The sequence below is a fragment of the Lygodium microphyllum genome, chromosome 12, assembly GCF_053477565.2.
Source record: "Lygodium microphyllum isolate KBCC chromosome 12, Lygodium_microphyllum_v1.1.10, whole genome shotgun sequence".
NCBI classification, from domain to species: Eukaryota; Viridiplantae; Streptophyta; class Polypodiopsida; order Schizaeales; family Lygodiaceae; genus Lygodium; species Lygodium microphyllum.
Window position 1 is genome coordinate 116360026 of NC_141146.1, and position 144179 is coordinate 116504204.

Genomic DNA, 144179 nt, shown 5'->3' on the forward strand with positions numbered 1-144179 from the left:
AGTCATTTTTAGTGAAAAGCTCAACCCACATGGGAAAGATGAATTAGATCACATGTAGGCCTTGCTTCAGTAGTGCAAAGCAAACCTTAAAAAGGCCCAATACCATATGAAGCTCTATGCTAATGAAAGGAGACACTCTCTTGAGTTTCAAGAAGGTGAGTTGGTACTTCTCAAGGTCCCCAAGTCTCGATATGCCACACTCAAGGATGGCTCATGCAATACGTTGGCACATTGCTATTATGGGCCATATAAGATAGTTAAGAAAGTGGGTGACTTGGCCTATTGCCTCCAACTCCCTCCCTCCGCTAAGGTCTATGATGTCTTTCACGTGAGCTAGTTGAAACATTTCATTCGGACCCCAAAAGACTATGTGGAGGAGTTGCTCCCCATGAATGAAGAGGGACTTATTCAATACATTCCTGAAGTAATTATTGGGCAGAGAGAAATGGAGCTTCGCACCCGAACGATCAGAGAGTACTAGATCAAATGGCAAGGCCTACCTCTAGAGGAAGCCTCTTGGATACCATCATCCATTTTGGAGAAATTTTTCCACCTAAGGGATATTATTTTGGCTGAAACTTAATCATAGTTGCATCAATCAATAAAGTTACTCTCTCTTCACCTTCATAACTTCCATGGCTTCCTTTCTCTTGTTTCTCTCTCTCTCTCTCTCTCTCTCTCTCTCTCTCTCTCTCTCTCTCTCTCTCTCTCTCTCTCTCTCTCTCTCTCTCTCTCTCTCTCTCTCTATCTCTCTTCTTCTAGTATTTCTCTCTCCTCGTCACTCTCCTTCTTTAGGTCATATTAGGTCCATTTCATTACAATTTTTATGTTCACAAAAGTATACCAAGTATTTTAATATATGTGAATACACTCTAAGAACATAATGAGAAACTAAATTAATTTTCATTTGTGAAAAGAATATCAATTTTTGTAATTTGAGTATTTATCCTAATTTATCCCAAGTAACTAAATAACATAAAAACAAAAAAATCTTAACTAAGAGAATACACTTTTTATCGAGTTACATTTTAAATTTATGAGAATAAATTATATTTATGATTTAATAATTCGATAAACTAACTATCTTAGATACTAATTAATATTTTTTGATAGATTTACATCAATCATAATTTTTGAAAAATTTTAAAAACTAATATTTAAAATCATAATTATTTAATTTTAGTTTTTACTCTAGTTTTATTTATTCTATTGTTTATTTTACCATATTTTAAAAGATTTTTTATATTATATTATATATATTTTATTTTTTAAAATAAAAATATTAAAAGATAAAGATTATTTTATTATTTAAAAGTTATCATTATGATTTAAACTAATAATAAATTGAATATAAAATTAAAAATAGAAATACTTTTAACTTTAATATAATTTTCTAGATATTTGAACATTATCTCAACTAGTTTTTAACAATATAAAATAAAATATTACATCTCAACCATATTAATGATCAGAATTTCAACATCATGGTTGCTTGAGGGTCTTGCTATATTGATATGCTTGCAAGGGGGCATCATGGATAGGAAGGATGAGAGAAGAAAGGATTTGAAGATAGGGGGATGATGCCAAAACTACCGCTAACTATAGAATTTAATTTAAGTGATTATGAGTAGAATGGATGGTAAATAAGTATGCATTAAGTATATTTGAGTATAGAATTTTGGAGATATTACATTATAAAGTTCCATCAATGTTGTTAAAGATGATTATCCCTTGCCCGCAGTGGATATTTACTTGATTAGGGCCTAGCCAATCACATTTAAGAGAGAGTCATATCTTCCCAAGAATAGAACCCTAAAATTTGGCATTGTGTATTCCTAAGAATACTATATTAGGGAATTTGGAAATTTCCATGCACTTTGGGAACCCTCAATCTTTATTATTTGACCACATGGTCAAATATTGTTGTCTTACTTAAATGTGGAGTCTACCCTAAATACTATATAAGCTACCTTTCCAAATCCTACTTTCAAATATGGATCAAGATTTAGCCATGTGGTCAAATATTTATCACTTATTTGAAATTGGGAGTTCGAAAATTCCCAAATTCTTTAATATGGTGTTTAAGTGAAGATCAATGTTTTTAGCAATTTGATTTGAGCAAACTTTCTTGTTTGCTAGTTCAACTAGTTTCCATGTAGGTTTAGGCTCTAATAATAATATTTTATTGCACTTAGACGACATGAATGAATAAGTAGCACCACAATCAATGCGAATTTAGAAAGGTTTATTTTGGTGCTCTGTAGGCACTTGCAGGACAATGAATTGGTGTTTTTTCTCTTAATTATTTATGGATGAATGGATAGTACCTCTCTCCAACTCTTTGTAGAGGATATGATCCTCTTCTTCTTCTTGTTGGATAAGGAATCAAGCTTGGCCAACCGTTCCTCATCGTGCTCCCCATCCTCACCCTTGATTGTTGAAGGTTTTCCCTAATTAGAGGGCTATGAGAGGGTTTGCATTGTTTGTTTAAATGGAACATTGAGCTTTGAAGTGGCCTAGTTGGTTTCATCTAAAGCAACAAGGTTGGGCCCCTAGATTGGGATTTACAGAGGGTGAGGGTTGTTATTGTTGTTGGATTGGAAATTGGGGACATTATTAACAAGGTTGAGATGACTCCTAGTTTGATTTTCCATATGAAGATTGACCCTTGCTCTCTTCAAATATGGAGATCCACAGTTCAAAAAAAAGGGGGGATAGCCCAAAAACTCCTTCTAGGGAGAGATTCCATCAAAGCTTGATCTTGTAGTAGTGCATTTTTTAGGTCAAAAGCTTTCATAGTCTTTAGTTGTCTGATTAGGGGTGGATTTAATCATTGATAGAAGTGAGTTACTTATTGTATCAATGTCATTTTGGGGGCATACTTTAGGAGGGGGAAAAAAGTGGGAATCATGTCCCTGCGCAGTTATAGGCCTTGTTGCCTTAAGCTGAAGAACTCGTCCATTCTACAGATTTAATAGGCTGGAGATATGTATCTTCCATAGACAGTTGTGCCTTGATTTATTCCCAGGTTTTGGATATGTCAGTAACATTCTTGTCTCGATACCATTGTTTCCACTATAAATGGGCTTCTATAGTGAGGTCTAACTAGGTGATCAAAGCCTCATTGGCTACACTCCTACCCACAAAGAAATAGTCTTCCATTTACTTGATCCATGTCTCAGTACTTGTTTCTATATTTAATCATTTTCCATTAAACTTAGGTGGTTTAACTTGCTTTAATAGATATATTTTCCTATTGATCAGCTAAAGAAAATTTGTGGTTGGGTAACCCAACAGATGTATAGTAACCCTAGAAAAGATTATTCATGACAAGCTTATTCATGCCATCAAAAGCTCAAATTTTATAACCTCAATATATACAATATGTAGCTTTTTGAAAATAGATTTTTTATACATTTTATAAGGCTTTTTAGTTGTGAAACTTGGCCATATCTATCTCTTTATAAACTAGAAGTTTTTCATGGACTTTAAGAACTTGATAGTGACTCTATAAATTTATAAAGTCACTATCAAGTTCTTAAAGTTCTTATAAATATATAGATCTTGATGGATATATAAATGGGCTTCTATAGTGAGATGAGTTATTCAATTAGGAGATAGGATGTTAGTAACTCAATCATAAATATATAGATCTTGATGGATAATTTGATTATTCACAATTATAATGGTTTTTACTTATGGCTCTTCCAACAAAAATATCTTGACAAGTTTGAGTTCCTCAATCCATCAAATTCTTTGAAGATTGATTTCAAGATAGGCCATCCTTTTGGCAGCATCAATAAAGTAATAGATGCCATGTTGGTTCCAACATGTTTCTCTGTAGTATCCAAGAGGACAATAAAGTTTTTAAAACATTTTCTTGATGTCTTCTCAATAAGTATAATCCAATGAATGCATAGTGCATTGATGCATAGTGTGAAAGACCACAAAATTATGCAAAGGTTTGCCTTGAATCTGTATGTGACAAAGTAAATTAATTTCATTAGGGCAAAAAACGCTTCAAAAAATGCACTTTTGTTAATCACGGGATTAAGGAAAGGGCCAAAGAGAGTTCACCACGTGTGCAAGAATATGGTATTCTTGTCTCCTCTTTTTTAGAGATAGTGGAGTCCATTTCGTGATTCTCTCTTCTTTTTTAGCCAAAATCCCTAAATTCTGACATGTTTTGGAGCCCCAAAGACGTTATTTACTTACAAATCTGACAAAATACGAGACAGAGATGTGATGAAATTAATAATGAGTCTTTTGAAAGTCGGGAGATCTTTCAATATTGTTTTTGGGGCCAATACATACTCATTTGTGTTCTTGGCGCTACTTTTTAGTTCATTCACCCCTCTTTGAGGGCTGACGTTATATATCGGCCTGCTATGGGCTATCGCCCATAGATAGGCCACGTGTCGGTGACCCACACTTTTTAGGGGTCACATATTTTTATATGATATATAAATTTAAGAAAACTCTATCCTGTCAACTGTGCGCGCACAGGTGAGATGGTAAGGGGATTGCATATCAGGTGGGTGGCGCAGGTTCAACCCCTGGCAGCAACAAAGTCGTTCCCTTTTGGTCGAAAGAGAGGGCTTTGCACTCTCGCCGGATGTGACCGGATGCCACGTCACCAAGCAGGCCGAGATTTAACGTGAGCCCTCTTTGAGCTTCTTTCTCTGCGCTTTCATTCTTTTCATGGCTTCCTCTAGGCACCCTTCTCGTTTAATACACTCTTGCACAATCTATAGCCAGGGACCAGATGGAAATTGGGAGCCCAAAACCTTTACTGTAAACAATTGGGTTACCATGCTGCCATCTTGCAAGGGCTCTCATAAGGTGAAAATAAGAAAATAAGATGATATAAAACATCACTGGAAGGGGTGTATCATTGCCTTCAAAATTATGCCCGAAGGGTGGTTTGTCAAGGTGCAACATGTTTACATGGCCAAGGATATGCACTTGCCTCCAAACGAACGTGTTCCCCAAGTATTGAATGGCAACCTGTATATAATTCTAACAAATGGTTCGTCATTGCAGATATCTTTCCGTCAACAAGTATTGAATGGCAACCTGTGGAAATCCTAAGTGGGACTTTCCATGCCATTCATAAGGTATTGGCATACATTATTTATGCCGATCAAACTGTGTCTTTTTTTAGTGAATGCAAGGTTTTTATATATTATGCACAGTATGTGGTTCCCTCTAAAGCGGATAGGTATGGGAATATCGAAGATTTGCCATTGCCAAGTCTTTCATCTCTAAACTGGGAGATTCCTGACAAGGTAACCGTGCAGAGTTTCAAATTCAAAATATCTCAAGATATTCAAAAGTCCATGACAGCTGGAAGGATCTCAAGAAGAATACGTTTATCATGGTTTGTACCCCTCCATATCTTCGTGGCTTGCTTCAAAACAGCAAATTTACAAAGAACGAAGGTATCCTGGCTAAGTAAAAACTTTTCGGAAGAGGATTTGGACAACACTATAGGGATGCTTTGGAAATCTAGAGAGTGCGACCATAAGGGTGATATCTTGAGGTGCAGTGCATGCCCTCAATCCTTGGCTTTGGCTTATAGTATCCCTCGCCAAACTCTTGCTTTGGGCTTTGATTACAAGAGATACAAACTAAGATTGGGTATTTGGGTTCCCTTGGATTCCAATACAGATTGCACACCATATAGACTTGCGGTGCACGTTTTGCCGCATGAAGAAGTAAAGAAGGTGAATGTTACTTCCAATTGGAGTCAGAAAGATGTTAGGGATACCTTGGAATTGCTAGACAATACATCCCCTAGATATAAGTTCAAAGTGAATGGCGTAACAATTGGTAAAAGAGTCGAGTGCTCTTTCTCTTGTACAAGTTGTTTGTCTCCCACAATTGTGAGTTTTGAGCCTTGAGAATGAAAACTTTGCAGGAATTTATCTTAATAGACCGTCCTTAAGATATTTTTTAGTGGGAACTCATAAGCTATCATGAAGCAAGTTGCCTTTCGAATGTATATAAATAAAATGTACATTACATTCGATTTATAAGTGAAAAAGTTCATTACATCATGAGGTACAAAAATATCATATAAATGTACAAAGCCAAAATAATAAGGCTTGTGTATGCTTATGTTTGCTCTTTTGATTCTTTATCTGCTGCCTTCTCCTTTGTTGGCTTTGTGGCTTCTTTATCAATTTCTTCAAAGATGTTTTTTCTCACAGGGCCTTTCTTTGATTGTTGAAAGAATTTCACCTTTACAGGTACTCTCTTTTCTTGGGGTTTAAGAGGGGATGGATCAAATTTCAGAGGAGAAAGCATTGGCATTCCTTTTTTTTTAGACTCTGCAGCAGTGGTCCCATTGCCATTGCCTTTGCCCTTGCTCTTGTCCTTGCCATTGCCATTGCCCTTATCATTGCCTTTACCCTTTCCCTTGCCCTTTCCCTTGCTTGTGCCCTTGGCCATTGAAGTTTTGGGAGGAAGAGGGGAGTTAGGATCATATGGTGTGATTGCCTTGTCCAAAATCAGCTCAATGCATCTCTCACTTATCCACCAAACATATGAATCAGGATAGTCTCTACACTGTAAGAATAAATGTTATAAGTTAGTGAATAGAATTCCTGATAAGGGTTACACAAAAATCAAATGAAATTAACTTTCATTCACTCCTTCTATTTGTAACAACTTTGAATCCACTGTTCTGCACAAATATTTGATATAACTCTCCATCCACAAGAATGCGCATCGCTTTGCAATGGAACTTCTTGTAGAAGAAACGTATAAGGCTTTTGAGGATCAGCAAGATCCTCATATGTAGTATCCAAAAATGTAGAAACAAGTCTACCAGCACTGCAAAAGGAAGCTTTGTAAGCTCAAAATATTTTTTGTAAATATAATCAAAGCGAGTGATTTTCTTTCAACATACATTCGTGCTTGGCCATGAACACTGCTGAGAGAGTTCATAAAGATAATTTCTCTAGTAAGACAGTTAATATAGATGAGACTCCAATGCCCTTTGCAAATTCAAAATAGAGGTGAGCAGAAGGGTGAAAGCAAATGAATATAAATTTTCCTCTACAGAAAAGAAAAATACCTTTCTACATAAGGGAAAAAGATATGGTAATTTGTCACACTATCGAAAGTACGAAAGAATGGTGCAATATTAGACCCAGATCTTGCAAATAGTTCCACAGAGAGAAGTGGATCAACTATAAATATGGTTCTACGGATATCGAGAGTGAGAGAGGAGACAAATGCCCTGCACTCAATAGCAAAAGCTATTTGAATCGATCAAAATCAATACAAATTACATATAAAATATACTTGAACCTATAAGCCTTACCTTATGCAAAAAAAAACAAAAAATATAAGCCTTACCTTATGCAACAAAAAACAACGGAGTCAGATAGTTGGACATCCCTTTTCTCCAACATGGGCTTGTCCTCGGGAGATATACTAAGGTATTCCTCCTCCGGTTCCGCAGAAACATTCACAAGTATTTGCCCATACACTTTACCCATCATCTCATTGTTGACAGGAGCAAGTGATGTGGCTTTCCTCTTGTAAACTTTGTCTTCAGTTTCCAACACCTCCTGAAATTTTTCACTCAAGAAAGACTCTTACTGAGTGGCACCCCTTGTAGAGTAAAGGTGAGTTACATCCTCAACCTTTAGCTTTTTCCCTTTCCTAGACAATTTCGGGGGAATGTTAAGGATTTCAAGGGCTTTTTGATCGTTGGAAGGCAAGGGCCTCAACACTTTATTGAACCTATACCTGATTCTACTGGTGATGCTGAAATCTTTATTCATAAGGGTAATTCTATGAGCATGCGCAACAGCAATGTAAGCATCGTTCATGAAATCAATAACAAATCTTTTGCGGCCTCTTGTAGAGCAAGAATGGCTGAGAGTTGCCACTTCTTATTTAGACTAGAGACAGTTGCTACTTGAGAGAATCTATCAGAGATCTCTTTAACAACTCTTATGAAAGCAGCCTTTGGAATCACGTGCTCTGTAGCTCTCTAGACTTTTCTAATCTCACTGAAACACCTCTGCATGTAGAAGAACCGGGACTTCCTCTTTCTCTTTTGTGGCTTGGGAGGCTCAGTGGCTTCAGCAGATGTAAGCTCAAGTGCAATTAGAGGGGATGAATCCTTCACAGGGCAAGTCTCACCCTTTGCTTCTTCAACTTCAGGAGAAGAAACATTCACTGCACTGAAATGCTTTAATTCCATGGAAGATGTTAGGCCAACACCTGGTGTAGGGGGGATTTCTGTGGCAAAATGCTCTAGGGCCTCTGATGGCCCAGCTTCAGCAATATTTGAAGAGGGATCCTCCTCAAATTCATCAAATTGTAACTTTCTTCTACCCCCACTGTCCTTCCTATCCACATACACTCTTCTTGCAATTTGCTTTGTCCTTGCCATACAGAGAAGAAAATAGAAGAGCCAGAAAGACAAAAAGTGATTTAGGAACTTTCTCAAAAATCTGACAACAACGCAACAGGCCCAATACGGCGTGAGAAGGAACAAACAAAACAAGCGAATTGTCACGTTCGCGCCGTATCAGAGATGAGAACAAAATGCCGATATGGCGCGAGATGGAGATTGCGAACGTCTCACTTGTAGCTTTCTTGCTTACACAATGGGGGAAGACACACAAGGGTGGAGGCTGAAAACAGTTTTCCTCTTCTTAGTTGTGTAAGCCAAAAAAACTCTCATACAAAGAAATAGAAGAACCCTATATATGGGTCTCAAACCAAACTCAACTAACTAAGGTGGCATACTAACTGAGCCACGAACTAGAGTAGATAAGGATAGCTATCATGTAGCTATTATTCATGGGCGGTGTACCAACTGCGTCTGCAACTGACACGTCGGTGACATAAATACACAACGGTCACCCTGGCGTATCACGAGTGGAGCTCGATATCTCAACAGCGAAGACTATGGAATGACACCCTCACTCTGTATCGAAGATGAGGACAAGAAGGCTGATATGGCGCGAGATGGAGATTGCGAAGACTACGGAAAGACGTCTGCTGTGTATTGATGTACCGACTGAAGACAGCCGAAGTGAGGAAATCAGCAAAGAGGCACACTCGCTCTGAATTTAGTACAGGGACCGATACGACGCGATAGAATAGAAAGGCAGTAGATGCAACACTGGGATCGCACCGTATCGACAAGCAAGGCGCGAGAGCTCGAGAAATGTAAAGTGTTCACGTAAGCAAAATAACCCCTTATATACCCTCATCGATCATGACACGTGTCAGACACGTGTCTCGCACTGATTGTGCCACGTGTCCGCCTATCGTCCATATGCCATGTGTCGACTAACGATCGGTCCATGTGTTTGTTGGCCACGTGTTGGCCAATGGCTAGTGCCACGTGTCGAAGCCCAATGGCTACTACCACGTGTTGAAGCCCAATGGCTAGTGCCAGGTGGCATTATTGCGTGCCTACATAAGGGGGTGTCCCTCATCCGTATGGCTTTTTCCACTTTCTTTGTGGACCTCTGTTTCTTCTCTTGATACGGCGTGAGAGCAAGTGTTTCTCTTTTGTGCTTTTGCATATTCGCATCGTTTTGGGCTTTCTTGTTCTTCATAGTCTTCCTTCGGCGTGCCTCCTAACCTGATAGTGCTCGACGGTGTATGATCACTAATTTTGGCTCTGCCTTCTCGCGTCGTTACGGTTGCGGCCCTTTGCTTAAAGTTGCTGGTTTGAATTACCAATACGACACGAGTACGAACATCCGTGTCTAGCATTTGAGTCTTATCTTGCTGTATCAAGCACAAGTTGGAAACATGTCTGAACCCATAGATTTTCTAGGCTCCAAGGTTTTGCCAGGAACTGGTAAAAGAAGAAGGCTCTCAAAAGGCTCAAGGGCTTCAACATGTGATGAGCCTGTGCATTCTGTTTCTTCTCCATGCTCTGCCACCAGTCTCAAAATGCCAAGCACATCTCCAGGGAAGCGAAAGTCGGCAATGAGAGGTCTTGGAGTATTAGAGCTTACTGATGTCACTCCATCAAAGAGGCTTCTTGATTTTATCCTTCAGAATAGCATGGATCTCTCTTTCTATGGAGTTGTGAAGAATGTCTTTAATCCTGATTGGGACCTTGACAGTGTTTTGAAATCTTGTAAAAAATATATTTTGGAGGACTTTTTGGAGTTTGAAAATCTAGCAGGTCCTTCTATTGAAGTTGGTACAAATGAATATGTCCATGTTCCCATTGGGTCAACAGGAAATGAAAAGTCAGTGTTTACTAAGAAGTGTGGTGCCCACTCTCTGGACAGGTTTTATGCAAGAGACATATTGTGCTCCACTCATTCCAAGAACTGCAAGATGATGAAAAAATCTACTACTTTTATTGTTTTCACCCTTGTCAAATATCCTCTGAAAGCTTATGAGAAATAGTTGGAAGGAGCAAAGTCTGCTAGCTTTTGCATGTTAGATGATCTGGCAGATGAAAAGGAAACAGAGGAGGTTGTAGATGCAGATTTTGAGGCTTCTATTGCTGAGAATTTGGATGTTGCTCACTTCAAAGCTGAGACTATCATTGAGGAGAGCCAAGGAGATACAAACCCTGCAACTTATGAGAGTTCTCACCATACTATTCCTTCTCTACCATCTATATTACCTTTCAAGGAGAAGGAGTACATTTTACTGTCAGATATTCAAAAACTTTTCAATCTTAGGGAAGATTATTGTCTAGCAATTATTGCAGAGGCTTCTGATGCTGCAAATGGGATAATTGACACAGAGAATGAATCAAAGGAAGAGATACTCAAACTTGATAAAGAAACTCTAGACGATAAGTTTATTGATGCTGGTGAGGCCCTCTCTCTTTGTTTTAAAAAGGCCAAAGAAGCTGAGAAAAAGTTGAGTATTACTGATGAGGACTTCGATCGCATTCAAAGCCAACTTGGGATTTCCAATTTTGGAAGAGAGGAGTCTGAATATGTTGAAGAATTGATTAACACCAATGAGACATCATCATCAATAAATTTACGGAATCCAGTTAAATTGGAGTACGATGAAAGCCAAGTGGTAAGATAATTTTGAATTTGCTTTTACACATTGGTAGGTTTGCATTTCACGCTCATTCAATATGGGTTTTATTTGCAGTTGGAAATTGCTGATTCAGATAACTTCTTGGGACGTGGCAAAGGATCGAGAGCTGGTGGTAGTACATTGAAAGACATTGCACTCGGCCACTACTTGGCTAGGACTGACCCTGATTCCTTTTTAGTACTTCATAGTAGTTTCTCAGAGGATGCAGCATGGCCCATACTTTGTATTAAAGCTCTTACAAGGCTTCTAGGTTTCTCAAGATTACAATATAATGCCCACAAAGTAATGTTTTTGGAAAAGACTGTAACAATTAGGATTTTTGGCTACAGTTCAGGTTACTCTGCTTCTAGAGCAGGATACTTTTTGGTGTTCACATCCTATGCCTTGGCTGCAAACCGAACTGATGTAAAATCTATAGCTGGCTACAAGAGAAAAAAAATTCTATGTTATGGAGGAAAGATTCCTAAGGAGGAAGATAATGTGAGAGTTTTGGAAAGCTAGCTTTGTATATATTCTTTCTTATATATAAAAGTGCGACTGCTCATGTGTCATTGCCGTCTTTTATCTGCATTCTTTGAAGTTGTCGTTGAAAAAACCAATTGAATAGCTCCTCCAAAGCATTGCTTTTTGTAACTCCTCCCCCATGCCTTGTGCTTCGAAAATAACTTGTGCATGCTTGATAGTGGGATTTTTCCATGCATTGGTTACTATAAGTTGCTAAGGGGCCATGCTCCTCCACAAAAAAAGGCCCATGAATATGAAGAATATGCTGCAATACAAAGTAACACTAATTTTATACCAATTGAAAAACCTTTCAAAATAAACCCATATTAAATAATTGTTACTTTACCAGATAAAAAGTGATATCTTTTTCTCCCCATGCCTCTTTTATCGCCTGAACAAGATTTGCGATTGATCTTTTGAACTCTTCCGCATATGTATATGTTGTCTTATGTTGCCTGAGGAGTTTCAGAAAAACATCAAGGTGTGTCCAGACCTCCATTCTAAGAAACGTTGTCGTATTGCTGCGCATTCGAGATGTGAAACCACCCGAAAGTTCATTTTAGAGACAGAGGCGCATTGCAGATCGTTTGAGGAAAGAGAGGTTTCTTAGAGTTTGGAGAGATTGGCAAACCGTTCCATCGTCAATTCGGCCTGGGACAACCATACCAAGTCAACCTTTGGTAGGAATTTTGGCAGCAAAAAAAACCCCCCCAAGAAGCAAAAGTTGCACCTTTACTTGCAAGAAGTGAAATTATAGTTACACGAAATATTGAGTGGGCCAATCTTTTGGTTGATTTTGAACAAGCAAATCGATATGTTATCATGGACCCTCGAGAAGGATTAATGATGGTTGGGTACATAATTGAATCAAGCCATTGGCTGCTTCGTCAATTTCTACACCGAAGGCGGCCATTCACTGCTTCTATTATGGATGCATCAGGCAATGTCCTATTTACTGTGAGGAGACCGCCTTGGTTCATTAATAGCACGATTTATGCTGAGATAGAAGGAGGAGTTGTGGGCTTTGCCAAAAGGAGATGGAATTCTGGAAACGATGTCTTCCTCACCTTCTAAAGATACGTGGATAGGGGCTTTTTCTAGAGCCGTGCTTTAAGGGAAAGGATCCGTGCTTTGGGGGGAAAAAGAGAAGCTTTTGTGTTTTTGAAAAGTGCTTTTGGCGAAACAGGATGAAGACAAAAAGGGAGAAGGAGGAAGATGATATTCTACGACTTCAGGGGAGAAAACGACGCTAATCTGGGAGGTAAAAGTGCGCTCTGCAATCAAAGAGGTGGGGGAACTAAAACAGAGGAAAAAGCTCTGCAATTTGGGGGCACAGGGGAGGATTGGAGGAAAGACAGTGACGAGGAGGAAGAGTATTCGAGGATTGATGGGGAGAAGAACAGGGAGCGCTGGGGTGGCAATATTGACGTCACGGAAGGCAGACGGAGGGTGGAAGCCTTGAGTAGGACAGAGGAGGACGCCGATAAAGGAAAATCAGGGGAGCTTCGGTGAATTTTGGGGAAGGCACAATATTACAGGAATCATCGAATTCTGCAGGCGCTGGGGACCTAGCCCCTCCTTCAGTGGAGCCTCCGAACTCGCAGATGGTCGATGCGTCTTAAGAACCAGGCATCTCTAAAGACCTGCAAGATCAAAGTATTGGCGGTGCTTTTCTTGAGGATGTAACCACTGCTCGAGATGAGTGGCCCGAAAGGATGAGCATATTTGATCCGTTTAGTTCACACATTGCATCGACAGCTTCTGGAAGGAACCATGGAGAATTGTAGATGTTCCAATGCCCTGTGTGTAACAAGTGGTGGAAATCTGAAAATGAAATTAATGCCCATGTGGATGAGTATCTGAATCAGGAATCACAAGATACGGACCACATTCCACCTGATGGTGATAGTGGGCAAGAACAAGTCAGGACTGCACTTGAAGTCCTTCTGTCTGGAGGTCCTTCCAGCGATGCTCTGGGTGTCATGTCTCGGATACTGCGAAACATCACGAACAGTCCAGAAATAGAGAAGTTTAGAAAAAATTAGGTTGAGTAATCCTAAAATACACGAATCAATTGGAATGGTCTGGACACCAACATATCTATTCTAAATCCATCACAGAGGTGTTGGGGAAACCAATCTCTCTTTAATTCTGTGTTGATCTACTTAATTTTTGCTTTGATTCTCCTCTGGTTGCTCAGAGTGACACTATTCTGAACGTGAATGTGCAAGGGCTTTGACAGCTTGGAACAGCAATGTGCACGGTTGGCTTTATCGCGGTTTGCAAATTCAATTACTTGTGGTGTTTTGGAAATGGCCTATTTAACATGCTGTGAAATGCTTGGTTGGTGGATATGAAGGCAGTAGAGCTGGAGGTGCCTCAGATTTATTTTGCATCAAGAGTGAAAGAGGCATTGCCTCTGTGCCATGATCACTTCCTTATTGGAAGTGAAGTAGCAAAGCTTGGATAACATGCCAAATACCATTTTGTTCATTTTGGCAGTGTAGCTCCTTCTAGCACCGGAGTCGTTATGGATGCCTTTATACGGATATTGGTGTTCACTTCGTTTTTAGCACACACCTGTACTTCTCTGTCTGATCTATCTACTTGTCTCTGAACAGAATAGTGCAGGGTATTTGTAAAAGCATAAACCCATAACTATAATACAGAACAGTCTTGTAAAAGCATAAACCCATAACTATAATACAGAACAGTCCAGAACTTGTTACTGTGTGGGAAATTGGACAATGTATGTGGAAATATGTCCATGGGATTTTATTCACTGAATATCTTGAAACTATTATCTACAGCTTAATCATTCATAAGAGTTAATGATGTTGCAAACTTATCGGATATAACAGAGGAAGATGTCATCCCTTGCTCTATTTCGGAGGGTGAATTTTGGATCATGCTGATATTGTATGAGCTCTGTTTTGAGCTCTTGTGGAGTGGAAAAGCTTGAATTGCTTAATCGGAAAGTTCTGAATGTTGCTGTTATACAGTTACCCTTTTATGCAACCATTATTGGCTGATTGTCAGGATTGCTGAAGAATAAAGACCTTTTTTGTGGAAAGACACGGAAGGCCTTGGTCCAAAAAGTAAAACAGAGTTGACATCATTTTCTCATCTTGATTATTTGCTTGATTGATCTTCTATCTTGAAATTATCCAAAGTCCTCTGTGGTTGCGACATTGCTTTCACAAACCCTTCGACATCTTTGGTGAACCCGACGTGAAAGCGTCGCAGAAATTTCAAGATGGGAGGTACTTCAGCCTCTATTTCAGCTTCCTCTACAATTCCAGCTGCCTCTACTTCAGCTCCATCAATGACTGTTGCGTCAAGTACTTCAACGGAGGATCTAAAACAGATTTTGCAGAATATGTCCATGTATATGCAGCTCCAAAATCAGCAAACACAATTGTATATGCAGCAGCAACAACAATTGCATCAACAGTAGTTGTCTCAGCAAAGGCAACTCTATTCGGAGCAGGAGAATGCAAATAGCGCGACTAAGGCTATTGAAGCAGTTGAGAGTGAGAAGAAGCTATTTGACGGGCGTAATGTTTCAGCATATTTGAAGACATATGAGATCAAGATGGGGTTTTTTGGAGTTCCTGCTGGACTTATGAGTAAGTACTTCCTTCGTCTTGTCACACCTGCTTTGAGGACAAAAGTGACTGATCTTTTTATTCAAAATACACACTGGCAAGATTTTAAGAAGGCTCTAAAAGAAGAATATTTCCTTGAGGACTTTGGTATGGCTACTCGGCGGTCATTCCGAGAGTGGGTCTACATGCCAAACAAAGGTCTTGCTGCTTCGGAGTTGATTCGAGAATTCGAAGAGAGGTATAGTCAGCTTGATGCTATTGAACAAAGAGCATTGGATGTTGAAAAAGTTGAGCTTTTCTTGCAAGCTGCAGATCCTGCTCTTCAAGAAGAATTGGGTGAGCTTCTTGAAGATCGCACAAAGCCTATGGGTCTTAAAACTGATTGGCAGGATGCTCAGGATGCAGTCTCGACATTGACCAAGAGGAGGATACGGAAGACTCGCCTACAGAATGGTTCCATGACACCTACACCATCATCTGCTCCTATGCCTACTTCTATCCCTGTTATTTCTTCTCCTCCTCAGCCAGTTTCTTGGCCTATGCCAGTGCCTACTATTTCCACTCCACCTATTCCTCCTGTTCCACGACCGATGCCTACACCTTCTGCTCCAAAACCATCCGCTCCATCGGTGCCTACCTCTATTGATGACATAATCAAAGGCATCACAGATTTGACACTTGAGTCAGTCAAAGCAGAGTTAGTGGGAAAGTTGAAGGAGCAGTTTGCTTCGACTGTGCCTACTACTTCTTCTAGTGCTCGTACTGCACCTAGGAGTGCTCCTAGTGCACCTAGGAGAGATCGGAGATGTATTTGGTGTGATAGTACGGAGCATCAGCATTGGAGGGATTGTGACTCTTTCCAGGATGCAAGGAGGCAGAATTTGGTATATTGGGGGCAAGATGGTAAGATTTGGTTGACCGAGACAGGAGCTCCACTTGCTACCAACTTTGGTAAAGGTGGAATGAAGAAGTTAATAGAGGACATGGCTGCGCGTACTTCTTATGTGACGGCTAGAGGTGATGCTTCTGCATATGGAGTACAGATTGAGAAGGGATCGGAGACTCAGTCCGCACTATGGACTTATGCTATGGAGACTGCAAACAAGGGGAAAATTCAGCAAACTGTTTTGACTAGCGCAGGCTCTAGCATCAGATCAGAGACAGGTTGGGACTCGCCTGTTGACAGGTATTCTATTTATGCTTATTTGGCTAAATCTCATGGTGCAGATGTATTTGTTGAGGAGAAGCGTAAGAGGGATGAAGAAAATCCAAGTGCAGCTAAGAAGACTAGAGGGGGTGAGTTTGTTACTCCACCTACTGCAGGACCATCTTCAAGACCAGGGCCAGATCGACAGATGGAGGATGCTCAAAAGAGAGAAAAGAGGCAAGAGCCTAGAGAGAGAAAACAGCCAGGATTCAGATTGATGTCCGATATTGAGACATCTACAGACATGAAGAAAATCTTTAATGATAAGATACTTGGCAGTGAGGTGACTTTCACTATTTCCGAGATTTTGGGCATCTCAAAAAGAGAGTTTCAGGATCAGTTTCAGGAGGTCCTGAAGAGGAAGAGACATGCATTGGCTACCACTGACACACAGGGAGTTTTGATTGGAGAGTTGGATGAGGATGATGATGAGGTTATGGTTGATAATGCTTCTGTTTTGCCGCAGGTAGAGAAGAGGGTTCAGCCTATGCATTATGCTGAAATTGATGAGCCTGTTTTGATACCGCGTAGTCACTTTTCGCGGAGCCATTGGGCTAGGGCAACTACAGAGACGATGGTAAAGATTGGAGAGAAACAGGTGCCTTATATTGCATTGGCTGATCATGGTTCAGAGATTAATCTTATAGTTCGTGGAGTTTATGAGAGTAACAGATGGCCTATGGATGTAGAGCATGGGTGGCGTATGAGAGCCGCCAATAACACTGCAGGTGATTTATATGCTGCTTGCCCTAGTGTTAGGGTTTCTATTGGTGATGTAGAGGAGGATTTTCATTTCTTTGTGCAGGATTCATGCTCATATCCCATAATTCTTGGTCAGCCATTCATTACAGAGATGCGCATGGAGACAAAGGTCATGGATGATGGATCTGCTTATGCACGGATTCGCAGTAAAGATGGTATGAGAGCAGTTCAGTTTATGACTGTATGTGTGAACCATGTTAGAAACAGGGATACTCTCAGAGATGCACCCTTGCCCACTGTGAGGGATTCGGGTTTTCATTAGGTACCACCGTTTCGCGAGACGACGGTGGTACAGAGGAGAGGAGATTGGAGTTCTCGCCTCATGGCAGCAGCAGTGTTTTCTCCTCCGGTTATGTTGGGATTTCAGCAAACAGTTCAATGAGTTATCAGAAGACTTCTAGGTTGCCTAGAGCTGCCAGGCAGTATATATGCAGGAAGGAGAAAAATTTGAAAAATGCAGGAATTTTGGAGGATGATGAGCACATAGATGGTATGTATGACAGTGTGATTTGTGCAGATACGATGACAGAGATAGGAGATATGCTGAAAACTGATATGCTGAATTGTCATGGTAATGTATTAGTGCAATCCCTAGACATGTTTCATGAAATTGCAGATTTTATGTCACAGATTGAGTCAGAGGCTGAGGTAACTCAGCAAAGAGTATTGAGTGCTGAAGAAATTCAGCAAACAGAGTTTCCAGCTGGTTATGATCAGCTTTCAGAGAGACAGAGGGCTGAAAATTTTCAGCCAACAGAGTTTACTGTTGAAATATTTCAGCATTCAGAGTTTGGGGCTGTTTCTATGCAGTCCATAGAGCAGAGGGCTGAGAATATTCAGCCATTGGAGTGCAGAATTGCTGATTTACAGCAAGGTTTATGTAATGCAGAAGAGCATAATGAAGCCAGGGTTGACACGAAATACAAAACTGTGGATAAGAAGGTGAAGCCGGTTGCTGTACCGCTTCCATCTGACAGTGATCAGCAAATAGAGAGGGCTGCTAAACAACAAATTTTGAGGAATCCGGAGCATATTGGTCATAAATTTTCAGCAGAGACACTTGCTGAATTGAAAATTGGAAATGGTAATTTCTTGTTACCCATAGAGAAGCAATGCTTTCAGGATATGCTTGAGCGTCATGGAAGGGGATTTGCTTTTTTGCCACATGAGATTGGATGTGTGAATCCTGATATTGTTGCTCCTATGGTCATCTTTACTATTCCTCATATTCCATGGAATCTCCGACCTATTCCAGTGCCTAAAGCACACTTGCCAAAGTTGATTGATTTATTGAATGAGAAAATCAGGATGGGAATCCTTGAGCCTTCATCTGCACCATATTCAAACAGGTGGTTTACAGTTCCAAAGAAGAATGGTACTCTTCGATTTATTCAGGACATGCAGCCAGTGAACAGAGTTACTATTAGGAATGTTGGTATAGGTCCAGTTGTGGATGAGTTTGCAGAGGCATTTGCTGGACGTGCCATCTATTCTTTGGGTGATTTGTATTCAGGATATGATCAGTTTCAGCTGGCTTTGGAAAGCAGGGACATAACCACCATGAGAACTCCTATTGGGCTTGTCAGGATGTGTACCTTGCCTCAAGGTGCCACTAATTCTGTTGCGCATATGATGAATGCCATGCATAAGGTCCTTCGTGATTACATACCTCAGCTTACTATGCCTTTCTTGGATGATGTGCCCATTAAGGGGTGTGCAGAAGAAGAGAAGAATGAGAGCCTAAATGAGCAGGGATGCAGATACTTTGTGGTTGATCATATTTCAGCATGTGAGAAGATTTTGGCCAGGTTAGAAGAAGTGAACTTGACACTTTCAGGGCAAAAATCTGTTTTTGGAGTGAATGAGGTTTTTTGGAGTGGATATTATGGCAGGAAACCCTCACCTGATAAGGTGAATGCTATAGGCAAGATTGCAGAGTATTGTTCTACTACTTCAGAGGTACGGAGATTCATTGGTGCTTGTGTGTTTTATATGATTTGGATACCTCATTTTGCACACATAGCAGATTGTTTGTATCAGCTGCTTCGAAAGGGGCAGAAATTCTATTGGGATGAGAGCCACACTAGAGCCATGCGGAAATTGAAGAAGTTATTGCAGAATGCTCCTACTCTCAGAAAAGTGGATTATAATTGTGATAGGCCTATTGTATTGACAGTTGACACTAGTCCAATTGGCATAGGTTGGGCTGTGGGTCAAGATGATGCAGATGGAAATAGGTATGCTATTCGGTTTGGGGCGAAAGTCCTAAACGAGAGACAGAGGAGATATCCGCAAATCAAGAGGGAGTTATTGGGGATTGTCACGGCTCTCAAATGTGACAAGGAGTACTTTATTGGAGCTTCAGTTGTGGTAGAGACAGATTGCTTGCCATTGATTGGTATGATCACGAGTTGCTCTACTCCGGATATAGCCATGTTGAGATGGATTGCATACATCAAATCATTAAATCCGGAATTTAAACACATAGCAGGGAAGGATAATCCAGTGGCAGATATATTGTCTAGAGCTAGATATGATGATGAGGAGACTCTACTTGCAGAAGAGGATGATGCAGAAATTTCAGTCACTATGGTTGATCATGTTTGTCATGTCTATGATATTGTGGCTTTCACAGAAGAACTTTATGTTGGAGATTGGTTGCAGATTGGCAGGTACCTTAGTACACTAAGCAAAAGAGATGAATGGACAGATGAAGAGTTCAAGAAGATCAGAAGGAAAGCCTATGGTTATTTTCTCAAGGACGGATTTCTTTGGAAGCATCCGAAGAAAAGAGGCGGATTACCTTTGCGGGTTGTTTGCGATAGAGAGACACAGTTACAGGTGATGAGGGAGTTTCATGAGAGTCCTTGGGCTGGTCATAGAGGAGTATGGGCTACTTATGAGAAAATCAAGGAGAAATATTGGTGGAAAGGCATGTACAGATATGTTTCTCACTTTGTTGAGACTTGCAGAGACTGCCAGATGTATTCAGTAGTGCGTCATCGAGATGAGCTTCATCCGACCTATCCACTATGCATTCATTATAAGTGGGTAGTTGATTTGGTTACCATGCCTATGGGTCTATGGCAGATGAGGTACATTGTTTTGGCTAGAGAGGATCTTACTAATCATGTCGAGGGCAGATCTTTGAGAACGAAGACCACTAGTGCAGTGTGTAAGTTCTTATTGGAGGAAATTTTCTGCAGGTATGGTTGTGTGGGTAAGATCACTGTGGATCGTGGTGAATTGGATGCAGATGAAGCTAGGGAGTTTTTCTCTCAGCTAGGAATCAAATTGGCTCTAACCACAGCATACAATCCATAGGGAAATGGAAAGAGTGAAAGAGGGCATCCGCCGATAGTGAAAGCATTAGCCAAAGCATGCAGAGGACGGATTGGAGAATGGCCAAGACTTCTACCATTTGCTTTATGGGCTGATCATACGACTCATAGTGTTACCACAGGATATGTGCCTGCAGAGTTGATGTATGGTCAGAAACCTGTTATGCCGATTGAGACTTGTGCTTTGACTTGGTCTGTTTTGCCTTGGCAGGAGGATTTGACGAGAGAGGAGCTCTTAGCTCTTCGGATTCGACAGTTGGAAAGGAGACCTGAGGATATTCAGCTAGCTATTGACAGGTTGAAAGTTGCTAGACTAAGGAACAAGGACAGGTTTGATAGCAAGCATCGCTTGCGGCCTAGAGCAATAGAAGAGGGAGATTGGGTATTGGTCTTTGATAGCAGCCTTGAAAATCAGCATACTGCACTTCGGAAGATGGTGAAAAGATGGTTTGGGCCATACATAGTCAGACATGTCTTTGATAATGCAACATATGAGCTGACTGAATTGGATGGGACAGTGCTTAGAGTGCCTATTGCTGGAAAAAGAATCAAGATTTTTAAGAAAATAGATGATGAGGATTATGCATTGGAAGAATTTTCAAGAGAAGAGCAACGACAAGAAACTCCAATGGAAGAGACAAATGATATAGCTGATAATCTTGTTGATCTACCGGAAATGCATAACGAAGAGATTGATTTGTTTGTGGATCTTGATGATAATGATCATGGGTAGTTGGCCCATCCGGAGGATGCGCAGGATTAGAGGGGGTGGATGTCCTATTGCTGCGCATTCAAGATGTGAAACCACCCGAAAGTTCATTTTAGAGACAGAGGCGCATTGCAGATCGTTTGAGGAAAGAGAGGTTTCTTAGAGTTTGGAGAGACTGGCAAACCGTTCCATTGTCAATTCGGCCTGCGACAACCATACCAAGTCAACCTTTGGTAGGAATTTTGGCAGCAAAAAAAACCCCCCCAAGAAGCAAAAGTTGCACCTTTACTTGCAAGAAGTGAAATTATAGTTACACGAAATATTGAGTGGGCCAATCTTTTGGTTGATTTTGAACAAGCAAATCGATATGTTATCATGGACCCTCGAGAAGGATTAATGATGGTTGGGTACATAATTGAATCAAGCCATTGGCTGCTTCGTCAATTTCTACACCGAAGGCGGCCATTCACTGCTTCTATTATGGATGCATCAGGCAATGTCCTATTTACTGTGAGGAGACCGCCTTGGTTCATTAACAGCACGATTTATGCTGAGATAGATGGAGGAGTTGTGGGCTTTGCCAAAAGGAGATGGAATTCTGGAAACGATGTCTTCCTCACCTTCTAAAGATATGTGGATAGGGGCTTTTTCTAGAGCCGTGCTTTAAGGGAAAGGATCCGTGCTTTGGGGGGAAAAAGAGAAGCTTTTGTGTTTTTGAAAAGTGCTTTTGGCGGAACAGGATGAAGACAAAAAGGGAGAAGGAGGAAGATGATATTCTACGACTTCAGGGGAGAAAACGACGCTAATCTGGGAGGTAAAAGTGCGCTCTGCAATCGAAGAGGTGGGGGAACTAAAACAGAGGAAAAAGCTCTGCAATTTGGGGGCACGGGGGAGGATTGGAGGAAAGACAGTGACGAGGAGGAAGAGTATTCGAGGATTGATGGGGAGAAGAACAGGGAGCGCTGGGGTGGCAATATTGACGTCACGGAAGGCAGACGGAGGGTGGAAGCCTTGAGTAGGACAGAGGAGGACGCCGATAAAGGAAAATCAAGGGAGCTTCGGTGAATTTTGGGGAAGGCACAATATTACAGGAATCATCGAATTCTGCAGGCGCTGGGGACCTAGCCCCTCCTTCAGTGGAGCCTCCGAACTCGCAGATGGTCGATGCGTCTTAAGAACCAGGCATCTCTAAAGACCTGCAAGATCAAAGTATTGGCGGTGCTTTTCCTGAGGATGTAATCACTGCTCGAGATGAGCGGCCCGAAAGGATGAGCATATTTGATCCGTTTAGTTCACACATTGCATCGACAGCTTCTGGAAGGAACCATGGAGAATTGTAGATGTTCCAATGCCCTGTGTGTAACAAGTGGTGGAAATCTGAAAATGAAATTAATGCCCATGTGGATGAGTATCTGAATCAGGAATCACAAAATACGGACCACATTCCACCTGATGGTGATAGTGGGCAAGAACAAGTCAGGACTGCACTTGAAGTCCTTCTGTCTGGAGGTCCTTCCAGCGATGCTCTGGGTGTCATGTCTCGGATACTGCGAAACATCACGAACAGTCCAGAAACAGAGAAGTTTAGAAAAAATTAGGTTGAGTAATCCTAAAATACACGAATCAATTGGAATGGTCTGGACGCCAACATATCTATTCTAAATCCATCACAGAGGTGTTGGGGAAACCAATCTCTCTTTAATTCTGTGTTGATCTACTTAATTTTTGCTTTGATTCTCCTCTGGTTGCTCAAAGTGACACTATTCTGAACGTGAATGTGCAAGGGCTTTGACAGCTTGGAACAGCAATGTGCATGGTTGGCTTTATCGCAGTTTGCAAATTCAATTACTTGTGGTGTTTTGGAAATGGCCTATTTAACATGCTGTGAAATGCTTGGTTGGTGGATATGAAGGCAGTAGAGCTGGAGGTGCCTCAGATTTATTTTGCATCAAGAGTGAAAGAGGCATTGCCTCTGTGCCATGATCACTTCCTTATTGGAAGTGAAGTAGCAAAGCTTGGATAACATGCCAAATACCATTTTGTTCATTTTGGCAGTGTAGCTCCTTCTAGCACCGGAGTCGTTATGGATGCCTTTATACGGATATTGGTGTTCACTTCGTTTTTAGCACACACCTGTACTTCTCTGTCTGATCTATCTACTTGTCTCTGAACAGAATAGTGCAGGGTATTTGTAAAAGCATAAACCCATAACTATAATACAGAACAGTCCAGAACTTGTTACTGTGTGGGAAATTGGACAATGTATGTGGAAATATGTCCATGGGATTTTATTCACTGAAGATCTTGAAACTGTTATCTACAGCTTAATCATTCATAAGAGTTAATGATGTTGCAAACTTATCGAATATAACAGAGGAAGATGTCATCCCTTGCTCTATTTCGGAGGGTGAATTTTGGATCATGCTGATATTGTATGAGCTCTGTTTTGAGCTCTTGTGGAGTGGAAAAGCTTGAATTGCTTAATCGGAAAGTTTTGAATGTTGCTGTTATACAGTTACCCTTTTATGCAACCATTATTGGCTGATTGTCAGGATTGCTGAAGAATAAAGACCTTTTTTGTGGAAAGACACGGAAGGCCTTGGTCCAAAAAGTAAAACAGAGTTGGCATCATTTTCTCATCTTGATTATTTGCTTGATTGATCTTCTATCCTGAAATTATCCAAAGTCCTCTGTGGTTGCGACATTACTTTCACAAACCCTTCGACAACACAAGCCTTGGCGTGCTTGCAACATTTATTGTGATCTCACATAGCTCTCTCCAACACTCCCAAGCTGCATTCACCTGCTTTTCTGAATGGTTTCCTAAGAATCGTCTAGCTTTTGAGCCTCCCATAGAGACATCGGCCAAGATATCTCTTGTTTTTCTTGAAAGTATTGGATCCTTTCTCAAGTGAACTTGGCCCCCATGAAATCCCATTTTCGATAGTAATGCCTTGCATTTATCAATACACTCATCTGATAAAGATAATGGCTTAATGGAATATGCGTAGTCAAGATGCAACCTGAGAAGCTTATCGATTATTCTAATCTCTGCATGCAAAGTACAAATATGAAAATTCTTAAGAGAGATTGAAAGAATGGGATCCCAGATGTCTTCTATGTTTTTAAATTTACTCAAATCTATAGAGTCTCTATTTGGGGCTCTTCTTACTGGTCGCAAACTACTCCAATCTTTGGATCCAATACTTTCCATGCAATAAATGCAAGGATATTTTGCATTTGCACCATTACATATTCCAAGCATACATTTGATAGTTTTTAAATCAGCACTCATATGCCATTCCACATTAAAATTACCAACCCCGTCAACTACCAACATTTCGCCTTCACTTTGAGACTTAATGATATTTGGAATACCTGTATGGTTGAACAACCATTTCAACGTTTGATGATTTTCAATTGGTACATGTGCTGCACCAATCCACCAAATCGCGAGCTTGGCCCTCACCATTGCTATGGTCCAATGCCATATTCATGAGGCAAATGCTAATTCTTTCCATCTTCTGTCCATGATTAGGATATTCATACTATACACCCACTAGACTTGGGTCATAGTCTCACCCTCATTATACTCCACAAGTCCTAGAGGACCTTGATAGAAGGTAAAAAGTTGAACTATGTTAAGCCTCTTAGCCCAATAGATCCTCCACATCTCATACTTAGGCTTGCCAATGTGGTCAATGTGCATGCAGTAGTTGGTAGAACTCTAACACCAACCCATATATTGTGTCCATGGTAATGACAAACATGGATCTTGAACACAGTTTAGCTATGGAGGCTTGAACTTGTAAGCAAGAGACATGAAGACTAATGACTAGACATAGACTTTCACTCAAGTGAATTAGTTTCCAAGATAGATTAGCTTGGAATCATAAACACAATCTTGAGTGGATAGAGTTACAGACTCTAAGTACAAAGTACAATAGCATTGCATTAAAAAGTGAACCAAGTACATGCTTTTATAGCTTTCTAGCTTCTCCACTATCCTCATTGTGCATATGGGATTTAGGACATCTCTTCCTAGAGCATACATCATTTTTCTATTTCTCAACACCCCCCCTCAAATGATGAGTGCCTACACTTGCTGGCTTTTGCCCCCCCCTACATGATAACATGGCCCAGGAGACTAGCTCATAGGCAGCCTAGTCAAGTTAAAGCTTGAGACTTTACATCTTTGGCATGGGTTTACAAACCAAATCCACCAAGGGAAACTTAGAGATCCACTATGAGAACAAATTCCTTAAAACAATATGTTAGAGTTGTTGATGGTAGTTTAAGCATCTTCTTCTTCTTCTTCATTCATGAATTGACTTTGGTGGTGGTCACTTTGCATCTAATGTCTCTTTTCTTGTGAAAACATTCATTGGCAATATGGCCAGTCTTACCACAATAATGAAATTCCATCTGACTTTTGTTGTTGATGTTGAATCCTCAACCTCTTCCTTTGGGTCTAGCAGCTCCTTTGGTGTGTTAGAGATTTTCCCTAGATGATGGGATACCATCTTTTGCATTCTTGTTCTTCTGTTTGTTCTCTTCATCAAGAAGAGAGTGCTCAATATCTTTGAGGCTAGGAACATTACTTAGTGTTGAAACAAGGTTCTGATATGGTTCATGATTAACATTGGCAAGTAGCACTGCTATTGTGTCATCCTCATTAGTGTTCTTTTTAAGAGTTGCTAGCTAATTTTTAAGGCTCTTGAACTTATTGATGTGTACAATCATAGATGAATTGTCTTTTACATCCAACTTATAAAACTGCATAAGTAATTTTACCTTTGAGTTCTTTGCTTATGTATCAAAGATATTGTCAAGTTCTTCCCATACTTACTTTGCATCCCTGATGCCAAAAATATGATGTAATACATCATCGGATAGACCCTAGGCAATAATACCTAGAGCTTTGTTGGTCATATTCTTCCATGCCTTTGTTTTAGGCTGGTCTTCTGCAGCATCTTCCTCTTTAGCATTGTCATTTGCATCATCTTCCTCAAAGAGATCCCAGAGATCTTTTCTCATGAGGTGGTACATGGTTTTCTCCTTCTAGGCATGAAAGCCTTCACCATTAAACTTTGCTATCTATTCCAATTCAGTCATCTTAGAAGGAGGTCTTACCACAAGAACACATGGGCAATGTCTGTCCTTTTACAGTGAGATTGAGGCTGGATCAATAAAAATTTCAAATCATTACAAATTGAGAATAAGCTTTGAAGCAGTTGAAATGAAATCATAATATGATTTGCTCTTGAGTAAGCTAACAAAACCTAAGTGCCAAGAAGCACTTATTGAGTATCAATAGATACTATGCCTTGAAGATCTTGATATTGGGATTGATGTTGCTAGGTAATTTTTTTAAAAGCTTCATTGGGCACTTCTGGATCTCCAATAGACCTCAGAGGTACTTTCAGAGTGATAAAAATCACTATTGATGATGGGAGTAAGAAGAAGAACAAGGATGCCAAGCTTTTAAGTTTCTGGCTATGGCTTCCAGCACAGTACACAGTTAGAGTTTGTGTAATAACTCTATGTAGAGACAAAATTTTGTCAAGCTACATTAGTTGGAGATAGCTCATATGTAGAGCTATCAAAGCCCTATGAAGTTGCAGAGATTGCATCTGTGCTATCTGCAGAGAGTGTACGAATTGCTATAGGTGGAATCTACGCCAGATTTGGGTATTTTTGCAATGTCAGATCCTATAGGGCTCAATGTCAACGTCTGATGCTATGGGGAGAAGTGTCTCAACCTGAAGAACAATCTCTTGAAGTAAACAAGAGCTAAGATGGTCTAGTTTATTCACATTGACTCCTCCAAGGTCAGTAGGTATGATAGACATCCATGGCAGTTCAAGGTAGAGTGTGGATTGAGTAAAGTAGAGTTAAGGATTGAAGACTTTCAATGGCTATGAATTGAACTGAGATTCAAGAGAGTTGAAGGAGTAGGGAGAAGAGATAAACTAAGCTCACCATGGCTCTGATACCACGATGACAAACATGGATCTTGAACACAGTTTAGCTATGGAGGCTTGAACTCATAAGCAGGAGACATGAAGATTGATGACTGGACACAAACTTTCACTCAAGTGAATTAGGTTCCAAGGTAGATTAGCTTGGACTCATAAACACAATCTTGAGTGGATAGAGTTATAGACTCTAAGTACAAATTACCATAGCGTTGCATTAAAAAGTGAACCAAGTACATGCTTTTATAGCTTTCCAGCTTCTCCACTATCCTCACTATGCATATGGGATTCATGACATCTCTTCCTGGAGCATACATCATTTGTCTATTTCTCAACACATGGCAAATGTGAAATAATGCTAGCATGGAGGTGGAAAAATCTAATCCATCAAATGGAACATGTGCATTTGCAGGGGTACACTTCATTATGAGCCAACCTGGTATACCAAGGGGAACATCAAACAGAGAGTTCCCTAGCATTTTTTCCTTACAATCGTCTTAATAACTTATGATGATCATGAATTGCTTAAGACTAGTCCCTTATTAAAGTAAAAGTCATAAAATTATTCGGATCTCATATGTCGTTCACTTCTTTGAAATTATTTCCTTTTGTTTATAAGCTATTAGCAAGCCTGAATTTATACTTTGTTAGTAAATTGAGTTCTCTGTTAGTAAATTGAGAGTGTGTTCTTTTAGTAAGGTCACTAAGGCAAGCTTTTCAACCATGGGATCAGGTAGGTGAGCTTTGATGTCATATGACTTGAAAGTAAGCCAAGTTAAGGGCATCCACATTATCATGTTTATGCATCCAAACCCCACCAAATCTATTTTTACCTAGGAAAGTCTACGAGCTTTGGGGGATCAAGGGCTAGGTCAAACACATACAACTTAATTTTGGCAAGGAAATGAGTGGCTAATTATGTTAAATAGGAGAAAATATAATGCAAGGAAATGATCAATAATAGTTGGAGTTGTCTACATATTAGAACAACTCCTATACAAAGCTCTCATGGTAGTTTGAGGGGATGGGGGATAGGAATCATAGTAGATGAGTGTGGCACCATCGAGGGTGGCCATCTTATAAGGTGAAGAACAAACCATGGCCAATTTTCTAAGTGTGAATCACTAGCTATCAAAGCTCTCGTTGATATCAAGAGTCCTCTTGTACCTACCAATGCTCAAAGTGCGAAGCACTAGCTATCAATGTTCTAAGTGTGAAGCATTAGCTACCAAAGCTCTTGTTGGTGTTAAGAGCCCCTTTGTAGCTTCTCTAAGGGGCTGCATAGGGAGTGACACAAGGTGCACATGGTGTCATATGTGGTGGGGTTGTGCAAGGTAGATGAGTAGGGATTCACATTGGTGTGTAGATCAAGGGGCCACCCAATGTAGCTAGGGATATGATACGAGGCTGTGAAAGATGCTCAAGTCTGACACTAAAGTAGCACTCTTATCTAGTGATACATAGCATGAAGTTTGAACATATCTAAGAGAGCTTGTAGCATCACACAAATTAAGATGAGGATGTATATCACTCTTATATATTGGATAACCCTTCTTGTGTGTGTGTGTGTGTGCGCACACACACACACACACGCACATGCACACGCACACACACACACACACACACACACACATTCACTCACTCACTCTCAATAGAAGATCAAAGAATTACCATCATCAAGAGCCAAATTTGTGGGAGAGGTGAAAAGAACCGCTTGCATCTTTTCAATGTTATGATTGCTTTCCATAAGTTGAGAGAGAGAGAGAGAGAGAGAGAGAGAGAGAGAGAGAGAGAGAGAGAGAGAGAGAGAGAGAGAGAGAGAGAGAGAGAGAGAGAGAGAGAGAGAGAGAGTGTGTGTGTGTGTGTGTGTGTGTGTGTGTGTGTGTGTGTGTGTGTGTGTGTGCATGTGGGGAGCTTACTGGCCAGAACTCACCACCATCTTGCCTTATCACTATGATGGCCCCAAATCTTGAATGCCATCTACTTATCTTTGTTGGTTTTTTCCACCATGATAGCCATGTTGATGGAAATTGTTCCTTTGATTGATAGCCAAACTCCAACTCATTAATTCAAAGTTTGTTATGCATGCAAAGTTCATTAAACCAACGTTTTAGGTATTAAATATGAACATTTTAATGTTTTTGTATTATAATATTTGTTTCAAAGTATATAAGTACAATGTGCATAAGGCTTTTGCTAGTATATAAGTAAAACTCGTACATGTATATAGGTAAGATGATCAATGTGAATGTGTATCAATAAATAACTTTCTGATATGCAACCAAGACAATAAACTTAAAAATTTACATTGACGACAAGTATGTGAATTGAGCATGAGACTAAAATGAAAAAGTTGATGCAAATAACATGTGCCAAAAAATAAGAAGATTTATGCTTGAAAAGGCTTCTTTAAAGGAAAAAAGAAAAGCTAGTATAATTAAACCTTGTCCAATGAGGCAAACGGTCAAGGCTAAAAGGCTTTTATGAGGAATCGAACTCGAGCGCACCACACCCTCAACGGGAGGCAAGCTTACGTACCGCTGCAACGCCGCATGGCACACGCAGCATACTACTTACAACTCATCTTGAAGAAGTATCTGTGCTTTTTGGAAATGAGCTACTACGACTGGGAGCCCGTGTCGCGCCTGCAGAGGTTCGTGGGACCGTTTGTGCACATGCAACGTGGTGGCATGCTCGTACCTGACGACTCACAAGAGACCCCGTCGATATCTGTTGTGAGGCTCGATAAGGAATCACGGAAAAATCTTTTTGAGATCCTCATCTTTTGCAGAGTCTCGGCATGGTGGTGCTGGTGCTGATAGAGAGAATCAGTCAAGCAAAGGGAATGGACATGTGTGCTGGTTGTGGAGGGATGCAGAGAGTGCAGGCGATTGTAATGGGAGAGAAGAGCAGCGAAAGAAGAGACATATTTAACAGAGGACTAAGAGGAGAGGGAGGAGTGAAGACAGGCAGGAATTGCCAGCTTTGAGATGGCACTAGAGATAGCGCACTACACCTATGTGGTTGGCCTCCTACAGTAAGATGCTGTGGATCAGACCAAAACATGCTGCTACGGTGCGGCTGATGCTGTCACATCCCGAGGTGGAGTGGATATGGTGGATGGACTGTAATGCCATGTTCACACACATGGTGTTCAAGTTATCCATGGCCGAGGCTAAGGACCTGTTGGCCCTAATCTATCTCCTTATCACATAGAGAGCCAAGTGGAATGACAAGGTGTACCTAGAGAATGTATATTGTTTGCATGGTTAATGGGTGATCCTGGCAAGTACATATTGTGCTGCCCCTCTCTCTAGGCCAAAAGTTTCATCAAAACGTTGCCATCCAACATTGAAAAGGATGTGACATTAGACCTCAACTCTTCAAAGCTTTTAGTTAGCATTATCTTCATTCCATCTATCTAACAAACCCAATCTTATTAGTCATTCCATTCAAGCAAACTCAGGATACATGTACTTTCGATACTTTTTAACACAAGGAGTGGTCGAACAATTTCTTGATAGAAATTTCCTCATAATCTAGCTAAGAGAGTTGAATGATTTACTAGTTGGATGCCTTATAGAGGATTTGTACTTGTAGCTAGGAGATTGTACTTCTATACCTATGTCCATTCTAATAGAAAACCAAGAGCTTGTCAAGAAAATTCCAAGTTGCTTTCTTGAAAGTCTCAAGTTATTAAGATTGTGATGCTTTAACTCCTATTTATCTACATACAAATCAAGGCACTTCTCTATGCAACCTAGGATTTTATATGTAAAAATTTGATAAGAAAAGCACGCAAATATACTTATAAAATTGATAAGAAAATCATGCAAATATAGTTTTTATGATCATGATGGACTTTCAAACATAGTGAAGACTTTGATCATGCATAAGAAAGTTTGTGACTATAGGAGCTAAGAGATTTGATGTTCTTCTTTCTACACTAAGTCATGTGAAGAGTTCAATTGGAAGTGCATATTGACTCTCCTAACATTTCTAGGTTGTTGCTACTTTTCAACTTCTTTATTGATGCATGTCTTGGGTAAAAGCTTGTGTTCAAAATGATGAAGGCTTGATTGACAAAGGGTTGATAGATGTAAAGTAACTTGCAAATAAAGTGTTGAGCATGCAACCACTTAGTAGTTGGAGTTGTCATATATATATATATATATATATATATATATATATAGAGAGAGAGAGAGAGAGAGAGAGTGTGTGTGTGTGTGTGTGTGTGTGTGTTGCATGGCCCCCTCATTTGTTTGTTTTTCCTTGATGCTATTGCTACTACTAATTTTGTTGGACCATCCTAATATTTAGAGGGTGGTATTGAGATGTAACACACATTTCACTATCTTATTTAATAGATGTGATAAAAATGGATTACAATTATGAAATTTAATAGTTTAGTGAGGGTTATTCAACAAATAAATGTAGCATTGTATAAGATAGATATCATGCAATTGAAAAAACCTGAAGGGAGAAAAGAAGATTGGTGCAAGTAGTCCAAGAAGTTTAACACGGTATAATATCAATATGTGTTTGTAAATAAGCTAAGCTAGTGGTGATAAGAAATTAGGAGAGAAGTGGAAGTGAGTGATGTGAGTGCAAGGGGTGGGTTGTATGGATTGGACCACACACTTCCATATACATATCGGTGTCTCTAAAATTGCTCTTTATGCGCAATGTTATGCCAACTTGATGATCATAATATGGGTTTTCTTATGAGCTTTGGTAGTTGACATACCATCAAGACAAAAACGAACCTTTCTACCACTAAAAGAGAAGGGTTAGTGATGGTTTCCAATGTAGAAAAGTTTCATCATTATGTTCTCACCGCACCTTTCACTTTCTTTGTTGACCATGAAACATGATTGCGCCTTGTAAATAAACCCTGTGCCACAAGATGCATCACCAGATGGCCTTTGCTCCTATTGGATTTTGATTTCTCTATTCTTTGTACAAAGTGAAATAATACTTCATTACTCATCACTTATCACAAGTGACTACTGTTGAAAAGTCCACAAGAGCCAATGATAAACTCATTGATGGTCATTTTCTCCACATTAACCAAGAAGATTAGCTCTTTAAGGCTAATCTCACACCTCATTGGGCCAATGGCATCATGCATACTCTCGAGCAAGGCCTACTAGAATGACTAATTGAACAAGATTGAGCAACACACCTCTTGATTAAGACATGACCCTAATAATTGATTGCTAGTTAGTTGTATTGCCTGAGGTAGTGCAGTCTTCTTTAATGGTGCATCTACAAGCATAAAATCGAGGATGTGTTGCAAGAGGCACACAATAGCATTACTAGAGAACACTTTGATGCAAATATCACAACCTTGGAAGTACTTCAAGTCCTATTGTGGTGGTCCACTCTCTTTAAGAATATGACCGATTTTGTGAAAAATTATTACAAGTACCAACAATGAAAAATTTTACCTATTCAAAATGATAAAACGAAACTCACATTGGTAAGTGTCCACTAGGCTTTTGAAAAATAGAGCATGGAACTTCATGGGACCCTTGAGCTTAGTCACATAATAGTCGTAGGCTCAATATATCATTGTTGCTATAGATTAGATGATTAAATGGACCGAGCTTGAGCAACCCATAAAAACGATACACAAACAATTGCATGGTTTCTTGAGGAGTAAGTCATCTCATGCTTTGGGTCCCCCACTAAAATCATCAATGATCAAGGGGCACACTTTCTCAATGAAGTGATTAAGCACCTACTATTTACATTTTTAGTCATCCATAGGAAGTCTAGTCCTTATTATCCCCAAGCGAATGGCTAAGCAAAAGCCACAAACAAATTTCTCCTTACTATATTGACTAAAATTGTCTCAATATCATGTTCATATCTAGATGATAAGCTCATGGCAGAACTATGTGCCTATCAAACAACTTACAAGATTGTTATGGGACAAACCCCATTTCGTCTTACATATGGTATAGATACCATCATGCTTCTAGAGTTCCTAGTCCCTCACTTGCACATTGCCAACCAAAAATATTGGGAAGAAATTAGATCTTGGAAACATTGCCTCGAAGAGTTTGAACACCTGACTCAAACCTGCTTGCTAGCCAATTATGCCTTGCTTATTAAGAAAGCCTAATGGTTTGACAAGCATATCAAGTAACAATCCTTTGACAAGGGGGATCTTATATTTCTTTACTCGATTAAATGCCACAAGAAAAAGCTAAAACTTTGAGGCCTTAGACCCTTCCACGTGCATGTAGTTAATTAGACAAGGAATGTTAATCTAGAAAGGCTAGGTGGCCAGTTTACTGGCCATTTTAATGGCAACAGAATAAAGAAGTATTATCTACCTAAACACTCTTCTCATAAGCCATCCATGGAAAATAATGAAAGTTCCTTACTATGCAACTAGAAAAAACCTTCTATAAACATTTTAAATAACAATTGTAACACATTCCTACATCACACTCCCGATTGAATCTAACTAGTCCCATCATAAGTGTTTGAGCCATTACTATTGGTAGTTTACAAAGGGAATATGAGCCCTTGATTTTCACCCCTTACCTTCATTTCTACCATACAATAGCTAAGTCCATCTTAGTTGATGTGCTTGTTGATGAGGGATTATATTATAACACACTTCCTTACTACTATTAGAAAAGTTTAGGCCAATCAGCAGAGCTATAGCCCATAGATGCAAACTTGAATCCCTACGAATGAGGACCTTACTCCTTGCTAGGTAAATGTAAATTGATAGTCACCATTAAGACTAAGATCATCCCATTTCTCTTCTATGTTCTTGTGAACTCTAAAGGGAGTAGCACTAATATTCTTTTGAGACAAATGTTCAAGTTCTTAACTAACTACAATGTTCACTAATGTTGATAATGACATCTATCTATAGTCAATAGATGCATGTGTAATCATAACCTTTAGTTTTAAAGAGGTGCAACTTGAACCTAATCAAATCACCCCTATATGTTGGTCCAATCTAGTACCTAAAACCACAATGCTCTTGACCCAGCTCTTAAATAACCAAGCTTGCAAGAAGCCACTTGTGAGTTCTTAGGGACCTTTCCATCATTGACACGCTCCACCATCTCTAAGGTATGACCACTCACTTCCTCATGTATCATTCATTATGAAGCTACTACTATAGAAAATAAGATTGTTACCATGGTCAAACAATGAAAAAATATATGTTTCCTCAAATAGGATCGAATATACTACAAGATGACATCTTTAATAGCCATCATTGAGGTTTGCATATGCTGGCACTACCTAAGTAGTTTGTAATGTAGAAAATTTCTAAGATATTTTACTATTGTTAGACTTGAGAATTGGGGGAACCTTTAAAAGGGACAAGGCTAATGTGGCTAGCATATTTGGTCATTTATACTAAATCTAGAGTTTGTTAGACCTTGTTGGTCTTGCCACATACATGGAGGTGAATTTCTATGGAATCAACTTGAGACATGTACTAATAATAATTTACTGTACCTCTTTTCATTTCATAGTTTAATGTAGTAATGTCTATTGTTTCCTAAATTTTGAGTTTTAGGAAATATTTCCATTTCAATTTCTTGGTTAGGAATATGTTAGGCATTCCCTTCTTTACATTTGCATCAGAGAAATAGGTTAGCTTCATTTAGTCAGCCATTTTCAAGTTTTAGATATGTTGGTAGTGGTTAGGATAGGTAATTGGAGTTACATTCTTGGTTATTGTGGCTAGTTTGACTTGAGTAGAATTTTGTAGTTAATTGTGGTCAAATCTGCAACCATTCCAAGCAAGTCTTGCCTGCAATGGGAAGGAATCCATCAATCTAATAGGCCATCATCAAATTTGGGAATATTTTGAAGAACGTTTGATAAAAAAGAGTCCTACAAGAGGTTGGTGAAGATCAACACATTCCCATTTTTTTCAAGATAGGGTTTCTTTCTTTTCTTCTCAAGATCCACTCTAGGTTTCATGATGGAAATCAGCATATATCTTCTCTCCCAAGACTTAGAAGCAAGAAAGGAATCAAGAACAAGGTTCTCCTTGATTGAAGCTTCATCTCCATAACCAATACGCCTTATTTTATAGCTAGATTTCATGGAAGACAGAAGGACAACAAATGACCTATTCTACTCATATCTCTCTCTCTCTCTCTCTCTCTCTCTCTCTCTCTCTCTCTCTCTCTCTCTCTCTCTCTCTCTCTCTCTCTCTCTCTCTCTTTGATCCTATGTCACTCTCTTCCTTCATCATGTTGCAAGTTATATATTTCAAAGAGATAAGCCCATGTCAATCCTCCTTAACAAGTTTGTTGCAAGGTCTGAATGCATCTCAACAAGTTGTCTTTGCAAATATAACAAGAAATGAGTGAGAAATCTCAAGTAGTGCATTAGCATGAGGTGAATGTTGTTGAGTTCTTGTCTTTAGACCAGTTGTTTGAGGCTAATAAGGTGAATAAGAAGCAACTCATGGAAACATGCTACAGGAGTTGTGATCACGATGGTGATGGTAAATGACTAAAACTAGGGCATAGGAGAAATAGAATGTAGTAGGACCTCGGGAGGGTCACTATATATATATATATATATATATCCTCTATATAACGAGCGTTCATGGCCTATTTATAAATATTCTAATCTGTGAATTTTTCTTGAATAAAACATAACCCTTTCTAATTCAATATATAAGTAACCCCTTTATATGACATCCTTCTATATGTAAAAAAGTATAAAAATGGTTTTTTAAAAACTCGTTATTTTGAACTTAAATTATACATACATATATTTATAAGTGACTCCCCCCCCCCCCCCCCCCCCGAGAGTAGGACAACGTATAATAGATGTTTTCCCCGAGTAAATATCACGTGCATTCAATGCCTATTTATAAATATTCTTATTTGTGAATTTTTCCTTAATAAAACATAACCCTTTTCTATTCAATTTGTAAGTAACCCCTTTATATGGGACCTTCTGTATGCAAAAAATGTGTAAACATGGTATATTAAAAATCCCTTATATTGAACCCATGTGATACATACATATATTTATGATCGACCTCCCTGGGATTTTTTCATCTTATTGAATCAAATCAATGTTCAAAAAATGTTTGCAACCCTAACCTACTCCATTGGAAATCTTGACATTAGATTTTCATTGAACATGCTCCCAACTATATGAAAAGAGGCTTGATTTGTATAAACATACATGTGATGAAATTGATACTATTGCTTGGGTCAAGATGATATACTGATGGGAAAAATTTAATGCTTCATATAGTAGCAATTCATGACTTCCATAGTATCTTATGAAGTTTGTTAATGCCTCATCTTAATTTGGGGACTCATGGACTAGTAAGCATTGAAGCTCTTTAGTTTTATCATATCTCATAGATCTTATATTTTAAAAACCTAGTGTGAAACTTGGACAACAAAACAACATTCTTTCATCTCCATTTCAAGCTTTTGGCTTTCCACAAACTTACAAGTGGCCATTCTTGGAGAATTCTAGGCATTCCTACACTTCAAATCTAGGATATGTCAAGTATTTGAGGCCTGATTTGATCCTTCTTAGCATTATTCATTAGATATAAGGAGCATTTCAAGAAGAGATGCAGCAAGAGATTGTTGATGCTAGACATGAAGAATAAATGCCTCCATTATTGCCCTTAAAGATTTGACTAGAAATCCATGCTTCCTAGGTTGTCAGAGAAGGAAGCTTCATGCTCCTTAAACATTGCATCAAGATGTGCCTTAAGAAGCATTGGAACGTGTGTTGAAAGAAAAAATAACATACATTTATCTTTAGGTAGGCAATTCAACATATTTAGTAGGGCAACATGATTCTACTTCCCTTCAACTAGTTTGCTTCATCTGTGGTTGCTAGATTATCCTCAATCTTGTTGAGAAATAACAAATGATGTATGCTCCAGGAAGAGATGTCATGAATCCCATATGCACAGTGAGGAGATTGGAGAAGCTGAAAAGCTATAAAGACATGTACTTGGTTCATTTTTCAATGCAATGCTATTTTGTACTTTGTACTTCATTCTGTGTCTCTATCATGGTCAACTCAAGATTGTCTTTATGAGCCCAAGCCTACATCCTGGAACCTAATTCACTTGAGAAATAGTTTTTCTTCTTATCTATGTCACTATGAATCTTGTTATCGACTTCCGTCCTCCATAGTCAGTGATATGCTCTAGATCCATGTTTTGTCACATGGTATCAGAGCCATTTGAGCATGTCTTAGCTTCCATTTTTGTTCTTCTTTCTGCTCCCCCAACTTCTCACAGCTCAACTCTAGCTCAGGACAAGTGTATGAGTTCATCTCCTACTTCATTTTCACACATCTCTTCTTGGCCACCATAGCCAACCTGCACCCACTCACCTTGGAGCCCCTAGATCTCCCAATATATGCAATATCTCACTAAGATCTCTTTTGCAAACTTCTTCCCCTGCTCCTAGAGCTTCTCTCTAGCACATCAATTGCTGACATCGGTGCACTATACCTCTAGGATGATCAAAATTTGTCTAATCTGTCCAGACTGTGTCGACCTCTGTTCATACCGTTGCTACTGCATGCACATGTCGTGATTCTCCCTCCAAGCATAGGCCAATTGAAGCTTACTATATAGGCCATCTCTCCATCAAATCTTTTGTCATTTGACTGTGTGTACGTGCTACTACAGATGAAAAACTAGTCGGACTGAGAACCCTAATCCTAGTCCACCATAGCCAAAAAGTGACTAAGCTTCATTTTTCACCTTATTTGCTTATCCTTATTAGTTGGAAGACTCAAGGGACCCCTTGCAACTCTCATCTACTCAATGTCACTAATTAATCAACAAGGAGGACAAGTCTTTGAGGATCTTTGAAGATTTGAAAGAATCAAGTCAACAACATCTAGCTCAACAAGGAGACTCAACATCAATAGTATCTCTTGATACTCAATCTGTGTCTCTTGGCACTTGTGTATTTAGCTCACTCATGAACAAGCCATTCACTGATTTTACCTCAGCTACTCAAAAGCCTATTCTCAGCACGTGTAATGATTTAAAGCCCTATTGAGAAATTCCATTTATAAGTCTCAATTTCTATGTAAAAGGATAGACACTGCCCGAGTATTCTCATGGTAAGACCTCCTTCTAAGATGACTGAACTGGAGAAGATAGCAAATTTTAATGGCGAAGGCTTTCATGCTTGGAAAGAGAAAACCATGTATCATCTCATGAGGAAAGAACTCTAGGATCTATTTGAAGAAGATGATGTAGAAGATGCTAAAGAGAAAGATGCTACAGAAGACCAGCCTAAAACAAAGGCATGGAAGAAGATGAACAACAAAGTTGTAGGTATTATTGCTTGGGGTCTATCAAATGATGTATTACACCACATCTCTGGCATCAAGGATGCAAAGGAGGCATGGGAAGAACTTGACAAAATCTTTAGTACACAAGAAAAGAACTCAAAGGTAAAATTACATATGCAATTTTATAAGTTGGATGTAAAAGACAGTTCATCTATGACTATATACATCAATAAGTTCAAGAGCCTTAAAACTCAGCTAGCAACTCTTAAAAAGAACATTGATGAGGATGAGGCAATAGCAGTGTTGCTTGCCAGTGTTAATCATGAACCGTATGAGAACCTTGTTTCAACACTAAGTAATGTTCCCAATCTCTCACTCAAAGGCATTGAGCACTCACTCCTTGATGGAGAAAGTAAATTTAAAAGCAAAGATGTAAAAGAGACCAGCTCAAGGGAAAATTTCTTAAAGAACAAAGGAGCTGTTGGACCCAAAGGAAGAGGTCGAGGATTCAACACCGACAACAAAAGTCAGATGACATGTCATTATTGTGGTAAGACTGGCCATATTGCTAGTGACTGTTTCCATAAGAAAAGAGCACAACAGATGTAGAATGACCACCACCAAAACCAATTCATGAATGAAGAAGAAGAAGAAGATGCTTTCGCTACCATCAACAACTCTGATAGATTGTTCTAAGGAATATTTTCCCATAGTGGATTTTCTTTGTAAAAATCCTTGCCAAAGATATAAATTCTCAAGCTTTAACTTGACAAGGCTACCTATGAGCTAGTCTCCCGAGCCATGTTATCATGTAGGGGGGGTAAAAGCCAGCAACTGTAGGGACTCATCATTTGAGGGGGATGTTGAGAAATAACAAATGATGTATGCCCCAGGAAGAGATGTCATGAATCCCATATGCACATGAGGAGAGTGGAGAAGGTGAAAATCTATAAAGACATGTACTTGGTTCATTTTTCAATGCAATGTTATTTTGTACTTTGTACTTCATTTTGTGCCTCTGTCATGGTCAGCTCAAGATTGTGTTTATGAGTCCAAGCCTACATCTTGAAACTTAATTCACTTGAGCAATAGTTTGTCTTTCGGTCTATGTCACTAGGAGTCTTATTATCGACTTTTGTCCTCCATAGTCAGTGCTATGCTCTAGATCCATGTTTTGTCACAAAGCTGAGGTGTTGCAATTTCTTTAGTAGCTTTTCTATCTTAGACCTAGCATGAGCACTCTTCAACTTTAAAGCTTCACACTATGGCAGTTTTCACACACATAGAGGTCTTTGGAAACCTATGAAGTTGTTCCAAGGGGAGTATTCAAAAGCCAAACAATGTCCTTTATTCACTTGCCAAAACATCAGCTTGCATTGCACCTCCCAGAGCAACAACCTCATCTAGATGGAAAACATACTTTATTGGGAAAAGTTTGTGACCATTCACTAGCTATTTTGGACAAAATGTAGCATGGGACTACTATTGATGTGAAGTATTTATTATTAAGTAATATAGGAGAGAAGTTCATGGCTTGAAGTTAGTAATGAACAAGGAATTTCGGAGTACTTGTAATAGTGTTTTACTCAAATACTTGGAGGTATCATGCCATTGAATGCATCTTGGTTCTATGGGGTATATTAATTGAAGATTGAGGTCAACCACATGGAATTGCTTCATTTTGGATACTATAGTAAGGTATCTTTGGTGGAATTCAAGTTCCCACATGCTCTTTATAGGCCTATCAAGTGCCCAAACAATCCCATCACTTCTTCAAGGTGTTTCCCAAGGTTATTTGGGTGCAAAATAGTTCTAGCAAATCAAGTCAAGGTTGAAACTAGGCCTAAATAGGGTGTTGTTTTAGTGTGGAAATATTTGGAAAATTTGCTATAGAAATTTGCAGGTTATGAAAAAGTGAAGTATGGAACTTGTAGGGGACATTATGTAATTCAATTAGAATTGAGAAATGTGTCACTTGGACACATGTTTCCCAAGTTATTGCTAAAATGGTGGTAATGGATCATTAGGATGACATGGTTAACAAGAATATAAGGGATTGTTTTATGCAAGTGAGGGAAACACTTGATCATTTTGGCCACATGATGAGTCAAAGATTAACTAATTGATTTCTTTGGCTACCTTATTTGATGACAAGTCCACCCAAATATTAGCTTTATCTACCTCATTTTCTAACAAGTCCACTCAAATATTAGGTCCTCATGTTTCTAATCCAACTCTCAATGAGCTCCCTAGCCATGATTATCATCAATACTATTATGGGTAGCAACCATATTAGTGCTACATCATATGGGCATCCTTATGATGGATTCTTCCATGCACCATGTTCATTTGGATAGAAACTTGATGATTATGTCTATGATGATTATGGTTATGGGAAACATACATGCTATGAACCTTGTGAGAATATTGGGCACTAACATGATTATTGTGGACAACATGATAATGATTATGCTTACAAGGGTTTCTTTAAGAAGCAACATGGTTACTATGAAAAACATGATATTGGCCATGCTTATGAGAGTTAATTTACTTTTGAAAAGCATAAAGTTGATAACTATTCTTGCTACTATGGACAATAGTATCTCAATGGTGATCATGCTAATTTCTTTGAGCACCATCCCAATGAGCTTTGGAAGCATGTTTACATGGGACAAGAAAATGCACAGGTGAACACAAATGAGGGCAATGTATATGAGGAAAAACAAGAAGACGTGGTTGAGGAAGATGAACAAGAGGATGGCAAAGTGGAAGATTATGAAGTGGATGATGAAGGCCTTGGCCCAAGACTCTTCTCAAGTGGGAGAGGATGACATAGTGGATCATGAAGTACAAGATGGTGAGCAAGGTGAAAATCTACATGGATCTCTCAAGGTTCAAGGAGGATATGTTGAAGATGAGCGTATTAAAGACTATGGGCAACCTCATGATGAGTCTATGAATGGATATTGTCACTTGGGTGCATTTGGTTTGGTTACACTTGGTTTGTATGCATATAATGCGGATACATATTATGGAGATAATTCTTTATATCTATTTGATCTGGCAATAAAGAACATATGATTGATCACAACTTTCATATTTTTGATGGCCATTATGATTGGATTCCCTTCAATCCAAGAGGATTACTTCTAAACAAATCAACATCAAACAATATATTTCACATCAAACATTTTGTGCTATTTTGTCTTCATGGCTTCTACATGTTTCCGATGGGAAGAAAGTTGAAGAAGATGAGGTTTTCTCTATAATATAATTCATTTTATTAGAAGTACCATTGTTAAATATATTTTCTTGATTTCATCGTAGTCAGGGTTTCATAGTTAGAGGTGATACCCTTAGTGTATACTTTATCTGACACATCATTTGCTCAATTTGGAGTTGTATATCAAGAGTTGTGGCTCTTCTCCCATGACATCCTTGTTACAATAGTATATAGGAAATTGATCACTACAATGCTTTATCTTTTGCTTATCACCTATGGGATCTTCTTTAACACATGAGATATATGGTTTCCAAGTTCTATTTCTTTGCCATCTTTCATTCATTGTATTCTTTTCCATCTTTCACACTTTGAGGACAAAGCTTCTTGAGGCTGGGATGGCTTGTAATGTAGGAAATCTATAGGGTATTTTACTAGTGTTAGACTTGAGAATTGGGGGGACCTATAGAAGGGACAAGGGCTAATGTGGCTAGCATATTTGGTCATTTTTACTAACTCTAGAGTTTCTTGGAATCTCTTGGACTTGCCACCTACAAGGAGGTAAGTTTCCATGGTACCAGCTTGGGGTGTCTACCAAGAATCATTTCTTATATCTCTTTTCAAGACCAAAGCAATCAAAAACTTCACAAACTAAGAGGCCATCTTTTAGATATCAACATTCGAACCATCAAGTTACCAAGACCAAGAAACTCTAAACTCAAGCAAGTAAATAATTTATAATGTGGTAAATGCAAATATATGGATAGAATTTTGTGATTCTAGGATATGCAAGGTCACAACCCAAGTCTTTAGACATTGTAATGTTCTTCAATTTGAAAAATTTGGTTTTTATAAAGATATGTTATCAATAACTTATAAAAATCCTAGTGGCTTCTTGCAGGGTCAAGGCATGGAATAACAACAACCAAGGATGGGGAACTAGCATATTCTCATCAAACACCCCCTAAATGAGGAGAAGGCATCGTCATTGCTCAATAATGCACTGAAATGGGATATGTTCACTTCTAGGACCTTAGCAACATAGAGAAGCTGGTAGACTACTAATCACTTAAATAATTCATGGAAAATTTTGAATTGGGTGCTTGCATTCGATCTACCACTCACAACATCCATTTTCTAACATGTGATACTATTATCTAGAGAAGAAAGGATTCAAGTTCAAGTACTCTATTAAAAGATGGGAACAATGGGAGAGTGATGAAACCATGCTTAAACTCGCTCACAACAGGTGGTGGAAAAGACCTTAAGCATAAGGGCAAAGTCACAAAAATATGTGAGAGCAAAGGAAGTGGTGCAAGTGTCCCAATAATGGAAGGATCTAGTTGCTAAAAGTGATGGAGTGATATTGATAGGGGTGCAAGAAGAAGAGTTACATGTCACAATGTAAATTATTCATCATTTCTTCACTTATAACAAGTCCTCCACAAGTAAGTCGAGAGTACCTAGATGGCTTATGAAAGACATCCTATTAGGAAATCTAGAAAAGTACGAACTTGATGTTATATGTCTAGAGTGCATCATTGAGTCTCTTGCCAAAGCTCACTAGGTTTTCTATAATAAAAAAACAAACACCAAGCTAAACCACATGGAGAAAAAAAAAACCATAATCAATTATGGCATGGCACTCATGCTACCAGAGGTCTTCTTTGGCATCCTTGGGGAGATGATGGCCTTGGTGAGGCCATTAGGGCTAGTTGTTGCTAAGGGGGTTGTTACTATGGTGTGGAAAGACTTGTAGGTTCTTGCATAGGAGGAGGGCCTTCACCACTAAGGATTCCTTCCATAAGACCTTCGCCATGGCCATGGTGCCGATTTTCGTCTCCTTGCTCATGATTAGTGCGTGTCTCCCCAATCTGGAACCCTCCTCTTAATCTTGTTGTTGCTCTTCATGCTCCTCGTCTTCTTCTTGCTGATATATGTGCTCCTCATCCCCACTCTCCTCGGATGGCTTGTATGTTTCATTTTCTATAAAGGTGTCATCATTGCCATCCTACCACAGCCTTTTTCCCTTGTACTATTTTGGCATGGTCTTCCTCTTGGTTGATGCATGACTATGCCCAAAGGCTAAGGATGAGCCTTTGTGGTATGAGAAGCTTGGTATTGGGACCAAAAACAGGCCCAACACTAGTTCTAGGGCTCTAGGCGGGCCTCTATGCTCAACCAAAACACCCCACAACCTAGCAGCTAAGAACGTTTGAAGGCTACACACACAGATCTAACTTGGACATGTGTTTGTATTGTTTATAGTCAAATGGCACCCTTCCCAACTCCTCACATGGAATACTCAAATAGAATCGTATCTCAAACACAAGGACACCCTTCGAGTGACTGCCACAGCCCAGTTCAGCTTTCCTACACCTTAGGGATTGTTGGCCCCAAGATGTGGCATTCTAACATATAGCACATACGATACATAGTCCACTCTTATCATCAATCATTTTAGGAGATAAAGTATAATCATCATCACTGAATAAGTCCCCCCAAAGGAAACATATCACTAACCCTATAGCTTGGGACTTCTCACACTCTCAACATGAGTCAACATTTATGAAATCAAGTGTTATGCAATCCAAGAGGAGTTGATACTCGTTTGATACCATGTATATGGAATGCAATGCAAAGATGAATGTCCACAAGTGCACAAACAATTTATTTAATCAAATCACCAACATGAATGTGCCCAACCAATTCCTTCCATGATTTCATACTACTAGCATACTTGTAGTGCTACATAGGGACAACATGGAGTATACTCGTGCTACTAAATCCTTTAACTTTTAAAATAAATCTGGTGCACAAATCGGATGCTGCATGCACACATAGTGAACTCCAGAAGGTCCCCAAAAACAAAGAACTCTACAAAAGCTCATAAAGCAAGAATAAAGATTTCCACGACATGAGACAAAAGACAAATTGGGTACAATCTCCCCCCATACCTTGTGTGACCACTCCACAAGGCATGTATTTATAAATTTATTAATCCCCAAGCTCAAAAAAACCCCAATTTACAATTAGCATGCTTTTAGCTTTTGTGTTTACTTTTGCCCAAATAAAGAACAAAGCGTTTGGGCATCCAAAAAGCCGAGCTATGCCCAAATATAAAATATAATGGAATATTTAAACCGAGCACGTATGTGCATACAAAATAATAAATGTTTGTTAAGCGCTTTAATAAATAAGCGTGTGCTTAAAATCTATTTTTCTCATTTAAAACCTATTTTTCTTGGTTTTTCTTTATTTATTTATCAATAAATTAAGGTTATTTTATTTTTTTATTTAATATGATTTGGATTATTGAGATTCATCATTATATTTCATTTCATTCCATAAGAACATGATTTTCCTTAGCTGAAACATAAAAAACCCTTATTTTCCCACTTAAATATCACATTGTGGGCCCTTAATTATTAATAACGACCACATTTAGTTATGGGTTCTACATATTATCACTTGCACCCCTCAAAGATATTTCAAACAAGGTTCATAAAAATTTTCATTCCATATGCACTTCATTTGGATCATAAATGATAAAAAATAAGCAAATTTTCTTAATGAAATAGACATATTGTTAAATTGCGTGTTTCAGGTTACAAAAATTGAATGCATGGACAACCATTGCACCTAACATTAATCCCTAAACAACACAGAATATCAATTCTTAGCATCTTGCAACAATCTGATACATGTTGGACAAGCATCCTTCATCCCATACTTCTCTTTCTTCCACCCGCATGAATTTGCTCTTAGAGGAGAGAGAGAGAAAGGAGAGGGAAATATTGAATTTTTATCTTTTCAATTGGGCAACCATTCTTCATGTGAAGCAAGTGATAGGGAGAAGTGATGGGAACTGAAAAATTGGAGAATTATAGTGGCATCTTTGATTCTATTAGTTGTTTTGCAACCCACAACCCCCTTCCTCCAAATCGTCATGGTGTGTGTGTGTGTGTGTGTGTGTGTGTGTGTGTCGGGGAGGGGGGGTTGTCTGCTAACACCATTCATTTCAAGAATGCCTCCCCCCCCCACATAATTAAACTTTTGTCCCATGGTCCCCCCCAAAGACCATGAGTTTTCATATATTGGTCAAACTTGGCCCATCAAATGTCATGGCCTCCCACTTCTCCCACGTTCGATGATCAATTTCACTTTCGAAAAATTTTGCCCATCTATCTTGATGTCATGAATGGCCAGAAACTTGTCTTGTTTTAATCCGGTATGTGGAAAATTTATGATAATCTGCAACCCTAGTGCGATGGTTGGTCTTTTGAAGAGATTTTAATTCCTATCTTTTACAACCACTTAAAATTGTCAGATCCGCGTCTTTCACTTCCGTCGAGCTTTAAATTCTACCTTAAATTTGCATCATTTGGCACTTATCCTAAATTTATCAGGTATTTAAATCCTTCTTTCATTGGCGACCATGGGATAGGGCAACTCAGTCCGTCAAATCTACGAATTGATATGCACATATAGAACCATAAAAACCATCAAGTTGCCACAAAACAAAATACTCAACAGAGCACATAAACAACTCTCACACAACCCCCCTGACCAAATCAAGGCATGAAACTTGCAAGAAAAAGGCCAAGTATAATTTAATAGAGATCCAAATCTAGTTGCTAACCAACTTCTCCAACATAGACAATCTAAAAAGAACTACCAAAGAAGCCATCCTAAGCGGCAATCTAAATTTCCTACCTAACTTAGGACAACTAGATGAATCCTGCTAGGCGAGGGCTCCTATAGCCTGATCTTATATTTATAGATACTTTTGATTCACCACTTTTTATAGACTTCAGGACTTGATACTCGAGCGTGTAAAAAGGAGAGAGTTGAGTGCAGTGACCCAAGGAGAACATGGCATCAACCTCAGGTCCTGACTTGGTATCTAAGAACCTACCAAGCACTCACAAGGCAACACTAAATATTTTTCTTCCCTTCCTCTCACTTTTATTTTCACTCCAACGAGTCGTATTTATTTTTTCTAGCTAGGCATCACCCCTAGGAAGACAAGGCATTGGCCTCAGATTGACTCATCCCCAAAAACCTACCACACCTCTACAAAGCCATGATTATTTGCTCTTTGATTTTTCTTTTTCTTCATTTCTTTTTTTGAGGGGTTAGAAGCCCTTTTAACACTCCTTTGTATACTATAGTCTTCAAATGTATGCATTGTTTCTTCTTATTCTTTTATTTGGCAAGCTTTTCTAACTGCCTCACAACTAATAGAAAATCCTAGAAACAATGGCCTAGTAGTCTAGAAGAATAGGGTTACTAGGAGTACCTTCTAAAATAATTCTTAGAGTACTCGACAATGTCTTTACAAGAGGCAGATGAGTTCTTCAACCTCCCCAGACACACATAGCCTAACCTTTGGGACTTCATGCCTTGACTTCTGGTCCCCATCAAAAGAAAGAAAAATCCCCAAAAATACACATAACCATTCAACATAAAGGAAAAGAACTCACAAAGGAAGGATATCACCTAAACTTGGACACAAGAAGCTTTGGTGCAGAAAAAGGCTCACTCTAGGCACTCCATCATCAAACCTATTTGGTACGACATTAAAATAGAAAACCATTAACCGCACCCGCACTAAACAAATACATGGCCCTCTTGGCCTAATAAGATAAAACATTTCTCTATAAGAATGAGGGGCTCTCTTGGCCTAAAGTAAAAAACCAATATAACTTATACACATCTCTCCTTGGAGTAGTACATACATACAATAACATGCTCCATTCTAAGGAGAAAAGAGAGCTCCTAGCCCTAAACTAGATGTATCGGATTATGACCCATACCTCTTGCATATACAATAAGAGATGTATGCATAAAATGTTGTTTGACCACCCTATGGGTCCAATATAACAATGGTAAAATGGGTCTCAACTACTCTTTTCATTACCCATACTAACCATCGCCTACCATATAAGGCATGCTTTGATAAAAGTTCCCATAATCGACCAGGTGCCATCTCATCATCATTGGAGAGATCTAAACAAGGACCATAGTTGAAAAAGAGGTCTTCTTCATAAGCATAATTTGCTAATGAATAGGCAAATTGATTTCAATATCGTGGAATCAACTGAAGAGATACTCTCTCAAACTCGTCAATCAGGTTCATTGCAGTGTGATAATACATATGAAGAATGGGGTTCCATATTGTATACATCCCATTCAATTGATTCAAAACCAATAGGGAATCCCCTTTTACTAGTAATTGGTGAATACCACATTTCTTAGTAATATTTAGCCCCACGATTGGAGCTTTATATTTCAACATATTATAGTAAATCCTACCCCAAGGTAGGTAGTTAATTTTATTGTGATTCTATGTCAAGGGTCTTTAATAACTATCCCAATACTCCCTTTCTTATTAGGACCCTTGGATGCTCCATCAAAATATATTGTATATGTCTATAAAGGATTCACTCATCCAATGATCATCGACTCCTTTATTCATAACTATGATAATCAAAATTCAATATATTGAGAGGATGATCCAAAGGCTCTATCCCACCTTCTTCATTGAATTCAACAAGGATGTTTGTCAAAATTCTTAAACAACAATGGCAAAAGACTTTGATCTCCCAAAAGACTTTGACTTCATTTGTCGCTTAACTACCTCCTAATGTAACAGACTCTAAAATTTGAGCTCATCGAGGTGTGCTAAAGTTGTAAAGAGCTCAAAGAGTGCATCTTCATTCCCCAAAAAACGATTAATTGCAAATGTTATTGATAGTAACTCAATCTCAAGGGTAGTATGCACTCCTTGCCATAAACAAACTTGAATGGGGTGTGGCTAGTAGCTCATTTAAAGGTTGTATTATACACCCACACTGCCACATATAACTTCTTATCCCAATCTTGTTTCTTCTTTGATACTATCTTCAATAGAATATCCACAAGTTTTTTATTGGTACTTTCAACCTACCCATTTTCATGTGGATTATAAGGTACCATTTTGTTATGTTTAATCTGCCATGCATCAATCTCTTAATCACCTTATTCAGAAAATGGGTTCCATGGTCCAACATTAACTTCTTTGGCAGACCAAATCAGTAGATAATTTGCTCAACCAAGAAGCTAGCACTCTCCTTTGCATCATTCTTCCTCATTGCTTATGCTTCTAACCACTTTTTAATATAATAAATTTTCCACTATTATATACCTCTTTTGTGTAGAGGATGATGGGGTAATAAGACCCACAAAATCAATGCCCCACTTCTCGAATGGTAGTATAGCCATAATAGGAGTCAGCAGGTGCTTCCTACTCTCCTTACTATCATGTCTTTGACTTAGATCACATCTCTTGACATAGGCAAATGCATCTTGGAAAATGGATGGCCACCAATATTCGGCTCTTAAAGCTTTTTTGTAGTCAACCATCCAACAAAGTGTCCCCCATAAGCAGAGTCATGACACTCTTCAAAGATAAACGGAACCTCATCAAGCATAATACATTGGTGATAAATATCTTCAACCCTTGCCAATATAATGTTCCTGTGAGATCAAGGAAAATTTTGATACTTGTTGTTTAATTTTCCTCTTCTCAGCTTTTGACAAAGCAGCTCCAACCTCTCTTGTAGATAGGTAGTGCATTATGGAAACATACCATGATAGAATAAAAGATGTATCAATTTTGAATAGACCCTAAAAGTCACTACCTTCAGCCAAAATTTCGTGTGGCTCCCTAAAATCCACAAGATATTCAACAATGCCTTGCAACTTTGGTGGCTTACTCTTGATTTCATAATCAAACTCATGCAAAATGATTAATCGCTTTTCTAGGTACTCAGGGGGCTATAACTTATTCATCAATAGCCTCAATCCCTCTGCCTTTGCATAAAATACCACCTTTTCATAAAGAATGTAATGCTTGAATTTCTTCATTGCAAATACCATCCCAAGGCACAACTTCTCCATGTAGGTGTAATTAATCTCAGATATCCCCAATTTGTGGCTAGTAAATGCAATTGGATGATACCACTTCTCCTTCCAAATGTAGGCTAAATAGCAACTAATGCTGTGCATTGTGGCTGCCAAAAATATATAGAAAACCTCACCTCTTTTGGGTGCTTTTAGGGTTAGTGCTTTCACTAGTTCCTACTTTACATCCTCAAAGGAGACTTGACATGGGTCACTCCAAACAAATCGATAGTTTAAGGATAGTAGATTCATTAGTGGCAACATCCTCTCTGCCAATGCAGTGATAAATCTTTCATCCCATTGATGACATAAAGCTATGTATGCCTTTAGGAGTACATGGTGGACTCAAAGTGATAATAACCTTTAACTTTTCAGGACCAGTCGCACTACTAGCTACCAAGCTAACCACATGGCCCAATAGCAATCCATAGGCTACTCCAAAGTTGCACTTCCTTGGATTAAGAGCAATGTAGAACTGCCTATAGTGCTCAAAACATTTTCTTAAAATAACCGACTTTCTCTCGCTTGTGGTGGTTGTCCCCAAATCATCAATAAAGATTTTCAAATCCTCCGGAAAAATATCACCAAAAGTCTTATCAATTGTACATTGTCAAGAACCTGACACATTGCATAATCCAAATGCCATAACATGATATGCAAAGGTACCAAATACAATGATACATGTCTTTTCAGCTTGTCTTCCTCGACAATAGCCATTTGGTTATATCCAACAAAATAGTCCATAAATGAATAGATGTCTCTTCTCGCTAAAGCTAATCCTGAATCTTGTCAATAAATGGTAGCATGTAGTAATCTTTGACCATCTATTTATTGAGCTACCTAAAATCTATGCAAAGCCACATTTGATTATCCTTCTTTTTCTTAGTAACTACCAATGAACACCACTCCATGTGTTGTACAAGAAATATCACGCTAGCCTTACACAATTTTTGCAGCTCCTCAAATAATCTGTCTCTTAGCTCAAAAGAAATACACCTCACTTTTTCTTGCATCAGGTAGCTACCCTCCTTCAAAAGGAATGGTATGCACAGCTAATTCGGGGGGAATAAACCTCAGCTCATCATAGCTCCAAGCAAAGATGTCATGGAATTCTTGGATCAAGGACACATAGTCCTTTCTTTTTTTTATACTAACCATTTTATAATCCAATGGATCCCTTCCCAACTCCTCACATCTCAAGTATTGGCCCCAAGATGCACCATTCAAACATATAACACATACGACACATAGTTTTCTCTTATCATCAGTCATTCTAGGAGATAAAGTATAATCCTCACTGAATAAGTCTCCCCAAAGGAAATGTATCACTAACCCTATAGCTCGAGACTTCTCACACTCTCAATGTGGGTCAACATTTATGAATCCAAATGTTATGCAATCCAAGAGCTAGTACTCGTTTGATACCATGTGTATTAGCTCTCTAGATCACATTGACTCTCTAGATCAATAGAGAAGTCGGATGATGATGCATTCCATACTTTTTCACACTGTGTCCTCATAATATCACAACATCCACCCCCTCTGAACTTGCACATCCTCTGGTATGTGCCAAAATCCTAGTTGTCACGGGATTCTGAGTCCTCATCCTCCACAACCATATCCTTTACTTCTTCATTTTCCATATCTTCCTGGCTAGCCCCTGTATCATGGCCACTATTTTCTTCCAATTCTAGCAACTCATAGGTAGTAGATTCCCGCCTTTTGAATAATTTGATTCTTTTCCCTGCTACCGGAAGTTTTATGGCTATCCCATCTAGCTCATTTAATGCATAAGTAGCATTATCAAACACCTGTCTTGCCACATAGGGTCCAAACCATCTTTTGGAAACTTTATGATGGCACTATGCTGGTTATCTAAACTGCTATCATAAACCAATACCCAATCCCCATCTTGTATGGTTCTTGGTCTCAGTCTATGTCTTTTGTCAAACCATTTCTTGTTCTGTATCCTTGCTGACCTTAACTTTGCAGTTGCTGCCTCTATGTCTTCTGACTTTCTTTCCAATTGTCTAATGCATAAGGCCAATAGCTCCTCTCGATTCAACTCCTCCTCCCAAGGTAACACACTCCATGTGACTGTCATCTCTTCTATCGGCATTATAGGTTTTTGACCATACATCAATTCCATAGGCATATATCCTGTAATAGCACTATGAGTTGTTCTGTCAACCCACAAAGCACAAGGGAGCAATTGTGGCCACTCTTTTATCTTCTCTCCACATGCTTTTGCCAATGCCTTGACAATAGGTGGATGACCTCTTTCACTTTTGCCATTTCCTTCAAGGTTATAGGCTGAAGTTAAAGCAAGCTTTATCCCCAACCGTGCAAAGAAATCATGAGCTTCATCCGCATCCAGCTCACCCCTATCTGCTGTAATTTTTCCCACACAACCATATCAACAAAAGATCTCTTCTAAGAGAAAAGTACATATGGCATTTGTTGTCTTAGTACGTAGAGCTCTCACTTCCACTTGATTAGTCAAGTCTTCACGAGCAAGCACAAGATACCTCATTTTCAAAAGACCTATAGGCATTGTGACCAAATCCACCACCCACTTAAAATGAAGAGACAATGGATATGTGGTTTGCAATCCATCCCGATGTCTCACAATTGAATACATTTGACATGTCGTACATGTTTCCACAAAGTGAGCAACATCCTTATACATACCCTGCCACCAATATCTTTCTTTGATCTTTGTAAAAGTACCCCAAACACCTCTATGACCAGCCCACAAGCTTTCATGAAATTCTTGCATTACTTTTACTTGTGAAGCTCTGTCACACAAAACTTGCAATGGCATACCTTGTTTCTTTTTAGCATGTTTCCATAAGTATCCATCTTTTAAGAAAAATCCATAGGCTTTCCTCTTGATCTTCTTAAACTCCTCATCTGACCATTCATCTCTCTTTGTTAATGTACTGAGATATTAACCAATTCTCAGCCACTCTCTTGCATATTTGTCTTCCATAAACACTTCTACACAAGATGCAAAACATCTAAAGTGTCTTCTCTTTGTTGTCTAAGCTTCTGTTAATGCTATAGCAACACCTTGCATTGCTAAATTCACTCTTGCAACATCATTTTCAACCATAAGAAAGTCATCTTCTTCCTCCTCATCCATCATCCCATCTTCATTCTCATAGTCTGCTCGAGATAACATGTCTGCCACCATTGGGTTATCTTTTCCGGCAATATGCTAAAATTCAAGGTTCAAAGATTTGATGTATGCAATCCACCGGAGCATAGCAATGTCCGGGGTAGCACAACTAGTAATCATACCCAATACCAGCAAACATTTAGTCTCAATGACTATATGAGCACCCATAAAATACTCCTTATCACATTTAAGGGCTGTCACAATTCCCCATAATTCTCTTTTAACCTGTGGATATCTTCTCTATCGTTCAGTCAATACTTTAGAACCAAAGTGTATTGCATATCTTTGCCCTTCCTCATCATCTTGCCCAATTGCCCATCCAATCCTGATTGGGCTTGTATCAACAGTAATAATGATAGGCTTTCCATGTGAATAGTCAGCCTTTCTCAGCGTTGGAGCAGATTTTAAGAGTTGCTTCAATTTCTTCATTGCTTTTTTATGCTTCCTTTCCCAATGAAATTTCTGACCTTTCCTTAGAAGCTGATAAAGAGCATCGGCTACATGTCCAAAGTGAGGAATCCATATCAAATAGAACACACATGCACCCAAGAATCTACGCACCTTTGATACATTCGTGCATACTTCTTGCATTCTATCAATCCCATCTATTTTTGCTGGTGATGGCCTTCGCCCATAAGGCCTACACATATGCCCAACAATCAAAACCTCTTCAACTCCAAATACAGACTTTTGTCCAGAAAGAGTTAAATGCACCTCTTCTAGACGTGTCAAAATCCTCTCACAATCCACAATATGGTCTGTAACAAACTATCTACATCCATGAGCATCCATCTCTTCATTCTTTTCATCCACTGCACACCCTTTGATTGGAACATCATCCAAGAAGGGCATAGTCAATTTTGGTATGAAATCCTTGAGTACCCTATTCATAGCATTTGTCATGTGTGCCACTGATTTTGTTACACCCTACGGGAGAGTACACATCCGTACTAACCCCAAAGGAGTCTTCATGGTTGTGATATCCCTGCTTTCAATTGCAAGCTAAAATTGATCATACCCTGAGTAAAGATCACCCAAAGAATAGATCGCTCTGCCTGCAAAAGCCTCTGCAAATTCATCAACCACAGGACCTACACCCACATTTCTTATGGTCACTTTATTGACCGGTTCCATGTCTTGAATAAATCTCAAAGCCCCATTCTTTTTGGGCACAATAAACCAACGATTTGAGTACGGGGCTGAAGAAGGCTCCAAAATTTTCATGCGAATCTTTTCATTTAGCAAATCCATCAGCTTTGGCAAGTAAGCTTTAGGCACTGGAATAGGCCTCAAGTTCCATGGTACATGTGGCACAATAAATATGACCATAGGAGAGACAACATTTGGATCCACACAACCTATTTCACTTGGTTGAAATGCAAATGCCTTCCCATGTCTAGCCAACATTTGCATAAAATAGTTTCTCTCGACAGGCAAAAGAAACCCTTCTACACCAACTTTCAATTCTTGTAATGTTTCAAATGTAAACTAATGACCTATATCTTTAGGATCCCGTAAGCTTGGCTGCCTTGACACTTTTTCATACATACCCTCATTCTCTGGTGAAAGTGGCAAAGCAATTGGTTTCACATTTTTGTCAACTGTCTTATACTTTCTCTCCACAAGTGCTTCAGCCCATTGTAATCCTTCCTGCTGACCAAACAATGCTATAACATCATACATATCCAAAGAACATATTGACAACACTCTATTTTCAGCCTCATTTTCTGCATGTATACTTGCTGAAATTTCAGTCATAGTGTCAGTAATATTCAGCCCATAAAGATGCCTGAAATGCCATCATTTTCAGCTAACTGTCCCAATGCTCTTAGTTTCTTAATAGCCTGTTTCATAGATATGCGTTCAACCCTACACATAGCTTCCATAGGCTTAAACCAACATGAATTGTTTGCTCTAAACTGAGAATTACCAATAGTAGATACATGCTTCATTTCATCAAGAGGCGAGTATACCCTTTGAACAGCACTACTGTAGCCCCGCATTACAACAGTGCTTAATGAAAATCTAGGTCTTTGAATTCCCTTGCATAGGAGACTCTCGAAGCGTATCACGATTTCTAGGATGATTAACACAAACAACAAGAAATTGGACTGCTTTTCTCCCATCCTTGCTTCTGACTCTTGCATAAGCAGAACCATCATCAAGCACCTTTGTTTCCATACGCACAATTGTAATATAGGGCTGTCCCAAAATCACTGCATATGAGGAATTATCTTGCACAAAGAAGTGTTGCTCTTCCTACACATCACCAATTGTCACTTTTACATTAGGACATGCAGCATAGAGCTCCCTTGAAGAATTATTTGCAGCCCTCATATGCCAACCATGATCAATGTCCACAAGCCATGAACTATTTTCATACAATCCCAGCTCAATGACATTTATCTCAGACCCATAGTTAAGTAAAGCAACACAAGGAGTTTCACGCTCCCCTATTTTCACTACCGTTTCAATGGTAGCTCTAGCCCAATGATTTCTTGTGTGGTGACTTCGAGGAATAAATCCTAGAGTCTCTTCTCCATATTGTTGCATTTGCCTTACTCCACCATGCATATTGCTACAAGACAATGGATTTTCAGCCACTTTCTTCTCTTTACCACATGCTATCCACTAATTAGTAGCATCCTGCATAGATAATCTAGTACTTACTTCATGCTCATATTCAGTCCGAATTACTAACAAACCAGTTTTCTCTTCAAATTACAGCAATGCACTAGTGGTATCACCAAGAAACTGACACTTCCTTTTAATTATGTCAATGATCTCATCATGAAATTCTCGCTTGGCAATGCCAAGCACCTCTCCCAAGGTAAATTCCACCCAACTGTTTAAGATCCGTTCTTCAAGAACCTTCTTAAGATCTGTGGATGTCTCAATGTCAAATTGCAACTTATATCCTAGCTACTTGCCCTTCTTTTTGCCCTCTTGTTTGTTATCCTGTTTTTGCTCCTGACTGACCTCTTCCATAACATGCTTGAGAGGTGGCTGATTTGCAGCTTTAGGCTGATCCACACTTCTTTTTGTCATTCTTTTAGATGCCCCTGCAATATCTTCATCTCTTTTTCATTTTTCTTCCACAAGTACATCCGTGTTTTGTACCTTTGCTAAATATGCATACACTGAATATGCATCTACCGATGATTCCCAACCAGTTATGCCACGAATGTCTTGCCCTGCATGAGACGTTTCACTATCAGTGACCTTTCTCTTTTCAACTGCACGTAAAGCATGTGTCCATATTTCAGCCTTTGGACCAACCATCACTTGGCCATGCATTCTATCCAACTGTAGACCAAAAGTAGAAGCATGTACTACCGCATAAGCATTTCAGACAGCCAAGTCTTCCAACAACTTCTGCATACCTCCCTTTCCAAAATTCAAAGCAAGAGGCAATCCCGTTTCTTGTGCATTGATCTTTCCATCTTTCCAAAAGATAAGCTATCGTGCCAAGGCCTCCTGATAGGCAGCACAATCCTTTCTCTCGTGCTACAAACTGTCACACCACATACATCTTTTTCCAGGGTTAGGGGTTGCGTCCCCTTTCCTCTTGTCCTTTTTCATCCAATTTTGCAACCTTCAATTGAAGATCCCGCATCCCTTTGACCAATTCATCTAAGACATCTTCCCTAACAGAGGAAACAATAGCAGGTATAGTCATAGGGTTAGCCACAGAAGCGGGTGGCTTACTGGATACTTCAACTATCTTACCCGTAACAGTGGGCAAGCTAGAGACATGCACTCTTTCTCTTCTTCTATGCTTCTTCACAAGCACAGTAACACCTCGCTGTTGAATATTTTTCCCCTAAATTTTGGATTTTTGGTAAATTTTAGGCACATTCCGAGCTCAAAACTCCGCTCTCATTGGCAACCACAGGATAGGGCGACTCAACCCGTTGAATCCCACAATAGATATGTACAAAACAACCAAAGGAAGCATCAAGCTGATACAAAAGAAATACATACTAAACACAGCACAATGCTCACCCTACCCCCTGACAAAACCAAGGCATGACATCCACAAGGAGTAGGCCTAGCATAATCTGATAGAAGGTCTGAAGCTAGTTACTAACCAACTGCTCCAACATGGCCAAACTAAAAAGAACTATCAAAGAGGTTGCCCTAAGTGGGGGTCTGAACTACCTACCTAACTAAGGACAACATAACCAGGAGTTCCTACTAGGCGAGGACTCATATAGCCTGATCAAGAAGTATTTTCTTTCAGCACATTTCTTCTTTTAGGGTTTTTATGTTTCCATACTCAGGCATGTAAAAAGCAGGGAGCTGAGCGTAGTGACCCAAGGAGAATAGGGCATCGGCCTCAGGTTCTGTCTCGGTACCCAAGAACCTACCAAGCCCTCGCAAGGTGACACTTAATCCTTTTCTGACGCTCACTTTTATTTTTGCTCCAACCTTCCTTACTTTCTTCTTTTCCAGCAAGATGCCACCCCTAGGAGGACAAGGTATCGGTCCCGGGTCTGACTCGTCCCGAGGAACCTACCAGGCCTTTGCAAGGCGATGATCAACTACTTATAAATTTTCCTTTCTTTTCTTTTCGATTTTTATAGGGGGTTAGAACCCCTTTTTACACGCCTTTGTATATATTTATTTTCTTTGAGATATTCAGGGTTTCTTTTCCTTTATCAGCATATTTTTCTTTTGACAGGCTTCTCTAAGTGCCTCACAACTAACAAGAACTCCTAGAACGGCTGCCTAGCAGGCTAGTAGAATAGGGTCACTAGGACTCCCTTCTAAAACAGGTCGTTTGATGTCTGGCAGTGTCTTTACAGGAGGCAATGACTACTTAGACCTCCCTCAAACATACTGAACCTAAACTTGGGACTTCATGCCTTGGACGTTGGTCTCCAACAAGAAAAGAGAATCCCCTACAAGTACACAGACACATAGAACATAAAACACGGTACTCATAAAGGAGAGATATCACCTGGATAGCGCCACGAGAAGCTTCTGCGCAACAAAAGGCTCCTTCCAAGCTCTTCTTCGAACCTGTCTAGCACAAAACTAAAACAAGAAACCATTAACTGTACCTGCACTAAACAGACAACTGGCCCTCTTGGCCTAATGAAATAAAACATTTAAAACCTTGCAAAACTGGCCCTCTTGGCCTAACGAGATCAAACAGAATAGCACCGACACATCCCTCCCCGAAAGAGTACAGATATACAATAATAGACTCCTTTCCAAGGAGAAAAACACAGGGCTCCCATCCCTAAACTAAATGCATAAGGTTATGACCCATACCCCTTGCATATACAGCAAGAGGCGTACGCATAACATATTGTCTAATCAACCTATGGGTCTAGGATAATAACGATAGATTGGTCTCGGCTACTCTTTGCATCACCCATATCAACCATTGTCTGCCATATATAGCATGATCTGATAACATTCCCAACAAGCGACCGGGTCCTATCTCATTATTGATAACAATATCCAAACTAGGACCACAGTTAAAGAAAAGGTCTTCATAAGCAAGATTTGCCAATGAATCTACAAACTGATTCCAATAACGTGGAATCAGCTGAAAAGACACTCTCTCAAACTTCTCAAGTAGGGTCATCGCAGTTCGATGATACATAAAAAGAATGGGATTCCGCACTGCGTATGTCCCATCTAGCTGATTCAGGATCAACTGGGAATCCCCTTTTACTAACAATCGACAAATACCACCTTGTTTGGCAATATGCAGTCCCATAATCAAGGCTTTATACTCCACCATATTGTTAGTGAATCCTACCCCGAGATAAGCAGCTAACTTCATCGTAACTCTACGTCGGGGATCTCAGATTACTACTCCAACACTCTCTTTTTTATTAGGACCCCTGGAAGCTCCGTCAAAATATAATGTGTACGTCCACAATGGGTTTACACAGCCTACCATCAGGATCTCCTCTATTCGTAATTATGGTAATCAAAGTTTAGCATGTTGAGAGGATGAACTGACGGCTCCATCCCCCTTCTTCATTGAACTCAACAGGGATACTTGTCAACAGTCGTAAGCAGTGATGGCAGAAGACTTTGATCTCCCACACAAAGGTTCTGTCGTCTTGCTCAATCACTTAGTATCCTTTGCTCCACCAGATAAGTTTCCCCTGATGGTATCTCTGCTCTAGATATGGGTGCTCTAAATAAGGAATTAACCGCCCCATCAACTAGCTTTAAGCTCTTTTGCAGGTCTCAAATCATCCCCAGCATGGACCTGCAATGCATTTTCTTGTATTAGCATACTTAGAAATAATAAGGTTTAATATTATTAAGATTAACCTTATTTTTAAACTCTACTCCCTATAGATCAGCTAATAGAGCCGTAGACCTATTTTTCCCTATCCTGACAATCTTGTAGGGGCCATCCCATTTAGGTTCCAGCTTCCCTGGAAACAACGCCCTACGCGCATCGTAATATAGAACTAATTGCCCTTTTTTAAAGGTATACTTCTTCGCTCTAAGGTCATGCAACTGCTTCATCCGATGTTTAACTACCTCCTAGTGTAATAAGATCTGCAACTTCAGCTCATCCAGGTGGGCTATGGTCGTGAAACGTTCAAAAAGGGAATCCTCATCTCCCAAAGAGTGGTTAATTGCAAACTGTATGGTTGGCAACTTGATTTTGAGGGGTAACACACACTCTTCTCCATAAACTAATTTAAATGGAGTATGGCCGGTAGCTCGCTTGAACGTTGTATTGTACGCCCATACTGTCACGTACAACTTCCTGTCCCAGTCTCATTTCTTCTCAGAGACTATTTTAGACAAGATACCTACAAGCTGCTTATTGGTACTTTCGACTTGTCCATTTGCTTGCGGATTATAGGGGGTCGTCTTGTTATGCTTGATTTGCCAAGCTCCAGTCAAGCTTTTGATCACTTTATTCAAAAAATGGGTTCCATCGTCCGATACTAATTCTTTCGGTGGACCAAAATGGCAGATAATCTGCTCTAAAAGGAAACTTGCAGTCTCTTTTGCATTGTCCTACCTCGTGGCCCGCACTTCTGACCATTTTGTAAAATAATCAATGGCTACTATAATGTATCTCTTCTGGGTAGTAGACGACGGGGTAATAGGACCCACAAAGTCAATGCCCCACTTCTCAAATGGAAGTATAGCCATGATAGGCGTAAGTGGGCGTTTCCTATTCTCTCTGTTGTCATGTCTTTGACAAGTATCACATCTCTGAAGATACTCAAAAGAATCTTGGAAGATGGACGGCCACCAATATCCAGCTCTTAAAGCTTTCTACGCCGTCAACCGTCCAGCGAAGTGCCCTCCACATGTAGAGTCATGGCACTCTTCCAAGATGAAAGGAACCTCGTCAAGCATCACACATCGGCGATAGATATCATCAACACCCTGTCGATATAGTGTTCCTACGATCAAGGAAAACTTCAAAGCCTGTTGTTTGATTTTCCTCTTTTCTAACTTTGATAAACCAGCTCCAGTCTCTCCTGTTGATAGATAATGCATAATAGTAGCATACCAAGATGGAATAGAAGCTGTATCAATTTTAAACATTTTTTCAATATCACTTCCTTCAGCCAAAGTCTCTTTCAGCTCCCCGAAATCCACAAGGCATTCCACAATACCCTGCAACCTCGGTGCCTTACTCTTAATCTCATAATCGAACTCCTGCAAAGTGATTAACCACTTTGCCAAACGATCAGGTGGCTACAGCTTGTTCATAAGCAATCTAAGCCCTTCTGCCTTCATATAGAAAACTACCTTCTCATAGAGGATATAGTGCCTGAATTTCTTAGTCCCAAAGACCATCGCAAGACTCAACTTCTCCATGTAGGTATAGTTGATCTCTGAAATGCTCAATTTCCGACTAGCAAAAGCTATCGGATGATACCACTTTTTCTCCCAAATTTGGGCTAAACGGCAGCTTATACTATGCATGGTGGCTGCTAAAAATATATAGGACACCTCGCCTCTTTTAGGTGCTTTTACTAGCTCTTGTTTCACATCCTCAAAAGCTACCTTACAAGGGTCGCTCCATTCAAATAGACAGCTAAAGGATAATAAATTCGTTAATGGCAACGTTCTTTCTGCCAAGGCATTTATAAACCTCTGATAGTACCCTATTGATGAGAGAAAGCTATGTACCTCTTTCGGAGTGCGTGATGGACTCATAGCAACTATAACCTTGATCTTTTCAGGGTCAATTGCAATCCCTACTGAACTAACCACATGGCCTAGCAATAGCCCATAAGGCACTCCAAAGACACACTTCCGTGGGTTAAGAGCGGTACAAAATTGTCTGCAGCGCTCAAAGCACTTTCTTAAAATAACCAACATCCTTTCCCTTACAGTGGCTGCCCCCAGGTCATCGATAAACACTTTCAACTCATCTGGGGAGATGTCACCAGAGGTCTTGTCTGCTATTCGTTGCCATGATCCAGGTGCATTGCACAATCCAAAGGCCATCACATGGTACGCAAAAGTACCAAAGACATTAATAAAAGTTGTTTTCAACTTGTCCTCTTCTGCAATTTCCATTTGGTTGTATCCCTAAAGCAATCCATGAACGAATATATTTCCCTACCCGCTAATTGATCCAAAATCTGGTCAATAAATGGCAACGGGTAGTAATCCTTAACTGTCTGCTTATTCAGCTCTCTAAAATCCACACATAGTCGGATCTGGTTGTTTTTCTTCTTTCTGATAACAACTAGTGAACACCATTCTGTGTATTGTACATGAAAGATTAACCCAGCTTTCCGTAACTTCTGTAACTCCTCAAACAGCCCGTCCCTTAATTCAAAATGCATACTCCTTACTTTTTGACGCACAGGACGACTACCTTCTTTTACAGGAATAGTATGAACAGCCAGGTTGGGAGGAATGCCTCTCAACTCATCATAACTCCAAGCAAATATGTCGCGGAATTCTTGAATCAAGGACACATCGTCCTCCCTTTCTACTAAACTGAGCATGGAGCCTAATTTAATTGGCCACGAATCATTCGGCATGCCAAGGTCCAACTCAATCACATCTGCGTCTCTTATCCTATCCTGTGGCTCTATTGGCTCATTTAGAGTTATCTGATAAATATCCTCTGTAGTGGACCCCTCTTTAGATTCGTCACTGGATGATGTGTCACTACCAAATGGATCATCTACTGTCTCTAATTCAGCAGAGGATAAAGGAGTTCTCTCACTTTGAGGAGACTCAGGGTAAGCATCGACTATTACTCGATTAGCACCTCTACCTAGAACCACTCGACCGGCGGGTATATTGACTTGACAATCTGTTCGTAAGATCCAAGGCCTCCCTAGCAAGACTCAATAGCTAGGACTTCCTACAAATCTTATCACCCTAAAGTCCAAGAAACATTCTACACTCGCAACTGTAACATGGACTCTAGTAACACAACCTTCTGGTTGTCTCAGACTATCATCAGCCATTCTAAGAAGGGTGGAGCTGTCCTTTTGGATGCCTAGACCCAGCCTCTCCATCAATTCTGAACTCATGATATTGACGGAGGATCCAGTGTCTACAATAGCATGTTCCACCAATATTCCATCCACATATGCTGGAACCCTAGGGCAATTCTTTTCAGCATGATCAAGCCAATCTTCCCCTACTCGTGCTATGCCCAAAGGTTCTACAATATACCCAATACGCAGGATCTTCTTGAATTCCTTACGTACTCCTGGAGATAATTTAATCAATTGCAAGAGATTCACATTTGGTTTAACTTCGCAAAGAGAACTTGCTAAATCAAAGTCATGATAGGTAGCCAAAGCTCTCTTTTCTCGCCAAACCATCCTCTCTTTTGGTCTTTGAACCGGTTTTGGTACTTCTTTCTTGGTTCTTGCCTTCTTTCTTGGCGCTTCCTCATCCTTCTTAGGATCAACTTTCTTGTCAACGGGCCTTAGCAGTCCACCTTCCATGCTAGGACTCTGGACTTGCATCCCCTTATCCCCTTGCTTAGGGTTTCCCTCAACCGGTTTTTCCTTATCTTTGTCAACCTCTTTAGCCTTTTGGCCTCTTGTCATGGCTCTTAAGTTAGAGGTTTCAGCATCATTGACTCGTATAGCCTCAATAAGGCTGACTCCATTGCCTTGTGGCAACTCTTCTACAGTGGTCTTTCCCCTTTGCAATATTTGTCTTGGTACATCATTCTGCTGCAGGTTATTTCCTTACGCTCTATGATTAACGGGACATGGCTGTTTACTCCCTTGTTGGAGGGAACTAATCTTACTCCAACAGGTAGCAGCTAAATGGCCCGACTTCCCACAAATATCACATTTAACATTTAGACAGTCTCTAGGGAAATGTTGTCCACCACACCACTTACAGCTGAATCTTGTGGATCCATCCTCTTTAGGGCGTCGACTCCCTATCAGATTCTGCTGCTTCTTTAAGAAATTAACGTCGACAACTATTTGTCGATATTGTTCGGAAATCATTTTGGTATAATGCTTCATCATATCCTTAACTTAGCCAAGGACATTAGATGCACTCAACTCGTAGCCTCGATCATCTACCCGTTGTTCTATTGTCCTAACAATCTGATTTGGCATGGGTTGTTGACTTACAGGAACAACATTAGAATTTGAAACTTGGCCTCCAACATTTGGTGGAGCCAACTGACTTGCGATAGGCATAGTCACACTGGGAGGGGCTGGTAACAAAGGTACATTTTGAACCATGCTTCCTCTCCCATTAGGGTTAGTCATAGGCATCCCTTGACTCCCATTCATCAATGGTAGATTGCCTCCAGGTACTATACCCGCATTAACATTCATTCGAGAGCAGTAGGCCGTTTGTAATCGTGCTTCTACTCCCTCTGCCCGCGTAATAGCGGTGTCTATGTCAGCCAAAGCCACACTGCTCAATTGCACTTGAATATTGAAATCCAATCCATGCAAGAAGTATATTGCAATTGGGCAGCCGGTGGAATAGGAATATAAGTTTGTAACTTACGAAACACTTCCTTAAGCTTCTTGGCATATGCTTTCACATTCTCGTGGGGATCTTGGCGTGTTACATTCAAGACACACAACCAGTATTGGCCACCTCTTTCAGGGGCATATTCTCCTCGAAAAGTTACATAGAATTGATCGATTGCGGTTATGGTTCTAGCCTCTATGTTGTGATACCATACCGCAGCCCTTCCTTTTAAAGTCATATTAAAGAACATCATGAGATGTCCCTCATCTTGGATGCGATAATTGAACATCAATCTTTGAAATTCAAAAATGTGAAATTCTGCATCCTCTTCTGCTAAGCCATTAAAAATGGGCAAGGGAACTCCTAAAGCTAGTAAATCTGGCGTCCCTGCAGGAATCGCAATGGGTTGTGCCATGGCGATAATCGGATTAACAATAGGAGCTTGAACTGATACACTCACATCCCCACTTGAAGTGGGTAGACTTGGAGGAAGAGAGGAAGAACTTGTGCTTCCTCTTGCACCTAACAGACTATGTGGAGCAGTTGGGCTACTAAGACCACTACCTCTTATGCGTATCGGGCTATTCCTTTGAGGAGAATAATGATTTACGATCTCTAAATGTCGTCTAGCCCTCTCAGCACGTTCTACTTTTTGTATTTCGGCTTGATGGTCCTTATTAGAGGACATAAACCAACTTTCTTTTGGTCCCTAGAAACCCTAGATTCGAGAACCACCACTTATTGGTAGCTCCTGGTAGACGCACCACTGATGGGACCTAAAATGGGCTGGCACTAGCTATAGCACTAGCCAGACCTCATGCTCATGACACACAAACACCCTCACGGCCTCGCGGACCAGGAGCGTCAATCTAATGCTAAAGGACAAACTGCCCTAAAGCTTAATTCATGCGTTTATAGTTTATAGTCCAACGGTTCCCTTAAACTCCTCAAAGGGAGAACCCTTACACATTGACAATGCCACGATCACACGCATATGGAGGCAACCTCACGGTAGAAACACCGCGGCCCACTGCAGCTCTCCTACATCGCAGGGATTGGCCCTTTGATGCGCTGCTCAACATATAACACATTCGAGCACAAACTCCTCTCTTTTATATTTCTCGTATTTCCAGGAGATATACTATGTGTCCTCACTTAATAGTCCCTTCCCTTAGAAAACCGACCCTCTATCCTACGGCAAGGGATAACCTCACACTCTCAATCGTGGGTCAAATTCCTAAAAAAACAATTGCTATGCATTCCAGGAGATTTTCCTTTGATACCATGAACCATGCATAGTACATAATGTGAATGGTTTAGTGCACAAACAAAAGAAAACCAGCATTGCACATCGTGCGAAACCAATCTTTCCATGATTTCCATACTAACATTTATGTAATGAAACGAGGAGAGACACCGAGCCTTACGCTCATGCTGCCTTTTCCTTTATTTTAAAACAACGGCCTATAGCCATGATGCAACCCATAAATCAGATTTAAGATGGTACTTTGACACTCAAACTCCCCTCTCACCATACCGTTTAATGTTTTGCATTCGTTGATAGGTGTAAGGGTCGTTTTATGTGTATTCCTTTATAGAGAAAGCGATAAACACGGATAAAAACATAGAAACGAGGGTAACCAAGGCCAACCTCGTGCTTTACCTTCATTATACATTGCACAAACACTTATGTAATTTTCTGGAATTTTCTTTTTACCATTTCCTCTTTTTCTCCCATTTCAAACCCATTTTTCACCATTTTTTGGTATTTATCCTCTATTTTCTTCAATAAAAAATGACTAGAAATTAAGATTGATTGTGGGCTGTGGCCCTTAGATTTCTCGACAGTAAAATTTCAGGTTTTGTTGACGTTATATCTCATATTTTCCCTTTATTTTGCAAAAAAACCCCCATTTTACCCCTCAAACGCGTGTTTCACGGGTTTTATACCATTAATCTCAGCCACATCACTTATGATTTTCTAATTTTCTGAGCATAAACTCATAACACTCATAGCAAACAACATCATGATGCATAATCAGCCCATGGGAACAATATTCCATCAACCAAATAGCATAAAAACTCATTTTTCCTTCATAAAAATTGAATTACCACTTAGGCTTTGTGTCTCGGGATCTCGGTTTTGCTACGGGACTGCCGGCCAACCCTCATTCAATGTTCACTATCTTCAAAATCAGCAATCTTCATGTCTTCATTGATCCGGAAGCAATCCGGTCTCATCCAGACAAGCTTTCCTTCACCATTCTTCATTTTCAGGTTTTGTTGACGTTATATCTCATATTTTTCCTTTATTTTGCAAAAAAACCCCCATTTTACCCCTCAAACGCGTGTTTTACGGGTTTTATACCATTAATCTCAGCCACATCACTTATGATTTTCTGATTTTCTGAGCATAAACTGATAAAACTCATAGCAAACAACATCATGATGCATAATCAGCCCATGTTCCCTTTATTTTGCAAAAAAACCCCCATTTTACCCCTCAAACGCGTGTTTTACGGGTTTTATACCATTAATCTCAGCCACATCACTTATGATTTTCTGATTTTCTGAGCATAAACTGATAAAACTCATAGCAAACAACATCATGATGCATAATCAGCCCATGTTCCCTTTATTTTGCAAAAAAACCCCCATTTTACCCCTCAAACGCGTGTTTTATGGATTTTATACCATTAATCTCAGTCGCGTCACTTATGATTTTCTGATTTTCTGAGCATAAACTGATAAAACTCATAGCAAACAACATCATGATGCATAATCAGCCCATGGAAACAATATTCCATCAACCAAATAGCATAAAAACTCATTTTTCCTTCATAAAAATTGAATTACCACTTAGGCTTTGTATCTCGGGATCTCGGTTTTGCTACGGGACTGCGGGTAAGCCCTCATTTAATGTCCACCATCTTCAAAATCAGCAATCTTCATGTCTTCATTGATCTGGAAGGAATCCGGTCTCATCCGGACAAGCTTTCCTTCACCATTCTTCATTTTCCTCTTGCACACAAGAATAGCCCCTTAGGGGAGAGAGAGGGAGGAGAGAGAAAGACTAAAATCAGAATTCTTCATCCAGGCCATCATTGGATGAGCGAAGGGCGGCGATATGATCAGCAAACACGAGGGAATCAAGGCCGAAAATCTGTTGGGTGGGTTGTATTGAGGCTGCAATCATCATCTCCAAGAATTGGGCGCAATTTTCGACGCATCCTGGTGCCTCCTCTCTCCACGACTCATGCTTCTTTTTTGCATAAAAGTTTCATGCTACATTAAAATGTTGGGCTCCCAAAGGTCACTAGCCCACTTGGCCCAAGTTTTGTCCACCCCTTCGCATCTTGACCGGTTCCTTGGCCATTTCCCCGTCCAAACTCCAAATCGAGCTCTGAAAAATCCTGGGCGTCCAGCTTGATATCCTGCATTGGCTGGAAACTCCTGACAACCCACACGACAATCTGAAAAATTATAAAAAATCAACAAGTGTCGCTCGACAGCCTTTTAAGAGTCGTATTTCACTTGGTGCTTAAAATCGTCCTAGTTGGAGCCGCCGCCTTCGATGTTGAGTTTTTTTCCCCTAAATTCTAGATTTTTGGCAAATTTTAGGCACATCCCGAGCTCAAAACTCCGCTCTCACATTTTCTTAAGGATATTGAAAGATTTTTTTGTGATCTTCCCTCTAAAAAATTTGCATGCCTTTCTTGGTTAAAGTAGTAAGGGAAGAAAAAATATGTGATAAATATCTCACGTATCTATTGTGCCACTTCATCTAACGAAAAAATCTCATAACTTCCTGCACATTTGTTGGAGCTTTAGCCCTTTAGACAACTACTATCTTTCTAAAATCAATTGCCATACCTTCTTTAGATAGAATATGGCCCAAGAGCACTCCTCTTTTTGCTATAAATACAAACTTGAAAGGATTGAGAGTGCCAAACTTCCTACACCTCTCAAAGTAGAGCATGAGATGCTTCAAGTGCTATTTCCTCTTGCCAAAGACACAAAAATTATATATGAACACTCTCATGAAGGTTGTCAAGTATGGATCAAATGTGTTGTGTGTAGCTCCTTGGAACTTTGAAGGTCCATTCTTGAGACCAAAATTCATTACAGTACTAACATAAGCTCCCCATTCGGTAATGAAAGTAGTCTTATCCATATCATCCAAATGCATCCTGATGTGATTAGATCTTGAAAATCCATCCAAGAAACTATACATGTTATGTCTTGCTACATCATCAAGCAAAGAATTAGAAAACAGTATCAAAAAAGGATTTGAAATTGTGGATGCATTCAGCTTCTTGTAATCCACACATACTTTGATCTTCCCATTCTTCTTAGGTACTATCACAATTGGTGATAACTAGGTCACTTCATTAATCAGCCTTATAAAACCAACCCTCAACAAGTTGTTAATTTCTTCTTTGACCTACTTAGCATAATTTGGGTTTATTCTATACCTCTTCTAGATTATTGTCTTAGCATTTCTTTAAGGTTGATTCTATGCTGACATACTACTGGATCAAACCCCTTCATATCAGTATGGTCAGAGGCAAAGATATCATGAAACTCCTTGCATAGCTGAATGAGATGATGCTTGAAGTTCTCCTCCACCTAGATACTAACCTTGATAGGTTTAACCTCCCTGTTCTTATTCAGGTTAACTTCTTGCACTTCATCTTTAAGTACCCTTGCAGACTTGCTCATGGTATATTCATACCTTTGCTTAGCTTGAGTTATGGCTTTCTATCCTTGCTCATCCAACACATCAAAGATCTCCATAAGCTAGATCCCATCAATTTATTGATTTTTAGGTTTTCCTTGCTACCCAAAGTTAAGATGAATGATTCCATAATCTTGAACCACTTTATTCTGCTCACTTTCTAAAATATCTTGAAAATCATACTACTCTTGACCTACAAAAAAACATTTAGGATGTTGTACTCCTAATCGGCTTGAATTAGGAAGTTGGACAGTTTATAGTTCAAGAAGTACATTTCCAATCAGTCTAGGGTGCTCTTTATATCCTTTCATGATGCTTTCCACATCAATCTCAAATACAGGGACTACATATGGGTTTCCTTTGAGGAATATCTCTTCCTCATCATCCTCAATCTCTTCTACCAAGTTGATGGTCCACAATCAAGAAGGACATCATCAAAATTTTCTCCATCATATTCAACCTGAACTATTGGAACCTCATAATCTACCACATCCATTTATGTTGTTATGATTATTTGAGATTCAGGAGTCTCCTCCACCTACAAGGATTTTCCTTCAAGAAATTTTGATTGCTTCTGTTTGATTTTTAGGAAAAGCCTTTCCTTAAAACCATGTATCAACCCCAAGATTTGATCCAACCCAACTATAGAGAACATCTCACGAAATCCTAAAATAAATCCTTAGAACCTCCCCCCCTATAACTTTTCTAAATTTATATCATCATGTTGCTAGATTTCTTGATCAAGGATCAAGCTATCCTTCTGCTCCTAATCCTCAGTCTCTTCAAATATTGTTTTTCCTACCATATTCTATAGCTTCTTAATATCCTTAGTTTTCTTTTTTCTAGCTTTTTCTTATACTTGCTAGTAAAGTTTCAAACCATCTTGACTTCTAGTCATAGCGAGTACCATAGTTTCTTCAAGATATTCCTATACTTTAGTGCAATTAAACACTATATTAGATAATTCAAGAATCTCCCAAGTTTCCCTCTCAAATTAGAAATAAAGATTTGACCATGTGGTTAAATCTTAATCCCTTATTTGAAGATGGAGCTTGGTACTATCATCTATATAGTACCTAGAAAAGGTTTCACCTTCAAGAAATGAGGTAACAATTTGACCATGTAACCAAATATTGAGCATCCTATAAATTCCCAAAGCATATGAAAATTCCCAAACTCCCTAATATAGTTTTATTAGAACAATCACATTGAACATGCATACTTAAAGAATTTAGGTTAGCCAATACATCTTTTCCCACTCCTAAGCCTTGAACTTGATGAATATTCCTATGGTCAATAGTCTTTCCACTTTTAGGAGGTTTCCTTTGCTCATCTTGGTTAGGTAGCTCTGTCAGGACTATTACTACTCAAACAAGTGGATTTTGTTGATGAGGTGCTCCTACAGATCTCCTGTCATTGTGGGTCCTTGCTACTAGCATTCCTTTCTAAGCTCTATGCCTTGCTTATAGTTTGCAGTTTGGTCCTACAAAATTTCCTAGACATCCACAATAATGGCATACTCTTGTTTGAGTAGTTTGCTGGTGTGCTTGGAAATTTCCCCATGGTTGTCTTGGCGCCATGATTCTAGGTCCTCTGAAGGGTCTTTGAGGCATTGTGTCAATAATCACATGATTAACTATAGCTAGCTGCATATCTCTTGGCCTAGGCTACATCACTAGCATCTACTATGCCATCTGGATATTGGGGTTGTAGTAGCAAGTTCTGGTCTCATGACCATAACTCTGGCATATGTCAAAATACTTCTCCTTCCCCTAAGAGCTAAGGCTTTTAACTTCTACTTAATCTTCTTATCCAATTTACTGTCCTCTATCTTCTTCTTGGTTCTATCTTTTTTGGCTTATTCTTCATGTGCTTTGTTGAACCTAATTTATTTTTCTTCTTCCTATGCTTCTTATTACTAGACTCTTCATCAAATCACTAGATTCATCTTCACTCTCCTCATTCTCACTATCACTATTTGATTCTAAAGTTGCATTTGAGTCCGAGTTTGAATCTAATGATCTTTATCCTTGCTTGTCTTTGATTGAGAAGTACAAAACCTTCTCTCCACCATCATAGCAACTCTTATCATGGTATCCAGTGTATCATTTGAGCAAATCTCCACATTAGCAATTGGATTTTTTATTTTACCCCTCAATCCTCCCTTGATGAAATAAGTGATTATCATTTCTATTGATGGTACATCTGTAGCATCCAACTTGTTAAGCACGCTCTTAAATTTCAAATCATAACCCTCAACTAGCATATCCTTCTGCCTTATCTTTTTAATCTTTCTTAATATATATGTGGGAGTTTTATCCTTCTTGAACCTGCCTAAGAATGCATTCTTCAATGCATCACATGCGTTAAATGTTACCATGCCATAACTACTAAACCAGTCCATGGCTTTTCCCTCAAAGTTGATTCAAACTATTGCTTCTTGACTTGATCTACATATAGCAAAGTGAACCCACTAGCTATCCACCTTGTCTTGAATTGGGCCACATGACAATTAGGATCCTCTTTTCTCTTTCCTGAAAATTTTGCTACCCAAACCATAGGGTTTGAAGGTGGTGTTGTAGATGTCATCTTTCTCTTTAGTCTAGTACCAAGTCCTAATGGATTGTATATTAATTGTCTGTTTGCACATGGACCAAAAATATAGTACCTATGAGAAGAACATCCTATATTCTTCTTTTGAAGACTTCAGGAGGAGTGTATGAGTCTAGATTTAGTTCTTGATTGCCTCCTACTCCAAACATCTTTTGGTGGCATATTTTTAGGTTTAGGTTCCTCCACATATATATATTCAACAAGTTGTTCATGCAGATATTCCTCTAAATGCAGATATTCCTCTAAGTCATCTTGCACACCTTCATCCACCTACACTTCAATTTCTACTTGAAATAATAATCATTGATTTTCCCTTCTTAAGGTCTCTCTCAATTCTTTGGCCTAGGCTCTTGTGATAACCCAATTCTCCATTTAAGTGCAACTCCCTAACATAAATACTGCCCATCAACAATTCTTCAGACATTATCACTAGCTTTACCATCTTGCAATCTTGCAGTCAATTCTTGTAATAATTACTTCTAGGCCTAATGCCTAAATCATCAAAATTATTCCCATGGAACTAGCAAGATCACCAAAATGTTATGGTCTCAAAAGGTCAAAAAAAATACAAAAACACCAAATTTTCCTACAATATTTTTATTACTACAGATAACTCCTTGAATTGATTTACATACATATTAATCATTTACTCTTTAAGATTGATATGCAAACATAAAACACACATTGAAATCACTCACAAAACACTACTTTCTTGAAAATAATCAATCATAATTTTAATATGATCATTTTCCTAAACAAATAACTTATTACCGAGAACACTAATTTTTAGGAAACAAAAACTATGTAGTAGAATCAAACATCAACGATCCTATACAAGCATTGCTTGAAGATGTTTCATTCTTCACAACCTTTTCAAATGAAGTCTTATGACATCTAAGGTCACTTTACATATGCTAAATTTATGTAACTACATGCTTACAAGTACTAAGATGAAAAATAATAAGGTAGATGATGCGATTTTAACCCTAATAGTTCCTATGATGTTTTGTTCTCTTAAGTTTAATCCTCTTTATTTCTCACTTGATAGTCATAGTATGACAAGCTAGAGGCCTCTTTCAAGGAATGGTAGGTTCACATGAACTCTATCAACCATATGATCATAGATATGAAGAAAGGGAAGAGTCTCCTCTTCCCCAAGCTACTAACCATCTATTTGTTTGGCATTTGTGCTACGTATGTGGAGTTGCTGGAAGGAGCACATGTCGTGGGCAGATTCATGCTCAAGTACTGATATCAATACCATCCGCTTTGCTGCAGTGCAGTTTTTCATAGCAGTGGGTTTTGTGTGAAAGAAGGGTGCAATGTTGAAGTACATTCGATGGCAAATGTATGGATCACTAGGCACTATAGTGTGAAGAGTAAGTTGGTATGGTTATCCATCATGATTATTTTACATACAAATTACCATGTTGATTTGGTGTCCTCATGCATTTAGGATTACTTATGATTACTACATAGACAAGGAATATATAGTTGAGGTCATCAAAGATGGAAAGACTATAGACAATGTGAAATAGATAAGCCGAGGCCAACAAAACTTATGTGAGTCCCATATTCGAGGACTCATATAGGACAAATAAGGTGAGAGATATTCCACACGACCTCAAGCTAAGTGTTGGCACTGCTAATCCTAAGAACACCAAGGATGATGTGCTAGATGTGCAATACACTAGGGTTGTTGAGAAAGAATCTTCAATTGACAAGATGGTGCCATATGTCGTTGGGGTCAAGGAGGATTCAGATGCCATTGATACCAAAAGGAGGGAGGAAATTTTTTATGTGTTGAAGGGGGGGTAGCAAGGGTGCTCACAAGAAACAAAAACATGCCAAAGAGAACATGGTTCCTAATAGTCATAGAAAGTAGATGGACGAGGTTGCAAGGTCAGAGGTTTGTGAAGAGATTGCTTAGGGAGCAGGTACAAAGATGGGAATAGTTGAGGGTGCAGTTGATAGACTATATGGTGATAGTACAGGAGTTACCAATGCAGATGTTGATCCCGAGATGGCTAGTGTGATAGCAAAATCTCCAGGTGATTACACCTTGTCGGAGCTCTTTTTTGAGGTAGGGACAAAGCACCCTCGTGGTTGTTATAACCAAACCCATGCTTGCAAACTATAGATAGTGTAGAAACGCTATTATTGATGTAATACACATGGGTTTTTTTAATCTCATTTCATCAACTTTTGTTTTAAAACCTGGACATTATTCCCTATTTGCCTTGTGCGCTCTTCTTGATACTGGAATAGATATTCGATTTTAGAATATAGTGCCAAAGTTATGCAAGGTTGTATAGTAGAGGGATACTCTCTAATACTTGGATAGAATATTGTTATAACCACACTTGGCATTGTGTGGTTCTCATCCTTACCACCCACAAGGGTCACCACCAATGCAATAGGAGGGAACTCCACCATTGCGATGGGGCTCTCTTGCTTGGTGGTGATCCATATGGGATTCAAACCATATGTAGGATACCACCAAGTGATAATGGGCCACAATGCCCTTGGGAGGGAGGTGCCTCTCTAGCTTGGTGGTGCTCCATTTGGCTTCAATACATGATGGTCATCTCTTCAACATAATTCCCCAAGATAACATAATCAACATTGATATTTTTAAAAGTTAGAAGATCACTAAGTATCACCAGCCACAGCATCATATTACACTTGACACTTGGATCCCCAAAGGAACACCAAAAAAAGGAGGAATGTACTACAAGAAAATCTATATTGTATCATCAATAAGCATGCTCTTCACAATTTAATCAACCACAAGAAGACAAACAACACCAATTTTCTCAAAATCTTCATGCAACATCATATAACAATTCTCCCACAGATTTACCATAACAAAACTTCAACACATTCATCATATTCTTCATCAAAATAATAAGAGAATACAAAGGAATGCTCTAGTTTGAATGAAAATCATCACATAGCATTCATCTTCAATATTTTCATAGACTTCATAGTCTCTCTCATAATCTCTCACTCATAGATACACTATTTTTTTATCAAAATTGGCTATCTCTCACTCTCTATCTCTCTCAAACGTGTGCTCTCTTAATAGTACATTGGAATAATCAAGAATAATGATTTATAACCCCTCTTTTGTTGTGGATAACCCTCCCAAGAGGTATGTCTGGTATGACAGGTCACCAAATCCACTACAGTGTCCTTTCGTTGCTCAACAGTGCCACTGTCACTTCAGTCTTTACTTGAGTCTTTAGCAACTACTTCTTTCACTTCTTTGAGCTATTTTAAACTTTTATTCATCTCTTTCCAAGGTTAGAAAACTTCCCCAATCTATATATCCATCCCATAGAACACCTATAGAGGCATACAGAATAGAAACAGAACGGAGACAACAGAACAGAGACAGAGGCTCTGTAAAAGCTCAATAAAGGGTCTATAAAAAGTTATCAGAAAGCATTTAGCTCAACTGAAACCATTAAAAACCATAAGAGTCATTCAATAAGCTTCCAAAAACTCTTAAACTCCATCAATCATGATTCCAACCTCTCATACAGAAAGAAAATAGAACAAAAAAAAGCTGAATAGCCTCAATCAAAACCAATCAGACATTATCAAGACATCAACAAAATATCCTCTAAACTATCATGAGATTCTCAAACCTATTCAACCTTATCCAAAACACTCTCAAACACTTTCAAAACAATTCATCAACATAAAAAATCATTCAAAGATCAACCATTTAGTCCACAAAAACAACAAAAATCAACCAAAAATCCAAGTCATTTTAGCAATCAACATATCCCCACACTCAATCAGGGAGCGTCCTCCTGATCTTAGAAAAAGAGAATAAAATTTCAAATTATAGCTCAGCTTGATCTTCCACAACAACTTTAAGAAAATTTATCTAAACACAATCGTAACTCATAACCTGCATCTAATAACAAATGCAATGAAAGGAAAACACATTTATCCATTAACACAACTTAGAAATAGAAAAGCATGACAAACTTATAAAGGATATGAGAGGTTATGCATCTTGAGCTATCCATCCAGCATCATCACCACGAATCTCCAAATAGATAGCTTCTTGAACAAGTTGAATATCCAACCACCATGACCCCATCATAAAGCAAAATAATCATCACACACAAACACTAAACACAAAACAACCATCTGAATGGCACCTCCAAAAGAGAGATATCATTACGCATCATCAAAAAGACATCCATGGATATCAATGAAGATAATCCCACTTAAAATCTTGATGATTTCAGAAATGATCCATGGATAGAGATTCATCTACAATAGTCTTGGGTGGGTTTTGAAAAAATTGTAAGCAACACATCCTCTCCACCAATACAAGATACCAACTAGGCAAGCAAAGGGTATGGAAGTACAATATATCTAGTTTTTGCAGATCAATAATCACATTCACATTCATAAATAACTTGAGGATCATTATCCAATGCTAGTGCATATATGCAAGATACCAAGCAAAGTGAGCAATCAGTCTCACTAAAGGATCTAAAGATTGAGAATACTATTGAGCAAAATATAGATAATTGTGAAAAGCTTGGCTAGCAATTGTCCATTCCCCTAGAATCAATGGCCAATTTATTTTAGGTCATGTAAGAGAATCTACTGAACTCCATCCCCATCGTGAACGGATAGGTAAGCAAAATCATGAAATGAAGAATGAGCTAAAGAGGGATTAGCTGAGAGTTTAGGGGAATCAATTAAATAGGGTGTTAACAAGTATACTAGAAAACTAGAAAGAATGGATGTGGATGGGAAAGGACAAGAAGGTGGAGGAGAAAAACATGATCCTCACAATAAAAGAACAACAGTGAAAATAGGGATCTAAGGAGCACCTTGGGGTTGAAATAAGAGGGGTAAAATAACCTGTGGATTAGATTGATAAAGTGAAAGATAGATTTCATATCTATGGGCCATTTGCTGATGATAATAAGATAAACAAGGCACTGAAGGACCTAAGACAGATATGCGATGATAGGCATCAAAGAAGGAGAAATCAAAAGGAGGTTTCTTGGAAAGGTGGGCTAAGAGGCCCATCCTCAGTTGGTTACTATTTTTCACATGGGTAGAGGCTTTGTTTTAACGTTGATTCACAATCACAGAATCAATCATTATATCCCAAGAAGTCTGAGGGCATTCAGCCACTTTGGAGGAATATGTCTAGAACATCTGATCTATCTACAACTCAAAATTTATGACATACAAAACAACTTGTAATATTATATTTCCCACATACCAAGCCGGTTCTTCATCATCTAGGATCAACAAGTCACCTCGCAAGTACATGTAAGGCATAAGCATGGTATCTATAGTCATAGAATTATCAAAAACCATTCTAACCTCTTCAATCAACAAATTAGAAGACCAAAATCCACTCCAACCATCCTTTGGAAGAGTAAAATCCATCGTGGAAATCTTATTATGAAATGCCAACTTATGTTGATGATGATAATGCACAAAGAAGGAGTGATTTAGAGGAACGAACTCTTGGAATTGCTCAAATGAAGACCACAACAAGTACATTCTTGACTAAAGCCTTTTCACCTTAGCTTAGAATAAAGTGCATAATGTGGCATTTCTTTGAAGGATAACTAAATCTGCAAGAGATAAGGAAGGAGCTAGCCGCACAGAAGGACTTTGTGAAGCAAAACAAGACTGAGCCAATTGTTCCTTGAGATGTTGAATCTGAGTATTGCTCTTGTCTAGGGTAGTTGTAGTTGATTTGAGCTTTGATGTTTGGGTAGCTATCAAAGATTTTATTTTTTTATCCTCCTTCAACAACCAATCCCTCTCCTCAGTCACAATAAGAACTTGGAATTTAGTCTACCAAGTGAGCTTGCAAAGTAGAGATCTCCTCTTTCTAAGTATTAATGACCTTAGTCTATTGCTCTCGTATAGAGATCATTAAAAAAAAAATTGGTGGAGGCTAGTTAAGTATTAGCTTTATTCAACTCCTCCTTGGACTGTTGAACCTCTTTATAAAAAGAAGAATAAAGTTGCTAGATATAAGCAGTAAGTGAGAGTTTAATAGAGCTTTGGATGCCTTTGTACAAAAAGAGAATTGCATCTCATGTCACCAGACATTGCAAAGAAGGAATGGAAATATCCAAAGTACCATCTCTATGTGCTTTGAAAAGTTTTGGTGTTGTAAGGAAAGCAGGCATTGTATTGTAAGATTGAACATGAAACTGAAACAAGAGGAGTGGAAATTGGTACTGACTCAGCCACTCACTTAAGACACTTCCTTTGAATGACCATAGGAGGGGGAGAATCAACATCCTCAATGCTAACAACATCATCTTTAGTAGGATGAGGAAAAACCTTTGAAGGATCAATTGGTAGTGTGGGAATTTCTTTCGTAGGGGTAGCATATGTCAAGAAAACATAAAGGTAAGAACCAAAAGTGACATTAGTCGCACTACCCCTCGTGGCTCTCCTAAACTATTGATCCATTTTAGCTAGGAGATATGAACTCCAATTAATGGTGATACCTTTTAGCACCATGTGGGAAACTGTAAATAACTCCTTCAAAAGATAATTAGAAGGGGTTTCGCAGGCATAACCCTATCCTGAAGGAGCTAGCACGACTGTTTCTAGGAAGGATTGGAAATCATGGAAACTAACTCTAAAGGAGTGATAACCTGCTTAGGATCCAAGATATCCTAGGTCTCCTTTTGTAACAGCTTCTAAATATCCTCATTGGAGAATAGTTCATGGGCAGTAGGAAAAGGTTTCCCATGGTATGGTAAAGAAAGAGCTTTGCTGAGGCTCTTAGGCACCATGCGGATAACTGTACCATGAACATGTCCATACCTCTTGTTGTACAAGGTTAAGAACTCAGCACACATGTCAAAGTCATCTCGGACAAGTGGCAGTGGAAAGTCACCAATTTGGATAACCCAACCTTAGCAATAACGTTTGAATCATGCAACACCAAGAGAACATACTGGACTGGGGGAGGAGGAGTACGAGACGCCATTCAGATGGTTCATACACACACCACACATACACACAAACAATCACAAGGAATGCCTAGACAAGGGTGCGAATGCAAATAATTCTGAATGTGCTCTAAACAACTAACGTGATGGAAAAAACCTCAACCATTTGGGTGTTTTTGCTTTAGGTTTTTTTTTTTAAATAAAAAAGTTAGATCAAGGGGATGTGTATTAGTGAATTATAACAATTGGAATCATGTTGTGCTGGGTTATGTTTTGGTTTTCTTCACTTGGAGGTTTGTATTTGTTATTGTTTTCCTTTTCATGTTGTATTGGCATGGTTGTGTTTGATTTTTATTTTACATTCATTTCAAATAGCAAATTGTTGCTGAAAATCAAACAGGGAAATCCACCTTTTTTTTAAATAAATTTTTGACTATTTTTCTAATTTTGAAAAGAATGTTTCAAGAATTTACTCATTTCAAGAGTTAGTTCATATTCAAATAAATATTTTTCAATTTTTTTGAATGGATTCAACTTATGTCATTATGCCATAATTATGGAAGGAATTTGCTAGAATTACTATAAAAAATTTATAATTTTTTCTAATTTTAATGATTTTGTAGAGATTTTATTGAGTTTTAATGAAATTTTATAGTTTTATGAAGTTGTTTTATGTTTTTTTAATTTTGATTGGAAATTTTTCACTTAATGGAAAATTATCAATTTTTTCAAAAAAAGACTTTATATGCTATTTTTCTATAATTTTTATAATTTAATTTAAACTTTTAATTATTTTTGGAAAATATTTAATGTTTTTGTGATTTCTTTCAAAATTTAAAATTTCGAGAATAGGATACTGGGTGCGCACTGTGTTTCGACTGCATGTGAACAACAACTCCACAACACAAATGAAACATGACATGCTTCCTCGTGCATGAGTGGGGGCTTACAATGCACAAATGCACACAGATCTTCTAGAAGGTTAGTCACATGGGTATGAAACCCCGAAGATTGATCAACAACACAATACCTCTGGCATGCGGGCTGTTTGCAAGGTGGAGAGGGCATTTGCATAGAGGGTAAGGATAAAGGTGGGGGTAAGTTACACTAGGGAAAAATGTGAATGAGGGAGAGAAATTAAGGGTTGGAAGGTGTGGGCAGGTAGGTGGGTGGGTAGGGGGTAAGTGGCAAGGGGCAGGTAGTAGGGTAGGTGGCAGGGAGCAGGCAGCAAGGGCAACAAGGGGTGGAAAGGGGAGAGGAGAGGGAATGAAAGGGGGGAGGGATATGGTGGAAAGGGAGGGAGGAGGAAGGAGGGGGGAGAGGGGGAGAGAATGCACAAAGAAGGGGGCTTGAGGGGGGAGAGAGAGAGAGAGAGAGAGAGAGAGAGAGAGAGAGAGAGAGAGAGAGAGAGAGAGAGAGAGAGGGAGGGAGGGAGGGAGGGAGGGAGGGAGGGAGAGAGAGGGAGGGAGGGAGGGAGGGAGGGAGGGAGGGAAGGAGGGAGGGAGGGAGGAGCAGAGGGACGATGAGACAGTTGGGAGGGTGGGAATTTTTTTTTGGTTATTATTATTATTATTATTAAAATAGGTATAAATCATATCCCCCCGTCCCGCACATGAATGTAGGCGGGGGGTAAAAAATTTTGCATTGATGAGAATGGCCAAGGGTGGGTGAAAACCCCGATGATAGAACGCAACATGATGAATGCCAGAAACACGTGTCAATGTGAAAATCTACCGTGTACACAACACGGGGGAGGGGGGAGAGGGGCGAAAATTCAAAAATTGAATGGAATTTTAATTCAGAGAGATCTGGGCATCGGATAAAGATGCCATAAAAAGAAAATTTGGGTAAGGCGACTGAAGGAATGGCACGGACAATGCGGTTGGCGCGTTTGTCAGCAAACACGAGGGTTCATGTGGAAAAAGATGAAGAATCGGCCACTAAAAAGTAGACAAAAATTAATTTCGCAAAATTCGTCAGTCGAAACAAAATGCAAAAAAAAAAAGAAACATTGTTTCTAATGAGGAGTCGAATAGCCCTATTAGGTGAGAGCACGGTTTTGATGAGAATAGGACCCATTCATATGGAAAAAATGAGAAAAGCATACTTAAAAATAGAATTAAAAACTAATTTAAAAAATCCAAAAGTTGAAATGGAATGCAATAAGAAGGAAAAATGTGTGGAGTGACAATATGGATAGGACTGTCTAGTCAAGGCATGGTTCCTATAGCAAATGGCAAGGTTCGCAAGGACAAAAAGAAAAAACATACCCGAAAATCTAAACACAAATTCATTCCAAACAATCCGTAAGTTAGAGCAACGAGCAACAAAAAATAAAAATGTCCAAGGAATGACGGGTGATAGGGCTATCAGGTCAAAACATGATTCTGGGGCAAGAAAGGCACGTTCACATGGAAAAAGAGCAAAAATACGTAAAGAAACACAATTAAAAAATTAATAACAAAAAATAGGATGGTTGAAACGAGGGGGAGGAAAAAGGAAACATGTTTGGGGAAACTAATAGCTCAAGGCTATCTAGACATATTGGCATTTTGACGAGAAAAGAGTGTATTCACATGGAAAAAAAAATCGTCTAAAAAATAAACCTACAAATACACAAAAATGGATAACGGCCAATCCATGCATTGAAAAGAGGGACTATAAAAAGTAAAAGAGTTTGAGAAAAGGGAAAGATTAGGGCTATCACATCAAATTGTAGTTTTAACTCAAAAAAGATGTGTTCGCATGGAAATGCATCCTAATCGCATGAAATTTTTCAATAATTAATAGCTCATGAATTGTGGCTCAAAACTAAGGGCTATAAAAAGGAAAATTGGCAAGTTCAAATGGACAAACAAGGTTGTATGATCAAATTGTAATGTCACTTATCGTAGAAGGCATTCACAAGGAGGATCAACAAAATGATAAAATCACCCAAATGGTTAGAGACGACCACAAAGCCAGGATAAAATAGGACGTGTGGATGAGGAAGGGACCTCAACAAGGCAGAAAGAAAACAAGATCTCATGTAAGGATCGATTAACAAGATGCTCACAAATGTATGCAACCAAGACGCGTAGGGACGTGTCCCTAGACGTAACAAGTGAATAGATCAGGTTGAGTAATCAATAGGGACCTACATTTGACAACAATCCAAACCTATACATCCTTACACTTAAAAGATATCATACACATAAATGAACGTAAGAGGTAGGGTTAGAAACACTTGGCACATTCAGTTGGTTGATGCAGATAGTCGTTGACATGCATTGGGGAGTAGAAATCACCCACAAGAGGCACTAAAGCTCACCACAACATGCTTTAGACATAGCAAGAACCATGAAGCAACATCGAGAGAGATAGCGTTGTTGATGAAGAGCTGGTTAATTTATCAATGCGAGGTATACATCACTCAATCTCGACAATCTCTCATGTTGGAATGATAGATCAATCACTTGCCCCATAACTCACATCACTCAAAGAGAATGATTGAAACCTATATCTCATACCCCATTTAGAAATCAACAAGAGGGATGATTCAAAAGGAGTATGCCAACATGCACAATTGATGGTATGTCCCACAACTAATCTAGCATAGATGCAAGAAGGAAGGCGAGGGAGCCTTATCATGCTATGCACCAAATAGAGTAAGGTGTGTAGTGATGCCGAAGGCATAAGGAAACAAGAAGGTAGGTGATGTTGATTGTCGTAACGTCCCTCAATTCTCACCTCTCAGTTGATGAAAGGGAAATCAATCACGGAAAAAGATATCGGGAGGATACTAATGAGTAGCCAAGAGCTTGGCTATGTTTGCATACCATGGGGTTACAGTTTTTACTAGAAATAGGGAAGCATCAGAAAGGACTGGGTCATCATGTTTCTCTTTGTTGCTTTGAGGGATTGTCATTCTCTGTGTAACTTTGAGAGGGAAACCTCCTTGGGACAAAATTAGGACCGAACTCTCTAGGATTTGGTCTAATATCCTACGTGGTCATATTGGATTCCAACAAGTTGAATCTCGATTCTTCTTCTTTCTTCCTTCTTTCATACATCTCCTTCATAGAGAGTAGATATCTTCTATATGGTTCTTTCTTAAACAATATGAACAGAAGGCTCCAAGGATGGTTGTTTTTTGAGTATATTCAATGGCTAAATGTCTCACTTGATGGCACTTTCCACACCATGTATTAGATTGCATCACATCTCTTCCACCTCTTGTGGGATTGGATATGTTAGTAGTATTCACCCTTAGCATCTGTAGTTGTTCTATAATCACATCCATTAGCTCCTTCTTCATGCTTGCAATTGAGTTGGATAGGTTGTCCTTCAAATTTTCTCCTCCTAGAGTACTTGTAGTAGGGTTTGGGAAGCCATCATTGCATAGACTGGTTGGGTTAATCTAGAGGGTCCTCTGTTCTGATTTTGACTTAGAGCTCCTATTGAGACTGGTGGTTGTTGATTCCAATTTAGTAGGGTTCCACTGTTGTTGTTGAGTTGCCATTAGGGGAACTATTTGAGGACACTATTGATGCTACGGTTGAACCATCATTTGAGGTATTGTTGTTTGCAACCACTGTGGATTTGGTTTACTATACTATGGTACTATTTGTATCTCAAGGTAGGGATAGGAAAAAATTCCCCTAGGACTACATTTGGTGGGTATACCATTCGAGGCATGGAAGGAGGTAAGACTCCTCTTCCTGAAGTCATCAATAGCCTTGCTTCAACTTCATCATAAAGCCTTTCACTTTCCACTACAGCTTATAGGTTGATTGGTCTTCTCAAGTCAACAAACTTATGAACTTCTAGTTGTAGGCCTCTAAGAAAAACTCCCTTCTCCATCTCTTGAGTATGAATTCCATTCTAGAGACATATCTTCTAGTTGTTCACCAAAGGATTGACTTAGATTCATGAACTCCTCTTGTATCCACTCTTCAAAACCTTCATCCTTGAATTTAGTGAGAAAGGCCAACTTTCGAATATCCCATGTGCCAAAAGTTCCTGCTACTTGTCTCTCATACCACTGAAACACCACACCTTTGAAAGTGATGGAAAACATCGCCAAAACCAATGCTCATGGGTTCTTGCATTGATGGCTACACATGCTACCATGAACTCAACTACATGAAGATTAGGGTCTTCATTGTACTCTCCCTTAAAGATGGGAAATGGGACTACATTTGTTGGCCTATCATCAATATTTCTAAGACAAATTTGACTAGAAAGGTGACCTTGAGTCGTGAGATGGGGACTTTTGTAAAGAGTACCGCAAGGGTGTCAAAGGAGGCTTTTGCTTTGCGAGCTTATTCTTGGCTTTGAATTTGTCTTCTCTCTTCTCACATACGTATGGACTCATTCTAGTGCTTGCCTCTTGATTGCATCATTCATCAAGGAGTTATCTCCACCTAGTTTTTCTATACTCAACAAAACAAAATCAAAAGGGTCTTAGTCTCTGGAGGACTCTCTTGACAACATTTCTTCTACTTTACTCTTTTCAACGTCTCTAAATTCAACTTGCATTCCACTACAGAGGGAAAGATATTAAGTTTTGAAGATATTGAAACTTATCCTTTCTAAGGATCGTCATAGTGTTATTGTCTTGATAATACCAACTTTGGAGGGTTTCAATAGCATGGGTTGTGAAGAATACTCTATCTACTAGCTTCTAGTGGATTGCTAATTGACAAACAGAAGGTTGTCAGTGCACCAAGTATCCCATGTATCTTGCTGTTGAGCATCCACAAACAAATTCCAACTCTTTTCCTTCTTGTTCTTGTGAACTTCAACTGACCACAACTCTTGAAGCTTCTTCACAATCTCCCACTTGATGATATCTAGAAACTCTTCAATGAAAGCCAAATTTTCTATGGATGGTCGTTCTCTCTGTTTCTACTCTTCAATTTTCTCCCAAACAATTTGCCACCAAGATGCACATCTCTATTGCTTCAGTAGGGAGCAGAAATAGTCCACCACATAGAGCCTACATCAAGATGATAATATGTTTTCACCATTATGGGATAAATTTCTTGTAGAAACTGGATTTGGTAATGAGAATTTCCAATTCTTTAGTGGTAGAAGGAACTTTGCAAGCATCCATTTAATTCTTCTCCTCTTAGCAATGCCATTTCCTTCATTTTCAACCCCTCCTAATGCCTCTTGATGGCAATTTTCCCTAGTTTTACACCAAAAACATGGAGACCAAGAGAAACACTAAGAAAACAGTGAATCTAATGCAACAAAATCTATCTTGTATCAGCAACAAGCATATTCTTCATAATTTAATCAACCACAAGAAGAAAAACAACACCGATTTTCTCAAATCTTCATGCAACATCATATAACAATTCTCCCATGGATTTATCACAAAATAACGTCAGCACATTCTTCATATTCTTCATCAAAAGAATAAGAGAACACAAAGAAATGCTCCATTTTGAATGGAAATCATTACATAGTATTCATGTTCAATAGTTTCATAGTCTTCATAGTCTCTCTCATAATCTCTCACTCATAAATACATTGTTTTTCATCAAAGTTGCATATCTCTCACTCTTGATCTCTCTCATACATGCTCTCTCTCAATAGTGCATTGGAATAATCAAGAATAACCATCCATAGCCCCTCCTTGGTTGTGGATACCCCTCCCAAGAGGTATGTCTAATATGAAAGGTCACTAGAGCCACTACATTGTCCTTTTGTAGCTCAACAGTGTCACTATCACTTTACTCTTCACTTGAGTCTTTAGTAGCTACTTCTTTCACTTCTTTGAGCTATTTTGAACTCATATTTATCTCTTCCTAAGGTTAGAAAACTTTTCCAAGCTATATATCTATATATCCATCCCATAGAACACCTACAAAGGCATACAAAACACAAACAGAACAGAGACATAGGCTTTATAGAAGCTCAATAACAGAGAATCTATACAAAGTCATCAGAAAGCATGTAGCTCAAGTAAAACAATTCAAAACCATCAATAATCATTCAATAATATTCCGAACACTCTTAAAATCCATCAATCATCATTTGAACCTATCATACAGAAAGAAAATAGAACAAAATAGAAGTTAAACAGACTCGATCAGAATGAATGAGACACTATCAAGTCATCAACAAAGCATATAAGAACATCATGTCTACTCTAAAAACTATTATGATCTTCTCAAACCTATTCAACCTTATCCAAAACACTCTCAAAAACTTTCAAAATAATTAATCAATATCCAAAAGAAATAAAAAATCAACCATTCAGTCCACAAACCAATAAAAATCAACCAAAAAATCAAGTGATTTCATTAGTCAACAACACTTGTGGTTCTCACCCTTGCCATCCATAAGGGTCACCACTAAGTAATAAAAGGGAGCTCCACTACTGTGATGGGGCTTTCTTTCTTAATGGTGATCCATGTGGAGTTTATAGTACAAAAATCCAAGATATCATAATCAACATTGATATTTTTAAAAGCCAAGAGATTACCATATATTACCACCCACAATATCCTATCACACTTGGCACTTGTGACTCTCACACTTACTACCCATGAGAGTCACCACCAAGCAATATGAGGTAAATCCACTATTATGATGGGGATCTCTTGCTTAGTGGTGACCCATGCAAGGTTCATAGCACATGAAGGTCACCACTAAGAGATAACACGCCATATCAACACTATGGTCACCTCCTCAACATAATTAACCAAGATACTATGATCACCATGTATTACCACCCATAACATCGTATCACACTTGGCACTTGTGATTCTCACCCTCAAGGGAGCATGAGGACCCTACTACACAATAGAAGGAAACTCTACTACTGTAATGGGGCTCTCTCACTTGGTGGTGACCTATGTGAGGTTCATAGTATATGAAGATAACCACTGAGTTATAATAGGCCATATCAACATGATGGATACCTGCTCAATGTAATTTCCCAAGACATCAAAATTAACATTGATATTTTTAAAACCTTAGTGATCACCACCTATCACCACATACAACATCGTATCACACTTGGCACTTGTAGTTCTCACCCCCGCCACCCACCATGAGGGTTACCACCAAGCGATAAGAAGGAACTCCACTACTGTAATGGGACTCTCTTTCCTGCTGATGGTGACCCATGCAGGGTTCACATCATACAAAGTCACCACCAAGAAAAAAAAAGTCATATCAACACGATGGTCACCTCCTCAACATAAATTTCCAAGACACCATAATCAGCATTGATATTTTTAAAAGCTAAGAGATCAACACCTATCACCATTCATAACTTCGTATCACCTCATAATCATAACATAATCACCACTCAAATATTTAAAAGGCCTAAGATCATCACATATTACTACCTACAACATCATTACATTACTGCATAATTATCCAAAAGGGCATTGATATTGAAAATTTGACATCTTTCTTGGTGGTGACCTATGTAGGGTTCACATCACACACCAGCTGGAGCAATGCATACATTTGGTCTTTCAAGGCTGATGTGAATAACCTTCCATCTAAATGAAGAAATCAGTCACCAATCAAGTCAAGTCACCTTCAACATCATATATTAGACATTCCCTAGAATAGGCCAGTGGTTGGACATGGATCTTGAATCCACCCTTCAAGCCAAGACTCACTAGTATCCATTAGGTATGACAGATTACCATGGGGCTCAACCTCTAGCATGTAGGAACTAAAAGCTAAGAAAATTTTATATTCATTATTTAGGGACTTGTAGTGAGAGTTCTCCAAGGGTATGGTGTTGCTGGCATTGCACTCAGGGTGTTTTTCCCACACTTTCTGCAAGCTCTTTAATAATGCAGGATTTTTTTAATATTTCTCATCAATATAAGGAATATGGTGAAAAATCTATTTCCACACTTCACAATCTTCTTGAGATATTGCATTTATTCATAGAAAAATAGGAATGCAAGCCTTAATAAATAAGAAAACTATAGAATAATATAGAAATACAAATGCTCTCCAAGTAGCTTGACCTGTAAATTTTTTTTTTGTTGGATAGTGTGTAGACGAAACATGCAAAAAAAAAAAATCATTAGCTTTGGCTTCCTACAATGGCTTCAAACCATGACACTTGCTTTAGCTGAGAATGCCAACATGCAAATTTTGGCTTTATACCTCACCATATAATAACAATTCTCACTAACTTGGATTTTTTAAGACCCCTGCAAAACAACTAAAGTCTTGCTTAAAAAGTTCTTTTGATTCCTTCAAGAGTTCCACATTGAAATCAATAATTATGAATTTTCCCTTGGTTTTGCAAGAACATCACATGGAAGATTACTTTCCACAATGGACTCTTCTTCAAGCCGCCAAGCTCTTGGGAATACAAAATAAGTTAACAAATGAAATATATGCAAGAGACTAAACAAATAGCTAAACTCAAAAGTGGTTGAGTTACATATTATCTTCACTTGGTCATCTCTGCTCATTTTTAGGAATCATAATGGGCTCCCCTTCTCCCTCAAGCTTCCTTTTTTTCTCTCTAGAGATAGGAGTCGTAGTAAGCTCCTCCTTTCCCTCCAGTTTCCCCTCTTGCTCGTCACAGACACAGTATGCTCAATGGGTATTTCCATGTGCATTTTCACATCTAGGTTTAGGATCCCCTAGCACCTCTTTCTTGAACCACCAGAGTCATGACTAAGAACCTTGAAGTCCTTGTCTATAGCATGGCTATTTACATATACCATATTAGCCCCACAAACTACAAAGTTCAGCAAGAAAACCCATAACAAATAAGGAAAGGAGAATAAGATAGACAATATGAAAAAGAAGCAAATAGTTACTTACTCTCCTAAATATATCCCGTGTGAGCCAAACTCTTGACCACTTCCAAGATTCAATGATAACATCTAGCTTTTATACAAGTGTCATTTGTATTGAGAGTGGTAGTAAAACACAGGGATGGTAATAGTGCCTATTGGCTAGTATTAAAGAACCCACCACATAGGCAAAGTCTAAAGACTTCCCACAAGCAATGCAAGTCCTCAAAACATGGATTGTGTTGCCTTCATCCACAACTTGGGATCTGGAAAAGAATGAAAGCCTTAAGCCTTCTACCTCCCTCCATTTCTACAATCAATATTTTAAGAAAATCACTCTAGGCTTGGGCCTCTTAACTCTTGGTTGTGAGAAAATCATATTCCATCTACAAGATAAACATGAAAATGTTATCATCATTAAAGAGTACCAAACAATACAAATGTTATCAAAAATCACCAAAAGATAAGTCACAATGTATCAAAATACACAAAAAATATACCAAAATGTTTTAGAAGGTATCAACATGCACAAATAGTTGGGTGCAAAATGTACTATAATGTATACAATAAAAGTGTCCAAAAGTACCGAATAGTACAATTGAGCACCAATCAACATCTGATATTCAAAAATAAAAAGGACCAAACAATACCAAAAATATCAGAAAGCACCAAGTGATGAGGGGCCCTCTGCCAAGGGATGGGGATCCTCCACATCAACAAGCGATGGAGAGTACCAAAAAATATTTGATATTTATTAAAAATTATCAAACATTATCAAAATACCCTAAAAATACCAAGAAATGGGGGTTCTTTCCTAAGCAATAGAGGGCCCTCTGCCAAGAGATGGGGAGTACCAAACAATATTTGATATTCAAAATAAAAAGTACCAAGCAATATCAAAAATAACAAAAAATGTATCAAGTGATGGAGGGTCCTCTACCAAGCCATGGAGAGCCCTCTGAAAAAGTTCACATGAAGGTCACCACCAAGAAATGGAGGGCCCTATGCTGCAGTTAGAGTCCTCCCTCACTTGGTGGTGACCCATACAATGATTGGTACATATGAAGGTCACCACCAAGTGAGTGGGCACCCTCTACCCCAATGAGGGGCCTCTCTCACTTGATGGTGACCTATATGTCATATAGTGCACATGAGGATCACCACCAAGTGATATGAATACCCTTTGCTATAGTGAGGGGCTCCTCTTGCTTGGTAGTGACCCATATAGTATTCAATACACACGTGAGGGTCAAAACCAAGCCTAATATACCAAAATTTTTCAAAATGTGCAAAATTATTTCAATGAAAATATACAAAAAGTATTTAAATCTTCTAAAATGATCCATATTTTTCAAAAGATACCAAAATAAATACAAAATTATATAATAAAGTACATTAGCTATCAAAAGAAAAGGATGATGCCAAAAGGTAAGGCAAAAGTACTTATTGAGCTTTTACCTCTTGGGCAAGAACTTGTAAATCCTCAATGATTTCAAGTCAACAGAGCACTTGTATTGAGTCATTTAGAGAAATATCCACTTCATTTAGCTCTTCAACATCAGGTGGACCTTATTAGTGTAGCTCCTTTGGGCATTGCTCAAGCATGGTAATGTTGTTCTTAATTTTCTTGGCCATGGCATTAGAATCCTCAACCCTTACTAAGATCTCCTTCTTTCATTTGGAGAGATGCACTTAGCTCATGTAATCTAATCAAATTTTGCATTAGCTTGTCAAAACCCTCTCAGCAATGCCTTACAAATCAAAAATATCAACTATTTGGAAGGTCCTGACTTGAAAGCATAATCCTCTTTTTGTGCACATATTTCTTGTATCCTATGTGTAGTCAGTTTTTCTATTTGACCCATGTGTGCCACCTTGAATATGCAATTTTCCCTCCTCCAACTATTCAATTTTCCAGCCCTTGAGGCTTGCTTTTGCACATGTCTGGCATAGTCACCCCAAAATTTATCCATGCAATCTAAAGCACGGCAAGGTCTTCCTTTATAGCACTACATCTCTCAAATGTGTAGCACCAAGCAAACCTTGTCATGATCTCCATACATGATAGGGAGGCTTGATAAACCTTGTGGAAGAGTAGTCTATGGTCCTCAAAAAATTCAAGCTATATATAGTTCATGTATATCTTGGCATTCTTTTGATGCTCCAGCTTGAAGACTATGAGCTATTGTTTGTTTAAGAGATCACCATTGGTCAAGTTTTCAGTGATCTTCCCCTTAACACTCGGGCCATACTACTCGTGTAGTTCCTATATTGTAAAGCACAATTTGTTGAGTATTGGGTACTCATTCCTTTTGTTTTTCCTTGCAATGAACAAATATCTAATTATGTGTTGCATGGAACCCAAAATTCATCCAATAACTAACTATATATGATTATGCAAGTGATGATGCGATTGCTTATCCCTCATCCTCATTGCCAACCTATTTCACTACTGAGACAAAGTGTTTTCTATAATCTCACCAAAGAGATCATTTGTCATCTCTAGTGTCAGGACATCAGCTGTGGGGCTCACTCTTGATGTGCATTTGCATGCTAGAGGCCTCATACAAGTTGAGGAAAATGGAACCCAAAAAGCCTAAATCTTTGCACCTTTAGCTTGCACAAAAGATTCTAGGAAGAAAAAACCTTGGCACAACAGTCCTCACTGAGTAAGAAGAATAGGCCACCACGTAGGAAGAAAGATATTGAAAGAATATGAATTGTGAGAAGCACAATCATCGCATGGACATTCAATAATCTAATCATGCAAGTAGCCGTGTCTTCGTGTGAGCTTTAAAGCTCTATCACTACATGGACATTTGATAATCTAATCATGTGGATTCTATTCAAGCTTCACTTCTTTCAATTTTTTATATGCCATTTTACTTTCAACTTTGTGTTGTATAGGTTTCTTGAGTGTTAGGATTTTACATATAGCCCTACTATTCATGGGATACTTTCTTTTGGACCTTGCCATTTCCACTAGCATGGAAAATTCAAACCTTACCAATCCATAGACAGTCATCATGAATTTACACTTTTCATAATTATGATTACAGAGATAAATATATAACCAAAAGATGCAAATCACAATTATATTTCTATGTACTAAGCCTATCTATCTTATACTTATGCAAACCAAATATATATGTCCTAAAAAGACAAAATCATTTCTATCCAATCAAACATGCTAGAGGTATACTTCCCTAATGTATGTCCATTGTAGAGTTGGGAGTTTGTTTGTGCAATAGTATCAAGAGTAGATTCTTTTGCTTGCTTCATGGGGGAATCTTGATTTTGCTTACACTAGCACCATGCCCTGATTAAATGTCCTCCCCTGACTCTATTTTTGGTGATCTCACAATGGTGCCATAGCATCATGTTGATGCTTGAACCAACATCCATGGGGTGCACTAGCTCAGAATCATCATAGCTCAAGAAGCACCAACACTGGTATTCTCCATCGATATATATATATATATATATATATATATAGGGGGGCTATGGAGCTACCTATTATAGCAAGTCGAAACAATGAGCCTCTTTTTGAGGGGTAGGGAAAAAGGAGAGAGAGAGAGAGAGAGAGAGAGAGCTATGAACAATAAGCAGGTCATGCATGCAGCTTTTTGATAGAGAGAGAGAGAGAGAGAGAGAGAGAGAGAGAGAGAGAGAGAGAGAGAGAGAGAGAGAGAGAGAGAGAGAGTGTGTGTGTGTGTGTGTGTGTGTGTGTGTGTGTGTGTGTGTGTGTGTGTGTGTGTGTGTGTGTGTGTGTGTGTGTGTGTGTGTGTGTGTGTGTGTGTGTGTGTGTGTGTGTGTGTGTGTGTGTGTGTGTGTGTGTGTGTGTGTGTGTGTGTGTGTGTGTGTGTGTGTGTGTGTGTGTGTGTGTGTGTGTGTGTGTGTGTGTGTGTGTGTGTGTGTGTGTGTGTGTGTGTGTGTGTGTGTGTGTGTGTGTGTGTGTGTGTGTGTGTGTGTGTGTGTGTGTGTGTGTGTGTGTGTGTGTGATACTCAATCCTAGATCCCTCTCTCCCAACCTCGCTACATCTAGAATTAGTTGCAATGGCCATTAAGAGGAGGCCATTGTACTTCAATTCTTAAGCTTAAATATTTTAGTCATTCCATTCTTCGTGGAAAAAAAATCTTCTAGCCAATTGGATCGTAGCATAGTTGATGCATGGGTTAAGTTTCACCAAAGGCACAATTCTCAAGTGATTAAAAATTGGTTTATTGTATATAAAATTTACTAAAGGCATGAATTTTTGTGCCACCAAACCGTTATTTTGACCATGTACTTTTGTTATCTATCATTCATTGACAATGAGCTTCAAAGATGCCATATGCACCACCTTCAATATCTTGCCATTACATAGAAACTGCCCTTTTGATGACTCTCTCAAAATCTTCCCTCTCCATTTTCAAATGTTTGTTTTTGGGGACTCTAAACCACATCAACATTGTAAGCATGGATCACTGCTTGTAACTGAATTGCAAACATGGTTGGCTATAAATGTCTATACCATCTCCACATTGATATGGAATATGAGTATGAATCCATTTCCAAGAGAAACAAGGTTTTTGTTAACACACCAAGTGTGCTGGGGAGGCAATGGGAGTAGAGGGTAGAAAGAATATCAATCTATGGACTGATGGCAAGTTGTATCTTGTGGATTCCACAATGAGAAGCACCCCTCCATTCTCCTCATGTTCCTCCTTTTGTTGAGGCTTGTTGGAGGCGACAGCTAAGGGATTCTAGCTTATACACAGAATTTAGTATACTATTCAAACACTTTGAAGCTACAGAATGAGTGGTTACTCCAAGAGAGCTACAATGATGACACAATTGAAGGAGAGCCAAGAAAAATAAGGAGGCTCAAAACCCACCTACATGGAACCATGTAGAAGAAAACAATGATGGGTGGTATGAGAGGTAGAGAAGTCTAAAGTATATCATTGTGCCAATCTTGAGCTTTGCTACCAAACAACTCATGGATACAAAAATGAACTATTCCATAATAATAGAGATGGAAGGGTTAGCCATGGAGTTTGTCATCAAGAAGTTTAGAAACTATCTTCTAGCAACACCCTTTACCTTCTTTGTGGATCATTAAGCATTGCTTTATCTTGTCAACAAACCTTGTGCAACAAGACACATTGCTTGACGGTTACTTCTGCTTTTGGAAATTGGCTTCTATGTGGTAGTACGCAAAGGTATATAGTACTATCTGGTAGATCACATGTCTTGCATACCCACAGGTGAAGTGACTAGATAGGGCATCAGTGATTACCCATTAGATGCACATCTTTTTAGAATGTCCAACAAACAAGTTTTATTTAGAGCAGACCTCACACCGTATTGGGTGGATGATATAATCCACATCCTAGAGAATGGATTGTATGAATGAGCCATAGAAAAAGCTAGGTTAAGGAGACTAATCTTAAAGACCCAACCCTATTAGTTGATCATTGGTCAATTGTATTAGTTAGGACAATATGGACTCTTAAAGAGATGTTTTTGCAAACATGAAATGCATAATGTGCTCACAGAAGCACATGGTAGGATTACTTGGAGGATATTTCAATGGAGACACCATAGCACACAAGGTGCTCGAGCTTCAATTGTGGTGGCCAATGCTATTTTGCAATGTAGATAAGTTTGTGCAGCACTGTGATGAGTGCCAATGAACCAAATTTCCTATTCATACAAACAAAATGGACTTGACCCCTGTGATTGAATGCCAACCATTCGAAAAATGGGGAATTGACTTCATTGGTCCAATCAACCTTATGGCACAGTACTCAAAGCCAAGTATATTATTGTTGCCATAGACTATCTCACCAAGTGGGAGGATGCTTGAGAAACTCGCAAAAATGATGTTAGGACTAGGGCCAAGTTCAGTTGGGTTGTCCCATAGAGTTGTCAATGAGATTGATGCACAGACTTCATTAATGAAGTGATTTCTCACTTGTTATCCACCTTCTTAATAATCCACAGGAAGTCCTTATCTCGGGGAAGTTAGTATACATATATCCTCTACATCACATCCGTTCAAGGCCTATTTATAAATATCCTTACCTGTGAATTTTTCATGAATAAAACATAACCCTTTTCTATTAAATCTATAAATAACTCATTTACATTACACCCTTCTATATGTAAAAAATGTATAAAATAGTATTTTAAAAATACCTTATTTTGAACCCACGTGATGCACACATATATTTATGAGTAACTTACCCGAGGTCCTCACCATATTACTCTCAAGCCAATGGTCAAGAAATTCTACCAATAGAATTTTTTATTCCAAGCTTGAGAATAGCAACCTCGAAGAGATGGGAGGGCAAAGAAACATGGACAAATCGATTAGTAGAGCTAGAATGCCTATTTGAGACTCGTCTCATTTCAACCCATGTCCTAATTTGTTAGAAGGCATAATGCAAGATGTGGTTTGACAAACACATCAAGCAACAATACTATGGGCAAGGAGACCTACTCTTGTTGTACTCTATCAAGGGACACAAGCAAAAGATGGAATTTAGGGATTTGGGACCTTTCAAGGTTTGCAATATTAGTAAAACGGGCAATGTGAAACTTGAAACCCTAAAGAGGGAGAGCATAGGCTTTTTCAATGGAAGTCACATAAAAAATTATTACTCACATCCACTTCATGAACCTCCAATGATAGAACCACCAATGAATGTGAGAGTTGCAACCATCACTAAAGTAGAGGAGGAGGATGAAGAAGTAGTAGCACTAGCCTACCAATGGATAATTGTGACCACTTAAAAGGCACACACTTTTGACATACTAATTGATGAGGAAGCTAACTCAAATATCTTAGCGTTTGATCACTTGGACCACCATGGGTCAACCCCAATTGCAACCAACCAATGTGAAACATATTTCAGGGGCAGTCCTATCCACTCTTGGGAAAATGCAAACCAATGGTCTCAATCGAGACTAAGATCCTACCCATCATCTTTTATGTGTTACGTAATAGGCAAAGTGTGGTAAGGAATCATTGTTGGGTTTTGTGTTTTAAAAACAAGTCCAATGTAATGTTGACTGTGACTTGTAACACATCCACCTACCTTCGGCAATGTTAGAATAGTAATGGCTTTTAGCAAGGGTACCACAACCATCCAAGAGCCTGTAGTGCCACTGATAGTTAAACTTAGTATCAATCCTAAGGAAGGGATAGTGCACCACATTGTACACTCATGGTAGAGTCCCACCAGTGTCTAGAGACCACAACCAAAGCTATGATCAAAACACTCAAGTGGGTCCTCAAGCATAGACCATAGTCTCACAAACACCAATCATTTGGAACTCATAGTTTCCATGCCTCACGCTCTAGGCCTAAATGGAGGAGTTGGCACTCCTATGATTCATAGGTGACTCGGTTTCAATAGCCCTATTGTGAACCCCAAGCTACTATGAAGCCTAAACTCACAAGTGGCATGTATGATCCTCAATCTCATGCTCCAAAAACTAAGGCCTAGAAACATAAATCAAAACATGGGAAGAGAAAAACCAGAGGGAAGGGTGCTCAATCCATGAGTGCTCCAATGGTCTATCAAGACCCAAAGCTCCCCAACCAAGAGTCAACATGAGCAAGCACTCATAAATGAGCTCTCGCCTAATAGCTTTGATGTGATCACCACTACAAAAACTGACGACAAAATGTCAACTAACCTCCAAACTTCTAAAACCAAGCTCACCAAAACCCAATGATAATCCCAAGGTGGAATTACCATGCTCCAACTTGTCCAATCTAACCAAACCAAAGCTACTGAAAGACCTTAAGCCATCACAACAATAATGATCCATTCTTGAACTGGCTTCTTCCAACATGGCCATGGACATAGGCGTGACTTAGTAACATGCATTTGGCATTTGGACTCAACTTTCACATTGTTTGCAAAAGTTATGAATGTTTGGAGACCTAGGCCTACTTGATGAACCTATAGTAAATAAGGTACGTTTTTTTCCATGTTCTTGGAAAGAATACAAATTCATTTTCATCACTAAGGCCTCCACCATTGTAGAAGAGATGGTTGCCAATGAGATCTCATGATAAAAGGCCTTAAGAAAACACTTAATCATGCCCTACAAGAAGAAAAAAAAATCCATGCAACTATAGGAAATTGTAGAGCTCTAATGATTAGTTGAGTGCGAGTTCACTCTACACATTTCATGGGCTCAAGGTGGTTATCAAATCATGACCAATGCTATGGAGCAGCAATATGCTATCAAGACTTCTAAGTATGACCAAACATATGTGGTCCCAACCTCATTTAGGATATTAGCCATGACATGAAATTGGCCATTAGACAACAATATCTTGCTTTATCCATACTTGGATAGAATTCTAACCGAGGAGAAACTCCACATCGCAAAAAACCAAATCAACTTGAGCGACCTCTTGACCGATGTACTAACTTACATCACACAATTGGGCATTCGTCCACAACATATGGAATGTCATGCAATAGTAGAGTATGACACCCAAAGTTTCATGACTAGCTCTTGAGCCCATAAGGTGCACCTAGAATGTATTGAAGGCCCTTACACCTTGACTTCCACAATCCTAGGAAGGATTTTCATCAATTCTAAGGGGGAGAAGGTAAAGTGGAAGGTGAATGAAAAAAATAAAAATAGAAGCCAAACTTTAAAGAAAAGGATGATTGGAATCTTCTTTTTTGTTTAGTAAAAATGCTCCATGAAGTTCTTGTGTGAAATGTACGAATCAATTGATGTGAAAATTCTCATTTCGTGAGTTATACATTTCATCATCTGATAATGTTTTTTCTAATAACTTTATCTTCCATGCAAGAAGGGTCCTTTAAGGATAACTAATCGTGGGATGTTCTATGGTGATAAGAGCCCAAATGGCAAGGCAATAGGATAAAGCCAATAGGCTCCCATTCTTGAGGGGGGGGACATAAAAGATACAGCTTAGCCATGGAGATATACATGTTCAACCAACTGAAATATTGTAGCATCCACAACCTTGGGGGGTTGGTGACATCTAAAGAGGTCGTTAGGTAGATAATAGAACAATAATATCTTGCTAGGTACCTCGAGAAGGTGCGGCAACACATTGACCATAGCAAATGCACTTCAAGGGACCTTTGATGCCCAAAAGAAGAGTGGTATGATAACAATTAGATAAGGAGATGCCACCAGAAGGATGGAAGTTGAACTTAGCCTAGAAATTGTGAAGGTCTTGGGGCTAGTGGACAAGTCAAAGAAAAGGCCCAAGAGAGATGTCTACGAGATGCTAGGAATGGACAAGAAGAAAATCTACACGAAAGACAAATCAGCTTGGCTGATATTCGTGATCCCACCATCCAACTACAAGCAAAGATGGTCCACATTCTCTTCTCAAGCCAAATTTGCAATGCCCTCATGAATAGGATAGGACTGCCATTACTTAAGAGCCCTGTAGTAAATGCAATGGATGAGGTAAATAGGAATTCCTATGTCCAAAAAACAATCCAACTATCACTAAAGGTGCCAGCAACAACATAAGGGAAGTAGGGGAAGAGTATTTGGCTAGCACAATGGAGTTAGAAAGAAAAAAACCAGCTTCCAAAGCATCAACCATAGGGTTTGGAGGGGTACTAATAGCTATAATCTAGGAAGCCATGTGTGGGGGAGGTGGAAAGAAAGGAAGCAATAGAGAAAACCCTTGAACTATCACCAGTCCACAAGGAGTATCGCTCCCCCACTCCTATGAGCCCTCCTATTTCATTTTTAGTAGAAGAGTAGGGATAGAAAGAATTCAACAAGAATCAATAGGATGAAATAGAACAAGGTACTAATAATAAAGAGGCTGATCAACCCATCCAGTAGAGCAAGGAACCTCAAGTGAAAGGACTATCAACGAGAATAGAAAGGCTCAGAGCTATCAAGCCAAAGACAAAGAAGTAAGATCACGCCAAAAATCCCTATCAATAGAATCGGATCCACCACAAAATGAAACAGAGAATTGTAGAGGATGGAAGAAGAATCTAGGAGGCTTGAAAAGGAGTGCAAGAAGAAACAAGAGGAAGAGAAAGAAATAGTGAGATAAGAGAAGGAGGAGCATATAGCCTTGGCTATTAAAAGATTAGTGGACTAGTCCTCTCAATCTTAGGAGTTGGCTATAATGAGCTCAAAACAGGAGGATGTGCCAAGTATAAGTGCAATGGCAAAAGAGACAATCCAAAGAGGTGGTAGAAGGCAAGGGTAAGACCCCTCTACACGCAATCCTACTAGTCATGGTCACCCCAACAATCATCCCAACAAAAGGAACCACTAAAGGGGCTGTCAATTAAAGCAATGTCATGGCTTGGGTGTAGTATTAGTGAGCAAAGTGTAAAAACTTGGACCTACACCAAGTGAAGGAGCTCCCCTTGTAGGAACTAAAAAGCCAACAGTAGTAGAGTAGCTGATATTCTGAATCATGCCAAGGAATGAAGGTACCTTTCTTCAAAGTATTAACCACTTTGGTACCCTCAGCCATGCGCAACACAAAAGAATACGATGAGTTAGTAAAATAACTTTAGAGCCAACTCAATAAGATGATTCAAGAGAAAAAGCTTGCGCTTACAGAACTAGAAGAAGAAAATAATGCCTTTGCAACCTATATGGTATAAAAATGATGGTAATGACTATCATAAATAGGGGGATGATTATATTAAAAGAGGCATTAAAGGAAAAGCAAGGTGAACAAATATTAAAATATATGTATGATGAAGAAAGAGACAACCATATGGCTCTAGAGAAAATGTGCACCTTCAACTCCAAGGAAAATAGATGCCTAGAGCTAGAAAATGAGGAGTTGAATAAGCAAAGCACGGGGGGTTCACTCATAGTAAAGAAAACATGTCACCTACATGCAAGGAATTCTATAAAAAACCCTATTTATGAAGCTTGTATTACTAATATATCCCCCTATTTAAGCCTATAAGATATATACATGTATGACTTTTTATGTATCCCCTTTCTTAAATGTAAGTCTTCATAGAACATATACTAACTTTCTTTTTAAAAGTTGGAATTATCCTAGCAATTAAAAGTATCAAAATGGTCATATCACAAAGTGATTTATGTAGTGGCACTTGGATACCATCGAAGTATGTGTCGCAACGTTTTTGAATGCATGTGCCACCTTACCACATGAGGAGAGAGACTAGAGGAATCGAACCCCTTTATACTTAAAGTGACTACACCAAGTGGACACCAAGCTCTCTTTGGAAGAAGGGGAGTTGAATCTCTCTACCAAAACCATGGGAGAGTGCCAACTCCCCCCCTCCCACACTATGATTGATTCAATAACCCTACTATGTGAGGATTTAGGGTTTTAACCTTACTTGTCAAGGTCTCTTGTATGCCATGGAGAAACCAATCTATGGAGAGAGGTGATCAAATGCATCCCCCCCTTCTTTTTTCCCTCTATCCCCTCCTTAAATTTAAGTTCAATATAGGAAATTAAGAGGGGTCTTCCTCTAATGTATATGCTTAAGTGTCCCCTTCCAAAAACCCCCCTCCCTTACACTCACGTGATACCATACAACATCTATAGTGAACCCCCTCGGAAGCAAAGAGAGGATGAAAGAAAAGAGATGCATGTTGCAAAAACACGAAAAGATGAAGAGGTTAGGAAGAAGTTGGTAGAGTTGCACAACCAACTTCAAGTAGCGCTCCACAAGTAGGAAATCATAAAGGAGAAAGTAGAGTGTCAAAATTAGGAAAAAAAGTAAATGCATGTATTATGGCGGGAGCATAAGCACGTAATCGCCACTCTATCCCAATACCAAAATCATTGGAGCATATAAAAGAGAAGGTGGAAAGATGGGTAGCCAAGAATGAGGACATAATCAAAGACTTAGCTTACCCAACTAGCCTATTCAAAGAGTGAATGCCTCATGGTAGAGTGCAAAGCTACCATAGAGACGGAGATGTTGAAACAACAAAGAGAATTTTTAAATACATTGCTAAATGTAACACAATCAAGGGAAGAAGAGACCCTTGAGGAAATCAAAAGGAAGTTGGAGCTAGCAAGAAGAGCGCCCATCGGGAAGAGAGTCCAGAAAGCGCTTCTCGGCACTCCCATGGCATGTCACGGGGTTTGCGATCTAGGTCTTCTCGAGTCTGCCACGAAGCAGAAGCATTCCGACCGTTCCCACTTAGGACTAACCTGAATCAGGGTTTTCCCTAATGGTCAAGTTCCTCGGAGGTAACAAGCATCGAGTCCCAAATGAACTACTTTATGCATAAATATCAGGGTCGAAGCGGATTTATACTGCACTTGGTTCAAGGAGAATGGGAAACGAGAGGGATGTGAAGCTCAACCTCTCTTCAACATGGCCTTCATGCCAAGGCACCCAAACCTAGTATTGGCTTAGGAGTGGAGGAACAAAGAGCCCAAGTGATTGCAGTTGGATTAACCATGAAAGAACTTAAATTGCTAGGGTTTGGGGAGTTAGAGCAACAAGCACAGCCTCTTTCACAAGAATTGACAAAGTCAATCCATGAAGAAGGGCTTAATTGAGCATGACCTAGTGGAGGAAGAGCAATTTCATGAACTGAGACCCCCTTTGCAACCACAAGCACAACTAGAAGAGCAAGGGGAGGAAGCCATACCACTTGAAAGAATGGTGGAGATGAGGCACAAGTGGAGAGAGCATATAGAACTACACATGTAGAAAACTCTGAGCCAAGCTACTACAAGCTCCACATGTGGCCATCCCTCTAGGAGAGGAGTGCAATCCTTTGCTAGGAACTTACAATGTGGGAGTTTTGGTAAAATCACATCCACCCTTTCAAGTTCACCTTTACCTTCCCTCGAATGGTGAATAAGATACTATCTCTAAGGGTGGTGGAGGATGTAATAAATCTCTCAAAAACCAAGCTGAGGAGGAGATGGTTGGAGGAAAGAATGAGATATCCAACAAGGTGTCAATAGAAGCCTACAAATTATTGTTGAGAAATGTGCAATCACACCCACTCTATAACCCCTTTGTGATGAACAGCAAGGAAGAGGATCAGGTTGCAAATAAAGCCTTAGACTAGGTTATGTATGCATGGCATATTAAAACCACAATTGGTGAATACCATGGTCCCTTTTGCTTTTTTCCACCTATCAATACCACCTACTATAAGCCTATAAAAGGCACTCATCCCCACACTCATTCTATTTATCATTCTCATTCATTTGTACTTGCATTATGCTTGAGTAATATTAGTTGTTCTCTTTTGTCATTACCTATGTCTCATTATGATTGGCTACTTGCTCATTTTAGTGATCCACCCTAGCCATGCATCCTCAATTTATGTGCATGGTATCAAAGCATGTCTCATTACTAATTAGTAACTAGGGTCATCACTTAATTCAACAAGTCACCATAGGTTGAATTTTGGTTCCTTTATTCTCTCCATGATTTCCTCACCTACTTCCATAAGTACCTACATGTCTTGGAGGACCTAGATCTCTCCAACCAAGTCATTTTGGCTCATGATTTCTTCTAGGATTATGTTCCCTTTCTTCTGGCACTTCTTGCTATCATATCACAAACTGATGTTGTCATGTCTCTACTCCAGCATTGCAAACTTTGCAGCATGTTGCTTGTTTTCACCTGCATTCTTGCCGTACAGCCTGCACAATCCATACATGCAATGATATTGATGAAGACCATAAGGCTTTCAATTCTTGGTGCATGAGTTCCTTCCCCACTAAAGATCTTGATGAACAAACGTTGCATCAACCCGCACAGAGAAAAAATCCAATCGCCTATCAGAACCCTAAAGAGGGCAGCCATAGCCTTTGAGCTCAAGCTCAAATATCTATTCTCTCTCTCACTCCCATTGGGCTCAATCATGCCACTGACTCTCTGATCTAGAACCACACTTAGTTTCTAGCAGTGCTACTACTTCAAATCAACAAGAAGAAGACTCAACTTGAAGATTCAACATCAAGATCCAACATCAAAGGTTCAACTTGCTAGTATCTATTGATACTCACATAGTGCTTTTTGGCACTAGTGCTTATTGTGTCTCTTTGACACATTCAACTTCAACTCTCTTTTTGGTCTACTCTCAATTATTTGTTCTTGCCACCAAAATGGGCAAAGATTCACCCTCATACTAATTTAAAGGAGTCAAGTTTCACACATGGCAGAGACAAGGATCAAACTCATCTTGATGAAGAAAGGCTTGTGGTCAATCATGTGGTCAAGAGAAGAAACCAAGGGAAGCTACACTCTCAGTGATATGGGATAAAAATGACGATAAGGCTCAAGCTATTATCAAGCTCAAACTTGATGACATCTATATTTATCATGTCGATGATTGTGAAACCTCTCAAGCAACATGGGATTGGTTAGAAACCTTGTTTGGAGCTCACTCAAAATCCTCCAAATATGGTTTGCTAATTGAATTCTTTAGGCTTGATATGAAAAGTAGTACCTCACTTGCAACTCATTTGAATTATATGGAAAGCTTGTTTATACAACTTGTAGGAATGAACTTGATGATGGATGAATAAATTTGCATTGGAGTGCACCTCAAAAGTCTTCCACCCAACCACGATAATGTATCTACCACATTAATCCACATGATAAAAAAAACTATGGATATCAAAGCTTCTCTCCTTGAAGAGGAAAAGAAGATCAAGAGCAAAGAAGAAGCAAGCACCCCATGAGACCAACATCTCCTCTATGTGAAGGACAAAGGGAAGAATGACATAGTTTGTGATTTTTGTAAAAGAACTAGGCATATTGAGAAGTTTTGTCATGCTAGGAAAAGATCTCAGAGAGCACACCTTGCAACAGTGAAAGAAGATGAAGAAAGAAATGGAGAAGAAGAATAATAAGAAGACACCAAAGAGCAAAAGGATAGGACTCACCAGTCCCTCTATTACAGCTCATTTTCTAATAGACTTTTTAAGGTTGTGAATGCATACTTGCCTAATGTCCTTATCATAAGCTCTTGTACTCCTCATGTAACCAACCTTTTGCACTACAACCTCTACACACTTAGTAAAGCCTTGTGGCAGCCTCTAGCTTTATATGGTTAATTTTCTCCATGTCTATATTAGCAAGGTTCTACTCATGACAATGTCTGTATATGTAATATTTCCAGGCAATAAAAGTTAGTTGGTCAGTTCAAAATTTAGTTAGTTAATTAACAAGTTAGTAAGGTTACTAACTAAAGTTAAAAAATTAACTAACGTTAATAACTGACTAACATTAAGAATAAATAAATAAATAAAACCGAGAGTTGTAACTTGATATTTTTTATGAATTAACAAGGACCGTAGCCACCCTTCATGGAAGTTACAACGTAAACAAGAGAGATAAGCTATATTAATTACTAATGTTAATGTTTATAGTAAGGATGGTCTAAAAATATTAGATTTTTGGGCAATACTAGAATATTTTAGATATTTTAGATATTATCCTTTTTTTTTTTAAAGAGATATGGAGATTTCTAGAACTGGATGTCATTTTTAAAAAAAGACAAGTGATATGTTAGTTATTTTGAAGATTTTATTTTTAAAAAAAGAAAATTGAGAGAGAGAGAGAGAGATTGGCAAAATTGTGCGCACCGCGATCACAGTCTACAAACAAAAAACAACACTTCGAATAGAGAAAAGAAGAAGGAGTGAACTGAGAGCTTTCTAACTAAGTGTCTTGAATTTTTACCTGCCTTTCAGAGCCAATGGAACCATCAAATTTATGATCTAAGCATCAAATCACTGATCTTTCCAAGATCCCCTCCACAAAGATCTCCTCTTCTCAGCCACAACCCTTCTTCTCCAATTTACTATAAATAAGAGGCATGGGGGGCAATTAGAGAGCATAAGGAGACCTCGAAAGGCTGCAAGAGAGAGGTAGAGAAAGAGAGGTAGAAGGATACCCCTTCAAGAGGCTACAAGAAGAATCTAGAGAGAGAGAGAGAGAGAGGAAGAGAGGAAGAGAGTTAGCTCAATTCCCTTGTCTTCATCTTTAACTAAGCCATATTCTCTTACGCTCTCTCATCTCAAATCTATTCCACCTTCCCTATCTCTCGAACCACTCGTGGACAATGGCTCCAAAGCGATGAAGTGGAAAAACCATGGGGACCAACGCAATCGGTCAAGCAATGGGTATTGCCAATGATACGGGAGTGCTCGAGGTTGCGGAAGTTGCCACTACCAATGGAACATCAGGTGTGGCTAATGCAAGTGCAAGTAAATATGAAATTCCTAATGTCGTCATGCTGCCAAACCAGGTTATTCATTACTAGATTATTATTTTGCTATATAAGATAATTAAATAAGATATTAGCTTCCATATTCTTCACTTACACAAATTGATAACTCATCTAGAAAACATATTAGTACAAGCATAAACAATTAGTCGCTATGATTTGCAGCTAGATTAATTGAGATTCTAAGTCATAGAATCATGTTAGAATTAATTGCCTAAGGTTATTGTACATATGTCTTTATGTGCATTCGATATAGTCATGGTCAAATGCAACAAGGTTAAGAGTTGACTAGAGATCGTTATTGAAATTGATTGTCTATGTAAGAGTCCTATAGGTCATCTTGTTGAGTTATTGGCACAATATATTTCTTTAAGGAATTTCGCTTATGTTGGGTAAGATAGCCCAAACTGGAAATTCATGCCTTACTTAACATGTTATAAGAGATGTACTCAACACTTCTTTATGGGGAGGAGATTCCTCATTAGAATGTAAGGTTACCTTAAGATAACGTCTACCTTGGCTATGTGAAGCTGTGAATTGCATGATGGGGTGATTGTCATTGCATCATTTGATATACATTTGAAAGGACTGTTTGTATTTCTAGAATCTAGATCTCTGATTGAAATTATTGTCAAACAAAATAAAAGGAAGGATCACGCTAGGCTACCCCCAAGCTAGCGGCAAGACCCTACTCCAAGGGGGTCATGATTATCGCTACAAGAAGCTTGGACCGACTCCGTAGGCAAAAGTTCTGTCAATAGGGATAGTCTCGCACAGTAGGAAATGTAGGTGCCAGAGGGGGCTCTGGCTGTAAATCCTACATTGTTCCCAGAATCTGACGAGCCCCTTTATGACCCAGGATGGGATCCTGGAACCCTAAATACTAGTTATGAGGGTGGAATCTTGGTGGACATGATATCCTTATGGAATTCTATGTATCTTCCACTAGAACGGAAAGATGAAAATTGTAATAAGCTTCCAATATAATAAAGAAGTTTGCTTTACTATTCGAATTATATGCATGTCGGTGATATAAATTATGTGAAGGAACTTGGACTAATTAAGGAAGCTGGTTGTATATGTTCCAATAAATGTGTTGTAGGTAATTAAAAAACTAAAGATGACCCATCATCAAAGGAAAGCGGGTGGGCGTAACCCTCGATGGGTCCATCCAAATGTAGGGTGGTCCCGGTTAGCTGGGAGCTTTTCTAAATTGGAAATAGAAATAGGAAGACGGTAAATTGACCAACTAGTCATTAGGTAGAACCGACTTGCATTGTTTTAGGGGGCTGGAATGGGATTTTGCCTTATGGGCAGGAGGGTTGACGTACCACACTCCCCTCCATCTCCCATTCTCTTTGAACCAAGTGCAATGACAAGTCCACTTCAAATCGAGTAATCCTGTAAAAGTGTGACTCAAAATTACTGACGCCAGCTGGCTGCTAGGAGACCCATCCAATTTTAGGAACCCAAAACTTCAGGTTGATCCTAGTGGGTTTGTCTGGAACTCTCCCATTGCAAAGTAGACTCAATAGATCCTAAGTGACAAACCCCGTGATGTTCCAAGGGAGCACTAGGTGGCATCATTTTCAAAAAACCTACTGATAGACTACTAAAAGGTGTGCTATGGATTGAGACTATTGAACACTCCTCACAGTTGGTATCAGAGCGCATGTTAGTATAGATTACAACGTAAGCTTAAGAAAAAAAAAATTCTAAGCTTAGCCTAGGACATGTTTCCTTCTCTTTATTAATGTATGTTTTTTAATTATGGCAAAGTAACGAATCTTGGAAACAATTCTTGATCTTTCAAGTAATGTTTATGTCAGCTATACATTCATCTAGTTTTGCTTGGAGAATTTAGATGATGTGGGTACTAGATCAGTTGTACAATTCCTCGCCTCTATATCGTGAAAGACGGTGGATGATTAGCGGAGGATATTGCTATATCGATGCAAGCCATCTAGCTTATCTTCAAAATAATCTGAAAAGGGTAAAATGGATGGAAGATCTTAAAATTGTCAAGATCTATCTATTTCATGAGGCCAGTGTAAACTCAACCTTGTATACTAGAGGCAAGAAGATCAAACTAAACCAGTATATCTATGAGGAAGTTATGAAGATCCTTCTAGCTGACAAAATAAAAGTCATAGGTCTCTCTAGCCACCGCAACTACAAAAAAGATGGATTTTTTGAACTCCCTCAAAAATATAGATTCCTAAATATCTACTCTCCGAATCCAAGTTACTTCATAAAGGATGTATCAGAGTGTCATACTTAGATTGTAATAGGGAATCCTTTTCTGAAAGAAAATAAGATGAGCCTGCAAGCCATCTAAATAATGTATTTCTTTCCATCTGATTACCTTGTACATCTGTTGTAATAAAAGATTGATTGATACTTTATCAATCAGAGAAATAATGCAACCTTTTTTTTTTGAAAACTCTAAAATTGCAATTTAAATTTAGCAATGGGAAGAGAGTTTTATTTGAGAGTTGTTTCATTAAACTAAGTGAGAGATAATTTGAGTATTGAATTCTATTATTGACACCATATAAACTTTGTAAAATTTAACTTGCGAATTGTTGAAAATTTCCCAAAATCTCGCACCCACAATAATTCCCAACGAAGCTCAAGAGAAAATGAATCTTTTGAAGCAAGTCAAACCTCCGGAGTTTAATGGGGAAGGCAAAAATGTGGAAGCCGATGCAGAGATTTGGATCGAATCTATGGAAGATTATTTTATTGCTACTGGAACTATCCCAGCCAACCAAGCCATGATAGCTAAGCTACAATTAATTGGTGGAGCTCGACTTTGGTGGAAGTACTGGTGCTGAGATCAAGGTGTCCCTTAAAATACCATTACTTGGGATTTGCTGAAAGAAGCTATAAGAGAAAGGTATTTACCTCCAGCTTATCGCACCCAAAAGATGAATGAGTTCTTCAATTTGAAGCAAATGGGACAGTCGGCCTTGGAAGCATACTACTCCAAGTTTGTTTCTCTTCTTAAATATGCACCCCCCATGGATATTGTTTAACAAGTGTCCAAGTTCTAAAATGGGCTAAATTATCCTCTGAACACTCGTTTGGAATCAATGTGTCCCATAGACCTCCAGGATGCCTTGATTTGAGCTGCTCCTATTGTGCGGGAAGTACAATCAAAGCCTAATAACAATAAGTTTTGGAGCTACAATAACCAGAACAAAGGAGGATTCAAAGGTCAAGCAAAAAGAACCCAAGGCCAATTTTACCAAGGTCGGAAGAAAATGGTAAAATCCAATGCAGTTGGAAATTTTATTCCTCCCAGGGAAACAGGGATGGTCTTAGGTTCTTTCAGTACAATGAGATAGGACATTTCAGGAGAGATTGTCCAAATCTTGGTAGGAACCATCACCAAGCCCAATTTCAAGGTCAAGGCAGAGTTGCCCAAGGCCATGGTCAAGTAGCTATGGCAAGAGGAAGAACAACAAATATTACCCTAAAAGAGACTAATAAGGAGGAAGACCTTACTATGGAAGAAGATATTGAAAGAGCAATTGTTCATGATGCGTTCCACAAGAAAGGAACAAATCATCAATATTCAATAATACAGATATCGGCTAGTCACCAAGGTAAATCATTTAAAGTTTTGATTGACTGTGGAAGTACACACTCATTTATTTCACCCAAGTGTGCTAAGAATATAGGAATAGATATAGTAAATGCATCAAAGCTGCTTGTGGAATTAGCAAATGGAAAGGAAGTACTTTCTACACATCAAACTGCCAAGGTAGAGTTTAACCTAGGAGAAAACCTTTCAAGTATGAGGTTTAGAGTAATGAACTTAGGAGCCTATGAATGTTTATTAGGAATGGATTGGCTGATTCCCAATGATGCTCATATCCATTGTGGAAAAGGTCAAGTCACATTTTAGGATGTAAATGGTGAAATAGCAACTACACAAGGTGAAACAGGGAAACCTAAAGTTCAATTAGAAAAAGCTTCTCAAATTGTAAAAGGCTTGAAGAAGGGATTACATGTTTACTTGATCAAGCTTAACAAGATAAATCAAGATGGTCAGGCAGAAGAAGAACCATCCTGGTTAAAAGAGTACACTGACATATTTCCTGAAGAGCTAACTGAGTTACCTCCAGAAAGAGAAGTTGATCATGAGATCAAACTTGTTCCAAGAGCCGCTCCAATGGCAAAGAGACCTTACAAAATGTATATTCCTGAAGCCATCGAACTAAAAGAGCAACTCAAGAAACTGCTAGAACAAGGGTATATCCTGCCAAGTAGCTCACCATGGGGAGCCCCAGCATTATTCCAAAAGAAGAAAGATGGAACTCTCCATCTTTGTATCGACTACCAAGGGCTAAACCAGGTAATAGTAAAGAATAAGTACCCAATACCGAGGATAGATGAGCTTCTTGATCGTCTACAAGGAGCAATGATCTTTTTTAAGATTGATCTTCGGTCAGGATATTATCAGATTAGAGTCAAGAATGAAGATATTCCAAAGACCACCTTCAACACAAGATATGATCATTTTGAATTCATCGTAATGTCATTTGGGTTGACAAATTCTCCAACTACCTTCAACAAGTTAATGCATGACATTTTTAGACCTCATCTTGACGATTTTGTTATTGTATTCTTTGATGACGTCCTAACTTATTCTAAGGAGGAAGAAGATCATGAACCACATCTTCGCATGTTGTCCGAGAGACAATGAGAACACACAAATTGTATGCCAAGAAGAAGAAGTGTGCCTTCTTCAAAAGGAAAATTGAATAGTTGGGATTCATAGTGTCTGATGAAGGTATATTAGTAGATCCTACCAAGGTCAAGGATATTCAAGATTGGCCATCCCCAACCACTATCAAGGAAGTGAGAAGTTTTCTAGGTCTAACAAGATGGTATAGGGTATTCATCATAAACTATGCTCAAATTGCAACACCTATTACAAACTTACTTAAGAAGCAAGTTGCCATTAATTGGATGCCAATCGAACAGTCTAGCTTTGAGCAACTAAAGCATAGTTTGGTAACTGCTCCTATCTAAGGCTACCTGACTTAAGCAAGGAATTCAAAGTTGTCATAGATGCTATCTCTCTTGCATTGGGATGCGTACTAATGCAAGAAAGACATCGTGTAGCTTACTCTTCAAGAAAATTGAAAACCCATTAGCAGAAATATGCTACTCATGACCTGGAGTTGTTAGTTGTGATTCATGCTCTCAAATTATGGAGACATTACTTGCTTGGAAATAAGTTTTCCTTAGTCACAAATCATAAAAGTCTTAAGTGGATTTTTACTCAGCCTGATCTTAATATGAGGCAACGACGTTGGATCGAGATTCTACAGGAGTACGACTTTGAAATTAAGTTCAGACCTGGTAAAGAAAATGTAGTAGCAGATGCCCTTAGCCATAAAGCCTTCCTTAATGCTCTTATCACTGAAGAACCATCTAGGGTAGAAACTCTGGCTACAATGGTATCAATTCCAACTAATCCTATCATCGAGTTGACCAAGGATGAAGCAAATAAGGACCCAGACTATCAACAATTGTTTTGGGAAGTTCAAAATAAGGAACAAGATCCCAAACTCAAGACTATGTATCAAGAATTCTCTATAGATGAAGATGAAGACTTGTTTATTTCAGAATGAGACTATGCATTCCTTCAAGTCAGACTCTCAAGAGAAGGATACTTTGGGTAGCACATGATTCTCCTTTTTCAAGACACCCAGGGTATGCAAAAACCCTTAATGCTGTCAGGAAAAGTTATTACTAGCAAAAACTCAAGGGTGATGTACTTAAGTATGTCACTAAATGTCTAAATTGCCAAAGGGTAAAATCTTAATGTGTCAAGTTACTAGGAAAACTCCAACCACTTGACATTCCCCAGATGAAATGGGAATTTATTAGCATGGACTTTGTAGTTGGATTACCTTCTATACAAGGAGGATATAACTCAATAATGGTGATAGTAGACATGCTAACAAAGGTCGCTCATCTTATTCCAATAAAAACCAATTACAAAGCTTCAAATATTGCTAGAATTTTTGTAAAATATATTTTTAGGTTATACGAGTTACCTAAAAGGATCATCAGTGATCGTGATTCTCTTTTCACATCATACTTCTAGAACAGTTTATTTGAAGCCATTGGAACCCAACTTTGTTTCAGTATTGCTTATCATCCACAAACTGATGGGCAGATAGAATGAGTTAATCAAGTAATTGAGGATATTCTACGTGCATATTGCGGCAAGGAACCTAAAAGGTAGATTCAGTATCTATCCTTAGTGGAATTTGTCTATAATGCCTCCTATCATCGAAGTATTCAAATGACTCCATTTTAGGCACTATACAGTCAAGATTGTCGTATGCCACTTAATTTTTTTGATCCTACTCTAAGGGTAGAAGCCTCGAGAAAAATGTTAGAAGAAATGGATGATCAAATCAAGATTATCAGACAAGATATTCAAGATGCCAAGGACTGACAAAAGGTGTATGCTGATCTAAAAAGGCAAGAACAAATCTTCAAAGAGGGAGACATGGTCTTCATCCGTGTCCATCCAAAAAAGAGTTCTTTTTCTTTAGGGGAATTTAAGAAGCTAAGTCCAAGATATTGTGGACCCTATAAGATTCTCAAGTGCTTAGGACCAAGTGCTTACAAGATACAACTCCCTGAGAATATCAAAATCCACAATGTATTTCGTGTTAGCTTATTGAAAGCATACGTAGCTAACCCTAACCATATTCTTGATGATCAACAAGTTGTAATACCTAGCCAAGGAGTCCTTGAGCTACAACCTAACAGAGTAATTGATGTAAGGGAGAGAAATTTGAGGAGTAGAACCCTTAGAGAATACCTTGTCCAGTGGAAGGATTCTCCTGAAGAAGATGCTTCATGGATAGATGAGGATACTCTTCATCAATAGTACCCACGGTTTCTCTCGAGATGAGGACATCTCAATTTCTCTAAGGAGACGAGGATGTAATATTTCCAGGCAATAAAAGTTAGTTGGTTAGTTCAAAAGTTAGTTAGTCAATTAATAAGTTAGTAAGGTTACTAACTAAAGTTAAAAAATTTAACTAACGTTAATAACTAACAAACATTAAAAATAAATAAATGAATAAAACTGAGAGTCGTAACTATTTTTTATGAATTAACAAGGACCGTATAGCCACCCTTCATGGAAGTTACAACGTGAACAATAGAGATGAGTTGTATTAATCGGTAATGTTAATGTGTATAGTAAGGATGGTCTAAAAATATTAGATTTTTGGACAATACTAGAATATTTTAGATATTTTAGATATTATCATTTTTTTAAAAGAGAGATATGGAGATTTCTAGAACTTGATGTCATTTAAAAGAAAAGACAAGTGATGTGTTAGTCAGTTTGAAGTTTTTATTTTTAAAAAAAGAAAAGAGAGAGAGAGACAGAGATTGGCGAAATCTGCACGCCGCGATCACAGTGTATAGACAAAAAATAGCACTTTCGAACAGAGAAAATAAAAAAGAGTGAACTAAGAGCTTTCTAATCAAGTTTCTTGGGGTTTTGCCCACCTTTCGGAGCCAATGGAACCATCAAATTTATGATCTGAGAATCAAATCACTTATCTTTCCAATATCCCCCTCCACAAACAACTATTCTTCTCAGCCACAATCCTTCTTCTCCAATTCACTATAAATAAGAGGCATGGGGGGCAGTTACAGAGCATAAAGAGACCCCGAGAGGTTGCAAGAGAGAGGTAGAGAAAGAGAGGTAGAAGGATACCCCTTCAAGAGGCTGCAAGAAGAAGCTAAAGAGAGAGAGAGAGAGAGAGAGAGAGAGAGAGAGAGAGAGAGAGAGTTAGCTCAATTCCCTTGTCTCCATCTTTAACTAAGCCATATTCTCTTACGCTCTCTCATCTCAAATCTATTCCACCTTCCTTATCTCTTAAACCACTCGTGGACGATGGCTCCAAAGCGACAAAGTGGAAAAACCATGGGGACCAACGTAACCGGTCAAGCAACAGGTATTGCCAATGATACGGGAGTGCTTGAGGTTGCAGGAGTTGCCACTACCAACGGAACATTGGGTGTGGTTAATGCAAGTATGAGTAAAGATGAAATTCCTAATGTCATCATGCTGCCAAACCAGGTTATTCATTACTAGATTATTATTTTGCTATATAAGATAATTACATAAGATATTGGCTTCCATATTCTTCACTTACACAAGTTGATAACTCATCTAGAAAACATATTAGTACAAGCATAAACAATTGAGATTCTAAGTCATAGAATCATGTTAGAATTAATTGCCTAAAGTATAATGAAAATTTGAAGACACAAAGCACATGAAAAGTTTAGATGTAAAAGGAAGATGCACATAATAAATATACTCTAATATTTTTGCAAAAAGAGCACCAAATGCCTTATAATTCAGCTTGTAAAAGAGAACCATACTATCTCCCATGCAAGTTGTAACTAATGAGAGGTAGATTTAATACCAATGCCAATAGGAAGGTGGAGAAAAGAGAGTAGAGGAATTTACAAAGGCTAGACCAAAAAGGGGATGGTCGCCCAAGGAGGGGATAGGACATGTATAAAATTCAAAAAGTGAATGAAGAAGCTCATTCTTGGTGTGCGGTCAAACTTGTTCTCTTCTTGCTTCTTGCTCTTGCTTCCTTCTTGTGTATGAGAAAGGGAGAGAGTGTGTGTGAGAGAGGGAGAGTGTGTGTGAGAGAGTGAGGGACCGTGGAGAGGCTCTTCTTCTCCTCTCTTCATCATCATCTTCTTCTCTTCTCCTTTCTCGTGTGTATGGCTATGGAGGTCAAAGTTTGGAGCTTGGAGATGGTGATTGCTTGAGATCACATCTTGGATCATAGAGCTAGTGGAAGATTCGTGGGCAGGAGGCAACTCAATCAAATTCAAAGTTAAGTTCACTACATTTGTGTGTGGAGGAGTGTGCACAGCTATGTAAGAGGTAGCCATAGCTCTCAGCTTGAAACGCTTGAAGCAATAAGTGGTCCATAGGTCTTGGTGGTTTTCTTGCAAGAGAACAACTGAAGGTTTTTTGGATTCCATGGCAAGCCTAGAAAAGGTTATTCTTGCATTCATCACAGTCAATGGAAAGTGCTACACAATACAATCAATGACCATGGGGATGATGAAAGAGAAAGGAACAAGAAGGCCGAAGTCTCGAAGATGTTGGACACAGTGTTCTTGTATTGTGATAGAACACCTTCGTCCATTGATGATTGTGTGGCCTTCAAGAAGGCCCTCAACAAATTCAAAACCTCCATGAAGGATGCCTGGGGAGAAAACAATTTCACACACTATATGGTAGAAATTTCCTTTGATTAAAAGAAAAGTTTTGAGAAAATTGAAAACCAAATATGAGGTTTCAGTGACACTTGAAAAAGAGGTCACTACCACGCAAAAAGAGCACCTCCCTCTCTGTGACAAAAGTAGAGGGAAATGTTTTTTCCTCATGGTAGTGACCCTTCCTAGAAATGAAGTACCCAATAGTGCAACTCACTAAATTAAAGGTAGATGATGAAAAGGGGTCACTACCATGCAAAATGGGGCTTTCCTCATTGATGTAGGGGCCCATTTTGCTTGTTCTGAGCTTCTCTAATAATGAGGTTCCTGACACTCCAACTCAATCCATTCAAGGTAGATAATAATTAAATAACATAGATAATTTATTGAAATGAACTCACAATCAAGTAGATGGTACTTGAGTATTTTCAAACTTCATATGGAGCTTCATTAGGCCTTGAGCTCACTACTCATCACTTAAATAATTCCATCTCTTTTCTTATGCCCAACATATTATTTATAGTTGGTTTGCAAGGCAATATGAGAGTTTTTCAACTTGATCCATCTAGAGAATGGAGAATTCCCATTACCAAGAAAGGACCAGATACTTTAGGCATACAAGACACAATGGTGGTGCACAAAAGGCAAACATCTTATTGCAAGTTCTCTAGTGGTTTTACATCTTAGTTTGGCAAAGGTTAGAAGTAAAAAGAATATTCCAAAACTTAGACATTGCTCTTGCATTAAAAAGATCAAGACAAAAGAAACAAGAAGCATACAATAGCTCATGTGCAAATGAAAAACTTTTACAATGGCTAGCCCCCCCAATGAGAGACAAGGCTAGAGATGGGACTCAAGGAGCAAATAAACAAGCAGTCATTCCTCATTATAGGGGCTCAAAGGAGACAATTTCATCTTCTTTGTTAGCATTTCCTCATCCTCATCCCCTAAGGTTGGCAACTGTATAAATGGTGCTAGCTCCATTGGAGGCAGTTGCTCTATAGCTAGTACTCTTGTGTTGAGAGTTTTGGAAATCACATGCATTTGTATGCCTCATTGTATGGAGTAGTGGGCAAGGAAAATGCAAGCAATCTAGCAGAAGAGACTAAATCCCATAAGCACAATGGTGGAAAGTGCTACCTACCTAGAAGACTATAAAGCATTGTACTTGCCTATCATTTGAATGCAATATATATAATTGTACTTTGTCCTTTTACTTAGTGTATTGTCCATACATACAGGATTTTGTATATGAGTCTAAGCTTCCATCTTGGAACATAATTCATTTGTGTGACAGTAATTCTCTCCAGGTCTATGTCATCATGAGTTTAGTCTTTGTGTTTCATCCTCCATAGCCATGCTCTAGATCCATGCTTCTCAACATGGTATTAGAGCCATGGTGAGCATGGCTCAGGTCAGCAAACTTCTCACTCACCTCCTCTTTACTTCTACTCAGCTCAATCTAAGGTCAAGTTGAGTGTGTGACTTTATCTCCTCACTTGAATCACACTCTCTCTGTATGGCAACAATAGCCACAGTAGCCTACACCCTATCTCCTTTGAGCATTTGGATCTCTCAAATCAAATCATATCTTAACTTTCTTTCTTCTAGGGGTTTGTCCTTTGACTCAAGGCACTCCCTTGTGTTACATCACAATTTGAGATTGGTCACTGTCCACTCCAGCATTACGGAAATTTATCATCATTGCCTTGAATTGTGCCTACAGTGGTCATACAATCTGCACCATGTCTCTAGTATGTGATTGGTCTTATGAGTATAGGGCTTTGGAAGGTCATGGTATAATCTCTCTCCCAGTCAAAAATCTCTTGGAATGATCTATCTACGAGCTGTAGTAGCACAGTTGGAAAACCAGTCGACTAGAAAACCCTAACAGAGGGACTCCATAGCCACTCAAGCTTCAAGCTCATCTTTTACCTCAATCTCTTACTCCCTTCACCTCAAGCTCACCAATGCCACTCTAATCTACTATAACACTTGGTATCCAGCAAGGAAATCACAACAAATCAGCAAGCAAGTGCTCCAACATAAAGATCTAACACCGAAGATTCAACTATATAGTATCTAGTGTTATTGAATACTACTACCACTTGTACTCCTTGGTACACTCAAGCTCAACTTTCTTTCTGATATATTATCAATTATTTGCTACTACTCCATCATTTCAAATAAGCAAGGAGGGGATTCAAGATTCACCTTGGAGATTCAAGAACAAACTAGTATCTTTTGATACTAAATAGCGTTGTTTAACACTAATGCTTCTTGTGTCCTTTGACACAATCATTTTCAACTCATTTATTGATTTAGTCTTAGAGATATTGTGTTGATTCTCAGCCATGGAAATGTCAAACATGAAGATTTTTAAATGAATGCCCTTCATGAAGAGTAACACAACTCTTATTGCTCATTTACACTACATGGAAGACTTGTTTGATCTATTTGTTGGAAGACATGAAGTTGCCTACATCCAAGTCCAATAAATGATTTCATTTGAAGATTTTGAAGACATTCTAGCTGCCTTGGTAATCATGCAAATCTAAAAAATGATGATATCTTTTCTTGAGGGGGACATGAAGACTAATGCAAGCAAAGTCAATAAAGAAGAAGGCCATAAACACCATAAAGAAAAAGACCAAGAAAAAGAAGACCATGAGGACAAAAAGAGGACAAAGAAAGCAAAGTGGACTACACCAATGTGAAGAAGGACAAGAAGATCTATGCTAAAAGAAAATCAAAAGCTAAAGACCACAAGGGCCTGTCAGTCCTTGACCCAAAATTTTACTAGATCTTTCTTTTTGTATGTACTTTTTCTTAATGCTTTTATCATAATCTTGTAAAACTCCTCATGTAGCCTATGCATTATAGCCTCTACATACTTAGTGAGGCCTTGTAATAGCCCCTCGATGTCTGCCATATTTCGGTGTACCCATACTTAGCAAGATGTTTTTTTCCCCTACAATAGCCTTTGGATGCTTCAGTTGTTTGTGGTATACCCACACTTAGAAAGGTTCTACTGATGATAGCCTTTGTACACTTAGTGCTTTTTTATGGTTGGTGTTAAGAGTTTTGGCAATCACACCCATTTGTATGCCTCTTTGTGGTATGGAACAATGGGCAAGGAAAATGCAAGCAATCTAGGAGAAGAGACTCAATCCCATAAGCAAAGTGGTGGAAAGTGCTACCTACCCATAACTATAAAGCATTGTACTTGCCTATCATTTGAATGCAATATATATCGTTGTACTTTTTCCTTTCACTCAGCATCATTGTCCGCACACACAAGATTGTGTTTATGAGTCCAAACATCCATCTTGGAACCTAATTCACTTGTGTGACGGGCATTGTCTCCAAGTGTGTGTCATCATGATTTTAGTCTTTGTGTTTCATCCTTCATAGTAATGCTCTAGATCCATGCTTCTCAACATCTTGGAGGGGTAGACTCTATAGGAACCATACACTTTGTCCATCACAAGAATTCTTGTTTTGTATAAGGATGCAAGTCGCTCAGTTATTGGAGCCCACTCCAATGGCATGTTGAGAGTGGATTTTAAAGACCCTTTTTGAAGTGGAAAAGAGCCCGGTAGGCCATAAAAGACCAATTTTTTTATGCAAAATGAAACGGTTGTAGATCAATGAGCTGGAGTTTTCCTAGATGGAGTTGGATGTCAAGAACCCAATGCAAGTCTCAATTTGTTGATCGGAGTCCATTTGACCCCCCATTTAATCCCCGCAAGGCTTTACATTATGAAGCAGCTACATGATCCAAGAGCCAAGAAAAGTGTGTCACGGGTCCTAGATTTTTAGATTTCGATGTCACCAAGCTAGCCCTTCAGATAGATCTTGAATGCAAGCTCGTTTTGCCCCCCCCCCCGAAAGTGAAAAATCCACTTGCCTACAATGTGAAAACTTGAGGACTAGATATTTTAATGTTAAGTCTTAATAACTTGATTAAGGGGTCCACAAAAACAAAAAACCAATTTTGGGAAGGAGGGGCGCCATTTTTTCGGCACATCCTTTCATGGACAAAAGCTGAGTTTTTTTGATCATGGGAATCATGAGGAATGCTCTGAGACATGAGATCCTAAATTTTTTCACCCATCATCGCTCCAAAAATGATGAAATTTGATACACTAAACAAAGAGATCTATTTTTAGTCATTCTCTCTCCTCTCTCCTCTTATTGCTTGTTTCTATGGACCAATTCATGAGAGAATGGGGTGGGATTTGATGAAAGATGCTAATGGAATGATGGTACTGAAGCAAAGGAGATAGTACATTGCCGGGCTATGGGAGAGCATCACTGGCCTCCCAACGCCGGGGGGTCCACTAGGCCTTACCGTATGGTACCATGTGAGTGTAAGGAAGGGGATTATTTAAGAGAATGAATGTACATTTTATAAGGTAAGATCCCATAAATAGGGGGTAGATAAGGGGTATTTTCATATATTTCTTACACATAGGTGACATCTCCTTATTACAACTAGTGAATCCCCCGTGCTCCTAACCATGAAATACACGTCTCCAAAAGCATGTTTCTATGCATAAGTAGTAGATTTCTTTGTTTTATGATAGATGTTTGATGAAATTTTCTAGAAATGGTTGCATTTGGTTCTAGAAATCTTGAAGAAAACTAGAAAATTTAGTCATATAATAATTTATACTAAAATATGCAAAACCTGCAATTAAACGATTTTCATAGAAATGATAAATTTTGGGGGTTTTGTTGTGATTTTTGGAGTTCATGTGGATTATAAATGAATATAAAATAAATTCTCGGTGATTTTGGTTAGTCCCAATCCATAAATCAAAAATATTAAAATTTTCATGTGAATAACTAAAGAAAAATAATGAAAAAATGAAAAATTTTAGGTTTTTGTATTAGAAAATTAAGGAAAAGCATGCTTTATGTTCGTGGATGTATGACATGGATGGAGCATGAGGGATAATCCTCATTTCAGCCTTGTCTAAAGTATAGTTTTTATAGCTTTTACAAGAAAAACACATGGAAAAAACCACTTTCTATACCTATCAACCCATGCACAACCTAAGCGGTAGGGAGAAGAAGGGGTTTTGAGAGTGATTAGATGCTGATAACATTCCAAATTGTGATCTATTTGCTTGTACATACCATATAGGATGTTTATAATTTAAGTTTAAGAGGGTTAAGTAGCACAAGAATGCTTAATGTTGACCCTAAGCAACGCAATATTACGTGTAGGTTGAAATCATTGAAAGAAATATCTTTGCACTTCATAATGTTGATTTCTAAATCATAAAATGATTGAGTACTATGGTTCATACACAATTGCATTGCATGCAACTCATGGTGTCATTCCTGGATGCATTGCAATTGTATTCATGCATATGACCTACGTTGAGTATGTGAGATGTCACAAGCTATAGGTTTAGACGATCAGTTTCCTTGGGGACTATTTAGTGAGGAAAATGATTATATCTCCTGGAACGTTTGAAAACAAGAGTGGAGTTTGTGATGTACATGATATTTGTGTTAGTGGCGCATCAAGGGGCCAATCCCCGAGGTGTAGGAGAGCCGCAGTGGGGGCATGACATTCACCTGAGGGGTAACTCCTTCTGTTTGTGCTTACGTGGTATTTTTACACCAATATGTGTACGGACTCCCTCTGAGGACTTCACCATTGGACTACAACCCAAAAAACAAACATGCAAGGTAGTGTGTCCCTTAGATGTTGTTGGCCACAAGGCCAAGGGGGTGTGTTCTTTGAGTGTAGAGAGGCCCAACTAGTGCTTAGAGCCAATGTCAGGACCATTTTAGGTTCTGACAGGTTGTGTTTTTGCTGAGAGCTACTAATACGTGGAAAAATTTTGAATCTCGGTTAATAGGGACCAATTCATTAGTGTATGTCAAAAGTCAGTGAGATAGACTCACAAGGCCATCAAGCCAAGCTTCAAAAGCAAGAAAGAGTTGAATGGGCTAGATGGCAGGCTGAAATAAATAGAATATATTCTCCGCAAAGGAGTGGTCTAATATCCTTACAAGGGCAGGGTCTTAGTAACCCTAGCTCGATGCATAGTCTGCTAAGGGGAGGAAGCTTTAGTACTTCCCCCCTTCCAATCAGTTTGTCCACTTTGAGTGGAGTGATTGTTCCAATTTTTCAAACTTCTTTAGTGAATCCGGTTGTTACCATGGCGGCGCAACCCATTTCAGTCGCAGCAAGGATGTCGAACTTACCAGGCTTAGGGTTTTCTCTACCCATTTTTAATAGGTTAGCAAAGGAAAATGCAAAATTACATATCAACAATCAATTCCAAAAGTTAATGTTTAACTACCGAATTCAAGATTAGGAACACTTCATGATGTTCTTCAACACGACTCTGAAAGGACAAGGTGCAATGTGGTATCATAGCCTAGAGGTTGGAACCATGACTACAATTGACTTATTCTTTGCGGCCTCCTTTAGAATAGATTTTTCCCCTAAAAGGGGAGGTCAATATTGGCTATGTGTCCTCAATGTTACAAGTCAAGAACCTCATGAGAATGTTCGTTGGTATTGTTAGAATATCAAGCTCTAGTTACTCTTTAGTCAGTCTATCTTTATGTGTGTGACCGACATTAGCTGGATACAATTGTACACATGTGTGACATTCAATAAGTCAGTGTAGTCAGTGACTCAACCACAGTTAGTCATACCTATGTGTGCAAGTCTCTTTCAGTTAGTATGATGGAAGAATAATGGAAGAAGAATAACAATGAGCTGATGCTCATCTTCCGCTCCACTTTGTATCTCCCCCTCTCTTCCAACATAGTATTAGAGCTTGAACGCCTGAAGCCTGAAGGCTTGGCAGTGGCCATTTGACATCAATACATCATATCTAAAGAAAATTTCATCAAAGGAGACTACTTGCAAACCGTTTTTTTGTAGAAGCTATATATTGCTGCATAAATGGTTTTTGGAGAAACGGCCGGCAATTCTTGACCGTTTTGACGTGGTCTATAACTTTGCAGAAGAAAGGTTTTTTCAAATTTCTCACAAATTTTGAGATATTCAGCACAGACCTGTGCATACTAGCTATTTACTACAGTAAATAACAAGTGATTCCAGGGCACTGGTGGCTTTCATCCTAACAATGTATATGCCCTTATTATCATGCATTTGAGCATGATATTGGAGTGTTAAATGCTTAGTTTTGGAGCTTATTTGCAGACTGGAAACAGTGAACTGGTTGTTGTCCTGAATTCGGAAACAATATACCAACAAGGTTGAAGTATCTGTAATGCTTATTTGCCACTGACAAATGCTTGGATCATACCACTTGAGTGGTAGATGCTTTTTGGGATATTGTGAGTGCTAAAAGTTCAAATTTTGGACTGATTTGTTGCTAATTATACCAGGGTATTGACTAGTTATTGTCGCATGAAGGATACCTATCATCTTCACTTGACATACATGTAATATATTCTGACCAGTTGGACATGTATCAACTCCTGCATAGATTGGCAACTGAATGAGATGTTTTGGGACTGTTTTGAGGTCTGAATACTCTTGTTTTAACAAAGAAAATATTGTTCGTTATAGTAGCGGGCTGGCTGTATTTGGTACTACTACTTGCATATAGTACAAACATTGATACTTGTATGGACATAGTTTATTGTTGGGATGTTTTGCCACTACCAAAGAATTTTTGAACTGATTTGAGCTTGGTTTATGCTCAGTTGACTGTGTTTTTTCATTGTTAGAATACAGTTTATAGCAAGCAAGTTGTCAGGAAAACTGTCCTAAATTGCAGGAAACTGTCCTGAATAGCAAGAAACTAATCATGAACTATAGAAAAAGGAGTCAGATACTTACAGGTTGTATACATCACTAAATACCTAAGCTGTAACTATGGCAAAGGCTCAAGGCACTGACAATATCACTCAAATTGTGGGAGAAAAACTAGACAACAAAATTTTTTCTTTATGGAAGTTCTGTATGAAGAATTTTTTGGTTGGCAAAGGTTATTGGGACTTATGTACAGGTGATGAGGCTGAACTTGAAATGCATGAAAGGAATCCAGCAAATGATCATAAAAAGGCTCATAAGCTATGGACTGAGAGAGCATGCAAGGTGTTACATTGGTTTTCCTTATGTATATCAGATGCTATGGTTATATTGATTATTGGATGCAGTTCTTCAAAGGATGCATGGGACATACTCATGAAGAATTATGGAAATGCGACACATGCAAGAAAGATTCAGCTGAAGCAACAGTTCAATAACATATCTAGGAATGGCAGAAGCATTCAAGCCTACACTACAGAGATCAAGAACATAGCGGATCAGCTTGCCACCATTGGATCTTCAGTGTTTGAGGATGATATGATTGCAATGACATTGAATGGACTTGGCAAAGAGTATAAAGTATTTGATACGTCTATTTATGTGAGAGCTGAATCCCCTGATTGGGATGAGCTAATTGCTTTGCTACTACATGAGGAAGTTAAGCTTGGGTTGAATATAGGTTCTAGTACGTCTCAAAGCAGAGACACTATTCTTTACTCTAGCCAGCATAGTAGAGGCGGCAAAGGCCGTGGCTCTTTTCAAGGTCGAGAAGACACTCGAAATGCTTATGGGCAGTATCAGCTGAATGCCTGGCATGGCACAAATACATAGGTCCAATGTGGATCTAGTGGCTTTAGAGGTAGGGGGAGATCACCCCATGGTAGAGGTGGTGGATCTGGTTCATGGCAATCAAATGATCAGTCAAACAGAGATAAGGATTGTCATTACTATGGCAGATATGGACACATTGCAAAGGATTGTTACAAGAATCAGCGAGATATGAAGGCAAAGGGAAAATAGCATGGGAACTATGCATCTTTTAGTGGTACTCATGATGAGCAGGTTGACAGATTGTTTGCCATGCGGCATGTGTCTAAGAATGCATCTAGATAGAATAAAGATGAGAGATGGTACATTGATTCAGGGGCTTCAAATCATATGACACCCCATGGAGAATCCCCGCAATTAGCTCCACTATCTCTATTGTGCATCTTGGAGCCTTGCTGTGGGGAAAGAGGCCCCTCATTGCGGAGCCTTGATAGAAGCTAATTGAAACCATTCGCCCAAGCCCATGCCTATTTTGCGAGAAGTCATTAGGCCACATGCATGCTCTTGCAAGAGTCCAATAAATAGATAGGTGGTCGACTCTTTCTTGCAATAGGGCAGAGACATCCATTCATCAAAGGGGCTCTACTAAGATGAAAGGCTAAGCTTTCTGTATGTAGAGGAGAAGATGCATTTATCAGGCCGGGAGAAGAGGATGCACCGCACTCATACGTGCTCCCTGAATGACTCTCAAGCATTCACTAGCAAAAAAATATGGAGGTCCACAAGTCGCTATAGAGGAACCTAATATTTTGGCAAACCACATGGACTTGAGCACCTACAGATCCTGCCATCACTCCTGCAACATCTTGTTGCTTCTCAGGTGTGGTGTTGGCTAAGGGGTTCATCGTACTGTGCCTCGAGAGCTTCTACACCTCACAAGCAGATGCATATGATGGGAATAGTAGAAAATGTAAAGACAATATCAAAGTACATTGATCTCTGTAGATTTGAGAAGATCTATGTGGTGGACATATGGGGGCCCCTTTGTGAAGACGAAGATGATGATGACTAGAGAAAAATCCCAATTTCTTCTCCCCTTGCCTCTTCCTAAGAGTAGCAGGCTACAAAACCCTAACAATAGAGCTCTAGCCTCTCTCTTTCTCCCTCCTACACCACCAAGCTGATTCTACTCCTTCTAAGCTAAACCACTATCATTACTGTGAGGACCAAACAACGAGGCAGTAGAAGTAGAAGAGAGAATGAGTGTGGCTAGACATAGCTCACCATGGTTTTGATACCATGTTGAGAAACACAGATCTAGAGCTATGCTAGCTATGGTGGCAGACGGAATTTATACATATAAAACATGACTGAGATAAAGGATTGTATCTCAAGTGAATTAGGCTCCAAGATAGATTAACTTGGACTCATAAACACAATCTTGAGTGTCACAAAATGATGGTACCTTACATTGAAAATAGAGCCAAGTACATGCTTACATAGCTTTTGGATGGTTCCACTCTTCCTCACTTTGCTTATGGGATTTAAGACCTCTCTTTCTAGAGCATACGTCATATCTATCTCTCATAAAAATCCTCTTATGGGCAGCCTCTTTTTGGGCATACATCTAGCCTCTATGGGCGTACATGCAAGCATCATTTGCTATTCTCAACACCCTTGGCCTCGTGGCCAGCAACATCTAAGGGACACACTGCCCTAACTTCTATCATAAATTGCACATTTGTCTTTGAATTGTAGTCCAATGGTGAAGCCTTCCCCACACTCGTCACAGGGAGTCCCTACACATATTGGTGTAAAAATACCACATAAGCATAGACAAAAAGAGGCACCCTTCAGTTGAATGCCATGGCCCCACTATAGCTTTCCTACACGTCAGGGATTGGCCCTTCGATGCGCCGCTAACACAAATAGTCCGTACGTCAACTCTTGTTTTCAAATCTTCTAGGAGATATAGATATTTTTCTCTCTAAATAGTCCCCAAGGAAACCAATTTTCTAAACATACAATATGGGACATCTCACATACTCAACGTAGGTCATATGCATGAATAGAACTGCAATGCATCCAGGAATGACACCAGAGTTGCATGTAATGCAACTGTGTATGAACCATAGTGCTCAATCATTTAATGATTTAGAAATCAACATTGTGTAGTGCAAAGACATTTCTTTCAATGATTTTAGCATACACGTAATGCAGTGTTACTAAGGGTCATACCGAGCATTCTCGTGTTGCTCAACCCTCTTAAACTTAAATTATAAATGTCCTATATGGTATGCACAAGAAAATAGATCATAATTTGGAATTTTATCAGCAACCAATCATCCTTAAAACCCCTCCTCCCTACCATTTAGGTTATGCATGGGGGGTTGATAGGTATAGGAAGCGGTTTTTTCTATGTGTTTTTCTTGTAAAAGCGGTAAAAACTATACTTTAACATAGAGACAAGGTTGAACTAAGGGTTATCCCTCATGATCTAGCCATGTCATACATCCACAAACATAAAGTATATTCTTCCTTAATTTTCTAATGCAAAAACCTAAAATTTTTTATTTTTTCAATATTTTTTCATTTATTTAGATGAAAATGATGAAATTTTTCATTTATGGATTGGGACTGATCACTGTCACTAAGAATTGATTTTATACTCATTTATAATCCATATGAACCCCAAAAATCACATCAAAATCTCCAAAATTTATAATTTCTATAAAAATCGCATAATTCTAGGTTTTGCGTGTTTTGGTGTAAATTATTATATGACTAAATTTTGTGGTTTTCTTCAATATTTTTTATAGATTTCATTAGTAAGAACCAAAGACAACCATTTTCAAACAATATTATCAAATATCTATCATAAAACAAAGAAATCTACTACTTATGCATAGAATCACGCTCTTGGAGACACATATTTTATGGTTAGGAGGTAGTTGACGCTCCTTGGCCATTGGTGCTCTCTCACAGCCCAATCTATGATCTCCTTCACTCAACACCATCATTCCATCAACATCTTCATCAAACCCCACCCCCTTCTCTTATGAATGGATCCATAGAAACAAGCAATAAGAGGAGAGAGGAGAGAGGAGAGAGGAAGGCTAAAAATAGATCTCTTTGTTTAATGCATCAAATTCGATCATTTCTAGAGTGGCGAATGGTGAAAAAATTTAGGATCTCATGCCCCAGAGCATTCCTCCTGATTCCCATGATTAGAAAAACTCATTTTTTGGCCATGAAAGGATGCACCAAAAAAATGGCACCCCTCCTACTCAAAAATGTTATTTTGTGTTTATGGCCCCCTTACTCAAGTTATTAAGGCTTAACATTAATATATCTAGTTCAATCCTCAAGTTTTCACATTGTAGGCAAGTGGATTTTTCGCTTTCGCAGGGGAGGGGGGACAAACGAGCTTGGATTCAAGATCTGTTTGGATGACTAGCTTCTTGACATCAAAATCTATAAACATGGGACTTGTGATATACTTTTTGGCCCTTGGATCATATAGTTTCTTCATAAAGCGAAACCTTGCAGGGATTAAATTAGGGGTCAAACAGACTCCAATCGACAAAGCGAGACTTGAGTTGGGTTCTTGGCATTAAAATCCATCTAGGAAAACTCCAACTCATCAATCCACAACCGTTTCATTTTGCATGAAAATTTGGTCTTTTACAGCTTCTCGGGCTCTTTTTCGCTTCAAAAATGGTCTTTAAAATCTACTCTCATTGGCGATGAGGAGATAGGGTGACTCAGCTCTCGAATCCCACAAAGTGATCTACACAAATAACAACCAAAGAAAGCATCAAGATGCCACAAAAAAGTACTCAACAAAGCATAAGAACAGCTCTCACCCTACCCCCTAACAAAATCAAGGCATGAGAATCCACAAGGGATAGGCCCAACATAATCTGATGGAAATCCAGAGTGAGTTGCTAACCAACTGCTCTAACACGAGTTGGCTAAAAAACCTATCAAAGAGGTCATCCTAATGGTGGTCTGAACTACCTACCTAACTTAGGAGGACTGGCACTAGGACCTCCTACTAGACGAGGACTCCTATAGCATGGTCATCATATTTTTGTTTTAACACATTTACCTTCCAAGGTTTCCATACTCGTGTGTGTAAAAAGGAAGGTGCTGAGCGTAAAGTGACCCAAGGAGAACAAGGCATTAGCCTAAGGTCCTGATTTGGTATCCAAGAACCTACCAAGCTCTCACGAGGCGACACTTATTTCTTTCCTTTCTCTCACTTTTGTTTTCACTCCAACCTTCCTTTTTTTTTTTCAACTAGTTGCTACCCCTAGGAAGATAACGCATTGGCCCCAGGTACTCGTCCACCAGGAACCTACCAGGCCTCCGTAAAAGGTGATAAACAACTGCTTGTATGGAATTTCTTCCTTTTTCTTTTCTAATTGAGGGGTTAGAACCCCTTTTTACACACCTTTGTAAATTTTATCTTTAGATATATTCGGAACTTGCTCTTCTTTGCTATTTTGGTAGGTTTCTCTAATTGCCTCACACTAGCAGGGACTCCTAGGACAACTACCTAGCAAGCAGGAAGGACAAGGTCACAAGGGCTACCCTCTATCATAGGTCTTTTATGCTTGACAATGTCCTAATAGGAGAGTTAGATGACTACTCAAATCTCCCCCAGATATACCTAACCAAACTCTAGGACTTCATGCCTTGATTGCCGATCCCCACATACAAAAAGGAAATAAATCCCACATACATATATAACACTATTAGCTTAAGAGGAAAACTTGAAAAGGCGAGGACACCACTTGGAATGGCCACAAGAACCTCCTGCCCAGCAAAGGATCCCTCGAGGCACTTCGTCCAACCTGTGTGATGCAATCACTAAAATAGAAGACCATTAAACATGCTTGCACCAAATAGATGCATGGCCCTCTTGGCCTAAAGAGATATAACATTTCACAACCAACAAAACGGCCCTCTTGGCCTTATGAAATAAAACATTAGAGCTCAACAGAGACAACCTTATTGGCCTTATGAAATAAAACATTTTACTACCATTCAGCACAACATACTATTGAAACAATCCCTTGGTCCTAACGTTACTCGACTAAAGCACAAAACTGACCAAGGATAAGGCTTCTTAGGCCTTACACTAAAGTGCATCAAGTTATTAGCTAACCCCTTGCATTAATAGCAAGGGGTGTCCGACGAATATGATGATACACAATCCTATGAGTCCATGATGAGTCCATGATAGAGTAGGAAGGTGCTCACTTGCTACCTGACTCATAACCCAAACTAACCATTGGTGGCCGAAATATGGCATGTCAGCAAGAAGACCCCAAAGTAATCCAGGGCTAATGTTAGGAGGTAATTGTAAGGGCTCCCTTGGACCACAAATGAAAAGACATCTTCCACGAAAGCATAGTTAGCTAGGGAATTCGCAAAGCGATTCCATTGTCGAGGAACTAACTAACAAGTTACTATCTCAAAGATATGCAACATATCCAAGGCTACACGATGGTACATCCGTAAGATGGGATCTCGCACACTATAGGTCCCATGTAGCTGATTGATTACTAACTATGAGTCACCTTTAACCAATAATCAGTGGATACCACCACATCAGGCTACATTTGGCCCCATGATTAAGGCCTTGTATTCTGCCATAGTATTAGTAAAAGAGGGTCCTAAATAGACTCCCATCTTCATGACAACCCTACATCGAGAATCTTTAATGACCACACCAATGCTCACGTGCTTAGCATGTCCTTTGGAAGCTCCATCAAAATACAAAGTATAAACCCATGCCTCATTGATAGGCCATGCCATAATAATAAGCTCACTCATGATATGTATGATAATCAAAATCAAGCTGAGAGAGAGAATGTATAACATGCACAATCCCTCCTTCCTTGCTAAACGTGATAGGAATGCTAGTCAGAACTTGTTGACAATGGTGGCAGTAGACCTTAATTTCCCACATAAAGGATTCATCTTGCCACTGAACAACTTGATACCCTTTGCTCCACCAGATCACTTGACCTTGGTGGTAATGTTGCTCAAGCTATGGATGCTCCAAATAGGGAATTATGTGTCCCATCCGCTCGTCTTGGTACCTATTGCACGTTAAAACTGAATCCTAAAGGACCTGCATAGGCACCAAGCCCAATGTTAGCCCTTACACATAATAAGGCTTCAGCTTATTATAGTTAACTTTAGTCTTAAACTCTACACCATGCAAATCTGCTAGAAGGGCCATAGAGCCATTATTTCCTAAATGTAAAATCTTGTATGGTCCATCCCATTCAGGTTCTGATTTTTGTGAAAAGAGCTCCCGACGAGCATCATAATACAACACTAACTGACCTTTTGCAAATTTGTACTTCTTAGCCCAAAGATCATGAAGGGCTTTCATTCTCCTCTTTTCTACTTCTTGATGTAGTAAAGCTTGTAATCAAATCTCATCAAGATATGCTAGAGAAGTATATTGTTCCTATAATGTTCTCCCTCTCCCAACGAATGATTGAGGGCAAAACGCACAGTGGGGAGCTCTATTTCTAATGGAAAAACACACTCCTCCCCATACACTAGCTTGAATGGGGTGTGGCTTGTGGCTCTCTTGAATGTCGTATTGTAAGGCCACACTGCCACATATAATTTCTTATCCCAGTCGCGCTTGATTTTTGATACTAACTTGGATAAGATTCCCACTAGTTGTTTATTTTTACTCTCAACTTGGCCATTTTCTTGAGGGTTATATGGGGTAGTCTTGTTGTGCTTAATCTTCAAAGCTTTACTCAAGGCCACTATAACCTTGTTCAAGAAGTGTGTCCCTCGATCAGACACAATCTCCTTTGGTGGACCAAAACGGCAAACAATTTGCTCCATAATGAAACTAGCCGTCTCCTTAGCAATGTCCTTCATCATTGCTTGAGCTTTAGACCGCTTTGTAAAGTAGTTTGTTGCTACAATAATATATCGCTTTCGCGTAGTTGATGAAGGGTGTATTGGTCCCACAAAATCAATACCCCATTTTTCAAAGAGTAACGTAATCAAAATGGGATTTAGAGGTTGCCTATGATTTCCCCTTGCATTGTGTCTTTGATAGACATCACAACACTTAACATAACTGAAAGCATCTTGGAAAATTAATGGCCACCAATATCCAGCACGAAGAGCTTTTTGGGCCATAAGCTAGCCATCAAAATGTCCCCCACATACTAAATCATGGCACTCCTTAAGAATAAATGGTACCTCATTGGGTACTACTTCTTTTCATACTTTGATAAAGTAGCCCCAAATCCTCATGTAGATAAATAATACGTTATAACCGCATAGTAGGAAAGGATGGAAGCTGTATTTATTTTAAATAGATCTTCAATATCACTTTTCTTAGCCAGAATTTCCTTTGGCTCCACAAAATCCATAAGACATTCCACAATACCATGTAGCTTTGGTGGCTTGCTCCTAATCTCATAATCAAATTCTTGCAAAGTGATAACGGTTACGCAGTTGCAACTTATTCAACAAAAATCTAAGTCCTTCCGCCTTCGTAAAGAATAATACATTCTCATAGAGAATATAATGCCTAAATTTATTTGTTGCAAAGACCATTCCAAGGCACAATTTCTCCATGTACGTATAGTTAACTTTAGATATCCCCAATTTCCTACTGGCAAAGGCAATTGGATGATACCTTTTCTCCTCCCAAATTAAAGCTAAACAACAGCCGATATATGCATTGTGGCTGCTGAGAATATTTAGAAAAATTCACCTCTTCTGAGTGCTTTAAGAATTGGCACTTTTGCTAATTCCTACTTCACATCCTCAAAAGATACGTGATAGGCTTCATTCCACTCAAACAGACAGTTAAAAGATAGAAGATTTGTCAATGGCAATGCTCTTTTCGCTAGTGCATTGATGAATCTTCGATAGTATCCCACTGATGATAAAAAGTTGTGCACCTCTTTTGGAGTACACAATGGGCTCATAGAAACTATAACCTTTATCTTTTAAGCGTTAGTTGCAATACCAATTGAACTAACCACTTGACTAACTAACAATCCATAGGATACTCCAAATATGCATTTTCTAGGGTTAATAGCAATGCAGAATCGTCCACAACACTCAAAACATTTCCTTAGAATAATCAATTGTCGCTCCCTTGTGGTGGTTGCCCCCAAATCATCAATAAAGACTTTTAACTCCTCTAGGGAGATATCACCAAAGGTCTTATCAACTGTTTGTTGCCAAGACCCAAGTGCATTGCATAGACTAAAGGCCATCACATGATATGCAAAGGTACCAAAGACAGTAACAAATGTTGTTTTGAATTTGTCTTCCTCTATAATAGCCATCTCATTATATCCAACAAAGCAATCCATAAATGAATAGATTTCCCTACCTGCTAACACTAATCCAAAATCTAGTCAATGAATGGCAACAGGTAGTAATCCTTAACCATTTGCTTATGAAGCTCTCTAAAATCTACACAAAGTCGAATCTGATAGTTCTTCTTCTTCTTGATGACAACTGGTGAACACCATTCTGTGTGTTGAACTGAAAATATTAGGCCAGCCTTTCATAGCTTTGTCAATTCTTTGAATAGCCCATCCCTTAATTCGAAATGCATACGCCTTACTTTCTGTCGCACCACAGGGTAGCTACCTTGCTTCAAAGGAATTGTATGAATAGCCAAGCTAGGAGGAATGCCTCTCAGCTCATCATAACTCCAAGCAAAGAGATCGTGGAATTCTTGAATCAAGGATACATAGTCTTTCTTTTCTTCCAAACTGAGCATGGACCCTAATTGAATTGGCTGTGAATTATTCATCATACCAAGGTCAAGCTCAATTACATTTTCATCCCTTATCCTCTCCTGAGCCTCTATTGGCTCATTCAAAGTCACTTGGTAGATATCTTCTGTAGTAGATCCCTCATCGGATTCATCACTTGATGACGTCTCACTAGTAGATGGAGCATCTAGCATATCAAAATTTGACAAATATAAAGGAAATCTCTTACTCTGAGAGGACATTCAGGATAGACATCTACTACTACACGTCTAGCACCTCGACCAAAGATCAATCAACCAATGGGTATATCAACTTGATAGTCTTCTTGTAAGATCCATGGCCTGCCTAGCAATACTTAATAGTTAGGTCGCTCTGCTGCAAACCTAATGACCCTAAAGTCTAGAACGCATTCTACATTGGCAACCGTCACATGGACTTTAGTAATACAACCTTCAGGTTGTCTTAAACAATCATCAGACATTCAGAGGATTGTCGAGGCATCTTTTTTAATTTCTAATCCTAGTCTCTTCATCAATTACAAACTCATAACGTTGACAGAGGATCCTGTGTCCATAATAACATGGTCCACTAATATTCCATTAACATATGCTGCTACCCTTGGACAATGCTTTTTAGCATGCACAAACCAATCATCTCCTACTCATGCTATTTCCAAGGGCTCAATGATATACCCAATGCATAGGATCTTCTTAAATTCCTTGTGCACTTCTAGAGACAACTTAATCAACTGTAGAAGATTTACATCTAGCTTAACTTTGCAAAGAGAATTCACTAAATCAAATTCATGATAGCTAACAAGAGCTCACTTTTCTTGCCAGACCATTCTCTCCTTTGGTCGTTGAACTGGATTTGGTGCTTTATTCAGGGATTTTTCTTTCTTCTTTGGTGACTCCTTATCCTTTTTAGGGTCGGCTTTACCATCTACAACCTTGAGAGGTCCACCTTCCATATCAGCATTAACAACTTGTGCCCCCTTATCATCTTGCTTGGGGTTTCCCTCGACAGGTTTTGCCTTGGCTTTGTTGACTAAGGCTAACTCCACTGCCACTAGTGCTCCTCTACTATAGCTTTCCCTCTTTGTAATATTTGTTTCAGTCCTTCATCTTGCTCAAGGTTATTCCCTTGTGCTCGATGATTAACTGGGCATGGCTATTTACTTCCTTGCTGGAGAGAGCTTATCTTACTCCAACAAGTACTAGCTAAATGGCAAAACTTCCCACATATGTCACATTTAACATTTGGGAAATTCCCATGGAAATGTTGGCCACCACACCACTTATAACTGAATCATGAGGGAGCACCCTCTTCAGGGCATTGACTCCCTATCAAATTCTACTGCTTCTTAAAGGAAATTGATATCAACGGCTCTTTGTCTATATTGTTTGCTAATCATATCAGGATAATGCTTCATCATATCCTTAACTTTGCTAAGGACATTTGAGGCATTTGACTCATAGCCACAATCATCTACCTGTCGTTCTATTGGCCTAACTACTTGATTAGGGATTGGTTGTTAATTCCCTAGAACAACAGTATAATTTATTCTTTGCGATTCCAATAGTTGGTGGAGCCATCTGACTAGTCATAGGCATGGTTACACTAGGAGGAGCTGTCAACATGGGCACATTTGGAATTATGCTTCCTCTCCCATTAGGAGGACTCATGGGAATCCCTTGACCTCCGTTCGTTAGTGCTAAAGTATTTCCAAACCCTAAACTCGAATTCCAATTTTCCCTAGAGGTATAAGCTGCTTGTAATTGCGATTCTACCTCTTCTGCTCATGTAATAGTCGTATCGATGTCGGCAAGAGTAACACTGCTCAACTGCACTTGAATGTTAAAGTCTAGCCCATTCAAAAAGTATTGCAACTGAGCAACAACTTGAATAGGAATATAGGTTTGTAACTAATGAAAAACCTCCTTCAATTTCTTGGCATACCTATTGGAAGAGGGGGGGAGAGATAGAGTGGAGCGGAAGATGAGCCGCAGCTCATTGTTGTTGTTCTTCCATTATTCTTCCATCATACTAACTGAAAGAGACTTACACACATAGGTATGACTAACCAAGACTAACCGTGGTTGAGTCATTGACTACACCAACTTATTGAATGTCACACACGTGTACAACTGTATCCAACTACTATCGGTCACACACATAAATATAGATTGACTGAAGAGTAACAAGATCTTGATATTCTAACACTCCCCCTCAAGCTCAAACCACCTAATAAACTCCAAGAAGCTATCTGAAGTATATGAAATTTTATTTACCAAGAGACTTGGTAAATATGTCTGCTACCCGGTATTTAGTCTTCACATGAATCAAGTCTATTTGCCCTATAAGAACAATTTCTCTGATGAAATGGTAGTGAACCTCAATATGTTTGGACCTAGCATGGTAGACAGGATTGCTAGCCAATATAACATTGCTGAGGTTATCACAAAGCAAATCTCACTCTGCTTTACATCTCTATTCACAAGTCTTTCACCAGTTTCATTAACCAAATTGCTTTGCAATCCGCTAAGGGAGCTCCTCTGTACTCAACTTCTGTACTAGACAATGCAACAGTAGGTTGTTTCTTACTCTGCCAACTGATCATACTGTTGCCCAATCCAAATGCATAACCACTGGTTGACTTCATGTCATAGGCACAACCAGCCCAATCAACATCAGTAAACCCTATCAAGTCAAGGGATTTTTCATATGCATAAAACAGCCCATAATCTGTAGTATCCTTTACATATCTCATGATCCTCCTGACTACATCTAAATGTGGTTTGCGAGGCTTCTCCATGAACTGACTAATTAGCCCCACTGCATAACACAAGTCAGGACGGGTAATATTCAAGTATACCATCTATCGATACATGGTCACATTCTCTATGTCATTCCCAACATCAATCTGCAACTTGACATTCTGATCAAGAGGTGTCTCTATAGGCTTGCATTCAGCCATACCATACTTTTGTAACATGTCATGAGCATATTGCTTCTGTAGTAGCCATATACCTTGAGGCGTAGAGACTACCTCAATCCCAAGAAAATACTTTAGTTCACTAAGGTCTTTGACTCTAAATTCAGCCTGTAAACATGATTTAATTTCAACAATGCCCTCTTCATCATCTCTAGTGATGATAAGATCATCTACATAAACCACTAGAAACACATATCCATGATATGTTTTCTTCGTGAACACACTGTGATTTGCATCACCCAATCTAAATCCATGTTATTGTAAATAATTGTTTATCTAAGAATTCCATGCTCTAGGTGCCTGTTTCAATCCATATAAATCCTTTTTCAGCTTACATACATGTGTAGGAAAGTTTGGGTGAACATAGCCTTCAGGCTGCTCCATATATACTTCCTCAACCAAATCACTGTTCAAGAAAGCATTCTTGACATCCATTTTCCATAATTTCCAGTCTTTGCATGCTGCCAAAGCAATGACATTTCTAATTGTGGTCATTTTAGCCACCGGACTGAAAGTCTCCTCATAGTCAAGGCCATATTGTTGTGCATACCCATTTGCAACCAGCCTAGCCTTATAGCATTCTAACGAACCATCTGACTTGCACTTAACCTTGTACGCCCATTTGCAACCAATGGGAACCTTGCCTTCATGGAACTCAACCAATTCCATGTCTCATTTTCAGCCAGGTCTGCATACTCCTCATCCATGGTAGCACACCAGTTATCATCATCAAACTTTGTAGGTTCTTTGTAACCTGTCACACTAGCCATATATGCATAATGGCAGGCTGAATAACTAGTGTATGTAAACCTATCATGTGGTTTTCTGACCCTCTCGGATCTTTGTAATTATGGCTCACTCTGAGAGCTTGCCTCTCATGAGGTGGTACATAACGACTCTGCCTTGCTCCAGGCATCATAACAAACGGAATGCCCAACTCACTATCCAAACTATCACTGTTGGATGACTCATAACCTATTGTAAGTGGACATGTCACATCCTCAAGCATATTTTCTTTTTCCTTATCCAATCTCCCCCTCACTGACATATCCGTGTCAGTGGACGTAGACGGACGACTCCGCAAGCATCCTGACCAAGGACTTACTGTAGGTGACCCATCACCTATAGGACCACTCATAGATGTACGCAATGTAGGTGTATTTTCGGCATTACTAGTGCTGGCTGATCCATCAGTAGCCACTGCAACAGGATTACCATACCACGATGCCATCTCATAAAAAACATCTCTGCTAATCCATGTCTCATGTGTAGATGGTACATAACACTTATAAGCTTTCCGGTCTTGTGCATAACCAAGGAACACACTCTTGAAAGCTTTAGGATCCAATTTCTTCCTCTTTTCGTCAAGAACATGCACATATGCAATGCCGCCAAATACCTTCAAGTGTGAAATCTCAGGCTTATGACCATACAACCTCTCATATGGAGTTATATCATGAATCCTTGCTGTAGGGGTTCTATTCAACACATAGACAGTAGTCACTACTGCTTCAACCCAATAACCATTTGACGAACTCTTCTCATTCAGCATAGCTCTTGACGATTCCATTAGTACCCTATTTTTCCTTTCTGCTACACCATTTTTCTATGGTGTATAGATGCAAGTTAACTATCTTCTGATCCCATGTTTAGCAAGGTACTTGTCAAAGTAATTAGAGGCATATTCTCCACCTCCATCTAATCTAAGACATGAAATTTTACAGCTCAACTCATTTTTAGCATGCTTTTTGAAGTCCTTGAATGCATCAAACACATCATCCTTATGTTTCAGTATGTAAAGCCAAGTGTACGTGCTACTGAAATCATCAATGAAGGATACATAGTAACGAGCACCACCAAACAAAGCATTATGAGACTAACCCCATACATCTGAATGTACCAGTTGCAAGGGTCGTGAGCTATTTCATACATGTCTCATAATTGGAAACTGTGCTTGCTTTCCAAAATGACATGCATCACATACATGTCCAAAGTCATGATACTTGAACTTAGGTAGTCCAAGCACAATCTCCTTCTGCTGCATAGATTTCAGCTTTTGTACATTCACATGGCCAATCTGCTTATGCCATATCTTAACATCCCGTATAGCACCATCGTTATATACAAACATGGCTGCTTTCAAATCTGGAATTGACGTATCAAGAGTAAACATTCTGCCATCTCTTTGGCCTCTAGTAATCAATTTGCAACCATTACCATATTCTTCAACAAAGCATGCATCTCTATTAAATCTCACCTGCAGATTCTATTCTGCAATCTGTCCAACTGACAAAGATTCTTGGTTATTGTAGGGTTGTGTATGATAGGGCCACAGATTATGTGCCAGAGTATATCTATGGCTACCACGTCCATGACATGAAATGTCTTTGATTATCCAGAGCTTCTCCGTTTCTCTGGTATTCTTCTCGATGCTAACGCTGCATCAAAAGGGTCTAGAAATTTGAAGACAAAGTCAAGCTCAATTGCACAACGAAATATCGTAGAACAATCTACAAAATTGCTATTGATCATAAAGGCCATTCACATTAGATATTCATATTCAACCCCATTTACATCCTTTCACACTCGTATTCTCAAACTAGTTTTACTTCACTTTTGCACCTTGAGAGGTTCATCATCTTTACCTTTCTCCTTGAGCTAAATTAATGTGTAAGGGTACCTTGAGCATTTGCTCAATGGTAAAACCTTCCCATGTCTTTAAAAGGGAGATGACTTATTTGCACTATACTCAAGATGTACTACCAAGCCATGAATTCCAACAAGCCAAGGAAATGTACCCATTTGCATCTATCTTAAACTCACTGAACAAAGGGATTACATCAAGAAGACTGATGCACAAGAAAAAGCATCCACAAAGAGAATAAAGAACAAAAACATGAAGACAAAGAATACCAAGGACAACAAAAAGAACTTCCCATTAGTGGATCTTTATTTCCCTCAATGGATTTTATATCTCCTTTAGTGGATCTAGAAAAACCCCTACCAAGATGTAAAGTTTCAAGCCTTAACTTGACTAGGCTACCAAAGAGCTAGTCTCCTGGTCCATGTTCACATGAAGGGGGAGAAAAAGCCAGCAAGGGTAGAGACTCATCATTTGAGGAGGGTGTTGAGAATAGAAAATGATGCTTTCATGTATGCCCGTAGAGGCTGGATGTATGCCTAAAAGAGGCTGCCCATAAGAGGCTTTGTATGAGAGATAGACAAAGATGTATGCTCTAGAAAGAGAGGTCCTAAATCCCATAAGCACAGTGAGAAAGAGTGGAACCATCCAAAAGCTATATAATCATGTACTTGGCTCTATTTTCAATGTAAGGTACCATTATTTTGTGACACTCAAGATCATGTTTATAAGTCCAAGTTAATCTATCTTGGAACCTAATCCACTTGAGTTACAATCCTTTATCTCAGTCATGTTTTATGTGTATAACCTCCGTCCGCCATAGCTAGCATAGCTCTAGATCCATGTTTCTCAACAAAGGGGGTTTGTTCTTTGAGTATAGAGAGGCCGGACTAGTGCTTAGTGCTAGTGTCGAACTGTTTTAGGTCCCGACACATGAGCAACATATGATGCATAATAAGGGGTCCTCAAAGATTCGCATCCATATCCAATCCCAAATACCCGTAATGCTAGGCAACATGTAGAAAAGAGAAGAAAGTGGTTGAAAATGCATGGTCTTGTAGCAATATGCATGGTGGAGTAAGGCAGATGCAACAATATAGGGAAGAGACTCTAGGATTTATTCCTCAGAGTCAATACATAAGAAATCATTAGGCAAGGGCTACCAGTGAAAGGGTAGTGAAAATAGGGGAGCATGAAACTCCTTGTGTTGCTTTTCTTGACCACGAGTCCAAGATTAATGTCATTAAGTGTGGATTGTATGAGAATAGTGTATTGCCTATGGACAGTAATCATGCTTTGCATGTGAGGGCTACAAATAATTCTTTGGAAAATCTCTATGCTACGTTGTTGGATGAAAAGGAGTGACCGGGGACATGATGCTGCATGGAGTCAAGGGAGCTAACACATGCAAATATCATTTTTGTGTTTTTATAACACTTACCTGTAGCGAGAGTAGGGTTTATAGATGGAAATCCCAAGTGGTACCATGCATGTTCAACACATGGTTGTGATATTTCAGTTTTGAGACACGTGCCTCATGCAAGAAGAGAATGGAACGTGTTCTCACTTCCGATTTTGAGTCCCCGAGTGGAATTTTACATAGCAAGGGGCATGTTTGCCATCTAGCAATTAAGGGGAAGCAAAGGGCAGCTTAGTAAAATAGGGGGAAAAGCAAAAATGTGAGGAGTTTTTTAAAAAGGAAAAAGAGAAGAAAGGGAGAGAGGGGTTCGACACAATACAATCAGCGTGAGAGAGGGAGAGAGAGGGAGAGAGAGGGAGAGAGGGAGAGAAGAATCTTGCAGCCTATAGAGAAGGGAGAAATCTAACACTCAGAAGAAGAACAACAACAAGTTTTTAGAAGAAAGAGACTGTGAAGCTGAAGTTATCAGAGTCATGGAGCATAATGGTAGGGCTATTGAAGTCAATGGGCTAATGCGAATTCTCAGTTTTCAGATGATGGTGATAAGAGTCTTCCTTTTATCTTTATTTCTTCTATTGTTACATGGGACACATAGTATAGAAATCTATTCTAAGGTATGGTTATGAGTGAAAAATAGGATAGGGATGTTCATCATGTTGAGAGTGATGTATATTAGTTGTTTGCATGAGGCTTCCCATCAATAGAGAAGAATGAAAGTAAAGGATCTCTACTTCTAAAACTGGGTATATGGCAGAGAATATGTATTATGGGCTGGTATTGAATGCACGAACTCAAGTTAGTGGAAATTTGGAAGAATTTGCAGCCAGGAAAATGATGAATCAGAGTTCATAAAGTTTGAAACTCCTGTAACTCTTCATCAATGCAAGATATGCTGAGATGTATCTACTGGTATGCTGAAATGACAATCTAAAATCAAAGAAAGTGTATTTCCATTTGCAAGTTTGTGCTTTAGAGAAATTGTATTTTCTGTATAGAGTAGCAATAAATTTTAGGACTGCAAGCTATGATACATGTTTCATGATAGCAAATCAAAGAATTTGGCTCTGAGTTGTTATGAAAACTTATAGATCGGAAAGAGAGCTACAACTTTCCTATTTGAACCTTGGCAATCCAAGATCTAGTTAGAAAGTCATGAACTGTTTTGTGTAGTGCTCTATGAGGCAATTTTTGTGCTCTATGAGGAAACATGTGAATTTAGCAGCATCTACGTCACCAAAGTTTCCCATGAAAGTCATCATGATTTTTCATTGTTATATCAATGTAAACTCTGTTTTGATGCAGTAATGGAATGTCTACAACAATGAAATGCTTGTAGCTGTTGAATTGGCATGAAATTTTGTCGTATAAAGCTTTGGTTACCTGCATATTTGGATTTTATTTATGTGTGCTCTGAGAAAACAAGAACTGAGAGGATCTACAACTAATTTTCCAATGCTTGAGGTAACCACACTTTGTGGGGTAGTTGATGTGTGGCGTTGTTATCCCTGAAAAATAGGAGTTACATGAATCTGAAAGCTCGTGTTATTAGAGTCTTAGCCATGGTTGTTTCATCATCAAATTCTCTCTAAAAATGATAAAATCTAAGATGGAATTTTAAACTGCTTAACTGTTGAGTTGAAGTCTCAATGAGGAATGAGTGATCATGAATTTTTGATCATGTGTTCTGTGGTGTTGTTTAGTGGGTTTTGTTGAGGGGAGATCCTTGGTCTTTATCTTGTGGTGTTGTCTGGGCTGTTGTTAGAGACTAACTACCAAATTCACCTATCAACGTGTCCTAATGTAGAAGTGATAATTGGTGATGTACAAGAAGAGTAATACTTCTTTGTGTAAGATAGTTCCTCACATGTAGTGATTTTGGGACAACCCTATATTACAAGAGTGTGTATGAAAACAAAGGTGCTTGATGATGGTTCTACTTATGCAAGAGTCAAAAGCAAGGAGGAAAGCAATCCAAATTCTTACCATTTGTGTTAATCATCCTAGAAATCACGATATGTTTCAAGAGTCTCCTTTGCCTCCAAATACAAGGGAATTCAAAGAACCGGATTTTCATTGAGCAGTGCTATAATGTGGGGCTATAGTAGTGCTATTCAAAGGATGTACTCACCTCATGATGGAATGAAGCATGTATTTCTTGTTGGTTATTCAAATCCTCTTATGTTTTTTTTGTATTTAATAGTTGAGATGTTTGATTTATTAGATTTTTCCACTAAATTCTTTGTTTATGATTGAGATTTGATTTGCTAGATTTGCCACGTGCTCTACTTCACAGCAAGCAAGTACCCATCGTCGATATGGTAAAGCCCTTCCATCAATTAAGCTCATCACTTAAGAGGAGTCATGTGTGGAATTCACATCCTATGCATAAGTTGGTGAGAGACTCCATCTTTTAACCACCTTTCACACCTTTTCATAAGACCAATCATGCTCACATTTGCCTCATAGAGATTCTAATAGATCACTCTTTAATATTGTAAATAAGAGAGTGTCAATATTAGATATTCTACTTAGAGAATCAGCTACAACATTATATCGATCCTTGTGATATTGTAGTGTGTAGTTAAACTCTTGAAGAAATTTAGCTCATCAAGCTTTTCCTTTTGTCAAACCCTTTTGGTTAGTAAACCATTTGATACTTTTTTTATAAATGTCTTAGAGATTTCAAGAATGGATTTCCTTTAGGTTAGATTGCCTACCATGCTTAACAATACCTTAGAACTTAACACGTTGTTTATGCTATGCATGAATTCTAATGCATAACATCTAGTCAAGGTATTACTTCTCTTGAAACGAGTACTTTGCAACTGCATCTTTTGAATATTTGGGATGAGCCTTATACTTTCAGTTGAACCATCCTCATGTGGCATAGTACGAGTCTAATGCATCTCATGCGAGAATCAAAGCAAGCATCTGACAATTTGGAAATGCATTACTTACAACCGGCACTGTAGTTGGGTTGGTAGTAGTGCCCTTGCCCGAGGTTTCGTTGTGGATGATGGGATTTCCACCTGCATTCGACATTCTCTACTTTGGGGCCATTTCTCGGTCTTCTTCACTTTAAGCATGATCCCACAAGACTTTAGTTGCCTCTTTCTTGAATAACGGGGCCAATTGGGGAGAGAATTAGTCTTGTGGATAACCAATCAGATGAGGGGGGTAAGACATGGTGCCTCTCTCTCTCTCTCTCTCTCTCTCTCTCTCTCTCTCTCTCTCTCTCTCTCTCTCTCTCTCTCTCTCTCTCTCTCTCTCTCTCTCTCTCTCTCTCTCTCTCTCTCTTCTTCTTCTTCTTCTTCTTCTTCTTCTTCTTCTTCTTCTTCTCTCTCTCTCCCTCTTCTTTTTCTTCTTCTTCTCCACTTCTTCTCAAGTAGTACAAGCCATCGGAGTTTGATGGTAAAGGAATGGACATTCCAACTGAAGGAAAAACATGGATGGAATCTATGGAAGACTATTTCACTACTATACAGAGTGCACCATCAAATCAAGCCATGATTGCCAAACTAAAACTCACAAGAGATGTCCGTCTTTGGTGGAAACAATGGTGCAAGGACTAAAGAATATCCGAAAGTGCTATCACTTGAGACAAGGTTAAGAATGTTGTGTGTGGGAGATATCTTCTGCCCACATATCAAGCCTAGAAGATGAACAAGGTCTTCAATCTAAAGCAATTAAGCTTGAGCCTAGAAGCCTACTACTCCAAATTCGTAACACTTCTAAAATATGCACCTATAATGGATGTTTCACAACAAGTATCCAAATTTTGCAATGGTCTAAATCCACCCTTGAATACGTGTCTTGAATCAATGAGACCATCGTATTTACAAGATGCATTGATTCGAGCAACTCGAATAGTTCAGGAGATTGAACAAAGGCCAAGAAATGCAAAAATTTGGAACAAAAACAGTCAAAATAAGGAAAACTTCCAAGGTTATGCAAAAAGAGCCCAAGGACAGTACCAACGCAACAAAACAAAGAATGCCAAATCAAATGTTGTGGAAAGCTTTATATCCACAGGAAGGAGCAATGAGACTCCAAGGTGTTTCTTTGCAAGGAACCAAGACATTTCAAGAGGCAATGGCCAAAGCTTGGCCAAGGTTAGTTTCATAGGCAAAGCCAAGATGCCAGGGGAAAGGTCGCTAGAATAAATCTAAAGGAGATCAGTAATGATAAAGATCCCAAAATGTAATCTGATATGGAAAGAGCTAGAGTACACGTCACTTTCAATAAGAAGGGTTCATATCTCCAATTCTCAGTGATTTAAACACCAACAAATTATCAAGGTAAACCCTTTTGAATTTTAATTGACTGTAGAAGTACCCACTCTTTCGTACCACCAAAATGTACAAAAAGGCTAGGCATAAACACTATTCTCACACCTAGAATGCTTGTGGAGTTAGCAAATAGCAAAGAATTTCTATCAACACAACAAAGTAGAAAGGTAAAATTTAGCTTGAGTAACAATTCTTCCAAAATGAACTTTCAAATTATGAACCTTGAGGCTTGTGTGTTTGCCAAGGAATGGATTGGATAATTCCAAATAATGCCCATATTCATTGCTGAAAGGGCCAAATCACATTCCAAAGCTCAAAGGGAGAACAAGTAACCACTCAAGGAGAAGTATAAAACCCTAAGGTTTAGCTAGCTAAAGCCTCCCGAATAGTAAAGGGACTAAAAAAAGGATTACCCATCTATCTAATTAAACTCAACATGGCTGAGCAGGATAGTGAAGCCAAGGATCAACCATCTTGTCTAAAAAAATATATGAATGTTTTTCTAGAAGATGTGATAGAGCTCCCACCAGGAAGGGAAATAGATCATGAAATTCAACTCATTCCAGGCACTGCCTCCATCGCCAAACAGCCTTACTGAATATCAATTCCTAAAGCCATTGAGCTAAAAGAACAACTCAAGTAGCTATTAGACCAGGGATACATTCGGCCAAGTAATTCACCATGGGGAGTCCCAGTTTTATTTCAAAAAAATAAAGACGAAACTCTCTGCCTTTGTATTGATTATCATGGATTAAACTAGGTGACAGTGGAAAACAAATATCCAATTCCCAAGATAGATGAGTTACTTGACCGACTCTAGGAAGCAAAAGTCTTTTCAAAGATTGATCTCAGATCAGGAGTTGCTTGACCGACTCTAGGAAGCAAAAGTCTTTTCAAAGATTGATCTCAGATTCAAATAAGAATTAGGGAGGAAGATATCCCTAAAACTAATTTTAACACAAGGTACGATCATTATGAGTTATTGTGATGTTGTTTGGGTTAATAAATGCTCCTGCCACCTTCAACAAGTTGATGCAAGACATTTTCTGGCCCTACCTTGATGACTTCATCCTCGTCTTCTTTGATGATATCTTAACGTATTCCAAGAATGAAGAAGACTATGAAGCACAGCTACGAACGGTTCTTAAAACAATGAGAGCCCACAAACTATATGCTAAAAAGAAGAAATGTGCTTTCTTCAAGAAGTAGATTGAATATCTAAGATTCATAGTATCAACAGATGGCATTGCAATGGATCTTGCCAAGGTCCAAGATATACAAGACTAGCCACCCTCGACAACGGTCAACAAAGTGTGAAGATTTCTAGGGCTAACAAGCCGGTATAGAGTCTTCATTAAAGACTATGCCCCAGTTGCCACACCTCTCACTGACCTTCTCAAAAAGCAAGTCTCTGTTACATGGACATCCACTGAACAATCTAACCTTGAGAAGCTTAAGCAAAGTTTGGTAACTTCCCCTATCCTAAGGCTACTCGACCTTAGCAAAGAATTCGAAGTCATAACTGACGCAAGCTCTCTTGCTTTAGGTTGTGTGCATATGCAAGAAGGATATCCAGTAGCCTATGCTTCAAGAAAATTAAAGATCCACAAAAGAAACTATGCCACACATTATCTAGAATTACTTGATGTAATCCATGCATTTAAACTATGGAGGCATTACTAGTAATAGGTTTTCTTAGCCATTGATCATAAAAGACTAAAGTGGATTTTTACTCAACCAGATCTCAATATGAGACAACGTCGATGGATTAAGACCTTGCAAGAATTTGACTTTGAAATCAAGTATAGACTAGGCAAGGAGAATGTGATTGCAAATGCCCTAAGCTATAAATAATTCATTAATCCTCTAATCCTAGAACTAGGGTTGGAACTCTTGCTATAATGATTTCAATGCCTAATAACCCACTCATAGAAATGGCTAAAGAAGAGGCAATGAAGGATCCAAGCTATCAGAACTTGTTAAGAGAATTTTATATCAAGGATTCAAATCCAAAACTCAAGACTAAGTATCAAGATTTTTCCATAAACAAGGAGCTTGCCTATTATAAGACAAGACTATGT